Source organism: Meles meles, chromosome 2 (assembly GCF_922984935.1).
Source record: "Meles meles chromosome 2, mMelMel3.1 paternal haplotype, whole genome shotgun sequence".
NCBI lineage: Eukaryota > Metazoa > Chordata > Mammalia > Carnivora > Mustelidae > Meles > Meles meles.
Window position 1 is genome coordinate 104,882,343 of NC_060067.1, and position 132,251 is coordinate 105,014,593.

At 38.0% G+C, this 132,251-nt stretch overlaps 2 protein-coding genes and 1 long non-coding RNA gene across 6 annotated transcripts; 1 reads left to right on the plus strand and 2 right to left on the minus strand.

The window, feature by feature from the left end:
• Positions 1–2,309: 2,309 nt before the first annotated feature.
• Positions 2,310–8,188, minus strand: LOC123935853. 2 transcript variants are annotated; one of them, XR_006817031.1, is made up of 3 exons: positions 7,860–8,188; positions 7,140–7,261; positions 2,310–2,481 (listed from the first exon to the last, which is right to left on the minus strand). It is a non-coding gene; the product is annotated as an uncharacterized LOC123935853 (long non-coding RNA). The 2 variants fall into 2 exon arrangements; XR_006817030.1 differs by having other exon boundaries at positions 7,811–8,188.
• Positions 7,389–105,414, plus strand: PPA2 (inorganic pyrophosphatase 2). 3 transcript variants are annotated; one of them, XM_045996655.1, is made up of 12 exons: positions 7,520–7,823; positions 23,608–23,672; positions 25,732–25,776; positions 31,330–31,383; positions 33,047–33,166; positions 41,996–42,082; positions 47,791–47,917; positions 75,456–75,583; positions 78,626–78,711; positions 88,079–88,148; positions 104,111–104,147; positions 105,210–105,414. In XM_045996655.1, exons 1-12 carry the CDS (start codon positions 7,643–7,645, stop codon positions 105,236–105,238), a joined length of 1,029 nt encoding a protein of 342 aa, XP_045852611.1. In that variant the 5' UTR covers positions 7,520–7,642; the 3' UTR covers positions 105,239–105,414. The 3 variants fall into 3 exon arrangements, with proteins under 3 accessions (XP_045852620.1, XP_045852631.1, XP_045852611.1); XM_045996675.1 differs by lacking the exon at positions 25,732–25,776 and having other exon boundaries at positions 7,515–7,823; XM_045996664.1 differs by lacking the exons at positions 23,608–23,672; positions 25,732–25,776 and having other exon boundaries at positions 7,389–7,823.
• Positions 20,904–30,058, minus strand: LOC123935850 (enolase-phosphatase E1-like). Its single transcript, XM_045996684.1, has 2 exons — positions 30,054–30,058; positions 20,904–22,353 (listed from the first exon to the last, which is right to left on the minus strand). Exon 2 carries the CDS (start codon positions 22,339–22,341, stop codon positions 21,556–21,558), a length of 786 nt encoding a protein of 261 aa, XP_045852640.1. The 5' UTR covers positions 22,342–22,353; positions 30,054–30,058; the 3' UTR covers positions 20,904–21,555.
• Positions 105,415–132,251: the final 26,837 nt, after the last annotated feature.

Consider the following 132,251-nt stretch of genomic DNA (forward strand, 5'->3'; position numbering starts at 1 on the left):
ATGCCCACAGGTGAACCTACTTCTTCCTGACATAAAATGATTAATGATTTTGCAGACAGCCTACATATATACCATTTTACGCCCACGCTAAAGCAACAGCAATTCAAGTTAAGAGCAAATGTTATATGCAGACAATGAATCATGGAACACTCCATCAAAAACTAATGATGTACTGTATGGTGACTAACATAACATAATTAAAAAATAAATAAATATATTTTTTAAAAGAACAAACATTACAAATACTAAAGGTAGTAATAACACTCTTATAGGCATTATTAGGAAGTTAAAATAAAACATGATTTTTATTAGATGATAAAGAAAAATAGTTAATAACAAAAAATTATATATTTTCATAGTTTAAATTACCATACTTGATATTGTTTCCTAAGTTTTTGAGATGTTCAGTCTCTTGGAGTCATTTTTATCTTGTAGAGCAGCTTTAGGTTCACAACAAAACTGAGAAGAAGGTACAGAGGCTTTTATCCTCTATCCCACACACGTGCACAGTATTCCCCACTATCAATAACCCTCATCAGAGTGGTGGTACTTTTATTACAATCAAACCCATATTGATGCATTATTGTCACCTAAATTCCTTAGTTTACATTGGTATTCATTCTTGGTCTTGATAATCTATGCATCTTGAGAAGTGGTTAATTGTTATGGAAATCCAAGTTCAGCTAGCTGCCTGTCGCTCAAAAAGACAATATTTAAGAGATGAGCTTTGGTCAGAAAGTAATATGGGCTTTATTCAAGACGCTGGCCACCTAGGCAGAAGGCAGGCTCTGTCCAATGGCCAACTCTGAATGAAGGTTCTGCCTGGCCCAGGCGGTTTTAAGGAATTTAGGGCACTTAGCATTTGTACAGACTCAATAGTACCAGCTACAGACATTATCTCAGCACTTGGAGGCTATGCCACAGGGTTTGATTTCTGCTTTGTGTTGTGCAGAAGGGCTCTATTCTTTCTAGGAAAGAATGCGTGATCTATAGATATACAAAGAAAGGTTAGTTAACCACGCAGGGTAAGGGCGCTTGCTAAGGCTGGAAGACTACTAGGTTCTAGGCTAGTAGGGCCAAATGACTTCATAGTGACATGTATCCATCATTATGGAATCATATAGGCCAGTTTCACTGCCCTAAAAATCCCCTGGGCTCTACTTGTTCATTTGTCCCCCCATTCCCAACCTCTGGCAACCACTGATCATCTTTTACTGTCTCTGTAGTTGTGGCTTTTCCAGGATTTATATATTTGGAATCATACAGTATATAGCCTTTTCAGATTAGCATCAATCACTTAGTAACATGCATTTAAAGTTTCTGCATATCTTTTCATGGCTCAGTAGCTCATTTCCTTTTTAGCACTGTCTGGGTGGACCACATTTATTATTATTATTATAATTATTATTATTAATTATTATTACTATTATTATTATTATTTTGGACCACAGTTTATTTACCCATTCATCTCTTGAAGGTGAATGGGTAAATAATCTTGGTTGCTTCCCAGTTTGGGCAATTACGAATAAAGCTGCTATAAACATCATGTGCAGGTTTTTGTGTGGACGTACGTTTTCAGTTCATTTTGATAAATACCAAGGAGCCACGACTATTGGGTTGCATGGTAAGAGTATGTTTTGTTTTCTAAAAAACTGCTCAACTGTCTTCTAAATTTGCTGTAGCACTTTCTGTTTGCATTAACAATTAATGGGAGTTCCTGTTGCTCCACATCTTGGAAGCATTTGGTGTTGTCAGTGTCTTGGATGTTAGCCATTCTGAGTGTAGTGATAGCTCATTGTCGTTTTAATTTGCATCTCTCCAATGACAAATGACATGTAGTATCTTTTCATACGCTAATTTACCATCTGTAGCTCTTCTATGGTTAGGTATCTCTTTGGAGCTCCTCCATGTTTTTTAGTTGGGTCATTTATTTTCGTGTTGTTGAGTTTTTAGAGTTCTTTCAGGATATTTTGGATACTGGTTCTTTATTAGATAGGAGTTTTGCAAAAATTTCCTACCTTAAGTTTCAACTAAAATTCCCTTTTAATACCATTTCAGTTGGTTTTTAGAGTTGAACTTATAACATATTTTTTCTTTCTAATACAAGTAACTTAATTTAAGTACTTCCTAAGTAACAGTTCATGTAATACTTTTACAACATTTTGAATAAAATTATATAGGTAGTAAAGAGGGGAGTTCTCAGTTAGAATTTCTCCTAACATATTTTCTATGCAAGAAGAGGAAAATGAAGATTAGAATTAAATTCAGCTGGAGAGAAAACAGAAACAAAAAAAGAATATTAGTGGCTAAATAAGATAGATATTTATTTCTCTTTCATGTAAAAGTTCCAAGGTATGCATTCTGGAGCTATTGGGCCCCTCTGGTCCACAAAGTCCTCTGGCGTGCAAGCTTCTTTCAGCTCAGAGCTCCATTCATCCAGCGGATGGCCCTTATCTTCATGGACAAGGTAGTATCCAAGTTCTAAGTAACAGAATGTAAGAAATGATGAAGAGGAAGAGGTAAAGGATGAGCTAACTGCCTCTCTCTCTTCCCCACCCCAGCTTTATTGAAATATAATTAATATTTAAGACTGTGTAAGTTTAAGGTGTACAGTGTGGTGACTTGATGCATGTAACATTGCAAAATCATTACCAAAATAATGTTATTAAATAGCTTTATCACCTGACATGATTATCTTTTTTGTATGTATTTGTGGTGAGAATATCTAAGATCTATTCTCTTAGCATGACTATAGTTACCATCGTGTACAGTACATCCCTAGAACTTACAACTGGAAACATGTACCTTTTGACCAACATCTCCCTATTTCTTCTAACTCTCAGTCCTGGGCAACTACTATTCTACTCTATTTCTATGAATTCAACTTTTCTTTCTTTCTTTTTTCTTTTTTTAAAATATTCCACATTCAAGTGAGATCATGCAGTATTTGTCTTTCTCTGTCTGACTTATTTCACTTAGCCTAATGCCCTCAAGTTCCCTCCATGTTGTCACAAATGGCGGGATTTCCTTCTTTCTCATGACAGAATAATATTCCATTGTGTGTATATGTACATATATTGTGTGTATATATACATACATGCATATATACACACCAGAGTTTCCTAGGGAATGTTCCTAGATGTCCCATTGGAGGACTTGAGTTACATGGTCACACCTATTGTAAGGGAAGCTGGAGAGTATAATTTTTATCTGGAGAAGTCAAAAATTCTTCTGCTAAAAAAAAAAAAAAATTCTTCTGCTGTAAATGAAGGGGAGGACTGATGTTGGGGGACAACTGACAGGCTCTGTTACCTATACATTTATTTAACTAAACTCTCACTGCTTTGTTCTTTCTTTTACCAATTTTAAAAATTAGGTTGTTTGTTTTCCTATTTTTCATTTTTAAGAGTTGTTTGTATAGTTTGGTAATAGTCCTTTATCAGATATATCTTTTGCAAATAGTTTCTCCCATCATCATCTTCTCTTATTCTCTTGAGGTATCATGGCTTTTATAAAAATAGCTATATAAAACCACAACAGCATTTAATATAATATATTTAGAGATCTAAAGTTCACAGACAAAAATCATTTTGTTTTGTTGCACTGTCATGATAAAACTTTGCTCCTCAGTGGAATAAAAGTCAATATTTAAGTGAGAAATGATCTGGAACTTTGACCTGTATTTAGAAGAAAAATGTGGATCACAAATAGAGGATGAATAGGAACTCTAGGTAACATTTAGAAATACTTTTGCAACATTTCTATGATAATATGACAGATGTTTTAAATGTTTGGTAACATGAAAATATTTTCAGCGTTGCCCTTTACATAAAGTGTTCAAAAGGCCAGTGAAATATTGTGTGTCCCTAAACAGATAACGTAGAAAGTGTTCAAAATTGTTTAAAATTCTCCTTTTATTAAATCCTACTATATTATATATATTATATTATATCCTACCCAGTCCCTGAAGTTAACCATTGGCTAGGAAGCATAAGCAATGGCAATTAGCAGATTTTAAAATTTGTTTATTTATCATGATATATAGGTAAGGATCACAATTAATTTTAGAGACATATGCTGCTTTTACAAAATATCACACATAAATGACTACTCCATGATTCCAAAATTCTTTCATTTTCTAGCAGGATAATCCAGCATTTCAGAAAACGACAACTCTATCCAAGTTAGATTTTATGTTACACTTACCAACGCTAAAAGCAGAAACAGAACTGGGATTCACTGATGACCTAATTTTTCTCTAGCTCCAACTCCTATCTCTACCACAGTTTCCTAGCTTTGGGAGAGGCTAGTTTTGTGCCACCTTTAACAAAAGACTTTGCTTTAGTCGTCAGCCTTCTCAGGGCTGGCCTTTGCTGCCTTTTCCACATATGCCCTTTCTAGAGAAGCCCATATTCAATTAGTGGGGCTATAAAGGCCCAGTGATTTTGGCCTTACACTGGACAACTCTAGCCCCTTAATGTCTAGAATATTCTGCTGGGTTTGGCCTTATTCTAAGAATCTATGGATCAAATAAAAAAATAAAAAAAAAGAATCTATAGATCTTTAGAAATTAGCCTATAACATTGTCTCAGCAGGGTTTATCTTGTTGAAACATCTGAACTTCAAAGGTTAAGAGAACAATTAAGCTTTTTTTTTCTACTTGTTGAAACAAAATTACATCCACATCCACTTTTGTGGATACATCCACAAAAGTAAATACCCCCTCCCCACACCTTTATGGGAGAGTGTGCCTTACAGTTTAGCCTAATCAAGCTTACACATTACAAAGCCACCACTGTTGACAAAAACATTTTAGGATCTGCAATCTAAATAGAGTCTAAGGAGTTACTGACAACATCTCCTACAGATCCTTCGGAAATTAGATGAGTCTCTTAGTTTTAACTGTCATGAAATGATTGGCAAAATTGAAAGAACCCTGGTGCCTAGCAGGGAAGAATGTGAACCTAGTTCAGAGTTGGAAGAGAAATATGTAGAATTCTCACAGAACTTTCCAAGGTAGTTGGACAATATAGAGGAAGAAAATGATGTTTGTGGCGGACTGCCAGTTGTCCTCCAGTATTCATTTCTTCTTCTTCTGTAGTAGTATGGCATCTAATTTCTATCTGGGCCTCTGTTAACCCAGAAAAACGGGCTGCCAGTTTATAGTTAGTTGTAGCCGGCACACTGTGCTGCTTGATACAATGTAAGTAAAAGTAGTGTTACAGTCTCTGAGATATGTTCTTAAGGGAAGGGCACACCCTTCTTTTATCTTTTCTTTCTTTCTTTCTTTCTTTTTTTCTTTCTAGGTGAAATGAAGGTGTGATGATTGGAGCCATTTTGAGCTATGAGGGGGATCTTAGTAATAGAAATTAAACACATTCAGACCAACAAGACAGAAATAACTTGTTTCTCTTACATGGGAGACCCTGTATCATCTACCTTCAGACATTTATGTCGATTAAAAATCCTGACCACCATATAGATATAAGTACTATTATCTCTATATAAAGTTATATGATGGATATAGAACCATCTTGGTGAAATTTCTGCTTGCAGATTTTTGTAAGTAAAGGTTTGTTTCAACCCATTTTTAAAAATCTTGTCTATCTTGTTAAAATTAAGAACCAGAGGATGTAATTTGTAGCTATGGAACAGAGAGAGAAACTAGTTTAGACTAGAATCAGATCCATAATCAGACTTAATTAATATAAATTAATATAATATTGGCAAAGATGTTTGTCTTATGCTATAAGAGCTAGGATTCTAAGTTAGAATTATCTTTTTCGTGAATTTACGTATTCATTGTGCATAGTAACTTAGAGCCTGATTTTTATTACAGTACTTTAAGAGATAATTTTAAAAAGGCCTTCTTTTTTTTCCACTTAGTTTTTGCAGAGTGTAAGTGCACCTTTTTTGCCTCTTTCTGTAAAATTGCTACTAGTTTTGTTTTCACTTTTGGATTGAATAACAGATACTGAAAGGCCCCCCAATAATGGGTCCGTGATTAAAGGAGCGAGACTGATACAAAGCGAAGGTCAAGCAAAGCTTTATTTCGCGCCAAGTATCAAGAATCAAACCGAACATTCGGGGCCGCGCCTCTTCAGAGAGGGCGACCTCTCTCTGCTTCACAGACTAGCTTTTTTTTTTTTTTTTTTTTTTTTATTTATTTGACAGAGAGAAATCACAACTAGGCAGAGAGGCAGGCAGAGAGGCAGGCAGAGAGAGAGGAGGAAGCAGGCTCCCTGCGGAGCAGAGAGCCCCATGCGGGGCTCGATCCCAGGACCCTGGGATCATGACCCGAGCTGAAGGCAGAGGCTTTAACCCACTGAGCCACCCAGGCGCCCCCACAGACTAGCTTTTAAGGGCAAAGGCCATGTGGTTGGGCCTGGCCATGCACAGGTGGCCGATGAAATTGTAACACACAGAGAAAGTGGCACTGTCATGTTAGGTCACACATTAAGTGACCAATTGAATTACAATTTACCCTAGTAGATATTTGAACCAGCCTATCACCTTGGTCAGAATTGGCGCCCAAAAGGTGCCCGAAGGGCGGGGCCCTTACTCCTTGGTAAGTAGGGTGACAGTATGCGCCCCCCACCCCCACTGGTTGGATGTCTCCACCTGGCCTGACCCACCCTTGTATCTGGGCTTTGTTACCTGGAGCTGGTTTCCGGGACTTATTTTTAAGTAAATCCCCTGGAGGAAGGGGGGGCAGGGACAGTTTAAGGGTTAAACAACAAGGTTATTTTTTAGGGGTACCTGGGTGGCTCAGTGGGTTAAGCCGCTGCCTTCGGCTCAGGTCATGATCTCAGGGTCCTGGGATCGAGCCCCACATCTGGCTCTCTGCTCAGCGGAGAGCCCGCTTCCCTTCCTCTCTCTCTGCTTGCCTCTCTTGTGATTTCTCTCTGTCAAATAAATAAAATCTTAAAAAAAAAACAAAACAAGGTTATTTTTTAACCTTAATGAAAGCCTCTTGCTAAATAGTCCTTAGAGAAAACATGACAGGTTCACAAACATATAGGTCTGGTACCAAGCGCCACTGTAGAAGTGAAAATGTAAGAAAAAGAAAGGATAAATCATCTCCAGTTGGGTTAAATAGGAAAGGCCTCACGGAAGAGATAACCATTTGAAGAAGTTACCTTTTTTTTGTCCTGTAAGTCAGGTCGAGGTCAAATCTTCACAAGAATGTCTGATCGTGTCTCATCATGTTTTTGTGTGTGCAATGCTTGCCTTCTACATTGGACGGGATCTAGAGCAGTTCCTGGCACAGAATAATCACTCAATTTTTATCATTATAATAAAAATATTATGACAGTAAATAGTGAGTGGATGAGTGAAGGAATAAATGCATATACGCATTAATAAGTGACTGTGAGCTCCTCAGGGGTGGTGGATGTTATCTTGCTCATCTTTGCCTCGCTCTGGACACAGCACACAGACTGCGCGCGTCACTGGCAATTTATTGGGCGCTATGTTTGCTCTGATCCAAGTCTGCAGGCCCTGCGGGGGAGTGGCGGGACGAGGGATCTAAATCCAAGCCCCGGGCGGGATGGATGGCTCCAGCCAGTAGGGGGCACCGGCGCGCGGCTGGGCCAGGATCCCCCAGCACCGCCCTGCACGGAGCCCGACTGCCGTCAACGCCATGCGCGCGCTGCTGCCGCTCCTGCGCACCAGCTGGGGCTGGCGCGCGGGATCCCCCGCCGCCGCCCGCTTGCCCCGGGGAAAGAGTGAAGGGCCTGGGCCGCACCGCGCCATGGCCCAGGCCTTCTACCGCACGGAAGAGCGCGGCCAGCTCTACTCCCCCGATTACCGCCTCTTCTTCAGTAAGTAGCTCGAGAGGCCCCCGGCGGGCGGCGCACCAGGGAAGGCTCGGGGTGGGGCCTGTGTGGTCCACACGGCCTCTTCCCTCCTCCCTTCGGGCTTGCGGTGGTGGCCGAGCAGTCCAGGCCACCTCCCCGCATGCAGGGGCCCGAGCCGAGCCACGGGAGCTGTCGGCGAGGGGGGCGGCGCCGTGGGGTCCCCAAACGCGGAACTCCCAGACGCAGGGTGGTGGGCGGCTGGTGGCGCCGCGCTGAGTCGCCCCGGGCGCGGCCAACCGCCTTCCCCCAGCGGCGGGCCCAGGCGCAGGGGCCCCTCGGTCACCCCGCTGCGGCCCGGAAGCCTTAGGCAAGGCCCGGCGGCAGTTCAGGGTTCCCGCAATTCAGTTGTGCAAGGAAGGGCAGAGTCCGCCAGCAGACAGGCCCTCTCGGTGGGCGTAACCACGCTCCTCCTAGTGAGGGCCTCCTGCAATTGGAAAGGCGGTCGGAACTTTGGAGATGTTAGGCCAGTGGGTCTTCTTTGGGGGTGGGGATGGGGTGGGGGAGACTCTGGCGAAGCATCTCCCAGAAGCACGATTTTATATTCACAAATTTACACTTCGAATGCGGTGCTCGACCAAGAGCCTAGTTGGCTCCCGGCCAGCCCTGTCTTCTCACAGTGAACAAGCCCCAGAGGGCAAGTGAGTTGCAGGGCCCTGAGCTGACCGGCTAAGTCAGAAAATGACCCAGGTCCCCGTTCTTTATTCTCATTTTTCTTTGCACCCACGTATGTCACTGTGGGGTGAAAATAGGGAGGTTGGTTGAGTTGCCTTCATGCATAATGACTTCCGAGCCCTGAGAGAGGTAGTACCTTTTTTCTGTAAAGTCGGCCTTGCCTTATAAGCCCATTTTTTAGGAACACTAGCTTTGGGGGCTTTCGGATCTGAGCTGGAATCCTGGATTTCTCAGCTCTTCGCTCCGTGACCCCGGATGAGTTTCTTTACCTGCCCTGCCTTTTGTTTTCTTATCTGTAAAACAGGGCTGTAAGAATTTCATGATAAAGTGTGTATAAAGTGATTAGTCAGAGCATCTACAATATAAATTATTAGAAATAGTACCTGTGATTATTGCTATCTGTAATTTATAAAATGTTTACACCATCTTACGTGAACTTAGGGTCGAAGAGTATTTTGGGAGAGAAAACTGAGTGTACTTTATGGATTATGATGCAACCGATATTAAAATATCTTCAAAATTGGTTGCTCTCCCCCCCTCCCCCATGCTACATATCCTTTCCCATCCTTGTTTCGTCAATCAAGACTCATCAGGTGGAGAGGAACCCTTAACAAGAACTCCCAAATTTCTGAGTGGCTTGTGTTCCAGAAGGTTATGTATGATGTGGTCATTTGGGGCACAGAGTGTTATGCAATGGCAGTTAGGTTTTTGAGTAGATAAAAGCTTGTCTAAATGCGGAACATGGTGAAAATATTCTAGATTTGCAATAAGTATGGTAATAATAGACCAAGAAAGTCAGTAAGTATTTACCAAGTGTGCTAGACACAGTTAGACATGGCACTGAGGAGATTTTAGTCACGGGTCCTGCTCTTCAGAGAGAGTCGTGATGTCAGTATAAATAATTAAGGAAAAATATAAAAACACTAAAAAATATTTTACTTGAATGTTGAAAGAAAAAAGTCTCGAGGAGCCTGGGTCATATGGGATAGTTGACAGAGCCTTGGCTTTTGAAATGGCGACTCCTAGGCCTTCACCCTGTGCCTTCCGTGAGCTTTCACTGTTATTTGGGCAGGTGATTCCTTCATTTCTTACAGGGTGTTTTTTTTTTTTTAGCTGTGAAACAACGCAGTTGACCTAGCAGTGATCTTCAGGGTCCTTTTTGGTGCTGATCTTCCTTGAAGGCACTGGATAAATATTAGATATTTTAACATTCTCTGTTGGGACAGGGTCTCTTTTAGGGCATTTCCAAGGCCGTATTGACTTTACACTGTGGTTTGTTTTTTTTTAGCTTCAGTGTATTCACCTCATGATTTTTCTGTAACTAGAATGCCAAAATGTTCACTGAGTTAGGGCAAATGATAGGAAGGAAGAGAAGAGGCAAGAACTGGAAGAGTGTGGTTTGGGGAAGGGGCCAGGTGGTGAGAAGCTTGAGTGGAAGGTATGTCAGGTTAAACAGTTCCTGGTCTAAAACGCCAGGTGGCATCCTTGGCCCAGGATGTTTCCTGCTTGCTGGCAAGGGTAGGGCAAAGTGAAAAGAAACCCCTTTAGGGTAAGGGAGGAAGTGGAAAACAGTGAACAAATTGCTTCTTATAAAGATGGTCTCAAATTAGGTATTTTGAGCGTTGATAGTGTCTGTATGAAGTACTAGTATGTAGTTGTACATAACTCCAAAGAAAAACACAAATGTAGCACTACTTGGCTGAAAAGTGTTATTCAGCGTTATTGCAGTGGAATCATTTCCCACATTTCCAAATATATTCCAGTTCTCTAAAATACTGCACTGGGAGGTAGACAATTTTTGAGCTTCATTTCTGTAAATGGTTTCTCCGTACTGCCATTCAGGAGAATCCGAATAAATGATAGGTTTAATACTTTTTTTTTTTTCCTTTTAATTAGCGCTGGACTTTGTAGAAACAGTACTGAAGTGAAATGGGATGATATAGGGGAAAGAGCATCCTGGCAGGAATCATCAGGTCTCCTTGGTACTAGCCCTGGCCTTTTATTAACTTTCTGTGTGCCCTTGACTGAGTCATTTAACTTACCTATATCTCAATTTTATTAAACCATGGAAAGAGGAAGATTGGACTAGATTGTCATTTTTCCAAACTGTGCTGAGTTGAACACAGACATCCATAGTTTATTATTAGGTTTTCTTTATACAGAGCACTTCATGGTTTAATAAATGAGCAGGATACTTCCCATTTTATCACCTTGGAGCGTCACAGTGTGCATATTAAAGATCTGGGAAATTCTGATAAAAAGTAACTTGTCATAAAGATTTGAACCCCAGAGCCCATATTTCTTAGAACATTTGTTAACATTTTAGTGACCCTAGGGGCACCTGGGTGGCTCAGTGGTTTAAGCCTCTGCCTTCGGCTCGGTCATGATCTCAGGGTCCTGGGATCAAGCCCCGCATCAGGCTCTCTGCTCAGTGGGGAGCCTGTTTCTCCCTCTCTCTCTGCCTGCCTCTCTGCCTACTTGTGACCTCTCTCTCTGTCAAATAAATAAATAAAATATTAAAAAAAAAAACAAATATTTTGGTGACCCTAGAGTTTCATGTAATTCAGTTGGGGAAGCGCTGGGTGAGGTGGTAACTGAAACTTCCAAAAGCAAGTGTGTCAGAGAAACAGTTTTAGACTAGTAACCAAAGCACTTAGATTGTAGGCCTAGTTGGACTATCTGGGGCATTGGTTGACATCCCTCAGCTCAATTTCTCCATCTGCAAAATATGGATAGTACTAATGATATTATCAAATTGCTTGTGACAGTCAGATGAGATCAGGTGTGTAAGATTATCAGTGTCTCACACATGACGCATGGTAAATATTTAATATTATCATTTCTTTTTTCCTTTTGACTTCAAGATGTAAGACCAAAATTCTTGTCATATTCTGTGAAGGGTGAAAATAACGGGAGAGAAGCAGATTCCCTGCTGAATGTGGAGCCCTAGGCAGGTCTCAGTCTCACAACCCTGCGATCATGACCTGTGCCAAAATTAACCTCAGCTGACTGAGCCAACCATGCATCCCCCAAGTCTTGGTTTTAATGGATATTGTCCTGCAGTTTTTTGAACTGTGAAATCATAATGAAGTTAGACTTGTTTATATGGGATCAAAGAGAGCACTGCATGTCAATATTCCTTTGATAGCCTGCAGGTCTTTGTTTGTTTTGTTAATAACTTGAAAATTCATGGAGTACCTGGGTGGCTCACTTTGTGGAGCCTCTGACTCGATATCATTGATACTGTTCAGGTCATAATCTCAGGGTCTTGAGATGGAGCCCTGGTTAAGATTGTCTCTGTCTCTCTGCCCTTCCCCCTGCTCCACTCTCTCACCAAAAAAAAAAAAAAAAAAAAAAAAAAAAATTAACATTTTCTCAAAGATGAGTAGAAGCTATGCTTTCCATAGTTTGGATTTTTTTTACTATGGGATAGGTTCACTTTGAGTCACTGTGCTGTAGGTAATTCATGTTGCTTTTATTTAGAATAAGAATGAATCATATAGTTCTTTAACAGTGAATTTGTTTTATCATTCATAGTATATGCTTAAGTTGAAATTACTATAGATTTTCGTTTTTTAAGCACATCATTTGAGGGGTAGGTGATGGAATCTGCCATTGATGTACCTTACATTTGGACTTAATAAAATTTCCTGTGAATAATCCACACAGTATGTGTTTGAGCCTTAAATATGTGAGTTCTTATAACCTTTTTTTTAAGTTGGTTTATATCATAGAATTAGAATTTTATAGAGAACATATAGAATATAATGGTTATTGTGTGAATATTGAGAAATTACTTGTATTTATTTGGTATTTGTCATTGCTAAACTTCCAGTAAGAATCTCTATACATGGTTTTTAGTAATAGTTTGTAATAGTATGATGGTACTTGGCATACGTGTGGCTATTTGGTGTATGCATATAGTATCAAATACAAGTTTTGTACTCCAATTTTATCACTTGCTAATACCATTAATAAACTTTCATCCTACTACAACTTGCTGTTATGAGAGAAAAACATAGGTAATTTACAAAATAGTAGAATAAAAATCTCATTTCAGTTTAGTCGAAGGGAAAGTTTTAACACTGTCTGACCATATGCAGTATATATTGATGGGCATGACAGAATTCTTAGTTTATTATTTTTGACAAAGCAAAATACTGAGACAAGATGGCAGTTGTCTGATCCTCCTCCTAGTGAATATCCTATTACAGTGATAATAAGTGAATAAAAAAGGATAATCCTAAAACAAAAAATAAGAAGGATCCATCAGAGCTGGAGATTTCAAAGTACATATAGAACATGAAAAACAGTTGGAGGTATGGTTATTGATGAAACAGCATGGAGGAAGTCCCAGTGTAAGTATATGTGCTGTGAGGGTCTGTGGAATAAGACGACAACAAACTCCGGTGCAGAACCCTGCAGTGGTTGTGCGGGGTTAATGTCCAGTAGGAGAGAGGGTGAGAGGGGGGTGTGGAGCTTACTGCAGGGGGTTGGTGTAAGTTTTATTATGGAATAGCACACAGATGTTTATCATGGAGGCTTGGGGCTTGTGGAATGGGCTGGTTTCTTCTACAGAAGTTGAAGACAGTGGAGGGTTGTAGAATGGCCCGCCCCCCAGTGTAATAGCCAACTTCTTACCCCTGTGTCTCCATGGGAAGCTGACTTTCATCAAGTCTTTCCTGTGTACACATCAGTCTTTCTAGTCTCTTATTAAATATCAACCAAACTGTCAAGGATCACCATCAGTCAGGCTTTCACTCCTGCTGCTGTTGCTGCTACTCTACCAAACTCATTGGTCAAAAGGTGACTTGCATGTGACAAATATAATGATCAATTTTAAGTTCTCATCTCATGTGAATTATCAACAGAACTTGTCATAGTCGATCACTTTGTCTTCCTTGAAACATTTTTTTTTCTTTTTGTCTCTGGGACAACACTTTTTTATTTTGATGGCTTCTCCAGCAGTCTCTTCTGCTGGTCTTTTGAAATGCTCTAGGGCTCAGTACTTGGCCCACATCTCTGTCTGTTCTCTCTCTAAGGCAGGGGTTGGCTAATGTTTTCTGTAAAGGGCCCCGATGGTAACTAGTAGGCTTTGCAGGCCATAGGGTCTCTGCCACAACTACATAACTCCACCTTTCTAGCATAGAAGCAACCAGAGAGAGTAAAATATGAATTTGGCTTTGCCTGAGGAAACTTTATTATTATTATTTTTTAAAGATTTTATTTATTTATTTGACAGAGAGAGAGATCACAAGTAGGCAGAGAGGCAGGCAGAGAGAGAGAGGAGGAAGCAGGCTCACCTGAGGAGCAGAGAGCCCGATGTGGGGCTCGATCCCAGGACCCTGAGATCATGACCTGAGCCGAAGGCAGCGGCTTAATCCACTGAGCCACCCAGGTGCCCCCCAAGGAAACTTTATTTACACAAGTAAAAACAGGCTGTGGGCCAAAGTTTGCTGACTGTAGCTATTGAGCTTCTCAGCCCCACAGTTTTAGATACCATCTATGCCTCCCAGATTTGCAACAGCCTGAATCTCTTCGTGAACTCAAGATTGACACATCCGGTAAACATACTCTGTCGTCTCCACCTAAATGTCTCAGAGACATCTCAATGTTACCACGTGTAGTACTCTGGATTCTGGATTCCTCTGCCTGCTCGGTTGTTTGTTTCTGTCCTCAAATCTGTAACCAGTAACTGAGCAATCATTCTTGGTGCCTTTCTTACTCTTAACCCCACTTCGGATTCAGTAGTTTCTCCCTTCAGCTGTGCTTTTGAAGTGTATCCAGAAGAGAGTTCCTTCTCTCCACTTCCCCCTTGCGACTTTATCCATCTTCCACCTGCCAATTGTAGTCGCCTTCCGATTCTTCCTCCTGCTGCCACCCTGGTCCTCCTCTAGTCTGCTTTCCATACAGAAGTCACCTTGATCCTTTTAACATGTAAGTCAGATCATGTCCAGGCTCTGCTCAAAACCCCAGTGACTTCATTTTGCTCAAAATCAATTTAAAATATTCACCCCAGTATACAAGGTTCTGTGTGACTAATATTGGACTTCCTCTCAGAATTCGTCACCTGCCACTCTTCCTTTTGATCAGTGTGTTCCAGCTGTCCTGGCCTCTTTGCAATGTTCCTCCCTAGATAATCTGCTTGACCTGCTTCCTCACTTTATTTAGGTCTGTGCTGAAGTATTACCTATCAGTGAGATCTTCCCTGTCCTTTCCATTTAAATTTTTATCTCTTCCCTTTTTCATTCCTTTCTTGCTCTCATTCTTTTGCTTTTTGATGCTTATTGTACCCAGTATAGTAAGAACATATTCCTATTCATTGCTTCTATACTTGACCCCCTCACTAGAATATAAATTCCATAAGAAGTGAGAATTTGTATACCCAGGACTTATGTGTTCAGTAAATATTGAATGAACAAATTTAAGGAAATCTTATAAATTAAATAGAAAAGAAAAAGTAGAATTTGATTTTTAAAAAGTCCAATAGGGGCGCCTGGGTGGCTCAGTGGATTAAGCCGCTGCCTTCGGCTCAGGTCATGATCTCAGGGTCCTGGGATCGAGCCCCGCATTGGGCTCTCTGCTCCGTGGGGGGATCCTGCTTCCTCCTCTCTCTCTGCCTGCCTCTCTGCCTACTTGTGATCTCTCTCTCTGTCAAATAAATTAAAAAAAAAAAAATCTTAAAAAGTCCAATAAATGTCCTCTGAGATTTTAGAAATTCTTGTATATATTAAAAAGGAAGAGGAAGCTATGAAGAAAACATAATTACTGACCTTTTCAAATATTGTAAAGACAAAGAACTCAATAGGTGGTGTAGTGGGACAAAAGATGATCTGTTGTTTTAAGCCACCAGGTTTGTGATCATCTGTTATGGCAGTCCCAGAAAACTAATAGAGAAAAGTTAGACTATAAGGTAGAATATAAGCTAAAAAAATCTACCAGAAAAGTTATAAGGTAAAGAAATCTATAGAAAGTAGAACAAAATGTCAAGAAGATAGAAAAAGGAGGTAGAGGAGACATAAGACTTAATCTATGAAGTCCAATATTTGACTAATAAGAGTGCCAGAAGGAATGGAGAGGTAATTATCAAAGAGATGGTAGAAGAGATCTAAGAATTTAAGGACCCTAATGTTCTGAGTCCCAGACACATTGCAAAATTCAGAAAACTGAGGCTTTTATAAAGAGGATCCTGAAAGTCTTCGGGTATGGGGCCGGGGAGGAAGGGAGAACAGCTCACCTCAGAAGGAGTGAGAATCAACTAATATTTGACTTATGAGGGCGCCTGGGTGGCTCAGTGGGTTAAGCCTCTGCCTTCAGCTCAGGTCATGATCTCAGGGTCCTGGGATCGAGTCCTGCATCGGGCTCTCTGCTCAGCAGGGAGCCTGCTTCCCTCTCTCTCTCTCTCTCTCTCTCTCTCTGCCTGCCTCTCTATCTACTTGTGATCTCTCTCTGTCAAATAAATAAATAAAATATTTAAAAAAAATTTGACTTATGAGCACAGATGAATGCTTAAAACCTTCAAGATTCTGAGAGAAAATAACTTTCCTCCTAGAATTTACCCAGGAAATCTTCAGTCTAGGGTGAAGACCAAATAAGGACATTTCAGATATTTAAGGACTTGGGAAATTTACCTCATATGCATCCTTCCTTACGGAACACAAGTTAGGGATATGCTCCTGCAAAACAAGTAAGTAAACCAGAAGAGATGAATGCATGGGATTCAGGAAACAGATCTGAGCTGGAGACCAATGAAGCAGAGTCTTAGGATGCCACAAAGTCATCCAGTCTTTATTGCAGCCAGGGGATCGAGATTTTCAAAGAGAGCTATTTGTGTATAGAGAATCCATAGTCTTTGTGGAATCTGTGAGGCATTTGAATAATTTATTGATATGATTATGACTGACGATGGAAGAAACATAATTAGAAGCACAAGTCAAAACAAGCTGAACAGGAGAGGAAATTTAATTATAACATTATACTTGGCCAAAAATCAATACATAGACAATGCTTCTCAAACTTACTTCGGTGTAAGAAGTATTTGTGAGTGCTTGCTAAAAATCTATCCAGATTTCTCTTAAGATTCTGATTCCTTAGGTATGGGAGATCCAGAGACCTGTTTAACAAACACTCCCAAGTTTTTCCTATCTTTAGAGAAATTTTGAAAATATACTAATAGGAAAAACATAGAAAATTCAGTATGATTATAGAACATTTATCAACTTTGAAGTGAAAAATAAAAGTGCAGAAGATAAAAATTAAGAGAGAAGGATAAAGGGACTGAAGTAAAAAACCAGGTAGTACAGTCAAATACTGTATGTGTTTGGTGGAACAAGGAATAAAGCTGTAAATGTTAAGATTGGTCAGTAGACGGGGCACCTGGGTGGCTCAGTGGGTTAAAGCCTCTGCCTACTTGTGATCTCAGTCAAAAAAATAAATAAAATCTTTAAAAAAAAAAAAAAGATTGTTCAGTAAAGAATTTAAGAGGAACAGATTGGGAGTGAAATGAACTAAACTTATCTCTTAAAATTGGAATCAATAGATAATTTCTAAAATTGATAAGGCAAAAACTAACCATACAAATACATTATTTGGAGAGATGTAGATAATTACTAGACCTCAGGTAAGTTAAAGAGGTGAAAAATTTTGCTCTGACAGTGGATCTGGATTGGAGAGAGGTGAAGACTGCTACATTTGTCAGCCATGTACATAGATCGCTTTGTTTAAACAGCAAAATGGTACTTTTCTTTTTTTTAAAGATTTTATTTACTTATTTGACAGATCAGAAGTAGGCAGAGAGGCAGGCAGAGAGAGAGGGGGGAAGCAGGCTCCCCGCTGAGCGGAGAGCCCAACGACGCAGGGCTCCATCTCAGGACCCTAAGATCATGACGTGAGCTGAAGGCAGAGGCTTAACCCACTGAGCCAACCAGGTGCCCCCAAAATAGGTACTTTAAAAAGCAAATTGGCAGCAACAGCTTGGTTTCAAATCTAAAGAAACAACCAGACTGAGCTTCAAATACTGAAGTTCCAGCTCAGGATTATCACTGATTGATTCTGAGGCTCTGAGAAGGGGCTGTTTATATCGTGTGCTTCAGTTCTGTCATCTTTACGGAGTGGCACACATTGCTCCAACGCTTGCCACGTGGACCTCATGTCTCTGTCTGTGTCTCCTGTGTAAAGTATGGATTACCCTTTCCATTTTACTGAGGATCAGGATAGATAGCACCTGTCTTTACATCTAGCTTTAGAGAGTCTTAACACTCTGTGGTGCATGCTGGCATACTAATAGCACTGACCCCAGAAAACTTGATGGGGTTTCATCCTCCCTTTTTGCATTAGGTGAACGATGAGCTTTCTAATAATCCTAAGAGGACTCCTTTGTCTTTGCACTTACTGGGTGGTGCTGATGGGGATGAGGAAGTACAAGCCCTGTCTTGGCTGTGGGCTTAGCTCACTTTTTAGCACTTTTATATTCCCGCATCTAGTGCATTACCTTTTACAAACTAAATTACATATTGCTCAATTGAAAAAAATTGAGAAAATTAAGTTTCAGAGAACTTGAGTGAGTTTATCAAGCTCAGCAACTAGAAGTCAGGTTCTTGGTCTCTGTATTCATTGCACTGCATGAGTTTTTGGTATATTTCCAATCAAAGCATTATCATCTGACATCTAAAGCCATATTTTATTTTTATTGTTGCAGATATAATTCTATTCTTTTTTCTTCATTAGTACATTTTAATCTATACTATTTTGTGGTTCAGATGGCTGCTAGTAGGTATTGGTTTTCTAAGTCAGACCATTCACCCACTAATACTCTTTTTACTTTCCAAGATGCAAGTTAGACAACAGCTTAAACCCATGTATTGGCATTATCATAGTCTTTGAATATCATGTTTAGATCCCGATTTACCTCAGCACACTTCATAAATCTTTAGCTTTTAATGATCACAGTCCCATTTTCTCCTCAGGCTTGAGTAGTGTGCTTTCATTCTAAATCATAATGAGTTTGTTGGGGCTTGTCCTCAGTTAACAGGAGCATTGGAGCTTTAGAGAAATTGAACACCAAATCAATGTGCTAGAGGTATCATTTATACTTAATTACAAAGGCAGCCCAGCTGGTCTGTCAAATTTCCTATACTTTCTTAATTTTAATAACAAAGTTCCTTGGCTTATGCAGCTGCTTGAAGAGATTATTGTTAATTCCCATCATAGTGATGAGTCCCAAATGTAATAATTGACAATCTTCCAGAGGATTGTATTTTTCTCAAAACTACCTTATCTTTGTGGCTTAAAGCTACGAATCACAGATTGGCGACTGTTCATTGGAACAAGAGCTTACATTTATACTTTAATACTTGTTTTTCTTAACCTATTTTTTTCTTATTTATTTTTGAAATTATATATAGTAAAATTGAGTCTTTTTGGGAGAACAGTTCTGAGTTTTGATAGAATATAGATTGGTTTAAACACCATCATGATCAAGACACAGAACAATCCATCACGCCTAAACAGTTTCCATGTGGTCTCTCTTGAGTCACCTTCACCCTCTGCCCTCAACTCCTGGCAATCACTGATCCGCTCTTTATGCCTGTAGTTTTGCCCTTTCCAGAATGTCGTCCAAATGATATTGTTTGAGTCTAACTTTTTTCACTTGGCATGATACATTTTAGATTTATGCATTTTGTTGTGTGTATCAATAGTTCATTCTTCTTTATCGGGTACTAATACATCATTGAGCAAAATACCATCATATGGGTGTAGCAGAGTACATTTATCCATTTACTGTTTGTACATTTAGTTCGCTTTCAGCTTTTGGTGATTTTGAATAAAGCCACCTGTAAACAATCACTTAGTTTTCTGGTAAACATTAGTTTTCATTTCTCTTGGTCAAGTACTTAACAGTTGGATTTCTGGGTCAAATATTTAACTTTGTAAGAAAATGCCCAAATATTTCCCAAAGTGGCTGTATCATTCGAACTGGGGTATCTTAATGGAAATAAATAATACAGATTTAAGTATGTATTACTTCTAGAAAAGTATATAATCATGCAACAAACTGATAATTTTGTTCTTGTGTTGCTCCTAGATGATTTTAAATTCAGGCAGAGAATTTGAAGTTTAATTTCATATGCAAGTTAATGTTACATAAAGTTGCAAGTTAAAAGTGCATTTTTTTTAACTAATGAAAAATAACTTTGTAGACAATAACAAGATTGTATATACTTTGCCACTTGTGTGTGCTTCTTTATCCTACCCTGTGAATGGGCCCTCAGGAGTTACCCTGTTACTAAAGTGGGAAATATTAATAGAGATGTATTTATTGAATGCCAACTAAGTGCTAGGTACCTCCTGGATGCTGGGGACCCAGTGGAGAGTGTAGCAGAACAAACAAAAACAAACAACAAAAACTATTAAGCCCAGCTTTTGGAAACAGATGTGTTCCAATAAAGGTGCGTATTAAGTTGTTGTATTTTATTTAAATAATACATACTTTTAAAAGTATTTAAAATATGCATTTCAGTATGCAGTGAAGATAAGCTGGTTTCTGTGACTAAAGTTCATTTTTGTTTTAGGCTTACCTTAATATGAGCATCCTATCACTGAGTGGGGCACAATGATTTTTCTTTCTTTTTTTTTTTTTTAAGAAGAAAATGTTTTTATTAATCACAACCTGAAATTGACATGACATCCCACTAGGATTGAACCAGGGTAAATAACGCTGTTATAAAATTTACACTCTTCGCATCCATTTCAGAGGAAAATATTACATTATTAGGGCTCTTCTAGAAGGGTCTTGAGGAATGATTTCAGTAAACCTTTTGCTTTTCAATAGTAAACTGCAACATATATTCTCAAACTGTGTTAAGTAGTTAGAAAGGCAACTATAAGATCTATGATGATGACAATTGGCAGGATTAGGACTATTCTGTTAAACATTAGGAGTCACATTCCTATTTTAGCTGTTATCAATGCACCTTTTTCAGTGGTAAGGCAACCGCTGCTGGGGATGCCACAATGATCAGCTCAAGTTTCTTCAGTAAAAGATGCTTGCTGCTGGGGCGCCTGGGTGGCTCGGTGGGTTAAGCCGCTGCCTTCGGCTCAGGTCATGATCTCAGGGTCCTGGGATCGAGCCCCACATCGGGCTCTCTGCTCCGCAGGGAGCCTGCTTCCTCCTCTCTCTCTGCCTGCCTCTCTGCCTGCTTGTGATCTCTCTCTCTGTCAAATGAATAAATAAAATCTTAAAAAAAAAAAAAAGATTTAAAAAAAAAAAAAGATGCTTGCTGCAACATCAAGATTCAAATGAGGGGGCGCCTGGGTGGCTCAGTGGTTTAAGCCACTGCCTTCGGCTCAGGTCATGATCTCAGGGGCCTGGGTTCGAGTCCCGCATCGGGCTCTCTGCTCCGCAGGGAGCCTGCTTCCCTCTCACTCTCTCTCTGCCTACTTGTGATCTCTCTCTGTCAAATACATAAAATAAAATCTTTAGAAGAAAAAAAAAAGATTCAAATGAGTTTCCTCTCCCAATTTTGCTCTCTTTTAGAGCAGAAATAAATGGCTTTTTATTCTGCACAGAGGGAGGCTAATATTTTGAAATTCAGCTGTTACAATCTTCTAACTCACAATTTAAAAGGAGAAGTATTATTATTGGGAAGAAGTAGATGAAATACTTCTAATTTTTTAAAATAACAAGGCTTCTGAATAACTTCTCGAACCTACATGGGGACAGCGACAAACATGACACATGCGATCTGCACTGCAGTAATTCTGTCGGCTACATTTTGCCCTCAGTAAGGGTTAGATGTGTGGTTTCAAACAATCTCTACACAGAAAGCATCTTTAAATAAGTTTCCTTTTCACTGAACGGAGATTTTTTTTTTCACTTATTTGCCTGTGGAAGGCAATTTAAACGTATGCATATATACACTTGCATACCTATGGTATGTATATATATGGTTTTTTAAGTTAGTTACTTTGACCACTGGAATAAAACTAGACTACAGGGAGAAGTCTGTGAGGACTGGCTCCCTCTCTAGGCCGAGGAGGGCAGGTACAGTTCGCTGAAGGACGTGATGAGGCTATAGTAAGTCTTCTCGTCGTCCGTCAGCCCCGCGTTGCCGGGTCTCACCACCACAGCGACGTGCACGTCCGCTTCCTCGGCAGCGCTGGCCTCCAGGGTGACGTCTGTCAGAAACAGGATGTTGTTGGGGGAGCACCCGATGCTGCTGGCGATCTTGCGGTAACTCTCACTCTCCACTTTGTGTCCGATCTTGGTATCAAAGTGCCCGTCAACAAGCTCAAGAATATCTCCCTCCGTAGAATGCCCAAACAGTAGCTTCTGGGCCTCTACACTCCCTGAGGAATAGATAGACACCTTCATTCCAGCCTCTCTCCATTTCCGGACTGCTGGAACTACATCTTCGAAGAACTCGGCCTTCACGCGCCCTGCTGCGAACGCCGCCCTCCACATGTGGCCCTGCAGCTGCTTCAGCGCCGTGGTCTTGCGGTCCAGGGCCATCTGCCAGCACACGTTGTCCACCACGGCCTGGATCGTCTGCTGGGCGTCGTCTCCTCCAGCGCCAGACGAGGCTGGAATGGGAACAGCCCCATCCAGGTGCGAATCCTCTTCAGCCTGTTTCCTCAGAAGACTGACGTCCTGCTGGCACTCCTCTTCCTCCCAGTGTGTCTGCAGATACTCTTTAACGTTTTCTTTGATGTAGGGAAATAAAATGTCCTTCACGAAAGCAATCGGGGTTGTGGTACCTTCGACGTCCAACAGGATCACGCTGACCTCGGTGGGCACGGGCAGCACCACCATCTCCCCCCACCGCTCGCGCCCACCCGCCTCGGCCCGCCGCAAGAGAGCGCGGAGGGCGGCGCCCACTGCGCCCCCGGCAGCGTCCCGGGCTTCCCACGGCCCCACGAGAACGTACGTCCGCCCGCAGCCGCGTGCGGCCGAGGCCGAGGCACACAGCCACCCCCGCGCCCCCCGCCAGTGGCAGAGCCCGCAGCCCAGGCGCCCGCACCGCCCAGCCGCCGCGGCCGAGCTTGTTTTTCTTTTAATTGTGTAGTACCTTTAAATCTTTGTTCATGTGAATTGTAGACAGAAATTGGGAATTCTCTTGTTAGCTTTGTCCTAGGGAAATTGACATCAGTTTTAATCCAGTCACTTATTAGAGAATCTCTTTTCAGAAGTGAGGTTTTTCATATGTAGGTGATAGTCAATTTTAGGCATTTTTCTGCTTTGGATGTTTTAAGCTACAGAGATAAGTACAGTTGACTTGAACAAGAGAGGGTTAGGGGCACTTGCCTACCACACAGTCGAAGATCTGTGTACAACTTCTGACTCCCTAAAAACTTAACTACTAATAGCTTATGTTAAACGGGAGCCTTACCAATAGCGAAAACAGTTAACACACATTTTTGTATGTTTATGTATTATGTACTATATTCTTACAATGAAGTAAGCTAGAGAAAAGAAAATGTTATTAAGAAAATTATAAGGGAGGCTCCTGGGTGGCTCAGTGGGTTAAAGCCTCTGCCTTCGGCTCAGGTCATGATCCCAGAGTCCTGGGATCGAGCCCCGCATCCGGCTCTCTGCTCAGCAGGGAGCCTGCTTCCTCCTCTCTCTCTCTCTCTGCCTGCCTCTATGCCTACTTGTGATTTCTGTCTGTCAAATAAATGAATAAAATCTTTAAAAAAAAAAAGAAAATTATAAGGGAGAGAAAATACATTTACAGTACTATATTGTATCTAAAAAAAATCTGGGTTAAAAAAAAAAAATCTGGGTATAAGTGGACCTGTGCATTTCAACACTATTCAAAGGTCAACTATAAATTATTTTGGCAAACCAAGATATGGTTTATTTGGTATGTATTCTCTTTGGTCATCATATTGGGATAAATTTTAAAAGTTGAAGTAAATTTTTAAGTTCAGAGTTAAGGTTAATTTGAAAAATCTTTGAACAATTTTTTAAAAAGTTTAAAAGTAGATAAGGATGTAATTGTTCTGAAGAACAGGACAATCTGTTGCTTTAATTCTGTATTTTTATTTTTGTTTTTGTTTTTGTTTTTTCCCTTTGCAGAGAATGTAGCTGGTCACTACATTTCCCCCTTTCATGATATTCCTCTCAAGGTGGACTCAACGGAGGTATTGTTTTAACTTGCTTTTGGGGAGGGGAATATATACTTCTAATATCACAAAATGCTTTTTGGAGGCATCTTGAGAGAATGCGATTGGAAGTCAAGAAGGACAGCAGAGTTGTGGTAACAGGATTGTAAGCCTCTTTCATGCATTAGAGATGGTATGAGAATAGGATCCTTCCAGGAGGAAGATTATGGAACACTGATGTGGGATTTGTGCTTCCTCCAGGCCTGTCAATAGAATGGCAAGAGGGAGAATAATAGTGAAGATTTATCGACCGCCCGTAGTGGTTATCCACACTGTGCTCAGAACTTGACTTGCATTATCTCTGAGTACTGCTAGGTCTACTGTTATTATCCTTTCTTTGTTAATGAGGTTCAGTGCTTTGCCCATGGTTGCAAATCTGTTGTCCATTGTGGGAGGTGGGATATGAATTTAGGTGCTCTAACTCCACAGGTTGCATTCTTAATTGCTCTTGTGTAATCCTTCCAGCTCTTTGCTTCTAAGTAGTATTCAGCTATAGGACAGGAAATCATAAAATCTGGAGAGAGAAGGAAGCCACGGACAGAAAGGAAGAACTCCCATTTTACTGTGTGTGTATGTTTGTCCATGTGTTTTTTTTTTTTTTAAAGATTTTATTTATTTATTTGACAGAGAGAGAGATTACAAGTAGGCAGAGAGGCAGACAGAGAGAGAGGAGGAAGCAGGCTCCCTGCGGAGCAGAGAGCCCGATGCGGGACTCGATCCCAGGACCCTGAGATCATGACCTGAGCCAAAGGCAGCGGCTCAATCCACTGAGCCACCCAGGCGCCCCATGTCCATGTGTTTTGTTTTGGCCATTGAGCAGTCCATTCTGAGTATCTCATCTCCCAACACCCTCCTTGCTTTTGGCCAAAAGCGCATGATTTCATTTTTTTATTTATTAATTAGTTATTCTTTGAGTAAATAGCCACTGCAGCATTATGCCAGCGTTCTAGGCTCTAGGCCTGCAGTGGTGAATAAGATAGATGTGAGATCTAGTTTGCACTTGATTGGAGAAGACAGACAACCAGAAAACAAGTCACTCAGTAGTGTTAAGTGCTATAAAACTAGAATAGGGTAATGAGAGAAAAAGTGTCAGTGCTTCTTCATGTGGGTGTGTATCATGACAAAATCTGTTTACTTAGCAAAAGAATAATATTTTGGGGAATCATGGAGTAGGTAGGAGTGGAGCTAGAAAAAGAGTGGACTAGAAATACCCAGTGGGCATGATATTCTGCCTAAGAAGATGGGGTTTGGAGAATATGAAATTGGGGTTAGGCACAGTTGAGAATGGGGCAGGGCAAAATACACCAGGCTAACCCAGTGAATTCTGGGCATGTGGAGATTGGTACACAGTGGTTGTGTGGATAGGTGTCCCCCATCCTCAGCTCTAATGTTTGCACCTCATGCTTTGGAATGTGGTATTTTAGGAACAGAAATAATGTTTTAGGACCTACTTGGAATAATCATTTTTCTGTTTTGTTTCCTTCATTAATGGTTTTTTTGGTGTGTAAAAGTTATATAGAAGTGTGAGCATTTGTGAATGGCCTAATTTTTCCTCCCAGCCTATCACATACTCTGTTTTAATTTGGAAGTGCTTGATGGAGGCATAGTAATCACACCTTGGTGGAATTTACAGGCAGGAGGTGCAGCTGAGTACTTTCATGGCTTGTTAGTCGTGCTCCCTAGAGTTTCATTTCAATAATGAAATGACTGTTTTAAGTGTAATCACTGGAAACTGACAGTCTTTCCTTAAAGACCGAACACAGCCTTTGCTTACTTTATAAAAACTAACTAGGAAATATACTTGAAAGAGATTTAGTTTTTCTGATAAAATATTTTATGAAATGCTAATGCTCCTGCACTGGGGATGCAAATGCTGAGAGAAAAGGAACTGGGCATTTGGTAGGTTCTCCGTGAATCATGATTCTGGATAGCCTCTGTAGTGAATGTTTCTCTGGTAGGCTGACTTTCAGTGCTTTGCAATGCAGCTGTATTCTTTGCTGAAATATTAAAATTATAAATACCATCTTTTCTTTTATAGGAAAATGGCATTCCTACAAAGAGAGCACGAAATGATGAATATGAGGTATATCTCTAAAGGTTTTTTTTTTTTTTTTTTGTGAGCCACTTCTATTATCTGTTAAGGACCTTGATAGTTTGCATTTGTAAAATCCTTCTAAAGTTTCCCCCTTAGAAGATTTTGGTGTGCATACAGATTTTTTTTTTTTTTTTTTTTCCTCCTAGTACCTGCTTAAGGCAGCTAGGGATGATCTCAGTGTTTCACTTTATTTTTTCTTGTGTTGAAATACACGTAAAATAAAATTTAGCATTTATTGCACAGTTTTTAAAGTGTACAGTTCATTATAATTAAGTACGTTTCACATGTGCAGCCATCACCACCATTCTTCACTTCAGAACGTCTTCATCTTCCCAGACTGAAACTCTACCCAGTAAACACTAACTCTCCATTCCCTGCTCCACCCAGCCCCTGGTAACTACTATTCTACTTTCTGCTTATGAATCTATTCTAGGAACCTCCTTACCATTTCATTTTGTAAGTGAAGAACCAGAGAGAATCAGGAAATAAACCTGTGATAAATAAAAGTTATTTATCACCATAGATAGTCTAAAGTAAAGGTACTTTATGAAAATTGGTCCGTTTACCATTTTCTTTATTCTAAGGGAAAATGTGGTCTGAGAGGCTGTTTTAGAATTCAGGAACAACTCTTTGGGGATAACGGAGAAAAAAAAGTTACACCAACTCTACGCTAAAATAAATGTGTTCTGAGTATGTCTTAAATATGTGACTGTCAAACCTTTAATAGTTCTTGATTTAGGACCAGAACATTTGATTGATGCCTGCATCCCGTCTCATGCTGTTGATGCCTTTTTGTCTTGCTGATGTCAGACAGTTTTTCCTGCCACCTTCCTCAGCCTCCTTTTCCCTTAAACCTTATTTCCATTTTTCTCTACTCCAGCTGAAATTTATGACCCCAGACTTTGAATCTGCTTCCAAAAATAGCAGTGAATGCTGTTTAATCCCAGCCACCTTTGCCTGCCATCCATATTGTATTTTCTTAAATTGGTGTCTGTTAAAATGGCCCTTAAACCGTCTATGTTGGAATAACATAGGACACTTGTTAGAATTTCAGATTCTGGGGTTTATTCCATATCTACTAAATCAGAATCTGCTTGATGGGGACTGGTTAGTCCACATATTTAACAGGTGTTTCAGGGCATTCTGTACACACTGAAGTTTGAGGACCTCTGCCCTAGATGGGGGTAACTAGATATTGAGGGCTTCGAGGCTTTATAGGTTCCTGAGGACTTGGTGCATTCACCTGGAAATAGTTGTGTTTTTTTTTTTTTCCCCAGTGGGAAAAATGTATTCTGAGTCCGTATAGCCAACTTAAATTTAATTCTTAGAACATGGTTCATATGTCAGAGAGCGACTAACTTAAGTCTGTAGTTTGTGTGTTTGTTTATTTAGAACTCTCTCCCATTTTTTCCAAGCCCTTGGCAATGACTTTTCTATTCTGTTTCTGTGAGTTTGGCCCGTCTTTCCTCCCCAGAATTCCAGATATAAATGGTACAATGCAGTAGTTGTCTTTCTCTGTCTGGCTTATTTCTGTTAGAATAATGCCCTAATGGTCCACCCACGTTGTCACAAATGGCAGGTTTCCTTCTTTCTTATGGCTGAATAATATTCCATTGTATATATTAAGCGCATCTTCTTTATCTTTTCATCCATTGACAGACGTTTAGATTGTTTGTAAATCTGGGCTATTGTGAATAATGTTGCAGTGAGCATCAGAATGCAGATATCTCTTCAATATTCTGTTTTCATTGTCTTTTTTTTTTTTAATATTTTATTTATTCATTTGTCAGAGAGCACAAGCAGGGGGAGCAATAGGCAGAGGGAGAAGGAGAATGAGAAGCAGTCTCCCCGTGGAGCAGGAAGCCCCATGTAGGACTTGATCCCGGAACCCTGAGATCATGACCTGAGCCGAAGCTAGCCGCTTACCCTACTGAGCCACCCAGGCACCCTCAGTTTTCTTTGGATAAATATCCAGAAGTGCGATTGCTGGATCACATGATAGCTTTGTTTTTATTTTATTTTTATTTTTTTAAGATTTTATTTTATATATTTATTTGACAGAGAGAGAGGGAGATCACAAGTAGGCAGAGAGGCAGGCAGAGGTGGAGGGTGAAGCAGGCCCCCTCCTGAGCAGAGAGCCAGATGCAGAGCTTGATCCCAGGACCCTGAGATCATGACCTGAGCCTAAGGCAGAGGCTTAATCTGCTGAGCCACCCAGGTGCCCTGTTTTTATTTTTTTTTAAAACTGCTACACTGTTTTCTGTAGCAATTTACATTCCCACCAGCAATGCACAAGCATTCTCCTTTTTTCACATTCTTACCGGCACTTGTTATTTCTTGTCTTTTGATGATGACAGCCACTCTAACTGGTGTGAGGTGATATCTCATTGTGGTTTTGATTTGCATTTCTCGGACAATTGTGATGTTGAGAACCTACCTTTTCACGTACCTTTTGACTGTCTCTTGGAAAATCATGGTGGGAGGGGCAGAAGGAGAGAGTCCCAAGCAGATTCCCTCCTGAGCTCAGAGCCTGCCTAATGGGCTCAATCTCAGGACCCATGAGATCATGACCTGAGCGGAAACCAAGTCAAACCAAGTTAGCCACTTAACCGACTGAGCCACCCAGGCGCCCCCCTGCCCATTTCTTAGTCAGATTTTTTTTTTCTGTTGAGTCGCATGAGTTCTTTGAGTTTTGGATACTAATCTTTATCAGATATATGACTTAAAATATTTTTTCCCATTTATCGTTTACCTTTTTTATGTTAATTGTTTCCTTTGCTGAGCTGAAGGTTTTTAGTCTGATGGTCTTACTTGTTTATTTTTGCTACATGTTGCCTTTGCTTTTAGTATTCAAATCCAAAGTTTATTTGATCTTTTTAAGAGTTAGAGGAAAGAAGGGTGATATCCGCCCATTTTTTTCCAAAGTACATAAAATTTACTAACTTTTTTCATGTATTATGAGTTTTTCTTTTTGGTTTTTGCAATAAAAATAGAAAGGAAAAGTGGAGAGACAGATAACACCTGAAGAAGGAGGTAAATGGTTCTTGCTCATATCCAGCTTTCTCATTTGAAATGTGTCCCCTCGTATCTTTCCTATTTTCTGGTAAATTTCAGCAGACCATTACTGGTTTATAGTTAACAGTAATCTTAGGATAACCAGATTAACATTGGTTTTAAAAAATTATAAGTAATATGTATTTTAGCTGGAGGAAAGAAAAGCAGGCTGGGGATTCGCTCTTCAGAGTCAGTAACAAGTGATGAAGGAGAGATGGTTTGCACATTTAAAATTCAAACCTTGTCTTTCGTTCTTTTGGCCTATTTCAAGTTTCTGTGAGTGGTTTTGGTAGGTGTCATTGTGTAAAACAGTTGTGACTAGCCTGGGTCTTCCTGTCACCTCTGAGGATTCATCTGTATGCATTTGTTCTCTTATAGCCAGGCTTTCGGGGATGAATAAATTATGTGAACATCTGCCATTTACTTAGGTTTTTCTTTTTAACAGCTACTTGAGACATATTTAAACAGGTGCTGGGGTACCTCATAAAAGAGCATAGAAAATGAAACATAACAGCAAGACTGTGTATAAAGTTGCAGAGATAGGTATGAGACATACTTCTAAGGAGCAGTTGTTGTGAATTCATTCTTGGCTTTGTTCTTTGTCTCATTATGGTTTTGCATTTCTGTCATTGGTAAACTTTAGTCTTAACTAAAAAAGCTTAACAACCATTATTACTTTTGCGGCTTAAATGGCATTCTTTGAGTTAATAGCATCCATGTTTCGCTAAGCCCCCACGTATTGTTAAGCAGTGCTGTAAGCCAGAGGTTTGCAACTCTGGATGAGTATTAAAATTTGCTTGTAGAGCTTTTAAAAATGCGCAGTGCCCTGCCTCCATCCCCAAACTATTGAATTCAAATATGTGGAAGGTGGGCTCTAGGAAACCTTTTTTTTTTTTTTTTTTTTTAATTGATTTAAAGCTCTCCTGGTGATTTTGATGCGTGGCACAATTGAGAATAAGTGTATTTAATCACTGCTTTCTCAAATGATCTGTGCTATGGGATTAGTTTTCTGGTTTATTTCTGATCTATTGTGAATTGACACTTCAAAAAAATATAATAAAAATGAATTATTAGAAAAGTGTAATTCAAGGTTCAGTAGACCTAAAAATGACTCCATCAAATTGCTATTAACATTTCTAAATGAACCAGTAACAGTCAGCTTGCAGATTAGCTCTGGTTCTTGGCCATACTTGTTGTAGCACTGTTTTAACATTGCTTTCCTATGGTAAGTTGTTAGTTACTGATACCAAAATGGCATGTAAGTCGACTTTAAACTTGAGACTTTCTAATTGTAAGGCCCAAACTATGGAAAATTACAGATTTGTATACCTAAGTACTTTGGGCAGGTATTTTTACTCACTATTGACCTGGAGTCTTTTTTGTTTTAAATGCTCTGTAAAGTTCAAAAATAATAAAAAGAAGCTGGTTCTTTTATAACTTTAGGGTATCAGAAATCTTAGATAAGCAAGCTAAGTGTAGAAAGGTGTCAGTCTGACTTTTTAAACTTAATACTTACCTATGCCAAAAGCCTTAATTTTACATTATGATCATAATAACTTGTCTTTAAATATTGCATTGGTTTGGGAATTGTTTTTTTTTTTTTTTTAAAGATTTTATTTATTTATTTGACAGAGAGAGAGATCACAAGTAGGCAGAGAGGCAGGCAGAGAGAGAGGGGGAAGCAGGCTCCCTGCTGAGCGGAGAGCCGGATGTGGGGCTCAGTCCCAGGACCCTGAGATCATGATCTGAGCCGAAGGCAGCGGCTTAACCCACTGAGCCACCCAGGTGCCCCTGGGAGTTGTTTTTTTAAGATTTTATTTATTTGAGAGAGAGAGTGCACGTGAGAGGGAACACAAGCAGGGGTAGTGGGAGAGGGAGAAGCAGGCTTCCGGCTGAGCAGGGAGCCCGATGCAGGACTTGATCCTAGCACCCTGGGATCATGACCTGAGCTGAACGCAGACGCTTAACGACTGAGCCACCCAGCTGCCCCTAAATATTGCTTTGTGATTTTCAAAATATTTTACTTTGTAACTTTTTTGTGTATTTTCATTTAAATTACGTAATTGATCTGTGTTACAACCTTGTGTGATGAATAGGACAGAGATCATTGCACTTACATTACAGATTGGAAAAGTGAGACTTTAGTCTACATGATGGACCCTGTCTTTCACTTCTGTTTTAGTTGGAAAATAAAAATTGAAACAAGTTTCCATTCTCGTTCTGTCACTATACTGTGAAGGTGAAATATAGCAAGTTTTAATGCTGCAGCATCATGTGACATGATGGCTTAAATCCTGCTGTGTTTTAGATAACTTCTTTAATTTTTCAGAAGAAATTTAAGGCGTACAGATCTATGATGTAGTCTCCACACATTTTTGCAGGGAAAGAAATTACAGCATTCTTGCACAAGAGACAAGTGATATAAAGGATAAGTAAAAATTTAAAAATTATCTGTTTTTTTGTTTGTTTGTTTGTTTTTAACTGCAGAATTTGTTTAATATGGTTGTAGAAGTACCTCGGTGGACAAATGCTAAAATGGAGGTATGGCTGTATTCTTTAAATATCAAGTGGAAATTACAATTAAGACTTAAAAACTTTATTTCAAGTTTTCTGGCTATATTTTGAATTTGGGATGGTTGACAAACTTCTTTTTGATAAAAACAATTGAAAACATTTTAGTGAACTTCAAATGTAATTTTCAAATAGCAAAATATTATTCAAAGCTGAATTTACACTTTAAAGAGTGTGTTTTCCACTTTTGTCTCTCTGGTTTGTTATATACATATTTATTTAATTTTCTTTGTCTCCTCTGTCTTTGAAAAATAACAAACATTTTCAAGGTTTATTTAAACAGATTCAGAGATGTATTTTGATTCATCAAAATTCACAGATAAAATCGAGACATATTTATTTGGGACTGATGGCAAGTTTCTAAAGAGAAACTGTCCTTTAGATTTTTCTACCAGAAATGAAAGCATTTTCCTGGCCAACTCTTGATTTATAAGTGCTATCCAGGATATCTGCTATTCCCTGGTTACCTTTTTTTCCCCTTTTTAAAATCTTTTCTTCGAGACATGAACCTATCAAGAACTTCCCTTTTGCTCTTCAGAATTTTCTTGTTCCATCTTCAGTTAGGTAAGATTCCTTAGACTTCTGAGTGAAATCTAATTTATGGCACTTAGTTTCTTTAGTTATTTAAGTCTTGTCCTATTGCTTTGGATGTGATAGCAAGTATTATTTCAAGTGTTTTTTAAAAAGATCTTATTTAGGTATTTATTTGAGAGAGAGAGAAAATGTGTAAGTGCATGTGTACATGCATACAAGAGAGCCCATGTGAGCGGGATGAGGGGCAGATGGAGGGGAGAGAATCTCAAGCAGACTCTATAAGGGGCTCAGTCTCAGGATACTGAGATCATGACCTGAGCCGAAAGCAAGAGTTGGGCACTTAACTGACTGAGCCCTCCAGATGCCCTTTTTAATTAAGGATTGTTATATAGGTGTATGTTTTTCAGAATTTATAGTTAGGGAATTGCCAGTAATTTCACCCATTGTTTTGGTTAATATTTTAATAAGGAAGATTAAAAATTTTAAAAAATGGATTTTTTTTTTTTGGTCTTCCTTCAGAATATTTGAGCATTCTGGCTACTTTCTATCTCAGTTAGGTATAGAATCAAGAATCTGTGAGTTCCTACCTAATTTAAGCAGTATTTATTCATTCAAAAATGGCTTCAAGTTATTCTTTATAGGATAGTGGGGTTTTTTGTTGTTTTTTTTTTTTTTTGGCAACTCAGTTTGAGTATATTTGATAGAAAGTTAACTGAAATGAAATTACTTGGTGAAAATCTTTAAGTTAACCTTATTTTCATAAGATTGATGGTAAGACACCCAAAATTAGTATCAAAAAGCAAGTAGGTTAATCTTTATCCTTTTGTCCTTTCAGTAATTCTGTTATTTTTGTTCGAAACGAGTGCATATATAATAGAGTGACTAAGTATATAATCTGATGTTTCCTTTTCAGACATTCTTTCTTACCTAAAACTATAAAGTAGAAATAAGAGTTAATTTATTTTAAAGAATCTTTGATCAGTAAGTTGGAATATAAATATTTAGCCTCATAATAGCAGACAGATTTAAAATACACAATTTGAATATAGGATTAATCATTTCTCATCCTCCTCTCGCCTTTTCTCCATGATCTACATAGATTGCCACCAAGGAGCCATTGAATCCCATTAAACAAGATATAAAGAATGGCAAGCTACGCTATGTGGCAAATATCTTTCCTCACAAGGGTTATATCTGGAATTATGGTGCCCTCCCACAGGTAACATTTTTGTTATAATGGTAAAACTTCTCTGTCTTCTGAAAAAATTGCCTTGTAAATCCTGTGAACTACTTGAATTTAAATTGGTTCTGAGGGCATGTCAGTTTGAAAGATTTGTAAATTTAAAATTTTTTAATGTGGAGTTTTATTGTATCAATAAATTTTTTTCAAACTATATATATGTCTCTACTTAAGTTCTTGGAGTTAGGCATATAGAACACATATTTGGCATTTGAACACATTTCTTTCTCTGGGGTTGGCAGTTAAGAGTCAGTGAAAAATGTTTTACCCACTTTATCTTCAGTCGTTTCTTTGAATGTGACAAGTTATGCTTTTATATACAGTCATATATGATAGCATCCTATCTTACCCTTTTTGTTTTCTTCCCCTGTTTCCTCACCCTTGGGAAATGGTATCTCCTTCCAAATTATTTAGTGAGTAAAACTCGGAGTATGCAGAATCAGAAGTCTGGGTTTAGGAGACATTGAGAAGCATCTGTTTTTATGATTATAAAAGCCATCTATATTAGACTATTTATCTGGATATTTAAGTTTTATATTTTATTTTGTTTATTAATTTTAACATTTTGCATGAAATTCCAAAATGCTTTTGGGGAAATAACTGAGAAAAAGGAGTCTAGCTTTATCCCACTCAAAAAACCAGCTGCCCATTTAGAATATTTACAGGAAAAGAAGAGAGAAAATTGTTTTCTAAGGGGTCAGCTGCCTTTGATGCTTTTAGACCACCCATATGGATACATTCTTGTTTAAAACAAGCACTTCAAAAAAAAAAAAAAAATAAAATAAAACAAGCACTTCTAAAATGATGTACTAAGAATGAGAATGTCTGTTGAAAAAATGAAGGCAGGTGTTCTGACTCCCCAGGTGCCTAAGTAGACATTCTGTTTGACCTATCAGTAAAAGGGTAAAAAAAAAATTTTTTTTAAGCTTAGGGCATACTCTTTGTAGGAGAGGATATATGGATGAGGAGAAGGCCAAAGAAGCAGTTGGATTGGAGAAAGAAAAAAACAGAGACATATAAAGTAGAGAAGGCAGGGGACAAACTAAAGTTCATATATTTGTTTATTTTATGAAACATTTATTAAAAATTTTTGTGCTAGGCAGTGTATAGATGGTGGGTATACAAAGAAAACTGATATACAAGACAACACATAAGTGACTGAGAATGTGGGTTTGGGAGCAGATGGCACTTACTAGTAATGTGACCTTGGGTAAGTTCCTTTGTCCTTCTGTGCCTCACTTTCTTTGTCTGTTAAATAGAGATGATAAAGTACCTAGTGCATATGGTCTTGTTGAAGTTAAATGAATTATTGCACAGTGCTCTTAGAAGAGTGCCAAGAGTATAGTGATCACATTATTATAGGTACTGGTATTTTTATTATATGGTCTTCCCTCTAAAGAAATTCATAGAGGGTGATCAACAACTAAACCACTGGTTACCGTGGAGCATAATAAGTTTTACTAATTCATCTACTAATTCTCAACTTTTGTAGTTTTTCTACCTAAATTCCTGACGAGTTTTTGTACTCCCCTGGATGTGTATGAATTTTCAAAATGCCCCTACCTACTATTACAGTAGTCTGTTAGGTACAGTAGTTTCACTGTAGACTCTAGCAGTCTCTTAATGCATCCTGAACTGTTGCCTGCCGACATTTAATACTCTGTCTAGCATCCAAAATAGCATTTTGAAAACTTAAATCTCCTAATGTTTTACTCATATGAGAACATTTTTAGTGGTTTTCTATTGCTTCAAGAATAAAATACAAAATTCTTTTTTTTTTTAAAGTTTTTATTTATTTGAGAGGGAGAGAGAGCATACAAGCGGAGGGGGTGCGGAGAGGGAGAAACAGATAACCTGCTGAGCAGGCAGCCTGATGTGGGGCCTGATCCCAGACCTTGGGATCATGACTTAAGCTGAAGGCAGATGCTTAACAGACTGAGCCACCCAGGTACCCCAGAATACAATATTCTTAATGGCTCCTGAACCCTGCCTGATCTGGCCTCTGCTTCCTGCTCCAGCCACCTTTTATAGCGTTTGTCTTTCCTCATTTCCATTCCACCACGGTGAGAGCTTTACTGTTTCTAATTTCCCTTTTTTCTATACCAAGACTGCACAGAGCTGTTCCTTAGTATATGAGAGCAGTGCCTGATGTTTGCCAGGCAGTGCTGTAAGTACTGGAGGTAAAGCAGTGTTAAGAATGACAAAAATCCTTCTGGGTCTTTTATTCTGGACAGAGTGACCAACAACAACTAAAAAAGAGTAGTAAAATGTATAGTGTCAAATGGCGGTAAGCATGTTGGCGAACAATAAAGCAGGGAATGGGACTAGGATATATTGGTAATGTTGTAATTTTGATTAAGGAGAAGGCCTCCATGAGAAGGGGTTATTCGAGTGAGGACCTCCAGGAAGTGGGGGGACAAGTCGCATGCACATCTGCGGGGAATGCAACAAGAAATGGGAGGTATAAAAGTCCCGAGCTGGAAGCAGGCCTAGCGTGTTTGAATAACAGAAAGACCAGTGTGGCTAGAATGGACGTGAGGAGGAGGAAATAGACCCGTAGTCTCTCTGCCATTTTTTTTTTTTTTAATTTTATTTATTTGACAGAGAGAAATCACAACTAGGCAGAGAGGCAGGCAGAGAGAGAGGAGGAAGCAGGCTCCCTGTGGAGCAGAGAGCCCGATGTGGGGCTCGATCCCAGGACCCTGGGATCATGACCTGAGCCGAAGGCAGAGGCCCTAGCCTACTGAGCCACCCAGGCACCCCGACTCTCTGCCATTTTTAACCAGAAATCTTTACCATCTTTTTAAACCTGCACCCAAAAGTGTGTGTGTGTGTGTTAGTCTTCAGCAAAAGAATACATGAGGTTGCAGAGAACTTATTTACCAAACAATAAGTGAACTGATGAATGTTTACGAAAAATTGAAATTAGAACAGTTGTTTATGGGAAAAGATAATTGTGCCTAATATCTTTTTGCTTTGTTGTCAGTATCAAGACAGAATGAGTCTGGTAAAATGATAGCTAGCCCCTCGTCCTGTTTATATTTTCTATTTCGTCTCCAGTTTCTCATTCTGATTTGCTCTCTCAATCCCATGCTGGCCTTCTCATGATTCCTCTTGTTCTTCAGGCACACTCACGGTGCATGTTTCATCTTTATTGTGTCCTCCAGCTTGGAACGGTTTTTGCCAGGAATGCACATGGCTCACCTTCTTCGTGATGTCTGCCCTGAAAATCCTTTTAGAATTATAACCTTGTCTCCTGCTTCCCTACTTTATTTTTTCCCTTTTCTGTAGAATCTACCAACTTCTAACATGTTCTGTAATTTGGTTGTTTATTATGTTTATTGTGAATTTTTTCCAGCTGGAATGCAGACTCCAGGAAGACAGGGATTCTGTCTTTATTGTTCATTGAGGTCTTCCAACTAACTACTTAGCTTAGTACCTGACACCTAGTAGGTGATTAATAAATATTTGGGGAATGAATAATGAATGCATTGTGTGTATTACATTTGTTTCGTATGTGTCTGTGGGTATTAGATTTTTCTGTTTTCTTATGATTTGTCCTGTAACAGAAGGAAATTTGTTTAGAACTGTTACCAAGCCAACCGCTTGGAAGAACAGTAAGCAGCAGCATTTTGCTTAAGTAGCAGCCTCTTCCTCAGCCTGTGATTCGTCAGTGTGCTGTCATTATTTCAGATCTCTAGCTGTCTAGACTGGTGAACCTTAATTAATAACTTCCCCCTCACTAGCAGTAATGCCTTCCCCAAAGTTTGGGTTTGGCCTGAGCAAAAATTTTCTTTTGTTTGCTTTCCCCAAGTTATATTTCCATGTATAATGGACTAGAATCACAAAATTTAAGATTTCTTTAATTTTTTTTGGTAAGGCAACAATTCTTTTTTTTTTTTTTTTTTAAGATTTTATTTATGTATTTGACAGACAGAGATCACAAGTAGGGAGAGAGGGGGAAGCAAGCTCCCCACCGAGCAGAGAGCCGGATGCGGGACTCGATCCCAGGACCCTGGGATCATGACCTGAGCCGAAGGCGGAGGCTTAAACCACTGAGCCAGCCAGGCGCCCAACAATTCTTTTTTAATTGAAGTATAGTTGACACACAGTGTTACATTACTTTCAGCTGTACAACGTAGTGATTGGACAGCTCTGTAGTTTATGTTACACTGAATTCAAGTGTAGCTACCATCTCGCCATACAATGCTATTACAATACTGTTGACTCTTTCCTGTGCTGTACTTTAATTCCTGTGACTTAACGCATTCTGTAACTGGAAGCCTGTCCTTCCCACACCCCTTCTCCCATTTTGCCAACCCTCTGCACCCCCCCCCCACTAAGATTTCTTCAGTCTTAATGGAATATTAAGTTTTTATTTTGAACTTCATTATAAGTCTGGTTCATTGACTCCAAGTAGCATTTAGTACCACTCATTAGGTTTGTAACCTGGGACCAGTGGCTAAATCTCTCTAGGTCTGTTTCTACATCTATATCATTATACCACCTCCCCCACAAGGTTATTGTCAATACTGAATGAGATAATCAAAGCAAACTGTTTAGCCTGGAGGGAGTTCTCAGTAATATTTCTCGATGATGACACTGTTGCCACTGATAATAGCTACTGTTAGTGAGACAACTGGCAGTGGCTTTTGATTCAAATTGAATCTGTTAAAGTACGGGTGCATCCTCCTTCCCTTGAGCTGGTTATAGGAATCCTGATTAACCAGGAAGTAGCTCTCAAGAAGCACCTGTATAGGGCGCCTGGGTGGCTCAGTGGGTTAAGCCGCTGCCTTCGGCTCAGGTCATGATCTCGGGGTCCTGGGATCAAGTCCCACATAGGGCTCTCTGCTCAGCAGGGAGCCTGCTTCCCTCTCTCTCTCTCTCTCTGCCTGCCTCTCTATCTACTTGTGATCTGTCTCTGTCAAATAAATGTTTAAAAAAAAAAAAAAAGCACCTGTATAGAGAGCTCTGTACAATTCAATGATTTTTTTGACATAAAGACCAGAGCATGGTGATTATAAATGTATTTATTAATATTTGTAGCTTGGAAGGTAATTATCTCTCACATCTACACAAGGGTGAGAAAGATTTGTTTTAGGCTAGATCAGTAATCTGTTTTCTGATTTATTTTCTTAGCTTTATAGCCATCGTTTGTATTAACATTATTTGTATTTCCATTGATAGTTTCTCTTTTTATTTATGCTTTTCCTGGGTTCATGCTAAAATTTTTCTATATATGTAGCATATATAGTTATGTACTGGTAGGTATATACCTATGAGTCAGATTGCTTAAGTGTGAGCAACACACTTCTGTAACTCTACTAGGTATTCCTAAATTCCTTACAAAAGAAATTGTAACAATACACACTCCTCCCAGCCGTACGTAGTGTGCCAGGTGCCTTACATCCCTACCAGTACAGTTGACCCTTGATTATGAGTGTGAACTGCATGGGTTTGAATCTACTTATATACAGATTTTTATGGTACAGTACTGTAAATGTATTTTCTCTTTATGACCTTTTTTTTTTAAGATTTTTATTTATTTATTTCTCAGAGAGAGAGAGACACTGCAAAAGAGGGAATACAAGCAGGGGAAATCGGAGAGAGAAAAGCAGGCTTCCAGCTGAGCAGGGAGCCCAATGCAGGGATCCATCCCAGGACCCTGGCATCATGACCTAAGCTGAAGTCAGACACTTAACGACTGAGCCACCCAAGCGCTCTTCTTTATGATTTTCTTGATAACATTTTCTCTGGCTTACTTTAAGAATATAGTATATAATATATGTAACAGAAAAATATGTGCTGTTTATGTAATTGATAAGTTCCTGTCAGCAGTAGGCTGTTAGTAGTTAAGTTTTTGTGGAGTCAAAATTTATATTCAGATTTTCAACTGTGCAGGGGTTCAGCATCCCTAACCCTGAGTTATTTGAGGGTCAGCTCTATTTGGCATTATCTTATTTTTAGGTTTTTGACATAGTGTCTCATTATAGTTTTACTTTTTATTTTTCTAATCAGACTAGGTATCTTTTCATGTATTTATAAGTCATTCATGTTTTCTCTTTGAATGACCTGTTCTTGTCTTTGTCCCATTTTGTATTGGGTTGCCCTTTTTCTTACTTAGTTGTAGAAGTTATTTCTAAATTTTGGATGATAATTTTTTTTTTTTTCACTTTTGTAAAGCAAATATTAAGATTTGGAATTTCCTCTTGTGGATATTGAACTTTTTTAGTTGTTTCTCTGCCTAGCTATACAGTTGAAGCTCCACAAGGGGGCATAGTCAAAGTTTTTTTTGTTTTTTTTTTTTTAATTTATTTATTTGACAGAGAGAGATCACAAGTAGACAGAGAGGCAGGCAGAGAGAGAGAGAGGGAAGCAGGCTCGCCGCTGAGCAGAGAGCCTGATGCGGGACTCGATCCCAGGACCCTGAGATCATGACCTGAGCCGAAGGCAGCGGCTTAACCCACTGAGCCACCCAGGCGCCCCCAAAGTTTTAACTTTGTCAAGATTTCCTCTTCTGGTGCTTGCTTAAAATTATACTATATTTTCAAGTTAAGTTAGAAGCATTTACTGTGACTCTCTTTTGTAATCACAATGGAGGCCTGTGCATAAAGTATGAAAAGCAGGACTGGAACTAGAACCAGTCAGTTGTTTTTGTGGTAAGGGAAATCATGAAGAGCATGCCTTAAAATTATCAAGATTGTATACCTTAAGAATTTTGCACTTATGTACTTACTTCCTTGACAGGAGGAATAAATTGATAAATAATATTGAAAGTGGATTTCTGAGACCAATTAATAAATGGGAAGCATGTATGAAGACTGTGTCTCAGTTCAGGGAAGGAATTTTTTAAAATTACTGCTGATCAGAATGGACTAAGTTATCTCATGAAGCTTCCTCTTCACTGGTAGTATTCATGTGGATAATGAATGACCACTAACAGTCCTAGCACTCAGGGCTGGAACACATCTAGCAATTGTCTTACAGAGGCCATTTTTTTTAATAGGTGAGGAAACGAGATCCGGATGGTTGGGCCAAGGTAGCTTGTGTCGGAAGTAGAACTAGAGTCTAGGCAACTTCCTTTATGTCAGAGTTACCTTAGCTATCACATTTGTCCCCTTCTGAGGGTGCGAGTAAAGTTAAGGGAAGTTTAAGAGAGGGTTCTTGTATCAGGAAGGAAGACCCTCTCAGATATTTTCTGATTCTGCTTCTAGGTTCTCTGATTTTAGTCTTATCTCAGTCCCATCTTGGTTTCTTTAGCACATCAAGATTAATTTTGTAGCATTTGTGACAAATGCTGTACCATTTATTAACTTGACATTCTTCAGGGTATTGACTATGTCCTCTTCATCTCTATTCCTAACTTCCCGCCCAGATTGGTACTCAATAAATATTTGCTATGTGAATGGATGCCTACTTAGGAGAGTCTGTGAGTAAGAGAAGGTATTTAAAAGAAGAGAATCATGAAGAAGAATACGGTTATATCTGAAAGTAATTCTCACTCAGTTGCTGTTGTTAGCTAAACTTGGGCATTGTAATAGGATTAATACCTTGAGTTCTCATCCCATTGCCCCCATTTAGAAAATGTGAGCATTGGGCAATTTAAATTCTGTGTGCCTCAGTTTATTTGTCTATAAAATCGGTCAACAGTAGTACCTTCTTCATGGGGTGTGTGTGTAATTGTGTGTATCACTAGAATATTTCTCTCCCCTATAATCGGTATGTAAGGTTAACAATTAGTTTATTCTTCCTATATTTTATTATTAATATTAGTATTTGAGGTAGTGAATGTTGTTTTACTGAATTTTTTTTTTTTTGCAAGGTGGGGTTCAGTTTACTCCTAAATATATTATAATTTGGGCCAGAAAGAAAATATTGGAGTTTATCTAGGGTTTAGCTGTAAATAAGAGTATACTTTTAAAATTATCAATATAAAATTAGAGGAACCAAGCTTGGATAATCTAAAATTATCTCTAGATAACAGTCTTGAAGTGACACAGTCTCTGCACATCTTGTAATGTATATCTAAGGAAAATAATTTTAGGGAACTTCTGCGTTCCATTTAGAATCAAGTAATTATGAGGCTTTTGGGGAAGGATGGTGCCTAAGGGATATTTAAATTTGATAACAAATTTCTCTTATGCTTTTCATTTATAGAAATGCTTATGTGTGTATTTTGTAACCAGCAGGGTATAATCTTTTTAGTAAACTTAAGGGTTGACATCTTTCATGCTTTTGTCAAGGTTTTGAGATTCGATGGCAAGGTAGAGAATTTTTTCAGTGGAATGAAATGAGACAAAAATAGATTTTTCTTTTATTTGGTGTAGATTCTGTCTTGTTCTTTATGAAGGGAAAACTAGGTTTCTTCTAGTAGGAGTCATTTAAAGAATAGAAAGTTAATTTTCAAACACAGAGAGCCAGACCCGATGCTGTTACCGCGTCAAAGGAAGCAGCCCCTGGAAGCAGCGCAGATGGTGGAAACCTCTGAACTGAAACTTGAAAAGGCAGCATGAATTTACATGCTGACTCAGCTTGGAAAAAGAGTATGTTTGGAAATACTGCCCACTTTCAGATGTGATTATACAGAAAAATGAGAGATGGAAGGAGGAAATACTATAAATCCATCTTAATTATTATGGTGTTTAGGGTTGTACTGGCATGTTGGCTCAGAGCCTGTGTAATTTCTGAGGTTTTTCCCTTTGGATTACTACTACCTGTAAAACTTCGTGCTCATGTGGAAAGATTAAGATATATATTATGAGTATTAACCTACATTTCTGCCTCCTCTCTCCCCCTTTTCTTTTTTAGACTTGGGAAGATCCCCATCGAAAAGATAAGAGTACAGACTGCTGTGGAGATAATGATCCTATTGATGTTTGTGAAATAGGCTCGAAGGTTTGTTTCCTAGACTGTGTTATTCTATGTGTTTTCGTCTGTTCATGCCGTAAAATCTCCTTTCTCTTTCGGGAGGCACCAGTTCTCCAGGTCTCCCCGGGCCTGGCCTATCGATCCCTCTGATACGAATCCCTTTATGTATCTTTTTTTCCTTCTCCTACATTAGGGGTTGGTAAGCTGCAGCCCAAGGCAAGTGAAGTATAGTGCACCATCTGTGTCTGTCAGTGACACGGTTATGCCCACGCACTTATGTATTGTCTGTGGCTGCTTTGGTCCCGAGGTGAGGAGTGGCAGCAGAGACCGTACCATCTGCGAAGTCTAACATACTACTGTCTGACTTTTTATAGATAAACTTTGCTGAGTACTGTCTTCAGCTTCGTTAGCCATTACCCAGACAGGAAATTCAATACTGAATAAAGCCAACTTGGACTCTTGATTTTTTTTGTTTTGTTTTTTTTTGTTTTGTTTTGTTTTTTCATTTTGTTTTGCTTTGTTTTATTTTCCTTCACAGATACTGGGTTTTTTTGTTTGTTTTGTTTTGGTTTTTAATAAATTGAAAGTTTGTGGCAACCCTAAATTGAATAGTTCTATTGGGACCATTTTTCTAACATCTGCTCACTTTGTGTCCCTGAGTCACATTTTTATTTATTTATTTTTTTTAAATGTTCAGTTAGCCACATACAATGCTAAGGAGGGCTTCTGTTGTGATGAGCACTGGGTGTTATATGCACTCTTGTTTTTGTGTCTGCTTCCAGGTTGCCAAGACCTATTGGGGAAGAACAAAACCTACAATTTCATAGGTTGCTGCTACTTAGAGAATTCTTTGTGTTTTGGGTCCATTTTTCTATTTTCTATTGCATTTATTATTAACATTTGTTGTTTCCTGCAGACATTCGAGTCCTAGCACTTCATTTTCACTTAACAGCAGAACATTTTGTCTTTAAATTTTGTTGAGCCCATAGGAACCAACAGATAAGAGCTCCCTCGTCTCTTCTTTTTGGACGACCAAACTCCCCAGGTTTACAAACATTATTTCTTACCTTTCTTCTCTTATTGTGAGAACTGTCTTTCTTAGGTAAGACCTGGGCTTCCACCTGTGCTCTAGATCTTGTCCCTTCCTGACTCATGAAACAGGATTTTCTCATCCCTTCCCTGTTCTCTATTTACAACTTCTCTTTTTTTATTGGCCTCCTCCCCTGTGCCTTCTTCCCCTTCACCTGAAGACTCATAAAAAGAGTTTTCAACACTCATCTGCATCTCCTACTTTCCACTTAATGTTCAACCTGTTTCAAAATTGTTTCCATGCCCCAGTATTTACGTGAATTGCTTTCAAAAAAGGTCCCTGCTAACTTTCTTTTAGCCAAATCTGGCAGGCTTATCTCATAGGCTTTTTCTAACTTGAACTTACCATGCCATTTTATACTGTTCAGTCTGTCTTCCTTCTTGAAACAGTCTCCTCACTTGACTTTGCTTATATCATACTATCTTTGTTGTGCTCTAATTCTGCTTCTTTCTTGGTTTGCCTTTGTCCTTCTCTCTAATTCTCAACTATTGTTTGGCTTGAGGGTTGTGCATTTGTTCAGCTCTTCTCTAATTGTATCTCCTATGATTTTTCTTCCCTGGGAACAGGTTTTTTTTATTTTTGCCTACTTTCGTTTTTATCTTTGACCCAAATTCAATATTTAGGACTTTTTTCTTTCTCTCAGTAATATTTATTGTTCAAAGAAAGTGTAGTTATATTATGGAAATAAAATCAAGCATAAACCTTCCCTCATAATCCTCCTATCCCAATAAATCATATAGTTTTTTTTAAAGATTTTATTTAGTTATTTGACAGAGAACACAGGCCAGGGGAGCAGCAGGAGAGAGAGAGAGAGAGAGAGAGAGAGAGAGAAGCAGTCTCCCCAGTGAGCAGGGAGCCAGATGTAGGGCTCAATCTCAGGACCCTGAGATCATGACCTGAGCCAAAGGCAGATGCTTAGCTGAGCCACCCGGGCTTCTAATCATATAATTTTAATTTTTATCTTTCCATGTTTTCTTTTTCTTGAGGTAAATATATAAACATTTTGATTTTGTTGGACATTTTTTCCAGTTTATTTTCTGTTATACAGTTAATAGGATTTAAAGGTTTTCCTGAATATAGCTTTTCCTTTTTAATTTCTTTTTTTTTTTTTTTAAAGATTTTATTTATTTATTTGACAGAGATCACAAGAGAGGCAGGCAGAGAGAGAGGAAGGGAAGCAGGCTCTCCGCTGAGCAGAGAGCCCAATGTGGGACTCGATCCCAGGACCCTGAGATCATGACCTGAGCCGAAGGCAGTGGCTTAACCCACTGAGCCACCCAGGCGCCCTCCTTTTTAATTTCTTTTGGTAGAACTTGATATGGGAGACAGGGTTTCTAGAATGGCCTCTCAAAGATGTCTGCCCTAATCCTGGAATCTATGAATATAGTAATATCTCACTCTCTTGGTTATATTATTTTACATAGCAGTTTACTTTAAAGAAGTATTCTCCTGGATTTTTCATGCAGATCCAGTATAATTAAATGAGCCCTTAAAGGTAAGGAGCGTTGTCTAGCTGCTGGCAGAAGAGGAACTCAGGGGTTCAAAGTGTGAGAAGGACTGATATTCCATTGCTGGTTTGAAGGTGGAGAAGGGGATGTATGAAGAGGAATGCAGTTGGTTTCTAGTTGCCTAGAGCAGTCCCTAGTTGACAACCAGCAAGTTAATGGGGACCTCAGTCCTACAAGTACAAGGAACTAAATTTAGGTGGATTCATTTTTAGAACCTTCAGATTCCAGCCTCTATAACACCTTGATTTTGGCCTTGTCAGGGAGTCAGCAGAGAATGTAGCCATGTTGTGCTTGGATTTTAGAAGACCCATGGAAACTATGAGACAATAAATTTACATTGTTTTAAGGCTGTAGGTTTGTCATAGCTCATGACAGTAGATACATGGTATAACAGGCTTTAAGCGGTTTTACTTTCCATTGTTTCCTTGTATTGTTTGGGTCCAGCTGCAGTTTTAGCTCATTCAAATTGAGAATCCGCATAGAGCTTTTGTTGTAGACCACTGTTCTCTTCTGCTCATACCAGGCCCCTGAGAAGTTAGCAGTTGATTGGTGTGAGCTGATAAATACATGTAGAGCCCAGAGAGAAAAAAAAATATTATTTGTAGGAGACCTTTTATGTTCTAGATCATGTATGTTATAGGCTTTGCTCTTCACTTCAAGGAATAGTGATAAAATCTCCATTTCATGTTGAGAAACCAAGTTCTAACATAATGGTGGGAAGTCATTTGCCTAATGTCACCTTTAGAAATGGTGAATGAAGAATTCAGCTTCATAATATTTAAGACTTAAAAATCCTCTCTTTTGAAATCTTTACATAATAGCTAGAAAAGTGGTAAGAACCCTAGTCTGATTCTGCCTAAAACCATTGAGGCACACCTATATTGTTTTAGAATCTCAACTCATTTTTCAGTGGTAGACCCTGCTGGACACAGTAGTTTCCCAAGAAGGGTAGATTGGTAGTTTTATAATTAAACTGGAAAAATAGATTTCATCTTATAGCCAGCACAGTTTATTCCTTTAGTTAATGAGACCTGAAGTACCAGTTAATGAGACCTGAAGTACCATTAAGTAAATATGAAGTAAGTGTTAATCACCATCTAAAGAACAGTTTGGTTGTTGTTGGTACAGTGCTCCTTTCTTTTGTGTCTGACTGTGTGAAGAGTCCTTAAATCATCTGTAAGGAACATAATGGGAGAAAGCCTCTTTGAACACTATGTTGTAAATGGACAGAGGGAAGGGAGCAAAGTCCTGAAAGTTGATAATAGAATTAGAACCACATATATAGAAATTTTTAAGGTTGTTGAAATTTCTTGAGGGATTTTGTGTTATTCACTTGGTAGTCTAACACTATATGTTCTGCCTACATTTGTTGAACTGATTTAGAGTAAATTGTAGAAAGTTCATAAGAATTTTACCATTTGTCCTTAAGTTCTTATTCTGAGTTTTTGGTTTGCCTGAGAGTTTCCTTTCCAGTCTTTAAAGGTATTATAGCAAGACAGTGGTTTGTCTAATCCCTTTCTGTTGCTTATGAGATCGGAGAACATGTTTCATTCTGATAAAACTTGGTAACCCCCAGACATGCTTCCTATTTGCCCTTGTAACCATAAACATCTCAAACCTGCTCTTATGTTGTATGAAATTTCAAAGTAAATTATTAATTTTTGTGAATAAAATTAAAACAATTTGCATTGTGCTTTTAAAAACTATACATAATTCCTTAGAATTCTGATACGACACCCCTACCACCAACGTCTTCTGTGGGGTCTTCATTGGACCTGTTGACATTTTGGATGGATAATTCTTTTATAGGGGGTGGTCCTGTTCAGCATCCTTGGCCTCTTCCCACTAGATGCTAGTAATACCTCCCCATTTTTGACAATCAAAAATGTTTCCAGACATTGCCAGATAGTCTGTAGAGGGCAAAATTGCCTCTGGTTGGGAACCGGTGATCTAGTTTATCACTGAGTTATCCATTGTGTCCAGCCTTACACTGGTAATTATGCAGAAACTTCAAATTTGAACATTTTTGTTTTATAAAGGATCTCCTGGCATGAAGTGTGTAAGTCTCCCTAGTAAGACTGGAAACCTTTGAGAACAGGGATTCTTTCTTTCTATTGAATAGTGTTTAATATAGTGATGAGTATTTAGCAGAGTGTAAACATGTGAGTCTGGTTAATATAATTGTGCATATTTCCCTAAAAGTGAGATTTTACTTTATAAAGTCACACTAATCTTTTGTGTAATTAGTTGCAACTAATTACAGATTCATGTAGATTTATATTAAGATTTTAGGTTCATTTTGCAAATGTTCTGAAAGGATTTATTTGACTTCATGGTTTCAGATCTGGTTTTGTTTTTTTTTTCCTCTCAAATTTCAAGACTTTTCTTTTGCATACCTTGCTTTCCAAATGTAGAAACTGCTTTTTGAGTCATGAAGGAATTTGTTCCGAAGCATGTGTTCAAATTTTGGCTTGCAGTGAAATTCTGTAGAGCAAACCAAACCTTTAAAAATAAAAGGATATAGAAAGGATGCATGCATATAAACCTGTCATTGGCAACTTGAGGGAAGCACTGAAATAACTTTCTTTAACACATGGAACATCTGCTTCAACATCATGCAGTTTCTTGATTTCCTTTAAAATCTTTTAAAGCATTTTGTGAAACCTGTTTTATCAGTATTTTAACATGTTAATCCTTTCACTGTCATTCATCATCTTCTTAAGGCTGTATTCTAATATGTTAAAAATTTACTTTTCACTAATAACTGATAAATGTGGTTTGCAAAAAAGCAATTTAGAAGGATTTTGAGGTCTCTTTTTTATCCCCAAGCAGCAAAAGCAAGGTTTAAAGTATGTAATGATATATATGGCTTTATTTTCTGTTTAGGATGAATTTCTAGGCCTAGTACATTAAATTTCAAGATATATAAATAACTTCAGTTTACAAAAAGGTATCAAGAAACTTAATTCTAAAAGGGTTATCATGAAAGGCTTTATGACTGTTTTAAAATTATCTTTAATTTTTAAAGCTTTGTTAAATTTCAGTCTATAGTGCTTTTAATCTTTCACATGGGCTTTTATAATGTATGAGCAAATTTCCAAAACCTTGCAAATGCTGAATTTCTTTTTTCTTTAAAGGTTCTTTCTTGTGGAGAGGTTATTCATGTGAAGATCCTTGGAATTTTGGCTCTTATTGATCAGGGTGAAACAGATTGGAAAATAATTGCTATCAATGTGAATGATCCCGAAGCCTCAAAGTTTCATGGTAAGTCTGTAACTTTCCAGAAATAGAAGTAAATCAGTATGTCATTGGAATTCTTAGAATTTAAAAGGGGCTCATCTGAAATAACAATGTATATATTTGGGAGTTTTTGTGTTTTATTTTGTTATTCAGTCTCCATCCACAGAATATAAAGGGTAGTCAGTTATGATGGTGTCTGAGTTGGGTCATAAAAAGAGAGAAAAGGATATAGGAGAACAGGTGGTACTTCAGACTAAGAAAGTATACACTACGGGATTCCTTTCTCCTTCCCTCTCTTCCCTCTATTCCTTACCTCCTCCCTCCCTCCCTTCCTTCCTTCCTTCCTTTCCCATCCTCCTCCTCCTCCTTTTTTTTTTTCTTTTCTTAAATCTCTTTTTTGTGCATTTGGGTAAAAGGAAGAAAACTAAGGGAGTAGTGTTGATCAAGGACATAAGCTGTGCAAAAGTGGGGAGGAAGGTAACTGCTCTTTGACAAAATTTTGATGTCCCAGAAATAGCTTGGTATGATGAAGAGTTGACTTTCTTTGCAGTTGGACAGACATCAATTTGAATTTGTTGCTACTTCCTGCCTGAGTGACTTAGGGTAGATTATTTAACCTTTTTCAAATTCAGGTTGGTCACCTATAAATGGAGAGAGTTATACCTACTTGTAAGCTTGTTGACAGTAACAGATGATTCACTGAAAGCATCTGACTGTCATGTATCGAGTGTTAAAAATGTGGCCAGTATTAATTATTCTTTGACTCTTTCCCCCCTATTTATCTACCTTTTTTTCTTTCAGTTTCATTCTTTTTCAGGTCCCTGGTTCCCTTTAGACTTAAGTTCTTATCTGGAAAATACATCATTTCTGAATTGACTGAAACTCATTGACACTTAATGTGTTAACCTCTCTTAATTTATGTGCATTTAAAAACCTTTTTTCGTGCATGGAACAGCAGAGATTTTATGCTATTCTTGCATGTAATTGAGAAAAGAAAGGATCTGGTAAGGTGAAGTATAAGTAACCTCAGGGGCAAAACTAAAGCAGAAAAACTACAATTAAAATATGAGACTTGAGTCCATAACCATATATATTTCTTGTCTGTCGTACTGCTTTACCTGGGTTTCTTTTTTTTTTTTTTTTTTTTTTTTTTTAAAGATTTTATTTATTTATTTGACAGAGAGATCGCAAGTAGGCAGAGAGGCAGACAGAGAGAGAGAGAGAGAGAGGAGGAAGCAGGCTCCCTGCCGAGCAGAGAGCCCCACGCGAGACTCGATCCCAGGACCCTGAGATCATGACCTGAGCCGAAGGCAGCGGCTTAACCCACTGAGCCACCCAGGTGCCCCTGGGTTTCTTTATTACCATATTTCTCATGTATACATGTGAGAAGAGGAATATACACAGTTAATATTTTTTTAGTAGGTTAACTGCTTCTCAGATGAGAACTGATAATACAATGGTACAACAGCACAACTAAAACCCACTAACTAATCAATTTGTGATTTGACATCCTGAAGTCATGAAACTCTGCTAACGGATTCCCCCCTTGAAACTGGAAAGGCTGAAAGCCTGAATGAAATGATTTGTTAGGTGGAATACACTCTTCTTTAGCCCAGTCTTGTTGGAGATACGATTTAACATTTTAAACTCTCCCATTATGCAAAGCATTGGTACCTGTTCTAGTGCATATTACTATTCTTTTTTTTTTTAATTTTTTTTAAAGTTTTTATTTATTTCTTATTTTTTTTATAAACATATAATGTATTTTTATCCCCAGGGGTACAGGTCTGTGAATCGCCAGGTTTACAGACTTCACAGCACTCACCATAGCACATACCCTCCCCAACGTCCATAACCCCCCTCCCCCTCTCCAAACCCCCCCTCCCCCCAGCAACCCTCAGTTTGTTTTGTGACATTAAGAGTCATTTATGGTTTGTCTCCCTCCCAATCCCATCTTGTTTCATTTATTCTTCTCCTATCCCCCTAACCCCCCATGTTGCTTCTCCACGTCCTCATATCAGGGAGATCGTATGATAGTTCTCTTTCTCCGATTGACTTATTTCACTAAGCATGATACCCTCTAGTTCCATCCACATCGTCGCAAATGGCAAGATTACATTTCTTTTGATGGCTGCATAGTATTCCATTGTGTATATATACCACATCTTCTTTATCCATTCATCTGTTGATGGACATCTAAGTTCTTTCCATAGTTTGGCTGTCCATTCACCTGTTGATGGACATCTAAGTTCTTTCCATAGTTTGGCTGTTGTAGACATTGCTGCTATGAACATTCGGGAGCACGTGCCCCTTCGGATCACTACGTTTGTATCTTTAGGGTAAACCCAGTAGTGCAATTGCTGGGTCACAGGGTTGTTCTATTATCAAAATTTTGAGGAACCTCCATGCTGTTTTCCAGAGTGGTTGCACCAGCTTGCATTCCCACCAACAGTGTAGGAGGGTTCCCCTTTCTCTGCATCCTCGCCAGCACCTGTCATTTCCTGACTTGTTAATTTTAGCCATTCTGACTGGTGTGAGGTGGTATCTCATTGTGGTTTTGATTTGTATTTCCCTGATGCCGAGTGACGTGGAGCACTTTTTCATGTGTCTGTTGGCCATCTGGATGTCTTCTTTGCAGAAATGTCTGTTCATGTCCTCTGCCCATTTCTTGATTGGATTATTTGTTCTTTGGGTGTTGAGTTTGCTAAGTTCCTTATAGATTTTGGACACTAGCCCTTTATCTGATATGTCATTTGCAGATATTTTCTCCCATTCTGTCAGTTGTCTTTTGGTTTTGTTAACTGTTTCCTTTGCTGTGCAAAGCTTTTGATCTTGATGAAATCCCAATAGTTCATTTTTGCCCTTCCTTCCCTTGACTTTGGTGATGTTCCTAGGAAGATGTTGCTGCGACTGAGGTCGAAGAGGTTGCTGCCGGTAGTCTCCTCCAGGATTTTGATGGATTCCTTTCTCACATTGAGGTCCTTCATCCATTTGAGTCTATTTTCGTGTGTGGTGTAAGGAAGTAGTCCAATTTCATTTTTCTGCATGTGGCTGTCCAATTTTCCCAGCACCATTTATTGAAGAGGTTGTCTTTTTTCCGTTGGACATTCTTTCCTGCTTTGTCGAAGATTAGTTGACCATACAGTTGAGGGTCTATTTCTGGGCTTTCTATTCTGTTCCATTGATCTATGTGTCTATTTTTGTGCCAGTACCATGCTGTCTTGATGATGACAGCTTTGTAATAGAGCTTGAAGTCCGGGATTGGGATGCCACCAACTTTGGCTTTCTTTTTCAATATTCCTTCGGCTATACGAGGTCTTTTCTGGTTCCACATAAATTTTAGGATTATTTGTTCCATTTCCTTGAAAAAAATGGATGGGATTTTGATAGGGATTGCATTAAACGTAGATTGCTTTAGGTAGCATAGACATTTTCACAATATTTATCCTTCCAATCCAGGAGCATGGAACAATTTTCCATTTCTTTGTGTCTTCCTCAATTTCTTTCATGAGTACTTTATAGTTTTCTGCATATAGATTCTTAGCCCCTTTGGTTAGGTTTATTCCTAGGTATCTTATAGTTTTGGGTGCAATTATAAATGGGATTGACTCCTTAATTTCTCTTTCTTCTGTCTTGTTGTTGGTGTACAGAAATGCAACTGATTTCTGTGCATTGATTTTATATCCTGACACTTTACTGAATTCCTGTACAAGTTCTAGCAGTCTTAGAATAGAGGCTTTTGGGTTTTCCACATATAGTATCATATCATCTGTGAAGAGTGAGAGTTTGACTTCTTCTTTGCCAATTTGGATGCCTTTAATTTCTTTTTGTTGTCTGATTGCTGAGGCTAGGACTTCTAGTACTATGTTGAATAGCAGTGGTGATAATGGACATCCCTGCCGTGTTCCTGACCTTAACGGAAAATCTTTCAGTTTTTCTCCATTGAGAATGATATTTGCGGTGGGATTTCCATAGATGGCTTTGATAATATTGAGGTATGTGCCCTCTATCCCTACACTTTGAAGAGTTTTAATCATGAAGGGATGTTGTACTTTGTCAAATGCTTTTTCAGCGTCTATTGAGAGTATCATATGGTTCTTGTTCTTTCTTTTATTAATGTGTTGTATCACATTGATTGATTTGCGGATGTTGAACCAACCTTGCAGCCCTGGAATAAATCCCACTTGGTCGTGGTGAATAATCCTTTTAATGTACTGTTGAATCCTATTGGCTAGTATTTTGGTGAGAATTTTGCATCTGTGTTCATCAAGGATATGGGTCTGTAGTTCTCTTTTTTGATGGGATCCTTGTCTGGTTTTGGGATCAAGGTGATGCTGGTGTCATAAAATGAGTTTGGAAGTTTTCCTTCCATTCCTATTTCTTGGAACAGTTTCAGGAGAATAGGAATTAGTTCTTCTTTAAATGTTTGGTAGAATTCCCCTGGGAAGCCATCTGGCACTGGGCTTTTGTTTGTTTGGAGAATTTTTTTTTTTTTTTTAAGATTTTATTTATTTATTTATTTGACAGAGAGAGATCGTAAGTAGGCAGAGAGGCAGACAGAGAGAGTGAGAGGGAAGCAGGCTCCCTGCTGAGCAGAGAGCCCGATGTGGGACTCGATCCCAGGACCCTGAGATCATGACCCGAGCCGAAGGCAGCAGCTTAAACCACTGAGCCACCCAGGCGCCCCTGTTTGGAGAATTTTGATGACTGTTTCAATCTCCTCAATGGTTATGGGTCTGTTCAGATTTTCTATTTCTTCCCGGTTTAGTTGTGGTAGTTTATATGTCTCTAGGAATGCATCCACTTCTTCCAGATTGTCAAATTTGTTGTCGTAGAATTGCCCATAGTATGTTCTTATAATTGTTTGTATTTCTTTGGTGTTAGTTGTGATCTCTCCTCTTTAATTCATGATATTATTTATTTGGGTCCTTTCTCTTACCTTTTTGATGAGTCTGGCCAGGGGTTTATCAATCTTATTAATTCTTTCAAAGAACCAGCTCCTAGTTTTGTTGATTTGTTCTGTTGGTTTTTTTTGGTTTCTATTTCATTGATTTCTGCTCTGATCTTTATGATTTCTCTTCTACTGATGGGTTTAGGCTTTATTTCTTGTTCTTTCTCTAGGTTTCTTTCTTTAGGTGTAGGGTTAGGTTGTGTATTTGAGACCTTTCTTGTTTCTTGAGAAAGGCTTGTACCGCTATATATTTTCCTTTCAGGACTGCCTTTGCTGTGTCCTACAGATTTTGAACCATTGTGTTTTCATTATCATATGTTTCCATGAATCTTTTCAATTCTTCTTTAATTTCCGGGTTGACCCATTCATTCTTTAGAAGGATGCTGTTTAGTCTCCACGTATTTGGGTTCTTTCCAAATTTCCTCTTGTGTTTGAGTTCTAGCTTCAGAGCATTGTGGTCTGAAAATATGCAGGGAATGATCCTAATCTTTTGATACCGGTTGAGACCTGATTTGTGACCCAGGATGTGATCTATCCTGGAGAATGTTCCATGTGCACTAGAGAAGAATGTGTATTCTGTTGCTTTGGGATGAAATGTTCTGAATATATCTGTGATGTCCATCTGGTCCAGTGTGTCATTTAAGGCCTTTATTTCCTTGTTGATCTTTTGCTTGGATGATCTGTCCATTTCGGTGAGGGGAGTGTTCAAGTCCCCTACTATTATTGTATTATTATTGATGTGTTTCTTTGATTTTGTTATTAATTGGTTGATATAGTTGGCTGCTCCCACGTTAAGGGCATAGATATTTAAAATTGTTAGATCTGCTTATTGGACAGTCCCTTTGAGTATGATATAGTGTCCTTCCTCATCTCTCATTATAGTCTTTGGCTTCAAATCTAATTGATCTGATATAAGGATTGCCACCCCAGCTTTCTTCTGATGCCCATTAGCATGGTAAATTGTTTTCCACCCCCTCACTTTAAATCTGGAGGTGTCTTCGGGTCTAACATGAGTTTCTTGTAGGCAACATATAGATGGGTTTTGTTTTTTTATCCATTCTGATACCCTGTGTCTTTTGATTGGGGCATTTAGCCCATTAACATTCAGGGTAACTATTGAGAGATATGAATTTAGTGCCATTATAAGGTGAACATTATAATGTTGCCTGTAAGGTGACTGTTACTGAATATTGTCTCTGTACCTTTCTGATCTACTACTTTTAGGCTCTCTCTTTGCTTAGAGGACCCTATTCAATATTTCCTGTAGAGCTGGTTTGGTGTTTGCAAATTCTTTCAGTTTCTGTTTGTCCTGGAAGCTTTTTATCTGTCCTTTTATTTTCAATGATAGCCTGGATAGAGTATTCTTGGCTGCATGTTTTTCTCGTTTAGTGCTCTGAATATATCATGCCAGCTCTTCCTAGCCTGCCAGGTCTCTGTGGATAAGTCTGCTGCCAATCTAATATTTTTACCATTGTATGTTACAGACTTCTTGTCCCTGGCTGCTTTCGGGATTTTCTCTTTTTCACTAAGACTTGTAACTTTTACTATTAGGTGACGGGGTGTGGACCTATTCTTGTTGATTTTGAGGGGGGTTCTCTGCACCTCCTGGATTTCGATGCTTGTTCCCTTTGCCATATTAGGGAAATTCTCTCCAATAATTCTCTCCAATAGACCTTCTGCTCCCCTCTCTGTTTCTTCTTCTTCTGGAATCCCAATTATTCTAATGTTGTTTCATCTTATGGTGTCACTTCTCTCTCGAATTCTTCCCTCGTGGTCCAGTAGCTGTTTGTCCCTCTTTTGCTCAGCTTCTTTATTCTCTGTCATTTGGTGTTCTATATCACTAATTCTTTCTTCTGCCTCATTTATCCTAGCAGTGAGAGCCTCCATTTTTTATTGCACTTCATTAATAGCTTTTTTGATTTCAACTTGGTTAGATTTTAGTTCTTTTATTTCTCCAGAAAGGGCTTTTATATCTCCAGAGAGGGTTTCTCTAATATCTTCCATGCCTTTTTTGAGCCCGGCTAGAACCTTCAGAATTGTCATTCTAAACTCTAGATCTGACATATTACCAATGTCTGCATTGATTAGGTCCCTAGCCTTCGGTATTGCCTCTTGTTCTTTTTTTTGTGGTGAATTTTTCTGCCTTGTCATTTTGTCCAGGTAAGAGTATATGAGGGAGCGAGTAAAATACTAAAAGGGTGGCAAAGACCCCAGAAAAATGCACTTTAACCAAATTAGAAGAGACCCCAAATTGTGGGGCGGAGAAAGGGGATAAAAAGAGGTTCAGAAAAAAAAAGAAAAAAATTTTTAAAAGAAAACAAATAAAGAAAAAGTCTAGAAAGAAAAAATATATATATTAGATAAACTAGTTAAAAACATTAAAAAAGAAAAGGGTAAATGTTCAAAAAATTTTAGCAGAAGAGGAGAAAGGAAAGAAAAAGAAATTGATAAAAAAAATTAAATTAACCATAAGACTAAAGAATGATGGGACAAAGCCATGAGTTCCGTGGTTCGCTTTCTCCTCCTCTGGAATTCCGCTGCTGTCCTAGGTATTGAACCTGCTTTCCTTCGTAGATGAACTTCGTCCTGGCTGGATTTTTTGTTGATCTTCTGGGGGAGGGGCCTGTTGTAGTCACTCTCGAGTGTCTTTGCCCGAGGTGGAATTGCACCGCCCTTACGAGGGGCGGGACTAAGTAATCCGCTCGGGTTCGCTTTTGGGAGCTTCTGTTCCCTGAACGCTTTCCGTAGAGTTCCGGAGGACGGGAATTAAAATGGCGGCTTCCTAGTCTCTGGCCCAGTGGAGGCGAGAGCCCGGGCCCCAGTCCTCAGTGCGCCCCTAGAGAACAGCGCCCAATCACTCCCATATCTCCGGCCTCCAGATGCGCTCGGAGCTCATCCAGCCTGCAACTTGTTCAAGGTAACCCGGAACTGAGAGCTCAGTTCTCGGCTCTGTCTCTGTATCCGCCTCCTTCCCCCCACTCCCCATTCTAATACCTGTGAGCTCTGCGACACTCCGATACCCCTGATCCTTCTGTGACCCTGCGGGACCCGGGGCCATGGTGACCCCGCGTGGGCTTCACCCCGGTTTAGCCTCTGGAGCCATGTTCCTCAGTGGAACAGACTTTTAAAAGTCCCGATTTTGTGCTCCGTTGCTCCGCCGCTTGCCGGGAGCCGGCCCCTCCCCCCGCGGTCTATCTTACCTTCGTTTTCGATTCACTTCTCCGCCAGTCCTACCTTTCAGAAAGTGGTTGATTTTCTGTTTCTAGAATTGCTGTTCTTCTTCTCTTCGATCTCCCGTTGGATTTGTAGGTGTTTGCAATGTTTAGATAAGCTACCTAGCTGATCTCCTGCTACCTAATGTAGTCTCTGCCTGCTACTTCTCCGCCATCTTGACTCCTCTCCCACATATTACTATTCTTAATCTAAAAGGTGCTCTAAGAATTTAAATAATTTGCCCAAGTTTGCACATCCATTAAATAGTAGAACCATGATTTGAACTCATTGTCCATTGTCCACCTCTAGTACCGTATGAAGCAATTCATACTTGATTATAGTAATACGGTTTTTCTAACTAGCAGGATAGAAACAAGATTACATAAGGCTAAGCACCTTACCTCCTTCTTGAATTTCCTAAGGATTAGAATGAAAAATTTTAACTCTCTTTTAACTTTAATTGTGCTCAGATCTTGAATGGAGATGACTTTGCACTTTGGCATCTACTGAATTTTCTTGGTATATGCTTATACAAAAAGACGTGCAGAAATACTGAAACTTAGGTTGAGGTGACATCAGACTAGAATAATTACAAGAACTGGTTTTGAAAGAAAAAAGGACTTTTTTACATTCCACTAGAAGGAACACGTATCCTCGTCATGAAAAATAGAACAGTGTTTCCTCAAAATACATTTTAAAAATCTTAAAATTAAAAGATTAGATGAGTGTTATTGACATATTTTTCCCTGAAATGGTATGCTTACATTTGTTTTGTATTTATTTCCTGAAGGAGTAAGGTATACAGAAGGAAAGTGCATATTATTTACTTTAAGGATAATTTGTATAGTGTTCACTCAGGATAGTACCTAAAGTAATAACTCTTATACATCTAGAGTTTGTAAAGTAAGTTTTGTAGTTTTAAGAGTTGTGTTTTCTTCTATTACTTCTCATTTCTTTTACCTTCACATTATTGTAATGGATTCTACATATCTTTATTGAATTTTCTTTTCTTTCTTATTTTACAGTGACCCAAGGAATAGATGTAGGTACAAAGTAAAAGGCTGAAAAAACTGTAGTATAAATTTTTTTTTAAATCATGAATCATGGAATACTGGATACCCTACAGAGGAGCCTTTATTTTTAATTCAAACTCAAGTTTTGATTTGTATTTACTATGTCTCCAAACATTATCCAAATGTTCCCTCTACTATTTCAGACAAAAGAAGAGTTTTTGTTGTCCTGCTGCTTAAGCAAATGTTAATGGACAGATATCATTCTTAAGCTTAACTTTTTTCTTCATTACTTAGCCTGGTGTTGTCTGTGTTTTCATTAACACCTATTAAAGTGGGTGCGTTGGAAGGGATGAGAACGGAGAGATGCTCAGAAATTGCAGACGTTGAAAGCTTTCTAAATTTGTGAAGGAATTTTTTAGAAGATCAGTTTATGTGATTTAGTTACACTGTTTAATAGCTTTCTCTTATAACAAGTAATCTATCTTCTAAAGGCACCTAACTTATAATTCAATAGGAGCTTAAGTATTGTAAGCACATAACTTATTTTATATGATGTTACAGGTTAAAAATAGAACTACTGCAGGGGTCTCATTTCTTGATTTTGAGATTAGATGAAATGCCTATTGTAACAACCTATGATTTTAATACAGTAAGATAAAAATGTATATTTGGTGTCATATGATTAAATAAATACTAGCTAACAGATACTAAAAATTTTTGCTGTTCTGTCTCTACTGTACATCTTTGAAAATTAACAATATGTAATCTTGAATTTGGCAATGTTTTTAAAATTTTTTAAGGTGTCCCTTTTAAAATTACAACAAAGGATAGTGGATGGTATTTTTAATTATAAAAATAATCCTATACTTGGAAATAAAAACTCAGAAGTATAAAAGAAAGGTATATGAAATAAAAAGTAAAATTCTCCTTCCCACTTCTCATCCCCTGTCTGACTTCTCATCTCTTCTTCCCTATGCTTTTAGTTCTCCTGAGTGGTTGCTTCTCTACTCAAAGCATTGTACTTACACCTATCTTTCTTAATTTATGTTTTTTCCCTTTTGACTCAGGTTGCTGCTTTGAAAACCAGAGGAATTTAACTTCTTAAACATTTGAATTTTGTTACCATATTTCGTCTTCGATTATCTTAATAACTCTAAGCATTACACGTTGAGCTCTATTTATTGCTTCATTAATTTTGAACAGTAACTTGTGGTTGCTGTATAGAACTAGGGCATTGAGGTTTCTGTGTTATTTCTTTGTCTTTTTTACAGACCAGCTTCTCTGAACTGTGTGTTAGCTCCGTATGTATAAATTTATAATGTTTAAATTTTGTTCTTTAACTTTTTTATGTTTGATATCTTGAATCTGAAAATTGAAAAATAACAACTAGTATTTACAGTCTTTATGTGAATATTAGTTATCTCCTTTGTCATACTTCTTACTGAAAGACCAATTATGGACATAAGAGAACAGCTTGCCACACAGCGATTATCACGGGGCTTCTTTCAACTGCCCTGGCTTAATAGTTCTGTTTTTTCTTAGATTCTTTCATGTCTTCTTTTTTTGTTTGCCAGTATATATTTCCCGAAGTTCTTTGAAGAAAATGCATGGAAGATTGATTCTGAGTCCATACATGTTAGAAATGTCTTTTTTGGTCACCTTCTCCTTAAATAACTTTGATATATAATGCAGTAACTTTAAATATAAATTAGTATATATGATATTTTTAATCACAAAGGAGTAAATGATTTTATGACAGTTTAAATATTTGCTGTCTATATACTTGTTGGCATTTTTATTAGATGAATCAACAGGAGAGATTAAAACCATGTAGGAAAGAGTAACTATTTGGAATTTTTTAAAATTCTTTAGTTTTCTGAGAATGTGTGTAATACAGAAATTGATAATTATTTTTTTAAAGATTTTATTTATTTATTTGACAGATAGAGATCACAAGTAGGGAGAGAGGCAGGCAGAGAGAGAGAGAGAGGAGGAAGCAAGCTCCCTGCCAAACAGAGAGCCCGATGCGGGGCTCGATCCCAGGACCCTGGGATCATGACCTGAGCGAAAGGCAGAGGCTTTAACCCACTGAGCCACCCAGGCGCCCCTGATAGAGAATTTTTTAATTACCTTTTACACACTTTTCATTGTTACTTAGACATTTATAAAAATAAATCCTTGTTAATTTCCACTACTTTAAGAAAAAGAAGCTGTTTTTGACATGATCAGTACCTTTTTTTTCTTTTTTGAAAACAGAGAAGTCTGTTTTAATTTATAGACAGTATGTCCTTCCATATTTTCATATATATTTTTAAAATTAATTTTTTTGGTTTATTAATTAATTGAATTATGATTCTGCCAGGACGTTTTAGGATTGTTTTATTATGAAGTAACTTTTTGATCCAAATGAATGTATGTGCAAACTTTGGTAGACTATAATAGCCTCTTCTTATATTTATAGTTTTTAATTTTGAAGTGACTAATTTGAAGCTAGCCATTGCATCAGAGAACATATTTCAATTAGAAAGAAGCTGTGGTTGCTAGCTATAGTTCTATAACTTTAATCTTATTATTTGACTCTTCCAAGTTTTGCCTTCTGAAACTGGAGTAGCCACTGTGAAAAATCTAAAAATAGTCTAAATAACATTTAAAAACAAATTCTTTGTACTCCCTGATAGAAAATCGGTCACTTTGGCTAGCTCATTAACACCTGAAGAGCACTAAGACCATTTAATACACTGTAATTAGATTCCAGGCTCTATTGCTCATAATGGTACCTTAATGGCCTGAAAGAGTTAAAAAGACTCTCAGGACTCCTAAATTGTTACTAGAGAATGCCTTGGCCATTAGAGATAATAGCGCTTGGTTATGAAATAAACAAGTTCAGAGCTTTTTAAGATTGAAGTGCTAGGGCATGTGTAATTTCTCTTTTGGTTAAATTAACCACCTTCTGTAATGTAGAGCTTCGCATATTCTCCAAACAGATATTTGAGCTTCTTCAGACCTGCCAGTGATGCCTGAGGACCTTATGTCAGGTGAAGTAACATCTTAGGAGGTAATACAGGGCCAGAAGCCACTTCAACTTTCAGAGTGTTAAATAAATGAAAACTATTGTTAGTTCTCTTTATTTAAATGCTGTTCATGCAGTGATACTGCAGTTTTATAAAATGAAAAATTAGAGGGGGCACCTGGGTGGCTCAGTGGGTTAAAGCCTCTGCCTTCGGCTCAGGTCATGATCCCAGGGTCCTGGGATCGAGCCCCACATCGGGCTCTCTGCTCCGCGGGGAGCCTGCTTCCTCCTCTCTCTGCCTGCCTCTCTGCCTAGTTGTGATTTCTCTCTGTCAAATATATATATAAAAAAAAAAAAAAAAAAAAAGAAAAATTAGAAAAAAATTGAAATCAGAACAATTATGTTGATGTAGATACATTCTGGAATTAATAAACTGCATGAGTGAAAAAGGGATTATTTAAAATGAAGCAGTTGAGAATTTTTCAAAGGCAGGCATCATACTTGTCTTAGAATTATCATAATGTATATGTATTTGATATACGTACAGTTTCAGCTTACATATAGAAAAATTTAAAAGTCAGGGCGCCTGCATGGCTCAGTTGGTTAAGCGACTGCCTTTGGCTCAAGTCATGATCCCAGAGTCCCGGGATCAAGTCCCGCATCCGTCTCCCTGCTCAGCAAGGAGTCTGCTTCCCCTTCTGACCTTCTCCCCTCTCATGCTCTCTCTCTTTCTCTCTGTCAAATAAATAAATAAAATCTTTTTAAAAAAAGAAAAAAAAATTTAAAAGTCAAATAAAACTACATAGTTCCCTTTATGTCTTTCAAGATGGTAATAAACATGTGAAAACCAAATCTGTTTGGCTCAAATTTTCATTTTCTAAATGAACTTCTAGTGTCCCTGCAATTATTATTTTAAAAATAAGCAAATTAACATGGTGTTTGATTTCCTTACTTTCTAAAACACAATTTAATACTGTTATTTAGGGGAGAAATAGAGAATAGCATAGAAATCTTAAAGGAAAATATTTGTGTTAACCTTTATAACCAGAAAGAATAGAGTTCAGTTTGCTTTTCTGTGCATGTACTCTTTGGCACAAAAGAGGACTAGCATGTCACCATTGTCATCCCCAAAGCTCTAATATTTCTGCAACAATTCCTGCATGTTTAACAACTATGCTGAGTTCTTCTTGTGGACTGTCTGAGCTTGAACACAAGCTCAAGCAAAATGTGATAGTGTCCCCTCCCCCCCACTTTGTTTTTCAGAGTAAGAAACTGAGGCACTGCTGTGGGGTTGTCGAAAGTCATACAGGGAGCCACTGGAAACCATTTGGTTTCCAGAGCTCATGCTCTTTACACATCTCACCACTCCTCTGAAAACTACTGGGGTAATCAGATGTATCCCTGGCCTTGGACAGTGTTGCTTTCTGGAAGTACTGACCATTGGCTCCTAAATAATTTTGGCATCAGTGGGATACTTGTGATTAGAGGTTCCAGGAAAAAGAAGGCTTTCTTGATCTTCATTCCTCTGATTTCATTAATTGGCATACCTTAATAGGCATGGGTATGTAAGGATGGGGTTGGGAGGGGGCAGTTTGAGGAACAGGGATGAATTGAGTGAAATGTACTATAATTAAGAATAGAATTAAATTACTGGGAACCTCTTACTTCTTTTTGAAACCTTGACGTCTTCCAGTGCTTTTTAAGTTTCAGTCGTATTCCTGTGATGTGTTGGAAGAGTAGGTCAGGCCTAAATTCTAAAATCCTCTCTTGTGTAAGTTACTGACCTTGGAAACATCATGTAACTCCTGGAAGCTTTAGTTTCTTCATCTCTAAAAGTGCAGGATTGATCCTCTAATGGGAAAAGCCCTAGGGATCATTTACCAATCTCTAAATTTTGGTTGTTCTAGGAAATATTTTTAATTCATTATTTTCAGCCTCTTTTAAAGTAGAAACACCTAAATAAATTATCTTCAAAGATAATGCTGAAGGAAACAGCTTGAATTAAAGGATTGTGAGATAGATCTCTTGGAGACATTGACACTTTTTTTTTTTTTGAAAGATTTTATTTGTTCATTGAGAGAGAGAGAGCACATGCCAAGTAGGGGGCAGAGCAGTGGGAGAAGGAGAAGCAGACTGTGCACTGAGCAGGGAGCTTCAATCCCAGGACCCTGAGATCAGGACCTGAGCTGAAGGCAGACACTTAACCCACTGAGCCACCCAGGTGCCTGCCATATCTTACGCTAAGGTAACTTTTAGATGATGGAGCTGGAACTTCATTGGAGGGCTTTCCAACCCAAAACCCGAGTATTTAGCCACTTTGTTATATGCTTCAAATTAAAATTAGATTAGAAAAATATTTGAATTTCTGCTATGTACAAGGCACCTAGATAGTTTTTCTTTTACTGGTCATATAAAGTTTCTTGTGAAATGGCAATGAATATTTATATTTTCAGAAAAAAATCTACCAGCTCTTTTCCAGGAGGTTTTTCTGATACGGTACAAATAGGCCTCTGTGCAGAATTACCTTGTTTGGTATGACTTTTTTTGATGTATGTTAATTTCCATTGTTTTTCATGATATTAATATATTCTAGTACAGGTGTTGATAAGAATAGAATTGGTAGAAAAGGGTAATGAATAAGGAAAAGTCAACAAAACTAGAGTTGCTGCCTCTCAGTCTGTGTTATAAAGCCTGTATGCATAGAGCAGTGTGAAAAAAAAATCTGAATCAGAGATCTGAGTAAACGGAAACTATTCAAACTATTAATTCACTGAGCTCTAGCTCAGTTTGTGATAGATAGTAGTAGATAGTAGTTAGAGGCTAGAGTTTCTAGCCTCTGTTTGTGATGCAGAAAATGCAGTACGTGTTATGGAATGGAACTGTTGTTCCTTGTGAATGTTTGTGAGATATCATTAGAAACATATGTTCTTGCTTCCCACGGATTTTGTTTAGAGGCCACTTGCGCACATACTCAGCTCTGTGAGTGCAGCAGCTCTGGAATTGGAAGGAGAGCTTTGTGCATTTGCATCATTTCCTTTGGTAAAGTCCCATAGAATTGGAAACTCTTTTTTCTTTCTTTCTTCCTTCCTTTTTTTTTTTTTTTTTTAATCCTCCCTGGACAAAATTTCAAGCATGTGACCATTTCCTAATGTTTTTTTTTTCTTTTAAATAATGTGAGCAAAGAGATATGGCATTACATTTATGTTACTGGTTTTTATCTAAAAATAAAAACAGAAAAAATCCTCAGCTAATTATATGCTTCCTTCCCTTCATGTTATGGTTTGGTGGAAATACACCAGATAAAACCAGGATTTTAATTTTTTTTCTCTAGATGTTCTTCATGGAAGTACAGGTGGTTCTTAGTTTGGGGATGTGGATAGGAAGTAAGAAATGTGCATCTGTATGTATAGTTTGATAAAGCTCCTTGGGTGATTCTTCTAGATTTATCCAAGTAGAGAATCTTTCTCTTAGCTTATCCTCTGCTGGTTGGATATTCAGGTCTTGAAATCTAGAATAATTGAAAATAGATTTGATATACATTTAAGTAGGAGATGTAATCACCTAATCAAATTTGAGGATATCCCTCCCCCACTACACACACCTACAGGTGTCACTGTCACCCTAGATTTAAAGCTATTGAGGTTACTCTGTCCTTTGAGATCCTGAGCAAATTTTATAACCCCAATTTCCTAATTTATATGAAGGACATAAGTAATACGTAATTTACAAATTTTGAAACTTCAATGACAAACTATTACCAAGCATTTAAAAAATTTGTTTTGCCAATCTGATAGAAGAAAAATGGTATCTTCATTTAACTTTGTATTATTCTACTTATTGCTGGGATAGAGGGTCTTTTTCATTTATTTGTTAGCTATTATTTGTATCTTCCTTTCTGTGAATTGCCTATGCATATTGCTCACCATTTTTCTTTTTTCTTTTTTTTTTAATTTTTAAATTTTTTAATTAACATATAATGTATTAGCCCCAGGGGTACAGGTCTGTGAATCGCCAGGTTTACACACTTCACAGCACTCACCATAACACATACCTTCCCCAGTGTCTGTAACCCCACCACCCTCTCCCTACCCCCGTACCCCCCAGCAACCCTCAGTTTGTGTTGTGAGATTAAGAGTCTTATGGTTGTCTCCCTCCCGATCCCATCTTGTTTCATTTATTCCTTTCCTACCTCCACCCCCCCCACCTTGCCTCTTAACTTTCTCATATCAGGGAGATCCTATGATAATTGTCTTTCTCTGATTGATTTATTTTGTTAATCATAATACTCTCTAGTTCCATGCATGTGGTCACAAATGGCAAGATTTCATTTCTTTTGATGGCTGCATAGTATTCCATTGTATATATATACCACATCTTCTTTATCCATTCATCTTTGATGGACATGTAGGTTCTTTCCATAGTTTGGCTATTGTAGACATTGCTGCCATAAACATTTGGGTGCATGTGCCCCTTTGGATCAACACATTTGTATCTTTAGGGTAAATACCCAGTAGTGCAATTGCTGGGTTGTAGGATAGCTCTATTTTCAACTTTTTGAGGAACCTCCATGCTGTTTTCCAGAGTGGCTGCACCAGCTTGCATTCCCACCAGCAGTGGAGGAGGGTTCCCCTTTCTCTACACCCTCGCCAGCATCTGTCATTTCCTGACTTGTTAATTTTAGCCATTCTGACTGGTGTGAGGTGGTATCTCACTGTGGTTTTGATTTGTATTTCTCTGATGCCAAGTGATGTGGAGTACTTTTTCATGTGTCTGTTGGCCATCTGGATGTCTTCTTTGCAGAAATGTCTGTTCATGTCTTCTGCCCATTTCTTGATTGGATTGTTTGTTCTTTGGGTGTTGAGTTTGATAAGTTCTTTATAGATTTTGGATACTAGCCATTTTTCTGATATGTCGTTTGCAAATATCTTCTCCCATTCTGTCAGTTGTCTTTTGGTTTTGTTAACTGTTTCCTTTGCTGTGCAAAACCTTTTGATCTTGATGAAATCCCAATAGTTCATTTTTGCCCTTGCTTCCCTTGTCTTTGGTGATGTTCCTAGGAAGAAGCTGCTGCGGCTGAGGTCGAAGAGGTTGCTGCCTGTGTTCTCCTCAAGGATTTTAGTGGATTCCTTTCTCACATGGAGGTCCTTCATCCATTTGGAGTCTATTTTTGTGTGTGGTATAAGAAAATGGTCCAGTTTCATTTTTCTACATGTGGCTATCCCAATTTCCCAGCACCATTTGTTGAATAGACTGTTTTTTTTTTTCCATTGGACATTCTTTCCTGCTTTGTCGAAGATTAGCTGACCATAGAGTTGAGGGTCTATTTCTGGGCTCTCTATTCTGTTCCATTGATCTGTGTGTCTGTTTTGTGTGCCAGTACCATACTGTCTTGATAATGACAGCTTTGTAATAGAGCTTGAATTCTGGGATTGAGATGCCACCAACTTTGGCTTTCTTTTTCAACATTCCTCTGGCTATTCGAGGTCTTTTCTGGTTCCATATAAATTTTAGGATTATTTGTTCCATTTCCTTGAAAAAAATGGATGGGATTTTGATAAGGATTGCATTAAACGTAGATTGCTTTAGGTAGCATAGACATTTTCACAATATTTGTTCTTCCAATCCATGAGCATGGAACGTTTTTCCATTTCTTTGTGTCTTCCTCCATTTCTTTCATGAATATGTTATAGTTTTCTGAGTACAGATTCTTTGCCTCTTTGGTTAGGTTTATTCCTAGGTATCTTACGGTTTTGGATGCAATTGTAAATGGATTAACTCCTTAAGTTCTCTTTCTTCTGTCTTGTTATTGGTGTATAGAAATGCAGCTGACTTCTGTGCATTGATTTTATATCCTGACACTTCACTGAATTCCTGTACAAGTTCTAGCAGATTTGGACTAGAGTCTTTTGGGTTTTCCACATAAAGTATCATATCATCTGCAGAGAGTGAGAGTTTGACTTCTTCTTTGCCGATTTGGATGCCTTTCATTTCTTTTCGTTGTCTGATTGCTGAGGCTAGGACTTCTAGTACTATGTTGAATAGCAGTGGTGATAGTGGACATCCCTGCCATGTTCCTGACCTTAGGGGAAAGCTCTCAGTTTTTTTCCATTGAGAATGATATTTGTGGTGGATTTTTCATAGATGGCTTTGATGATATTGAGGCATGTGCCCTCTATCCCTACACTTTGAAGAGTTTTGTTCAAGAAGGGATGCTGTACTTTGTCAAATGCTTTTTTCAGCATCTATTGAGAGTATCATATGGTTCTTGTTCTTTCTTTTATTAATATATCATATCACATTGCTTGATTTGCGGATGTTGAACCAACCTTGCAGCCCTGGAATAAATCCCACTTGGTCGTGGTGAATAATTCTTTTAATGTACTGTTGGATCCTGTTGGCTAGTATTTTGGTGCTCACCATTTTTCTACTGAGATGATATATTCTGTTGACATATGGAAATTGCTTGGATATTTTGGTAGTTAATTCTTTATCATTTAGGCTACAAATATTTTCTCCCCATCTGCAGAAAAACTGTGGCCTTTTGGCTTCTAGAGATTTCAATTTTGATGTATTCCTTTTGTCCATTTTTATACATGTCTTCAACATTTTGTTTCTTAAGGATTTGTTACATGGTCAAAAAGATGTTTTTCTTTTTGTTTCCTTTTTGTTCTTTTGTATTTTTTTTAACAATTGGATCTTTAGTCTATGTGGAATTTTATTTTTTCCATATGTATAATTTTTCCAACACCACTTTCAGAAAAATCTGTTTTCTTCCCACCGTTTTGAAATGTCTCCTTTATCATATATTGCATTCTTATTTATACCAAGAGTTGTTTCTGGATTCTGGAATCCACTGTCACTGTTTAGTATCAGCGATCTATTCCTGAGCCAGTGCCATATTATTTAATTACTTTAGCCTCATAATAAAACATTTACAAGACAAATCTTTCTCTTTTAGTTTTACTTTTTCAGACTTGTTCTGGTTTTTCTTATGCTTTACTCTGTGCAAATTTTGGGATCGAATTGTCAAGGATTTATGCTATCATTAGTAAATGTTTGCATCAGTGAATATATTTATATATTTTGCCATTTATTCAGGAGTTCTATTATTTCTTTTAGTAAAGTGTGAAGATTTTGTTATATTTTATGTTAGATTTGTGTCTAGGTATTTAGCACTGATTTTTCCAGTACAAGGCTTGTTATAGTGCCTGGCATGTTATAGGTGCTCAATAGATTTTTTAAATTGATGAATAAGTGAATATGCATGTAGTTATAGATAGATGATTGTATTGAGCAAAATCTGAACATAATAAATCCAAAATAGGTGAATTTTCACTTATTTTAATGGAGAAGATATTTATACTTAAAATTCTGGCTTTTTTATTTTACTTTTATTGATGCTGATACCTATAATTTACAAGTTTTCAGGCACCATTATGCTGAATTGCATCTATCTCTCAAACACAAATTGATTTGCGAAATTTGTGAAACCAGAAGAAACACACACACATAATTTTTTACATTTACCCACATACTTGCCGTGTCCATACCTATATATTTTGTTACAGAAAATAAAAAGAAGCTGAAGATTTATAGTTTCCATTTGGTGTCATTTACCTTCAACATGAAGAGTTCAGCATTTTTTTTGTAGCGCTGTTCTAGTGATGAATTCTCTCCATTTCATTGATCTGATATTCTTTTCTTGCCTTTGTTTTGAAAGTATTATTTCACTGGATATAGAATTTTGAGTTAAAGAGATTTTTGTAAAGATGTTCCATTTTCTTTTAGTCTCCACTGTTTCTGATAATAAATCAACAGTTAATATATTATTATCCAGTATATAATGTTTTTTCTCAGACTATTTTAATGATTTTCTCCTATTTTTAGATTTCAGCAGTTATTCTGTGATATGCTAAGCTATCCTTTCCATTGTATTTATCCTGCTCAGGATATATGAACTTTGCATATCTTCATGTTCATGTTTTTACCACATTTGGGTAAAACCCAAATTACTTACTGTAATCTTTTTTACCCCATTCTCTCACCTTCATTCTGAGACTCCTAATACACATATTTTAGACCACTTTCTATTGTCTCACTGGTTACTAAAGCTCTCTTTATGTCTTTACAGTCTTTATTCCTTACTCTTCTTCAGACAGGATAATTTTGGTTGTTGTCTTCTACTTCTGTGATTTTTTTTTTGTCATGTCCAAGTTCTGCTAATTAAGCCCATCTGATTTTTCATTTCATATGAAATATGAAATCATACTCCCTCATATGGTTCTTTTTTCTTATGGTTTTATAATTTTTCCTCCTTAACTGAAATTTCCACATGTTCAGTGCTTCATAATCATATTTTTTTGAATGGCCTTGACTGTGTTTATAATAAGTACTTTAAAATCCTCATTTGTATGGGTCATCTCGGGATTAGTTTCTTTGGGCTGTTTTTTTCTCTTGATTAAGAATCCCAGAAATATTCTAGTATGTGCAATAAATCTTATGGTCCTCTTGCTTTTACCTGACAGGTATTTTTGTTCCATATTGAGTCTGCATGTTGCTTATCTTGTTTTTGAGTATTTTTGGCTTTCTATTTTTATGTTTTCTATCTTGGTGTAGGTAAACCTGAGGGAGTTTGTTGAACCATGAGTTCACTGTCTCATTTTTGTCAGAGGTTTCTGTTTTTTTTTTTTTTTTTTTAAGATTTTATTTATTTATTTGACAGAGATCACAAGTAGGCAGAGAGGCAGGCAGAGAGAGAGGGGGAAGCAGGCTCCCTGCTGAGTAGAGAGCCTGATGTGGGGCTCGATCCCAGGACCCTGAGATCATGACCTGAGCCAAAGGCAGAGGCTTAACCTGCTGAGCTACCCAGGCGTCCCGGTTTCTGTTTTCTGTAAAAAGAAGTGCTTCAGATAGTAGGGCACTGCTTTTAATTGATAATGTGCTTAGTGTACTTGAACTGAGTGAGTCTCACTTTAGAAATAAAGGAATTTTATTTATATATTTCCTCTCTGTTCCAATGTTTTAAAAAATGGTTGTTTAGATTTAACTTAAACATGGTAGAAATGAAAAACCTTTATAAGAACTAAACTGCAGTAATACTAGAAATAAAGGTAAATGTGTGCATCATTAAATAAGAAATTACAAATTCATTTGAGGCCTGGACTTTACCATAAGATAAAATATTGTCTATAGAAAAATTTTATGATTAAGTGCTCATGTGTTTATGTGTGTTTATGTCCAGATGCCTTTTATGTTATTTTTATTGTTTTTTACAGTACTTATATCAATGCCTATCTTCAGTTTCTTAGTAGTCATACACATTAAACATCAAATAACTGTCAGTATTAATGAAAATTTGTTCAGTAATTTTCTTAATTATTAGTTCATATTTATTTATTTATTTTTGAGCATGTAATACTCTAGGTTTGCCTGTGAATATAACTATGTCTACATTCCATGGAAAAGTCTTTAGCGGATTGGAAGAATTATAATTCTTAAGAATTATCCCTTTTTGGGGCGCCTGGGTGGCTCAGTGGATTAAGCCGCTGCCTTCGGCTCGGGTCATGATCTCAGGGTCCTGGGATCGAGCCCCGCATCGGGCTCTCTGCTCCGCGGGGAGCCTGCTTCCTCCTCTCTCTCTCTGCCTGCCTCTCTGCTTACTTGTGATCTCTCTCTCTCTGTCAAATAAATAAATAAAATCTTAAAAAAAAAAAAGAATTATCCCTTTTTTTTATTAAATGATTTTTAATTTGTTATTTAATCTTCACAACAACCTTGATTTTGTACATTTTGTGATTGAGGAAACACACAGACCAAGATGATGCACTCTGTGAGTGCCAGAACTGAAGTTTGAACTTAGTGCCATTCCAAATGGGATATTTTTAATTGTTTACCTTATTTCTTCATATAAACTTTGAACATTCTTATTTTTGTTATTTTCTGAATATTCTTAGTTTTTATTTCCTTTTGGACCAAAAAAGGTTTTCATTAAGTAAATAACAAAGAGTATATTTTTCTTTTTTTGTTTTCAATATCCAATTTTTAGGTATACAAAAAGTTGAGGGGACTGGGTGTGATTCTTTTTTGGTATGCAGGAGAGTTATTTAAAATCTTTTATTGTTGATTTTTAGATTTATTGTATAGTTTACTAGATGTGTTGTCCTCAGTTTCTCATGCTTAAAATTTCTTTATGTTCTGTTTATTTTTAATACATAATTTAATATATCTTCATTTTTAAAGTTCATTATTGCTTTACTGTATCTCTAGATTAAAAGATCTCATAGTTTGGTATTTCTCATTCTTGATGAGCTCAGTGTATGAAATTAACCTTATTAACTCAACTTTTCACCTCTTTTACATCATTTATTTCTGAAATCTAGGTAAAATTGAAGTCTAGGCAAGCACATATGACTAGAAACTCTCCCTTGTGTGAGAGTGTATTTTTAGTAAAAAAGAACAGAAGAAACTTCAATTCACAAACCATTTTTTTTTCTTTTTGCTTAGTAGATCACAATTTGTGACATTTTTTTAGGTTTTAGAAACAAGTGAATTGGTATATACTGAAAAGAAACCAGATTACAGCAAACATATACCAATATATCTGATAAAGGAAAATGATAAGTTACAAAATTTCTTTTAAAAAATGTGAAGTGTTACGATCCTTTATTGTCTGCAGGCAGAATGATGGGTTTTGACTAAGATATTTTAGATTAATTTCTTTGCTTTTATAAATTTCTAAATCAAAATTAGTTAAGAAAAACAAAATTAAACTGGAGAGTGCTAAACTTGGAAAAGCCAAATTGAGCTTTAAAATTTGTTATTGTATTGCATCATTTTCTGTTTTGCCTTATAGCTAGCATTTAATAAAGAAATTTATAAATATTCCAATGGATTTACATAGAACTATGACTACTTATAAATTATATACTTTAGTTTTAATATAAAAATTCTCTTAAGGAAACTCCATGTAATCTTTGTTAATTAAACTTTCAAGTTTGGAAACAGATTTGTTATAAAGTAAATAATGGCTGTATACTACTTGTAGGAAGTATGACACCTTTTATGAAGCTTTAAAAAATAAACTAGGGTGAGGGGTGCCTGGATGGCTAAGCGACTGCCTTCGGCTCAGGGTCCTGGGAGAGTGCCCTTCATCGGGCTCCCTGCTCAGTGGGGAGCCTGCTTCTCCCTCTCCCTCTGCTGCTCTGCCTGCTTTTGTCTCTCACTCTCTCTGTCAAATAAACAAGTAAAATCTTTTAAAAAATAAAAATAAAAATAAATAAATTAGGGCGATAAATATTTAGGTAATTGCTTTTAATTGTACTATAATTTAAATTGTTACTTAATATTGCCAATTATTCCTTTTTAGTTCTTTGGAACTTTAAATTTTATCTAAGTCTGATCTTTACTGGTTTTTGTTTTTAATTTTTTCTTTCATTGGTAATTCCTCTCAGTTCTGCTTTCTAAAAATATCCCCAATTGACCATTTGTCACCACCTCCACAAAACTACCATTTATCTGGGTCCTCATCATATTTCATCTGTGTGGCTTCTCTGTGTAGCTTGGTGCTTGATTTCCTTCTGTTTCTCCCTTTCCACAGTCTTTTACCTACACAGCAAAAAGAGCGAGCTTCCTAAAACCCATACTCCTCAGCCCAGAATCCTCTACTGGCTTCTCATCTCAGAAAGGATGGCTCTTAGAGTCCTTTGTGACTGGCCTGTGGCTGCTCCTCTCATTTCCGCTCCTTACACTCTTTCTTCACTCTACTCTAAACATAGGGCTTTCTTATTGCCTTCCTTAAACATGTTAAGCACACTCAAACTTCAGAATATTGGTACTTCCTATCTTCCTCTCAGGACTCCTCTTCTAGATATTTGAGTGAGTTGTTCCTACACTTCATCCAAGAATTTGCTAAATAAAATGCATTTTATCAGAGGCTGTCCCTGACCTTTCATATTTAAAATCCTTTTTGCGGAGATAGATACCTAACTGTAGATTTTTATGTCTTTTTCTCATCTTTAAGTATTTTTTCACTCAGGCCTAATTTGACAACAGGTATTTTTAGCAACACACTTTATTGAATTCTTTCAAAACATTCAAATTACTTTTGCAGAGACAGAATCTTTTTTGTACTGTCAAAAATCATTGCCTTATATAATATTTTACTAATTCTCAAGATTTTAACTACTGATATAGTTGGCATAAATGTTTTGGGCATAAACAAACCTGATGCATGGTAAAGCTAAAACTTACCTGGTACAAGCAAAGGGTGGACTTCATTCCAGAGTTGTCTACCAGACTCAACATACCTACCACCATGGACATCAGTCAGAGTATTTTACAGAAGTGCAAAGTCTTTGTTAATAATCCACGGAGTTGATCAAGTAGATCTCAATTAAAAGAGTTTGATTCGTAATTAAAAACAAACTGAAATGTTTGGCTTGATTATGTAAAAGAACTCTTCTGGATTATTCTGATTTTATTGTTCAGTTAGTTCATCTTGAAAATAGGTTGTGTAATTGTTATAATAAAAACTTACATTTGAAGTTAACTCCAAGATTGGGAGTGAATGACTTCTAGTGAATTATTGTTTTTCTTAACATATGTAGTAAAAAAATGACATCTAATGAAAAATTCTGCAAGTGTGTGAAAGTGATGGTTGCACAATATTGTGGTGTGCTCAGTAGTAAATTTTATATTGTGTATGTTTTACCACAATAAAACTAAAAAGAACATCTACACGTGTATTCTTTTAACATGAGGAAAACCTGTGACAATGTAACTCTACAGTATAGAAGAAAAAGCAGAATTCATGGAATTAGAAGACTTGTATAATACTAATTATGCCATGAATATACTGGACAAAGTTTGGCAATTCTTTTGTATTTTCTTAGCTGTAGTTTTCTTATATTTAATATGAATGTACTTCTCAGTTTTATGAAGAACAAATGAAGTTGTTCAGCTTATGAAGAACAAATGACGTCTTTTTTAAATTATAAATCAGTTTACGGATTGTAGGTATAATTTTTCATATTTTCAGAAAAGTAATTGAACTGGCTATTGGTATTAGATATAAGATTTTTGGCTCGAGGCATTTGCTGTTGAGGTTTCTGTGTATTTTGAATTGTGTGTGGGAGGGGGTGAAAATACATCTTTTTTCCTAGGTTATAGTTAATTGAGAATGGAAATGTTTATCTTACATTTGGAGTGTTTTGTTGGCATTATTAAATTGTCAGGATTTCTGTTATTGTTGTCTTTGCCTAACAAGCCTTCATAATGTCTGAAGAGAAAGCTGCCTAAGCCGAGTTAGATATTGGATAACTTAGCTTTTCCTTTCTTATTTGAAGTCACTTGGTTAAAAAGCATTTACAAAAAAAAAAAAAAAAAAAATTGCTGTGGGATAGAGAACAGTAGATTGGGTAAGGTATAATGATAAAGTAATAAATCAGATTTAAATAATAGAAAATTATTTATTTTGAACCATTGATTAAATTGCATTGCATTTCTGCATTAAGTTCAGTGAATTTTAAAGATTATTTTTCCGTCTAAGAAAACAATGAGTGGGGGGAACTCATCAGTCAATTTAAGAGATATTTTGCAAAAATACAGTATGTAGGAAAATGATCAATAGAAAGCTCACTTTAGCAAGAAGCACCTTCTAAAGGGCAAGAAGAAAATCAGAATTTGAAGAGGAAACAATGAGTATTAGATGAAATATATATTGAGTGTTTTATTTTGGACATGACAAAGAACTGTGACGTAAGATACAACATATAATACTAAAAAAGTCTTAGTCTTTTTAGAATTCCCTATCTCTAACATCTTCCATTACTTAGAAGTATGTATTGGAAAAAAGTATGTATTGACTGTGATTAATAGAATAGGTGTGCCCTGTGTTCAGTTTCAAGTAATTATTTTTTCCCCTTAGTTGTAATATTTCTGCTGTTTGCCTCAGAATTACTTGAGATAGACGTATGGCCCATTGATGTATTTAAAAATGTTAAATTTGATTGCCTTATGGTAGCATACTCAGGCTTTCATTTGCTGTGGTTTCTGCCATTCTTGCGCTGTCTGCCTTACAACACTCATTTCACTTACATGAAACATCTGGCTTCTGGAGATATAATGTAACTATTACAAAACCTTGACGGAACAGGCAAAAGGCAAGCACAGCAAACAAAAGCATAATTCCTAACTCATGCCTGCAAAATGCTTACCTTTCGCTATCATGCCTGTGAATGGAGATTCCCACGAGACTTGGATGAGCAGGTCTGAAACCAGTGGTCTTTGAATTATCCCAATGCATTGTGTCATCTATATTTAGTAATAAGTTTCTCATTTTTCAATTGCTGTAATGGCTGTTATATTGTGCATAAAGGACCATGATAAATTTCCCCTAAGTCAAAGTCTGGTGGAGAATATAGGTTGCCAGTTTTACCTAGTTATTCCTCATATTTTATTTAATTGATATTTATTGGAAAGGATACATTCTTTGGAGACAGACCTCTTTTGGAGAAGGGTCTGTTATTAATATAGTAATATTTCCAGTTATTTAAATGAAGTCCTCAAAATGTGATGGTTGAGCTGTTCTTGCAGTTTAGAACTTAAATCCTGGAAATCATTACAGAATTTGAAATGAAAAAAAAAAAACTGAACCATCCAGATATCACTCTGTTTAAAATTGCCATATGCATTCTCTTTTTCTCTGCTTTATTTTTTCTTCATCAGACTTTTACCACTAAACATTGTATATTTGTCTCTCTGTTTGTTGTCTGTCTCTTCCTACTATATAAACTATGAGCGTAGGGGCTTATTTCTGTTTACTGTTCTACTTTACTGCTTAGAACAGTGTCTGACACAGAATGAGAAACTAAGTATTTGGTGTATAAGTGTGTAAAACCCTTTTCATCTGACTTTAGTGTATCCTCTTCCGGGGACTGCCCTCTGCATTTTATCTTCAGTTGTCCTTTAGCTTAATATTTCAGAAACACAGATCCTGATGTAAATGACCTTACTCTTAAGCCCTTTTGCTCACAAAATGACATCAGTCCATAAGTATATCTCACTTACTACATTGCTGTTAGTTGTCTATTTGCCTTAATTAGACCTCTGAGCTCCTTGAGGGAAAAAACTTTTTTGTCTTCATCTGCTTATCCCCCATGCTTGCCATACTATCTGAAGGTGCTTAAGAAATGTTGTAGAATGAAGGAGTAATGTTTTACATGTGAAAAAAATCTCCAGTCCAGAGGTAGTATGGTACATGTTAATGATTATGCTGAAAGTTAGCCCCAGAGGTGGATTCCCTTAGTCCAGTGTTTTACTACTAACGAGAATGGATTTCAGCTTTTAACAAAAAGCATTTTGTTTCTTCACTTGCAGATATTGATGATGTTAAGAAATACAAACCAGGTTACTTGGAAGCTACGCTTAATTGGTTTAGATTTTATAAGGTGCCAGAAGGAAAACCTGAAAACCAGTTTGCCTTTAATGGAGAATTCAAAAACAAGGTGAAAATGATAATCTTTATTTGAAAATGGACCTTGTGATGCTTGTACAATACTTCTTTCAGTTTGGGGCGTTTCTTATGTGAATATTTTTATGTAACATGGTAACAAAAGTGCTTTATATTGACTTCAATATTTAAGGCATTTTATCATATATATTTAAGAGGATTTTTTTTCCAGGAGATTTAAGTGAATTAATAAGCTTTGATACATATATATATATATTCATCTCTTTATCTGTTGATAACTCCCTCATCTCAGAAAATGAAGGATTTCCATGGTTAGTCTAACTCTGCAAACTGTGTATGAAGAAGCTTCCATTTCCTATTCCGGAGAGGAGAAAGTTACTTACTTTACTTACTGTAAATCCAAAGGGGCTTCTCCCTTAAGAGTTCAGTCCACCATGACTGACTTAAGCTGCTTAACAATTAAGAAAGCATTTCAATTATCTTACTGTCATAGGATTTTTCAATTAGAATACCACAGAGTTACCATGAAGTTTGTCTGATATGACACAAATGGAGAAAATGGACCAAAAACATCAAGTCTAAGTCATGGAATTTTTTTTTAAAGTTATCACCATTATTTAAATTACACATACACCAACACTGAAGTGGGTACTAATAAGTAAAGTATAAGTAAAATAAACAATGTGAATGGAAGCTTAAAAATTATAATAAATAGGGGCGCCTGGGTGGCTCAGTGGTTTAGGCCACTGCCTTCGGCTCAGGTCATGATCTCGGGGTCCTGGGATCGAGTCCCGCATCGGGCTCTCTGCTCGGCAGGGAGCCTGCTTCCCTCTCACTCTCTCTGCTTGCCTCTCTGCCTACTTGTGATCTCTCTCTGTCAAATAAATAAATAAAAATCTTTAAAAAAAATTATAATAAATATCTTGCTATATAAGAATTTATTGCTTGACCTAGTACTTTTGAAGAGGTGCATTCAAAGAATCCTTAAGATCTTGAGGGCTTTGTCTAAGACTTAGTAAATATAGATATAAAATCTGTTTTCAAATAGATACTCTTTCTTTTTTTTTTTAAGATTTTATTTATTTATTTGACAGACAGAGATCACAAGTAGGCAGAGAGTCAGGCAGAGAGAGAGGGAGGGGGGAGCAGACTCCCCACTGAGCAGAGAGCCCGATGCAGAGCTCAATCCTAGGACTCTGAGATCATGACCTGAGCAGAAGGCAGAGGCTTAATACTGAGACACCTAGGTGCCCTGATACTCTTTCTTAAAAATAAAATATTAAAAATTTATAAGATAAATTATTTTTTGTCTTTTTCCTGTAAAAAATTGTATATTTTATATTTTTCATTTGAACTTTTGTGACTCCTTATTGCCTCAGGGTAAAATTGATAAAATATGAATTTATAGATTGAAGTCGTTTGGGGTGGTTGTTTTTTGTTGTTGTTTTGTCATACTTTGTTTTCTTTTGCTTGATTTTGATAAATATTAATTTTTTTCTGAGTGAAGACTAGATCAATTATACAAACTGATTTTGGAACATAATATTTATTACTTTTTACCACTCTATTTAAAATATAGTGCCTACCTCAGGAAAATTAAATTGTATCTCTTCACCATTTTTTTTTACTATTACGTTAATGTTAGTCACCATACAGTACATAATAATTCCCCATATAGTTTTCCATGATTCATTGTTTGCATGTAACACCCAGTGTTCGTTGTAATATGTGCCCTCCTTAATTCCCATCACCAGGCTAACCCATCCCCCAGCCCCCTTTCGTCTGAAACCCTCAATTTGTTTACCGGAGTCCACAGTCTCTCATGGTTTGTCTCCCCCTCCAATTCCACCCCCCCTTCATTTTTCCCTTCTAATGTCCTCCATGCTATTCTTTATATCCCATATAGAAGTGAAACCGTATTTGAAAAGATGACACCATGTTTGAAAAAGATTTTTCCTGCCAACTCCTTTAAGCAGGTGGAAAAGTCATTCTAAATAAGCATAATTATCTGAATGATTCGGTTAAAAATCTTTCTTTGTATTATCCGGACAATAAATTGGCTTTTTTGTCCCAGATCTTAAGTGGAACTCCCCAACACTGCCTTTTGGGGCCATACTCGTTTATCTCAGGCAACAACAGAGCGGAAAGACCTTTTTTTTTTCCCCCAGAAGTACATTTCTCATTATTACATCTTGGTTCCCAAGATTTTTTATTTTCTTCTTTCTTATCATAATGTGTTTAGTTGTCATAGGAGGTAGTATGAATTAGTTAATATATAAGGACCCTCCTTAAGGAAAATTAGCAACATTAGGAGGAGAAAAATGAAATTTGCTGCTTTGGAATAACAAAGCAAGTGTTCCTTTAGATAGTCTAATAGATAGGAATCTAGCAAGAGGTATATATTGTTGATTTTGCATTTTGGGCCACAGTAGGAATTTATACTAAGAAAAAATTTGAGAATGTTTAGGAGGCTTACTACTTTTAGACAGTGGATATTCTAAAATGATTATACAGTTAGACTGCAGTTTTGATGGTGATAGAATTAATAGGTGTATGCTTACTTACAGGCAAGGGGCTAGACTAAGCACTTTGCATAAAACTTGTTTATCTTTTCAGCAGCTGGTTAATTTAAATCAAGTGTTGGCAACTTTTTCAGTAAAGCACTAGGTAGTAAATATTTTAGATTTTGTAGACTATATGGTCTCTGTCGCAGCTTCTCACCTCTGCTATTGTGGTGCTAAAGCAGTCATAGGCCATGTCACAAATGAATGGGCATGACTATGTTCAAAAAAACTTTATTTGCAAAAACAGGTGGTGAGCTATATTTGGCCTATTTGGGCCTAGTTTACCAACCCCCAAATTATGTTATCTCCTTCTACTTACAGATGAAGAAGTTGAGACTTAGGTAAAATAACTTGCTCAAAAGTCACACAGCTGATAAATAAGGATGCCAGAATTTATACTCAGGTTTGCCTGACTCCAGAGCTCGTATTATTAAAAATAAGCTGTCATAGTGAGAATAGTTCCATGTTAGTATAATGATGTGATCTTTATGTCTCTTTTTGGTTTGAAATAGGCTTTTGCTCTTGAAGTTATTAAATCTACTCATGAATGTTGGAAAACATTGCTTATGAAGAAGTGTGATGGAGGGGCTATAAGTTGGTAAGAATTCATCCTTTCTATGTAATGTTATTTTATTATAATGGTACTAAACAGCTATATTATACTAGTCAGATAAAAAAGAGTTGGATTTTTTTTTTTTTTTTTTTCATTTAAAAAATGCTTATGGAGCACCCATTTGGAAAGCAGTACCAAGTACTGGACACTATGAAAGTAGGAATTGACATGGTCCCTTTTCTCAAGAGATTTATAGTTTAGTGGGGGATTCTGTTGAGTAAACAGGCATTTTAATTATAATACATTGTGATGTATGCAAAGATTGGGTAAAAACATAGTGATTTTTCAATATATAAATGGTAATTTTGTTTATGTGTGGCTACTACATCTTTTCTTGGTGAAATAGTATTTACCCAACATGATCTGGGTTACTAGCTGATTGATGAAAGGGAATCAAACGATAGTAACATACATAACTTGTTTTTTTCTATATTAAAACATTTAAAAGTACATTTATTTACTCCTCTTTGGATATAGGGCAAAGACCTTTTCTATATATGTTCCAAATAAGTTATATATATTCTAACATAATATAGAATAGAAAACCAAGATAAGATCCTCTAATCCTTAAACTCCTTACAGTTAAAAACTCTTAAAGATTTTTAGATTCTGTTTCCTAAACCTTTTTTTACAGTTTTATTACCCACAGTACTTTGACACCAGTTATTATAGTGAGTTACCTTTATTGAGGCTTTTTAGCCTTCGTAGTTTCAGAGCCTGCTTAGTGTTCATAGAATCTGTTCTCTTTCCACACTCCCTTCTTTGATGAGCATAATTACCACTTAAATTATGAAATAGTAACAAGGGCAACTCACATCAACAGGTTTAGAAAAAAAAAAAAAAAAAAAAAAAAAAAAACAGTGGGCTCTTGGTAAACCTAACTGTAGGAAGCAAACACAGATAGTCATTTTAGAGAGTAGAGTGGTACCCAACTTCACTGTCCTCTTCTCAGAATCAGGAGAAATTCAGAAGTTACTCACTCTTCAACAAATACTGATTTGAAGGTCTTCTGCCAGGGACTCTGCTGATACTAGGATTATTGGTGCGACTATAATAAAAAGAATCCCTGCCCTTTGGGAGCATGAAGTCTGGGAATCAGTAGAGACGTTAAAGCAATCATTATATTAGGGGTGCCTGGGTAGCTTAGTCGGTTCAGTGTACAACTCTTGATTTCACGTCAGGTCATGATCTCAGGGTTGTGAGATCAAACCCCTTGTCAGGCTCTTTGCAGAGCATGGAGCATCCTTGAGACTCTGTCTCCCACTTCCCCTATTCCCTGCTCACACACTCTTTCTCTTTAAAAAAAAAAAAAAAGATGAAATCATTAGAGTAATCAGATGGAATAAATAATTAGTCTAAAGAAATATTTTATCTATGTCATCGAGAGGCTCATCTTGCCTATAACACAAATGCTTGGGCATTACACTTCTCTTGTAAGCTCAAGTAACACTGTCAGTTCACTAATCTCCTTTCTTCTTACGTCTTATGCAGACCACTCTTTTTTAGCATAATCTTAAAATTTATCTGACTGTTTCTAATTTAAGTAACACAGTTTATTAACAAAACTGGGTATAACTGAATGCCTTCTGGTCCTGACTATCCTAGTAATTAGTAGGCCTATGTATCCTTCATGATATTCTGACATATTCTGAGTGAGATATTCATGTGGTGAGCTCCTCTAAAAAGGAGTCTTGGTTTCCAGAGAAGTATTTGCTTGCTGTTTGCTTTCGTCTCCTTCCTTACGGCACTTTCTGAAAAGCTTTTGCAGTCCTTGAAGGGTTTATGTGTTTTCCAGGTTCCTCAGCTACACAGCTAGAGACTGTTGATTTGGTTAGTTCTTCTATAGCTTGATGTCATTCCTTCTGTGCTGAGTGTAATTATCTTTACTCTGAGGGTAACTTCACTTGTACTCTCTGGAGTCTTTTTTCTATAGTCTCCTAGGTAATGATAAGGATTATGTTAATAGTAAGAATTGTCATTTATACTTTGTACTGTTTTTCGGGTTCAAAGTGTTTAGTATGTGTTATCTTAATTAATAATAACAAGAATTCTGTAAGATATGTATCACTGTCTCCATTTTACTCATGAGAAAATTGACAGCACAGAGAGATTAAGTGATCTAAGGTCACACTGAGTAGTAGAGCCAGGTTTTAAGCCAGATTTCAAATGTACTGTTAACCAGCTATATTCTACCTCTGTCTTTTCAACGAAATACAACTAAATAATTTTTTAGCTTAAGAATTTTCAGGACATAAATTTCTGGGCATAAATTTTATGCATCTGGATACTGTAAAGTCAGAATCTTCAGATTTCAACTCATTTTATCCATTATTATCATTTGATTTATAAAAATATATTCACAATAGTAATTTTATTCCCTTTGTCTTAGTGAATTTCTTCTTTCTCTTAATTCCTTAAAATATACATTGTTACTGATTAATGACCTCCCCCATTCCTTTTTAGCCTATTTTCCCTACTCAGTTGAGTTTAGGTCCACATTTTTTTTTTTTTTTAATCACAACATTTCTCTCAAATCACATATAGTGTGTTATATTTACCTAGGAAAACTGGGAAATTCGGGTGCACCGTTTCCTTCTTTAAACCCAATGAATTAGGCTCTCTGAGGAGTAGGGTCTAAGCATCTGTGTTTTAAAGCTTCGTACATAAGCGCTTCTGATAAGCCTCTCTGCTCAAGAACCAAAAAGTCCCAACTTCTCAGAGAAGAATAAATAAGACTTTATAGGATTTGGCCCCTGCTACCTGTCTGGCCTCATTTTCCATCACTTCTGACCTCTTCATGTTGCAACAACGTAGAAACACTTGTTATTCCACAAACACCGTGCTCTGTTTGACCTCCAGGCCATTCGTGCTATTTCCTTTGCCACTGTTTTCTTCTCATTTCTTTCTCTTTTTTTAAAATTAACATATAATGTATTATTTGCTTCAGGGGTACAGAATTATCAATCTTAAACAATTCACAATACTCACCATAGCACATACCCTCCCCAATGGCCATAACCCAGTCATCCTATCCCTCCCCCTCCCCCTCCCAGCAACCCTCAATTTGTTTGCTGAGATTAAGAGTCTCTTATGATTTGTCTCCCTCCCCGGTACCATTTTGTTTCAGTTTTACCCTCCCTACCCTCCACAACCTCCTGCCCTGCCTCTCAAATTCCTTATATCAGGGAGATCAAATGGTAATTATCTTTCTCTGTTTGACTTATTTCACTTAGCATAATACCCTCTAGTTCCGTCCATCTCATTGCAAATGGCAAGATTTTGTGGGTGTTTTTTGATGACTGCATAGTATTTCATTGCATATATATACACACATCTTATTTATCCATTCATCTGTTAATGGACATTTAGGTTCTTTCCATAGTATGGCTATTGTGGACATTGCTGCTATAAACATTTGGTTGCACGTGCCCCTTGGGATCACTACGTTTGTATCTTTAGGGTAAATACCCAGTAGTGTGATTGCTGGGTTATAGGGTAGCTCTATTTTCAACTTTTTGAGGAACCTCCATACTGTTTCCCAGAGTGGCTGCACCAGCTCCATTCCCACCAACAGTGTAGGAGGGGTCCCCTTTCTCCACATCCTCGCCAACACCTCTTATTTTTAGCCATTTTGACTGGTGTGAGGTGGTGTCTCACTGTGGTTTTGATTTGTATTTCCTTGATGCCAAGTGATGTGGTGCACTTTTTCATGTGTCAGTTGGCCATCTGGATGTCTTCTTTGCAGAAATGTCTGTTCATGTCTTCTGCCCATTTCTTGATTGGATTATTTTTTTCATGTTGAGTTTGGTAAGTTCTTTATAGATTTTGGATACTAGCCCTTTATCTGATATATCATTTGCAAGTATCTTCTCCCATTCTTGTCAGTTGTCTTTTGGCTTTGTTGACTGTTTCCTTTGCTGTGCAAAAGGTTTTGATCTTGATGAAGTCCCAGTAGTTCATTTTTGTCCTTGCTTCCCTTATGTTTGGTGATGTTTCTAGGAGGAAGTTGCTGCAGCTGAGGTCAAAGAGGTTGCTGCTTGCATTCTCCTCAAGGATTTTGATGGATTCCTTTCTCACATTGAGGTCCTTCATCCATTTTGAGTCTATTTTTGTGTGGGGTGTAAGGAAATGGTCCAGTTTCATTCTTCTGTATGTGGCTGTCCAATTTTCCCAACACCGTTTGTTGAAGAAACTGCCTTTTTTCCATTGGATGTTCTTTCTTGCTTTGTCGAAGATTAGATGACCATAGAGTTGAGGGTCTTTTTCTGGGCTCTATTCTGTTCCATTGATCTGTCTGTTTTTGTGCCCGTACCATACTGTCTTGATGATGACAGCTTTGTAATAGAGCTTGAAGTCCGGGATTGGGATGCCACCAACTTTGGTTTTCTTTTTTAACGCTCCTCTGGTCATTTGGGGTCTTTTCTGGTTCCACATAAATTTTAGGATAATTTATTCCATTTCTTTGAATAACATTGATGGTATTTTGATAAGGGTTGCGTTAAATGTGTAGCTTGCTTTAGGTAGCATAGATATTTTCACAATATTTGTGCTTCCAATCCAGGAGCATGGAACGTTTTTCCATTTCTTTGTGTCTTCCTCCATTTCTTTCATGAGTACTTTATAGTTTTTTGAATATAGATTCTTTGCCTCTTTGGTTAGGTTTATTCCTAGGTATCTTAGGTTTTGGTGCACTTGTAAATGGGATTGACTCCTTAATTTCTCTTTCTTCTGTCTTGCTGTTGGTGTATAGAAATGTAGCTGACTTCTGTGCATTGATTTTATATCCTGACACTTCACTGAATTCCTCTACGAGTTCTAGCAGTTTGGGAGTGGAGTCTTTTGGATTTTCCGCATAAAGTATCATATCATCTGCAAAGAGTGAGAGTTTGACTTCTTGGCTGATTCGGATTCTCATTTCTTGAACTAGCTAACTTACCTCTCTTTTTGAGACTTGGTTTTGACTTTACTTTCTCTAGGAAGCTTTCCTTCAGATGAGCTGACATTCGAGGACACTACATTCCATGCTCCCTGTGAGCTTCTGTCATTGCATTTACCAGTTACTAACTGCTTGGTTTATGAATTTGTCTCCTCTTCTGGAATATAAGGTCCTCAAAAGCAGATAAATAAAGATACCTTATTCATCTTCATATTCCTTATGCCTGACATGTGGTAGCCACTCAGTAATACCTTTTGGAGTAAATTGTTGACTAATATTTAAAACCAACAGGTAGTTGTTGTTTTTCAAATCTAGTGTGACTCTTCTGCTTCCAGGATCCCTGCATGTATTAAATTCTGTAACTGATACTTTAAGTAGTCTTCTTTGTGTTGTTGTTTTTATTCTTTTTTTTCATTGCTTAGTATTTACTACTAAGAAAGCTACATATTCTTTTACTACGTTTTCTACTTTTTACTACTACTTTTACTACTATTCTTTACTACTGAGAAAGCTGCATATTCACTTAATAGATAGAATTTGATTATTTCTATTCTTCCGTAATGTAACTTTCTACTGTGTTGTAGGAGAAATAGTTTTTGCCATTTGAGCTTTACTCTTCAGCCCCTCTTGGTCTTTCTTCCACCATGGCTTATTTATCAAATTTTTAAGAAATCAGAGATGTACTGTTTATTTTGCCAGTTTATTTCACCATTATTTATCCTGACCCATCTATTTTCCAGATTTTTCAAATATTTCATGTTTTGATTCCCAGATGCACTTCTAGAGCATCTGAATTTTTTTAATTTAATTTTTAATTCAATTTTATTTCAGTTTTACTTTGTTTAATTCAGTTACTTGTCATTTATTCATAAGTTGTTTTATATTACTTTATATTACAACTACTTTCTTATTTAATGTCCTCTATATAGTACTGTCAGAATTATCTTTGACAGATACACATGTGATTGTCATTTTTTTTGGCTTAAAAACTTCTTGTGGCTTCCTTTGATCTTGAATACAATCCAGCTCTTCCATATATTAAATAGCATGTCCAGACCTACTTTTCCAGCCTCATGTTCTATCCCCTCCTATCAATTTGTCTTTCCTCCATGAATGTGTGCTCATTCTTCAAGAAGCAGTTCTGCAATGAACTTTTATTTCTTTTGGGCAGATTACCTGTGCTCTCAGATCATTGCTGTACACTCCTCTGTGTATAACTTAGTGTGTTTAATTTTTTTTTTCAAAGATTTTATCTATTTATTTGACAGAGATCACAAGTAGGCAGAGAGGCAGGCAGAGAGAGAAGGGGAAACAGGCTCCCCACTGAGTAGAGAGCCCCACGTAGGGCTCGATCCCAGGATCCTGGGATCATGACCTGAGCTTAATGCAGAGGCTTTAACCCACTGAGCCACCCAGGCACCCCTGTTTTATTATTTTTTTTTATGCTTTGAGTTTGTATCTCAGCACTTAGTGACAGGACTTGACACATAGTAGGTAGTTTACACATGTTTACTGAATAAGTATTACAAATATACAGATATGTTCTTCCAAATTGTGTAGGTCTTAAAACTGTTTCTTTTTACCTTTCTAGAGGAAGGTGTATTTGATCTATGTATGTAGAGCTCCAGTTCTTTTAGTTTTCTATAGATTTACTTCAGTGTCAGTTTTCTTCTGTAAACTCTAGAGGTTATGGTCCAAAATCATTATCATTCTTAGCTCATTAAATTTTTTCTCTTCTTTTTTCTTGACTACTTTGCTTTAGAAGGAAAAGTCTTGGCAAATCTGTATCCTGGACACTGTCTTTGAGGATTCTAATGAGTGTGAGCCTTTGTCTGATTTGAGATTGTGTGGAAAATAATTTTCTCTTTACTAAAATGTTCCATATTGCTTGCCTTGTAAATTTCATCTTGTATGTGTCTGTTTATTATTTGTAGGTATCTTTTTATATAGTCAGTCATTTTGTACTATTATGTATTTATTAACACACCTTTTTATTATTTTTGAATGAAGTTTGGTTTGTCATCCATGGCATTTTTGGTATTGCTGATCATCTGATGTCATGTCTGCTTATTTTGGTTAGCAAGATTGTGTATAGACTTTATAATGTTTGTAAATTTAGAACAAAATATTTAATATATTATAAAAAGGAAAGCAGCTCAGTCTCCTTAGTCCTTATTTTAAATCTCATTTATTATAGACAACTTCATCTTAGTCATTCCTTCCTTTAAATGATCACACTGCTTCTTCTTCTGCAGGCCATAATTGTAGTTTGAGACTACAGAGAACGCCTAAGTATTATAAACTCCACAGGGGTTCAGTGGTTCAGTATTATATCCGCAGCATCTAAACATGTCCCTAACATTTAGTATAAGAATAATTTTTTGAATCAGTAAATATGAATCAGTATTAGCTATTTTTACATAAGGGCCAATTTACAGAAAATAAAAATGTTTCTGATAACATGCCTTCAAACATTCAAAGTACATTAAATCCAGAGGGAAATATATTACAACCCAGATTGTATACTTTATTAACTAAAAGGATGTCAGTGAGGAACTGGCACTGTTTTTAGCTAATGGTAGCAGAAGAGCCTATTGGAGAAAAAGTAAACAAGAGGCTTCGTGATCTCTCATCTTTATATTCGTGTGCCTTGCAAGAATCTCTTAAGTCTATTTGTATATACCTTCCATTTCATTCTTGGAACAGCTGTACTGATAATTTGTCCAACATGAAAATGGCAGAGTCTCTTGGCTTTCCTCTGTTCCGTTGGTTACTTGTCAAGATATTTTACTGGGGATATTAAAAAGTTAGTCAGAATTTTTAAAATTTACATTGTTGGCTTTAATATTGACTCTTTTCTACCATTTCTGTTGATGGTTTCTTTGTTGTAGCAGCAGAGGGTTACTTTAGAAATACGTTATCAGATTTAACATAAAATCCTGGATATCCAGTTAAATCTAAATTTTAGAGCAATACATCTTTTTAAAATAAATGTCTCATGCAATATTTGAGACATACTAAAAAATAGTTTGATCTTATTTGAAATTCAAATTTAATTGGGTATTCTGTATTTTATCTGGCAGCCCTATTTAGAGAAGATTCCCCTGTTTCTTACCATCATTTTCCCAGAATTTCCAAGGTATGTTTTACTTAGGTTTAGTTGTAATGTTAAAAACATTGTAACTAGCATATTTAGCATACACCGTTCTTTCTTTAGAGGACTAGGACTTAAGACTTCGCAGTGTCTAGTTTTTTGCCTTGTTCTTTTAAAATGTAGTTTTGACATTCTTTAGGAAACATCTGACTTATAGGGCCTTACCTTTTTCAGTTTTTAGCCTAGTTAAGTATGGGCTGTGAGAAGAGAATACAAAATAGTTTTAAAGATAATGCCAACTTGCATCAGATTTTATTCATGCCAAGAATGAAAATAAATCCCACATTGTGAGTCTGGATAGAAAGCAGAACAGCCACTTAACAGTAATTGCTGTATACCCAATGTCTGATTACAGACAGATGTAATTACAAAGATAAATAACTAGACAGATCTTTTTATCAATATATCCCAAAATACTTCACAAAAACCATTATGAAAGTGCATTTGATAATATATATCTCTCAGGTCCACTTGGAGGGCAAGTATGTGTGTGTGTTTCATCTTCTTTAGGGATCTGCTAATTACTTTTCCCTTTGGTTTTAACTCCTTCACTGCCTCTTTCTGTATCCATTTTAATCTAATTTCTTTGATGAAATTTTTAAAAATCATTCTTAGTATCTTTGGGAGGAATGATGTCTCTGCTTTCCTCCAGGAAGTAGGAAATACACATTGGGCGACATGTTTGCGGGGATAGCCTACCATTCCCCATTGTGTGAGAAGGCCTTGACCATGGAAGGGGCTCCTGTCTATGCCTCCCTGAGCTTCCCTCCCTGGAAGAAAACTGAGTTTTCATATTCATGTGCTTTCCTCTCACCACTCTTAGCTTAGCCTTCCATACCTAGCTGAGAGATTCCATAGCATCTTCCACTGGCCAGTCGTAGTGTTTATCACCTCACTTAGATGAAGATTCTTCCTTATAGTCATCATTCCATGTGTCAAGTTTGGTTTTTCTTCCTCACTAAAGGCCAAGTGTAGTTGTGTTGTGCAGTCTTTTATATACCAGGAGATTATTTAGATTTGTATACTATTATTTAAATGAAAAAAAATTTAGAATGTGTAGTTCTATGGAACACTGTATTTATAACTTTGCCTGAAAGAATGTACAAATATCTCAGTTTATATTCATTAGGTCCTTTTTCACTGGCTGGAAATAAATTACTGGAATTCTGCATTCAATGTAGAGTATTTGGAATTGATTTTCTTTTTTAGTAATCGCTTCTTTTTTATCCCAATTAGTAATAGCATTGTCTTTTCCTCTCCAGCACAAATGTGCAGGTATGTGACAGCCCTTTCCACTGCACTCAAGAGGAAGCAAGATCAATAGTTGAACAGGTAAGGGGCAAATACTCAAACATCCTTTAACCTTAAACTTCATGGGAAATCTAGCAGAAATTCTGAAAAAATCTAGCAATGAAATGTACCAAGTATTTTGAGAAGGATAGTTAAAAAACAACATTAGAATCTATTTTTTTTTTAAAATCTGCAGAATTGAAAATCTTTTAGTTGAATTTTTAAATTCTGTTTTCTGAAGTACATTAACCACATTGGGGCACCTGGGTGGCTCAGGCGGTTTAAGTGTCCGACTCTTGTCTTCAGCTCAGGTCATGATCTCCTGGTCATGGCTCTGTGCTCAGCAGGAAGTCTGCTTGAGGATTCTCTCTCCCTCTGCCCATCCCCCCACTCATGTTTTCTCTTTCTCTCTGTCAAAAAAAAATTTTAAAATAAGGTATGTTAACCACTTATTTCATATGAAGCTACTTTTCTTAATATCACCAATTTATTGTTTATATGCATTTACTCTCTTGGTACTGTCCTATTCCCATGAGTGACCTACCATCCAGTGTCTAAATTATGATTGGCTGCTGGTGCATGTGCATTTTGGCTCAAGAAAAATGAAAGAAAACTATTTATCCTTTTTTTTTCCCATTTAGTTGGCCTGTCTTGCAAGCTTTCCTTCTAGCTAAGATGATATCCTTTGATTTTTATATATCTTAGTGATAAGGCTGCCCAGAGGCAACTGAATTTTTTAGGAAATTAATGCTTGATTTGGAGACCACTAAATAAGAAAATTCATATTCAGATAATTAGGTAATGTTGCTATATAAGATGTGTTCAGGAGTGATCATAGGTTGTAAATCCCATTTATAAATTAGGTTTTTCTTTTTAATCTTAAACTAATTATGAGATTGAAGCTAGTGAATTTAGATCTTTACTTCAGGAACAATAAAAGTGTTTTCGCACTATGGCTGCTTTGAATTTTTTCCCCCACTAATTCACCAGCTGTTGAATTAGTACCTGCTGGGTTTGATAAGATTCTAGGTACTAGGGATGCAGTACTAAAGAAAAGACAAAAAAAACCTCTCCCCTTATGTAGCTAACATTGTAGTTGGGGAAATGGATAATAAATAAATACGTGGAAAATACATACAGCTGACCCTGAACAATGCAGGGGGTGTGGGGTGCTGACTCCCCTGCATAGTCGAAAATCCATGTATAACTTTTGATTCCCCAAAAACTTAACTACTAACATCCTACTACTGACCAGAAGCCTTACTGATAACACAGATAGTTAACACGTGCTTTGTATGTTATATGAATTATATATTGTGTTATTACAATAAAGTAATCTAGGGAAAAGAAAAAGTTACTAAGAAAATCATATGGAAAAAACATTTATGGTATTATACTATATTTATTGAAAAAAATCCACTTATAAGTGGACTTGTATATTTCAAACCCCTATTTTTCAAGGATGAACTGTAGTGTGTCTGGGTGCAATAAATGCTAGTGTGAAAAATGAGCAGGGCAGAGGGGATGAAGTGCCAGGAGTGGGATTAAAGTTGTAGTTACTAAAAAGTGAGTCAGGGGCAGCATCACTAGGAGAAGACTGACATGAGTCAAAATTTGTAGAAGGTAAGAGTATTAGCCAAGTAGCCATCTGGAGGAAAAGCATCCCAGGCCACAGTCCAAAAGGCCATGAGACAAGAGGATGCCTGACGTTTCAAGAAATACCCAAGGTACCACAGTGACTGGCAGAGTAGAAGGAGACTAGGGGAGACAGGAGGAGGTAAGATCAGAAAAGTTTGGATCTGGATGTGGAAGCGATGGCAAATTTTTATGAAAGACCCTGTAAAATAGTCTGTAAAGACTCTTAAGAAATTTGTTTCTTATTCTGAGTGAGATATGGAACCACTAGTTTTAAGTGGAGGAATAATGTGAATTGACTTATATTTTTCAAGATCACTCTGGCTGCATTGGTGAAGACAGATTATAGGAGGTAGGGAAGATCAGGGAAGCCATTATTAGTAATGCAGGATACAGTATCAGTTTATTTTCCCCACGTTTTCAGTTTTGTATATATATGTAGGTTATATTCTGAACTTAGTTCTCATCAGTATTTATTATACTTCTTTAAGAAGAAAAATAAAACAAAAAACTTTGTATCTTTGTCCAAGTAGTCTCTCTCTCAAATTAAGACTTTTAGTTTGGGATTTATAAATGATAGGTATAATAGATTCTTGTCTTAAAATTAACTAGAAGATTAAGGTTTCTGTCTTATATCCTGTTTTTTATTTGTCTTCTATCATATTAGTAGGAATATAATCCTCTTGGAAAAAAGAATAATTGGAGGCTATGCATGTGATTTAGGTAGATCTGAGTAACAAGATTAGAGCAGAAACCCTAACATCCAGGCTTAATTACATGGTGTGGTAACTTTGTTGTGCTTCATAATAACGAAGAAAGTGCTAAACTGATTTTTCACTGAGAAATACCACAGAAAATCCAAGTGCAGAGAAATCAGTCTGCCTTCACTACTTATAATGGAGCTTATTGTATATGGGATTTCAGCATTAAAAGTGTGTAAGTCAGAGAATTGATCTATTAGCATCTAATGATTCAAACCCAGCTTAGATAATACTTTCTTGGGAGAATTTTATTAACTTGTAATAACAAAATTCTTTGTAGTTGAAGTATTTTGACTTGGCATTTCATCTTTTCAGAACCACACTGAGATCTTTGAATCAAAATTATTCTGGTATATGTTCCCAGATCTCCCTGTTTTGCTGTATACTGAGCATTGGATTGATGTCAGAGTACTGTTAGTTTTTGTTTGTCCTTTGGTTGCTCAAAATAACTTAAGACATTGAAGTTATCTATCAGACTTGTTCACATTCTGACCACATCAATCCTGGGATTATGTGGAATCAAAGTACAACCTCAGAGTTTATTAGTGGACTTATTAGAATGACTGAACACATTCTAACAAGTTTAATCAACAAGATCTATATTGATAGAATGCTCAGGATGAGTTGATTAGGTGAGATTTTTGGATAAATTAACTGCTTCGGCAAACGGATACTTTCAAATTCAAAAAGAAAAGACAGGGATTAATTAATAGAACTGTTACAGGAAGCATATATTCCTGAATATGTATTGATCAAAGCATAATTAAGTCTAAGTAGCACTGAGATAAAAAAAAATCGTTATTAACAGTTACCTGACAATATGTACAGGTCAAGTAGGAAGAATATTGTTATTATAACCAAGACAGAATAAAAGCCAACAACCTGATGAGTATTATTTGGAAGTATTTGAGAAAGATAACAGAAAATAGCTGCAGAAGTGATTGTCATGCATAGGTCAGGTGTTAAGAAGGATAGTAGATCTGAAGAAGATAAGGAGAATCAAAATGATCAAAAGAATTAGGAGAATTTGTTTATGAATATAGATGTTTGATTATTTATCATCATGAAAGGCAAGGCTGTGTCAAAAGCAAGACTTGTGCAGATCTCTACACACTGGGGACCCACAGAGGCAGAGAACACTGCCCTGTTACCCTGGGAGTCTGGGCCACAGCATATTTCTCTGGCAACAGGAGTTAACAGTCTGTAATAGTTCAGCCACAGGACCACCCAATTTCACGTTTGGAGATATTGTGTCTTTCTTTTAATCTTTATGTAAGTTTATAGCCAAAAAAATATGAGACTTTGGCAGTTCTTGAGGATGGTATGACTAGAAATTGGAGCTTTATTTCCAGGAGCAAGATTCGGAGCATTTATATGGAACAAAGACTGTTTGTGTATATATGTGCACACATCATGTGATTTGCCTTCCAGATCTATCTAATATTAGCTGCTATTGATGACAATTTATTTGACTGCTGGGATTTAGGATGCTACTTTTAGGATCCTTTACTGTATGTAAATATTTTTACAAGCTTAGTTTACAAGCTTAATCTAATGGACATATAATTAGAGAATGAATAGTTTTTTTTGACTACATGTGGACATGTCCAAAAATTGAGTATTCATCCACAAAAAGAGTTGCAAAAAAAAAAAAAAAAATGCCAGAGTTGATGTCATGTAGACAACATTCTCTTGTCTATATATAATGAAGTTACTAATCATTTATGAAAATATTAAAAGAAGAAACCCAAACCATATGTTTGGAAACTAACAACACTTCTGAATATGTTATACCTCAAAAAAAAATGTAAGGAATCATTAAATACTTGAATGACAGCTGAATCACTATATGTCAAAACCTGCACAATACAGCAAAAACAGTTTTTGAAAGCACTAAAATGATACAGCAGAAATAAAAATTGAGAGGCCAAATACTGAACTCAATAATTACTCTGTTCTTTTTCTTATCTTTTAATGTAAGAAAGAAAATTACAAAGAGTAGAGCCATTTATTTATTTTTTATTTTTTTTAGTTTGGGGAGGAAGAGAGAGAATCTTAAGCAGCCTCCATGCCCAACACAGAGCCTGGCACACTGTTCAGTCTCATGACCCTGAGACCAATAAAATTGCTACATCTTTAGTCAGAATGATCAAGAGCTGAAATCAAGAGTTGAATGCTTAACCAGCTGAGCCACCCACGCACCCCTACAGCAAATGTTTAATGAAAGAAAACATAATAGGGGCACCTGGGTGGCTCAGTGAGTTAAGCTTCTGCCTTCGGCTCAGGTCATGATCTGAGGGTCCTGAGATCAAGCCCCACATCTGGCTCTCTGCTCGGCAGGGACCTGCTTTCTCCTCTCTCTCTCTGCCTGCTTGTAATCTCTCTCTCTTTGTTGAGTAAATAAATAAAATCTTAAAAAAAAAAAAAAAGAAAACATAGTGGCAAGGATCAGTTAAAACAAAAGCTGGGTTCCTTTTTTTAAGAATAATACTATAGACAAACTATTATAGGAAGTACGATGAAAGAGAAAGTGCAAATAAAAATATCAAGAATTAAAGACATAAATATGGGCATAGGAGATATTTAAATAATCAGAAGGGAATACTATGATATGCTTTTGTCAATACCTTTCTAAACACAGATGAACTGACAATTTTTAATTGAACTTGACAAGATGATCCTAAAATTTATATGGAATATAAAGGGCCCAGAATAACCTAGAAAGAATTGATAAATTTAAATGAAGTTTAAAAAAAAAACCCTGTAAATAGTTACAAGATACGATAAACTGAGTCAAAACACAAGCCTTTGGGGCACCTGGGTGGCTCAGTGGGTTAAAGCCTCTGCCTTCGGCTCAGGTCATGATCCCAGGGTCCTGGGATCGAGCCCCACATCGGGCTCTCTGCTCAGCGGGGAGCCTGCTTCCTCCTCTCTCTCTCTGTGCCTCTCTGCCTACTTGTGATCTCTGTCTGTCAAATAAATAAAATCTTTAAAAACAAAACAAAACATAAGCCTTTGATTGGGGGAATATATTTGCATGTAAATGGCAAGATTTAACAGCTTATTCAGATCAACAAGAAAAGGATAATCTAGTAGGGAAAAAAATGGGCAAACAATATAAATGGACAGTTCACAAAAGAGGATACTTACAAATGGCCAGTAAACGTGAAAATTTGCTATATCTCACCAATAATCAATGAGCTCAAGCTAAGACAATATAAATTCATGATTACCAGGTTTGCAAATGTGCGAAAGTCTGATTTTCCAGGTGTTTTTAAGCAAATGGGGAAAGGAGACATCTCATACTTGTTGATATGTTTGATGGGAGTGTAAATTGGTACAACTACTTTGAAGAGCAATTAAGTAATTATAAGTAAAGTTGAAGATACTTAAAACCCAGTACTCTGAAATTGCTCTCCCAGAGACACTAATATGTGTGTTTATGTGATCAGACATGGCAAAACTGGAAACTGAATAAAAGTCTATGGTAAGAGCTGGGGGAATAAACTATAGTATATTTATATGGTGGAGTGTTATGCCACAGGGAGATGGGAACTGTGCGACTCTGCATGGATAAAACCTGAAAGTGCGGTGTGGGGCAGAGAAAGCTTTTGCAGCAAGACGTACTGCATAGTATGCAAAACACCCAAAGCAGTACCATATATTTTTATGGGTACAAACTGATAGGGTGTTCACATTTTAGAAACATAAATAAGAACAGTAAACACCAGCATTCGAATGGTAGTTACAAGTTCTGAGAGGGAAATAAATACGATTTTTATTTCAGATGAGTAGGGAGAAAAAAAGAGACTTCAGTTGTAAAGTTTCTGAAATTAGGTTAACTCTTTTAAAAGTGTAGGGAGTTAGGTAGGTGTTACAATAGTCTCTGCATTTTCTGCATGTTTGAAGTATTAATAATTTTAAAGATTTGAACGCCTAGGAAAACAATAGAGAAAATTGGTAAAAGCAAAAGCTAGTTCTTTTGAAATGATCAATAAAATTGCTACATGTTTAGCCAGAATGATCAGGAAAGAAAAGAAAGAAGACGGATCTTTCGCATCAGGAATCAAGTGACTTCACTGCTGGTTCTACAGCTATTAGAACAATAGGAAAATATTGTGAAAAACTTTATACAAGTAAATTTGACAACTTGTATGAAATGGACAGATTCCTTGAGATATGTAAATTACCAGAGTTCACTGAAGAAGAAATAGGCATAAACAAATTAAATGTGTACTTAAAATCTTTCCATAAACACAACGCTTGGCTGAGCTGGCTCTCTCTACTTTTATTCAGCATTGTAGGTTCTAGCCAGTGCAAGAAGAAGAAGGAAAGGAAAGGGCATTCGTCTTACAAAGGAAGATCCATGAATGTCTATGTCTATGTCTATGTAGAATATTCAGTAAAATCTACCTGAAAGCTACCAGAATAAGTGATTTTAACGTTTGTTGCAGGATACAGGATCAAAATACAAAAAACAAGTTTGTTTTTATAGGCTAGCAATAAACAGTTGGAAACTAAAAGTAAATATGGTATTTGTAATGGCATCAAAGGTATGAAAAACCTAGGGATAAATCTGGAAAAAATATGGGAAGAACCTTTAAACTATAAAGCATTACCAGCAGAAATCAGAGAACTAAATTAATAGATATATTTGTAAATGTAAATATATCATGTTTATAGGTTGGAAGACCCAGATTATGATGTACTTCCCAAATTGATCTATAGATTCAGTGTAATCCAATCAAATTCTAATACACCGTTTTATAGAAATTAGCAAACTCATGTATATGGAGACCTAAAATGAACTAAACAACTTTATAAAGAAGGAAGTTGGAATAGTAACTTCCTAATCTTAGGACATTTTATAAAACCACAGTAATCAAGATACTTTAGTAATGGTGTAAAACTAGACAAATCAATGAAACCAAATCCAGAAATAGACCTACATATATGTGGACAACTGATTTTCAAAATGATAATCTTTTCAACAAGTAGTACTTGAACAGTTGGTTATTATTCCATATGGTACCAAAGAAACCTCACTTCAGTCCAAACCTTGCACAGTATATATGATAATTTTCCAACATGTATCCTAGACCAAAGCTTAAAACATAAAACTGTAAACCAATTTTGATCATGGGTTAGATGGGCAAAGTTTTTTAGATATGGCACTAAAAGCATTAACTTAAGTTTAAAAATGATCAGTGGAATTTCATCAAAATTAAAAATTTCTATAAAAATGCTCTTTAGAGAATGACTAGCCACATTCAGTGAGAAGATATTTGAAAATCATATCCCTGACAAAGGGACTTGTACTAGAATATATAAAGAACTCTCACAATTCGTTAATAAGAAATTAAACATCCCCTCACCCCCAAAGAAAGTGCGCAAACTACTTTGGTGGTCACTTTGCCACAGCAGACGTACTGAAGACATGTGAGATGATGCTCAATTTGACTAGTCTTTGAGGAAATATAAATTAAAAACCACAGTGATATGCTTATGCACACTTTTTAGAACAGCGAAAAATGTAAAAGATTGGCCATTGTTGGTAAGAATGTGGAGGAACTGGTAGTTCATAGCCTGCTGGTTGGAATGAAAAATGATAAAACCACTGTGGAAAAAAACAATTTGGCATTGTCTTGAAAAGTTAAGCATATATCTACCATATGATCTAACCATTCCACTTTTAGATACTTATCCAAAAGAAATGGAAATATATGTCCAACAAAGACTTGTACACCAATGTTTATCTCAGCTTTCTTTCTAATAGGCAAAGTGAAAACAACCCAAATGTCCACCAACAGATGAATGGATAGATAAATTGCGGTATATTCAGATTGTGTGTTCAGTGTGGGTGTACTGCTCAGCAATAAAAAGAAATGACTATTTGACACATTCTATAACATGGCTGCATTTAAAAATATTATATCGAGTGAGAAAAGGCAGACATACATATTATATCATACCATTTATATAAAATTTCAGGAAAGGCAAATGCTCCCGTATAGCGACACAAAACATCATTGGTTGGAAAGTTTGGGAGAGAGCCAGGAAGGAAAGGTTTCATAATTTCTCCTATAGGGACAGGAGGAAATTGGGGATAGTGGTGAATATGTTTATTATCTTGATTGCGATAATGACTTTACGAGAGTGTGTATTTGTCAAAACTTATTAAGCGATACTATAAATATTTTATGTCAGTTGTTAGTCCAGTGAGTTTCTTCATGTAAAAAAAAAAAAAAAAAAAAAATTCCAGAGTCAGACTGTCTAGGTCCAAATATCAGGTCTTTCATTCATAGCTTAAGGCAAATTATTTAACTTATTTATGCCTGGTTTCTTTCTTTATAAAATGGAACTAAGAATAATATCTTCCTTGTAAGAGTTATTGTAGAGCATTGAGTGATATAATCCAGGTAAAATGTGAAACAGCTGGAAAGTATTCAATACACCTTGTGGTTTTATCATCACTATTGACATGAATGTTGTTGAATTAAATTGACCACAGAGGGGAAAAAAATCCCTTCTATTCCAGCTTCTTGAATACTTCTGGTGATGAGAATATCACTCCTTCATGAGGTAGCCCATCCCATTGTTGGATATTGGAAAAGTCATTGTGACTACTTCAGATTATTCAGTGAGAATCCGTCCTATATTCAGAGACTTAAACAGGAAGAAAGGGAAGAGGAAAGAGAAGTTAGTTTCCACAACATAACAACTTATTCTAATACATAACCACTTTTCCCATCTGGGAATTTTTCCCCCAGAATTTTCCCACATGCTTCTATTTAAGCACTTTCCTTGTATTCTGCTCTCTGAGGAAATGGAAAACCTCTAGGCATCATGCGAAGTTAGGGAAAGTTTGAATTAGGTAATTTGTAGGGTTTTTTTAGTATTTGGTGACTGTAGTCATTTTACTGGAGGGGAAGAAAAAAGAATTGACCTTTGTGAGGTTGCACACACAAACTCAGTGTATGCAGGACTGAGGAAGAACCACATTCATTGCTAAAGAAATTCCCAGACTTTCCTAAGGCCCTACACAGCCTGGTAGCCACAGGGATTAAAATTCCTAGAATTTAGGATCCAGGGCAAAGAGAATAAGCAAGCACACTCCTGCTCAGTTCAAGGACCCAATCTCATGATACTGTGAACCTTTAGCTCACAGGAATGCTGGAAAGCACTAGAAACTTCTGGAACTGTGAGGAGAGAATACCTCCTAGAGAAGTCTCAGCAGCGGCAGTCTGCTTTATACCTTCCCTTGGCAGCCTCAGGCAAACCTGGAGCACCCCGTGCTCAGAGATGGCCATGGTGACAGTTCACAGGTTCAAGAGCAGTGCGTTGAAAGAGAAGAATAAGGAGGAAATTTCTACTTTAATTAAAAATGTACTGACTATATTTGGTAGACTTTATTTCTTTAGTGAAGCAGTGATATCCACAGTGTTGTATGAAATTTGGGACAGTGATTTTGTGTTTGATGTCAGGACTCCTTAGCTGAATCTTAGAGAACTGTGCACTAGAACCAGATCCTGATTTATCAAGAAAAGACATTTTTAAAAATTTTAATAATGGATTACCATAAAGATGTTCCTTTTTTTTTTTTAAGATTTTATTTATTTATTTGACAGACAGATCACAATTAGAGAGGCAGGCAGAGAGAGAGGGAGGGAAGCAGGCTCTCTGCTGAGCAGAGAGCCCGATGTGGGGCTCAATCCCAGGACCCTGGGATCATGACCTGAGCCGAAGGCAGAGGCTTAATCCACTGAGCCACCCAGGTGCCCAAGATGTTCCTTTTTAACTTGAGAGCTCATTCTGCATCACTACTCAAAGGGGAATAAAACAAATGAAAATAAGGTCAGTCATTTTGTTTGATTCTAGCCAATTATATACATTATTGAATGGAAAAGGAAGTAGGTTAAACTTACATAACTACTCTAACTCTACATTTTTGTCTGTGGATAACTAAGAACTGGTCATATTTTGTTGGGTTTCTAAAGCAAAAATCAGAAAAGAAATGTAAAAGTAAAACTAATGTACAGCAAATGCCTTATGAACTTTGGAAATATAATAATTCAGGAAGAGAATATTCAAGAAAATAAAATTCAGCTACAACCCTGCTATAACTGAATGAAAAATGGGGACCTTTTTTCGCTTTAATTTTGAACCCTTATAATAAAGTGAGAGAGTATCAATTCTCATATAAGAAAGCACAGGGATGCCTGGGTGGCTCAGTTGGTTAAGCCGCTGCTTTCGGCTCAGGTCATGGTCCCAGGGTCCTGGGATCGAGTCCCGCATCAGGCCCCTTGCTTGGCTAGGAGCCTGCTTCTCTCGCTGCCTCTGCCTGCCGCTCTGCCTGCTTGTGTGTACTCTCTCTCTGACAAATAAAAAACAAACAAAAAAACCCACAGTTTTACATTGTTTCAGTCAGTGTACCATGTTAATTAAGTTGAACAGATGTCACCTGCAGTCGAAGATGCTTGTAGGGACCTGGAAGGGTTATTTGAAGGAGAGACCCTTAAGTACACAGTGGTTATATTAGTGGTTCATATCAACTTAAAATACATTTTAAGCATGAATTGGGACAGAAGCTAGAGAAGCTTTCTTTGGTGGGTAAAAGAAAGAGGAATACTTTGGTAATGCAAACTCTAGATTAATTTGAAAGAAAGATATGAGTATTCATGAGAAGTATTTTTGGAGTGGGGAAAGGAGAGAAGATAGCATTTTTAGAATGAGAGCATAAAAAGTACTGTTTTGCAGAGAATTTATATTAGTTGATTCAAGGGTGCCCAGTTTTCCCCAGTAAGTAGCTGAAAATGGTTTCTTCGTTTCTTGCCATGAAAACGTCGTGGTGACTCCTGACAGAGTTGGGATTGGGTCACTAGGTGCTCCTCTGTGCTGCTCTTAGTTCTTCCACTTTTTATAAGCAGGTATGGTTTGCTGTTACTTCAAGAATCAGGAAGCCATTGACTGTAGGTGAAGAATTGAAGAGCAGATGTGTCTCATGAACCCTTTGTTGTTTACAGATTTAAATGTTGGCTTTTCTTTTGGCATTCGCTAACATGGAAAAATGTAAAAACAAAACAAAACAAAAAAAAAACCTCCAGACCATGAGTTCTTATCTCTGCAGGTTCGACTTATTATTTTCTTTTTTATAAGGCTTTTTACATACTGGGTATATTCTAACCAAGAAATATATTTTAAGATTGGAGAAATAAGGGGATATCTGGCTGGCTCAGTTGGTAGAGCACCTGACTGTTTTTTGTTTTTGTTTTTGTTTCTCGGTAAAGATTTTATTCATCTATTTGACAGGGAGAGAGGGAATACAAGCAGGAGGAGTGGGAGAGGGAGGAGCAGGCTCCCCGCTGAGCAGGATTCCAGGATCCTGGGATCATGACCTGAGCTGAAGGCAGATGCTTCAGGACTGAGCCACCCAGGCTCCTTGTGCACATGACTCTTGATCTTGAGGTTGAGAGTTTGAGCCCCACGTTGGGTGTGGAAATTACTTAAAAATAAAAATAATCTTAAAAGAAAACAATGAAGAAATAACATTCTGCAAAAAAAAAAAATAATAATATTTTATTTTTGAGAGGGAGAGTGCAGAGGGGAAGATAGCACGAGCAGGGGGTGGAGAGGGGCAGAGGGAGAAGCAGCTCCCCACTGAGCAGAGTGCCCGATGCAGCACTCTATCCCAGGACCCTGGGATCATGACCTGAGCCAAAGGCAGATGCTTAACGGACTGAACCACCCAGGTGCCCCTGAGAATTATTTTTTAAATGAAATGTTATGATCTATGCTTCAGCTAGAGTAGTTTTTTATTTCTGTTCTTTAATACTTTTTAGGTTAATGAGAAGTTGCTCAGTTACCCTATTTTATACAGGCATACCTCATTTTATTGCTGTTCACTTTATTGTGCCTCACAGATGCTGCATTGTATACATACTGAGGTTTGTGGTAACTGTGTTAATCAAGTCTGTTGGCTCAATGCCACTTTTCTAAAAGCATTTGCTCACTTTGTGTCTCTCATGTTTTGGTAAGTCTCACAATATTTCAAACTTTTTTATTACCATATTTGTTATGGTGATCTGTGATCAGGGAGCTTTGATGTTACTGTTGTAATTATTTTGGGCTGCCACAAACCACACTCATAAAAGACAGTGAACGTAGTGGACAAACGTTGTGTGTTCTGTCTGTTCCACTATCTGGCTGTTCCCTGTCTGGCTCAGAGAGGCTTTCCTATTGCCTGAGACACAAAATATTGATGAAGCCAGTTAATAACCCTACAGTGGCCTCTGAGTGTTCAGGTAAGAAAGAGTCCCATGTCTTTCATTTTAAATCAAAAGCTAAAAACAACTAAGAGCCTTCATGGAGAAGGCACATGTTGAAAGCTGGGACGGGACCAAATTCTAGACTTCTTCATAAAATTAGCCGGACTGTCAATGCAAAGAAAAGTTCTTGACTACTGCAGTGAACACCCAAGTGATAAGAAAGCAAAACAGCCTTATTGCTGCTATGGAGAAAGTTTGAGTGGTCTGGACAGATCAAACCAGCCACAACATTCCCTTAAGCCAAAGCCTAATCCAGAGCAAGGCCCTGACTTTTCTTAGTTCTGTGAAGGCGGAGAGAGGTGAGGAAGCTGCAAAGAGAAGCTGGAAGCGAGCAGAGGCTGGTTCATGTGGTTTTAGGAAAGAAGCCATCTCCGTAACACAGAAATTCAAGGTGAAGCAGCAGGTGCTAATGGAGAAGGAGCCGCAGCAAGTCAGCAGCAAGTCTAGCTAAGATAATTAATGAGAGGCAACACCAAACAATGGGTTTTCAGTGTAGATGAAACAGCCTTCTACTGGAAGAAGATGCTATCTACAACTTTCAAAGCAAGAGAGAAGTCAGTGCTTGGCTTCCAAAGCTTCAAAGGACAAGCCAGCTTGTCAAGGGCTCATATAACTGGTGACTTCATTGCCATGCAGCAAATCCTTGGGCTCTTAAGAATTCTGCTAACTTTACGCTGTCTGTGCTCTGTAAATGCAACAACAAAGCCTGTATGACAGCACGTCTGTTTACAGCATGGTTTACGGAATATTTTAAGCCTACTGTTGAGACCTACTGCTTAGAAAAAAAGACTCACTGAAAGCTCAGGTGATGGTTAGCATTTTTTAGCAATAATTTTTATATTAAGTTATGTACATTGTTATTTTAGATATAATGCTTTGGACACTTAACAGACTAGAGTGTATACGTAACCTTTACTAGGAAATCGAAAATTCATTTGACTCACTTTATTACAATATTTGCATTATGGCAGTGGCAGAACCAAACTCACAGTCTCTCTGATGTATGCCTATATACTACATGTTTCTTTCCTCTGAAATGTTTGGCAGCTCCAGCAAGAAGCAGCTGCTCATTTTAAACAGGAACTCTAAACAGCTAACTTTCCAACAAACTTTGTTATAGATGTTTTGCACAATTGAAAGAGCATACCAATTTCAAAGAATAAATAAGTTACTCTGTCTTGTTCTCTGTGTGGTTAAACAGCCATCAGATCCCAGAGGCCTACTCTCAATGAGTATAATTTTTATACTGTGATGTTACTTTCACACCCAGGTTTGCATAAGTTCCATCGTCCTCCAAACCAACCATCGTTAAGCATTTTCTCTGTGCTAGGAAGCTGAATAGAATTTTTTCTTGTTGTTTTGAAGTACTTGGAAATCTCAAAGAGGTTTTACATAGAATTCATACAGAGGTTTTCTTTATTTGCATTGTTACATCCTTTATCTGTGACAGAACATAAAGTATATTTGATTAGCCTTTTTCTTAAAGAGTAGAAAGAAAAATAACTTTAAACTGTTTATGATTCAGAGGAATATATTAGGGTTCTCCAAAGAAACAGTAGGATGTATAGATATATGTAAACAGTGATCATGGAGGCTTAGTGAGTCCAGAATCGGCTAAGTAGGTCAGGAGCTGGAGACAGAGGGAAGCCAGGGATGCAGATGAAGTTCAAAGGCAGTTTGCTGGAAAATCTCTTGCTTGGAGAGGCGGGTCTTTTTGTTTGTGCCTTCACCTGGTTGGTTGAGGCCCACCCACATTATGGAGAGCAGTCTGGTTTTCTGAGAGTAAAGCCTATTTAAATGTTAAGCTCAACTACAAACACCCTCCAAGTTGACACATTAACTATCACAGGGACCATTTTAATGTTGTTGAAATTTAAGTTTTTCTTCCTGCTTACTTGTTCTTATTCAGTACTGCCCTTGGACCTAAGCAAGGAAGGCCCTACTTTGCTTTGGCCTTCATCAGTTATATCCATCCTCACAAGGCAAGACCAAAGGACCAAAGCTGTGTCTTCATCAGGAGCCAAGCCCCCCATTCCATACCACCCTCTAGCTACTCAGAATCCTGGGATTCTTTGTCCAGATAGCTGCAGGTGTGTTTCCAGGGTCCTCATGGGCATCTCCCCCAAGTCCATGCTCATTCCTTTGTGAACGGTGTGCTCACTATTCTTCAGGGGACACGGGGAGGCTCTTCAGTGGAGGGAGTACATAGATATATGGGCTGGAACTGGAGCCTGTGGATGGGAGAGAAGTGGCGCAGGATGAGGGCCATGTGCCTTCTTTCCTTACTTGGCTGTATTCAGGCAGTCTCTGGGGTGTCTAGGATGCAAAACGAGGACTTCCAAGTCATTACAAAAGTACATTTCTCAAGATAGGAAGGTGGAGCTTACTCTAAACTCCACTTATCACTTTCTTAGCTTGGTTTATAACTCTTACGTATTCACGTGTATGGTATGTGGTCTTCCATTTTGTACCTTTGCCCCAGACCTCAAAGGTTGGAAGCAGATCTTTCCTATTGTGGGCGAGCAAAATCAGAGAATTAGAAGTTGATTAATCAGTTTGAATCTCATATGTATCATAAAATCAGGGTAGTGGTTTCCTGAGGGGAGAAAACATTATGATTGGGGAAGGGCCTGGCCTGTTTCATTTCTCAACTTGGGTGGTGATTGGACTTTGTGCATTCCTCTCCATGGATGAGGGATCTCTAAATAAAAAGTTAAAAAAAAAACCAAAAAACTAAAAAATGTATTGTTCTTAATTAGGAAAAAAATTCTGATATCTCAGAAAAGCCCTTCTTTCAAACTTGTCTGTCACAGATTTAACTACATTTCTTCTAAAAATCTTGTCCCAGTCATGGAAATAAACAGAAAAATTAATTTAAATGCTCTAGACAGCAGCTAAATAAAGAGAGAGAGAGTGTGTGTGTGGGGGGGGGCGGGGGGGGGGGTGTGTGTGTGTGTGTAGGGTGTGTGTTGGATTTTTGTCCTCTAGTCCTCAGCCAGGGAGGCAACCAAAAGAAAACCTCCCTCTCCTCTTTGCATTCTCAGTATCCTGTGGGTTAATGAAAAAAATATTTTTAAGCATGCTTTTTTTATTTGACTTGAAGTCTGTGGTTTGTTTATCCGAAAGAAGCAATGATAATTAAAGGCAAAGAGGAGTACTTACTTTTCTCAGGTTCTGGTTTGTTCTATAGCTTCATGAAAAAAAACAAAACAAAACAATTGTGGATGTGGTTTCCACATCCAGATACTCATAACAGGGACTCTTCTCTGCTTTTATCTTTCAGGTGTCATCATCACCAAATAAGGGAAGTAAAGAAGAAGGTATGGTTTTTGGCTCTTGAAGAGCTAGGTGTATAAATTTGTTTATAGTGGGGGAAACCAGAAAAAGTATAATAGGTTATTTTAGATATTATATAAACCAAGTAAAATACTTATTAAAATTTCCAGATGAAATCAATTTTTTTCTAATTTCAGAAAATGAGAAGGAGCACATATATTACCTTTAGGCTTGAAAATTGATTGTGTTAGTGACTTTTGGTGAAGTACTGAGAGGTTTCAGGTAGTTCTGATAAATTTAATGGACTCCAGATATCTGAATTTGGGAGATTTTTCTTTATTATCTTACCATTTTAAAGAATCACTCATTTTAGGATTTAAATATCCTAAAATCAAAATTTATAATAAGTTTGAAAATACTGTATTTTTTGTTACCATTATTTGAAGCTGTTGTGAAAAACAAGTAAAAATGTTGTATAGTAAAAATTTCAGAATATAAGCATAGAAACAAAGCATTCATCTTTGAAACTTTGCAAGATTTTGGCCCTTTGTTTTAATATAAAACATTAAAAGAGCATTCAACTTGCAAAATTGGAGGAAAAATGAGAACTATTTACGGTGTCACATTCTGCGATGTGTAGAAAAGAGCAGATCTGTAGACATTCCATGGGAAAGCAAGTTATATTCCTTATATGGGAAACTAACAGACTGTTTCTTTGCAATACTATCCCATTTTGGATATTTGACAAGCAGTCAGATTTTACAGTACAAGGTTTTCCTTTCAATCTGTAGCTAGGACACTAACCTCTGTGTTATTAGTAGAGACTAAAATGATCCAGAAAGATGTAGGGAATAAAATGGGAAGGCTCTGGAGTTTTTAAGCACAGTTTGATATAAGGCTTGAGCCAAATGAGAGAACTTAGGATGAGAGTTTAAAGGGGAGTAACTTGAAATAGGGAACTCTGTCGTACCAAGCTTATGATTGTTTTTCTCTGCCTAAATACTTCCTCAAGGTCTGAATTAAATTTGTCTTCCTTCCTCCCTCTTTCCCTCCCTCCCTCACTCTTTACCCTTTCCCCAACACCCTCTTCCCCATTTCAAACACAGAGCAAGTGTGGCACTTCCTTGGCAAGTGATTTGAACATTTGAAGTTCTGCCATCAAGACTCCAATCTCCAAGGACTACACAACTCCCTCTCCCCAAGTTCTAGCAACAGGCAGATCTATGAGAATTTACTGACTTCCTGTTGAAACTTTTTCCCCCAGCCTTATTCGAGATATACAATATGTAAATAAAGACCAATATTTTTAAATTGTTTGGATATTTATTGATACAAAAAGATTTAAATTTCATAGCAGAAATTTAGAAGCATTGAGTTTTGACCAGTTCTAATTTCTGTGGCTGAAGGAACCCATCAGTTTTATTAGCTTTTATTTCTATAGGTTAATATAGGAATTACAAATTTTATAAGTTAATTAGATTGTTGTAGATAACTACTCTCATTTTCATACCATATTGTGAAATATGGTATTTCATAATACCATATTTCCAGGTTGCTGGTGGAACCTTTCTTTAATCAAACTCTGCCCTCTTATTAGGCCTGTGTGAATGTGTTTACATTTGTTAAGGCTCTTTCCTAGAAATTATTATTTTAAAGGGCCTAAACTCTCTGATTCTCACTCAGTCCCCTTCGTCTCAATTCTCATCTCTCTGGCGATGATGCTGAAGTCTTCATAAGAAGCCCAGGTCTCTCACCTGAGGTCTGTCTCTTGGATGTCTCTTGGACATCTGCAGCCCCCCTGGTCTGGAACTGAACTCTCTTTTCTTTCTTCATTCTTCAGCAATGGAATTCACATTCTCCTAGACCCCCACTCAAACCCTTGAAATCATATTGAGCCTCCCCTTCCTGTCTTTATTCATGAAGATCACCTGAGGGTTTCTCTGTCTTCTCCATTCCTTTCCATCCCACCATGCTGGTTCCCCCCTGATTTCACTTGGATGCTTGGACCAGCCTCGCAGCCCCTCCCCATGCCTCCCAGATCCAGCCCTCCACCTCAGCCCCATTGCTCTTGCTCCATTTCATATCCTCTTGTCTCCTGAGCGAGTTACTCTGTTTCTACTTTTCTCCCTTTCATGTCATCCTCCACTTTGCCCGTCATTTTCCTAAAGCAAAGGTCTTGCCTTGTAATATTTTTCTTCAAAATACCTTCAGTGGCTTTCCATGTTCTGGAGAGTAAGAATCAGACTCTCTGATTTCCTCAGGAGTCCCACCCTCCAGCCATGCCACGCTGCTCACTCCTCTCCAAGCACATCTTGTCTGCTCACACTCCCCCTACTGTGCTTCTTAGGCCAGTTCTGTTCACATCTTTTCTTCTTTGTTATCATTATAGAATGTTCTATTTGCATAATCTGTTTTGAAGTTGTGGTAGCTGTTATAATAGCCACCATTTCTTGAGCTCCTCTATTGTGTAGTAGGTTTTAGATGTCACGCATGCATACGCCCTATAAGGTAGAGATTGTCCACTTCATTTTGAGGCTCTGAGAAGTTCTGTAACTTGCCTAAGGTCACATAGTAACTTTCAGAACCAGAATTAGACCTCTTGACAGTATGGCTCTAAATCCTGTGTTTTTCCACCCTGCTACGCATTCTTCTTCCCACATACAACCTCATTATGATGTAGGCAGAGCTGAGAGTACGCCTATTTTACAGGTGAGGAGACAGGCACTGAGGGTTAGAGTGATAAGCCCAAGTGACCTAGTAATTTTCACTCAAGACAGTTTTGGGAATGTGTAAACTTTTTTGGAGGGCATCTAAGAATGTGAGGAGAGTATTTGTTGCTTTTAAGTTTATTGATACATTGACTTTTTTTTTAATGTGGGAATAAGGCATAGAGAAAATAAGGAGCAACTATTATTGCAGTAGTTGTAAACAATAAGCTGAATTATCAAAGGACAAATTAACGGGTTTGTGGCATGTCGTGTATTAATCTCCCGAGAGTTGGAAGAGAAAGGCCATGTCTGATGGGGCAACTCACACCTGTTTACTCTTCTCCTTCTAGAAGTCAGTAGTACTTAGATGCTACCTACTTAGTGAGCCTTGCTCATTACAGTAGGGTTAGTCAAAATTGTCTTCACAGAATATGATTTTGCGTAGTTAAAATCTCTAATAAATATATAATTTTGAATATTAATGTTTCTCTTACAGGCATCTTTCTATGTTGCTACATGGCCATCATGATAATGGTGACAGTTACATTTAATTGTATGGCTATTTCATGATTGTTTAATAGTGTCTTCCAGACTAGCTGATCTGATCTTTATCAGCCTTTTCCCATGGAACAATTAAATTGAATAGATTTTATACTATATAGTTATAAAGGGAAACTCCTCGAAGAAGTAGAGTAAATCATTGTTAAAATTGCCTACAACAAATTAGGAAACCAAAAGTGAATCATGGATTTAGGTGACACCTACTAGAGCCAGTAACCGTGGATGTGAAAAAGCAAAGAGGTAGACTATGGATGATTCATTTTTCCCAAACTTACTGTTATTATAAGTGCCTGAAAAAAAAATTTTTTTTTAGATTTTATTTATTTATTTATTTATTTGACAGTGAGAGAGAGAGAGATCACAAGTAGGTAGAGAGGCAGGCAGAGAGAGAGGAGGAAGCAGGCTCCCCGCCGAGCAGAGAGCCCGATGCGGGACTCGACCCCAGGACCCTGAGATGATGACCTGAGCCGAAGGCAGCAGCTTAACCCACTGAGCCACCCAGGCGCCCCAAGTGCCTGAAATTTTTTTCTTTTTCTTTTTCACATACAGACAGAATCATTTCATACATGGGACATTTAATTTCACTCCATTATTATGCAGAAGGAACGCACTGAATTTCATAAAATCCACTTCTCCATCAAGGACTACATATATTTTTAGCTGTTTGTATACTCATTAACAGCAACATTTGATTTATTCCCAGAAGAGGGATCATTGCATTGTCATAGATAAGGATACATCTTGTGACTGCTCATTTATCTTTATTACTTATTACTATCTTATTATAGAGTGGATCACATCTACAGATTCTGGGTAGTGTCTTTTTTCATCCTTGTACATTCTGTCCAAGCTGTGTATCAGGGTTCACCTGTGGGGTCTTTGAAACACCAGCTTCAGAATCACTTAGAATGCTGCTTAAAAATCTTTCCAGCGTTCCCTAAAAATCTGTTAAATCAGAATCTTGGCAGAGGGAGCCCCAAACATGTTTTCCCCTTATCCCCATACGTCTTATGTATTAAAGTTTTAAATCCATTGGTTTAGATACTCGAGGGCTAGATCATTCTGGGAATTTCTCAGTTGATGTTCTGTTTGAGACTGTTCCCCTAAGAAGAGGAGAAAGAAAACCAGATGTCTGTCTTTGTAGCGGGCTCATGCACAGAATGTTAGCATTGCCTCCTCATAGGAAGAAGAAAACTAAAAGGGAATAAAGTTAATACCAAATTTAGTGTTAAATATTAAATGTCTTTTTGGTTTCAAATCAGAAAAATTTATATCCGATGAGAATAACTTTTGCTTTCTAAGTTATCAAACTGTTTGGATAAAGTAACTGAGCCCCCAAGAACCTGGCACCTGTCATCCTAAGGCGAAGTGACAGAGAAGCCTCTCCTAATGGGACGGTCTCAGAGGTGTCGCAGCAGTGAGGCGCTCGGCTGTGCTCTGACAGGAGCAGAAGACCGGGGTGGCGATGAGACGTGAGAGCTTTGTAAAATGTGTGAGGCAGCCGCCTGTCAGGGCTTCTGCTGGTTTGCCCTATTTGGATGACCTGTGAGAACAAACTCTACTTCTCAGATTCTTTCCCAACTTAAACGGAGCCAGGAGGGAAGGCATAAGCCGTTCTTCATTGAGTTCTCTGTGTCAGAACCAACAACACATCTATCGGTCACACCCTGAAAGCCACGCCTCTGGAGGTATCCTGGTGCACCCCAAGGGGAAAGCTGTCAGTGCATCTCTTCTCTGTTAAGAATACCAGATGCATCAAGGACTCTTTCCTCTTTCCAAGTACCTGGTTGCAGAGGGTTGAAGCATGCAGAAACGTTAGGGGCTTTAATTACATCAGTCCTGAATGCATCTGGTTGCAGGGATTTTAATCAGCCAGCCCTGTTTCTAGAAATGCTTCTTTTTTGCTCTTTTAAAATTCAGTTATTTATTGAGTACCTATGTGTATGCCAGGTGTTTTCCAAGTCCTTTGGCTATGTCAGTGCAAAACATACAAAAAAGTCTCCGCCCTTGTAGACTTTGCCCTTGTGTGGGGAAGACGGATCGTGAACATCGTAGGTAATTTGTACAGTATGCAGAAGAACGAGAACAGGGTAGGGTGAACATGGGCAATCCAGCCCGTGTTCAGGGGTAGGAGTGTGGACTGAAGTTCTAAATGGAGTGGGTCAGAACAGGCCTCACTGGGCAGACAACAGCCAGGCAGGGGGTTGAAGAGAAGCAGGAGTGGGCGCACGTGGGTCTCTGGGGGAAGACCACTGAGGCAGAGGGAATATCAAGAACAAGGGCCCTTAAGCAGGGGTGTGGCTGGTTTGCAGGAGGAGCAGCAGGGTTGCAGACATGAGGTCCAACAGGTAACAGAGAGAGGGGAAGCAGTCTTGTAGGCCAATATAAGGATTTGTCCTCACACCCTGATAAAATCAGGAGCCGTGGAGGGTCCTAAGCAGAAGAGTGGGTCACTCTGCTTGCTGTCATGAAAACAGACTGCTGGAAGTGAGGGGTTGGGGACAGTGTAAGGATAGAAACAGGAAGGTCACTGGGGATGTCTACAGTGATCCAGGACACTGGAAAACAGATTTGCTTTGTTTGAGATCATTTTCTTAGTGTAAGTTCCATAAGATGTACTCATAGAATCAGAACACTTTAGGACCCAAAAGGGTTGTTCCATATTATACTGGCACAACAATATATGAAATTTCTAGTTTCTTTTTTCCTACCCTTCCTGTAACAGGATATTTTGTTATTGTTATTCATAGTAGGCTTAAATTTTTTCCTGTATCTTATCTGGTAATAGTGTCTTATTAATGTTCTGTTTTCTTTACTTATTTATCTACTGGGTCTGAATGTTTTTATCAATGTATATCATATCCTTAGTCTTCGGTGCAAAAATTGGATCCTGAGAACTGCATCCAAGTTGAAAGAGAGAAGCCCACATTCAAATACAAACATTCCTATCTGGATCCTGAAAATATTTCTGCTGAGCTAACTGTGGAAGCAGGGGCACAGTAGGCTAATTTTCCTTATTTCAAGCAGGACTCACTATAGGACTGTATTATGTTACTGCTTCCCGATGTCTGTCAAAAGTTAAACATGAAAAGTAAGATAAATTTTTAAGACTCACACTCTAAAATGGACAAAATCTAGTGGAACCAGTACAGTTTTAGGAGAAACATGAAAGAATAGCAAACAGTGAGGCTTCTCCAGTCAAAGCAGCTAAAACCAGATGGCAGAACAGCATCTGTGGTCGTCCAGCTAGGAGAACTTGGCAGCTGGCAAGATCAGGGATGACCATCCTTTGGCAAGGGTTCTCCCCAGTTCGGAAGTGGAACATACACACTAGGAGTCCAGCCAGAATCTCTTACGTCAGGAGCCCTTCTGTGCACAGGTGGACAAGGACAGCTGAGTCCACAGTTAAATCACTTTGCTGCTCCTTCCCGCCTAAACCAACAGCAATGTGGGCAAAGGCGTGTGCTCAGAGGCCCCTCTGTGCCGGAGCTGTGTGCAATTCGGGTGCCTGGGCAGGCCAAAGCAGAATAGAACTCAGGCTGCTGATTCCATTGTGATGACGTCCTTTCCTCTGTATCCAGATGCTTCTTGAGCTCTCTTCCTCACAGCCCAACTCAAACGCTGCCGATTCTGTGACCCTTCCCCAGCCCTCCTGTTGAAATCAATCATTTTCTCCTCTGTGAGGGCAGAATGGCACAATTGATTTATTCCTCCTTCCCAGGATTTGGGTCATTCTGGCTTCTATTAGAATTGTTTGTATGGTCCCTATTACTGGATTATAAACTTAGTGAGAGCAGAGATTGGATAATGACAATTTAGGCATTTTTGTTTTATACATTAACAGTTCATGTTTGTTGTCCTACACTGATACAACATCCTGTGAGGAAGACAGATACTTTTTCCATTATACTTATCACACTAAGTAAATTAGAGGTTCCAGATGCCAGGAAATCATGGGCCTTCAGCATCTGCAGTTGGTGTTTATTACTGCAACGAAAGCATTTTGAGGGCTATCTCTGCTGTTTTCTGAAAGCCCGTATAATATCTTTGAAATAGAAGAATCTATTCCTGGGCCATGTGGGTGGTGCGGTTGTTAAACATCTGCCTTTGGCTCAGGTCATGATCGCAGGACCCTGGGATCAAGCCTCACGTCGGGCTCCCTGCTCAGCGGGAAGCCTGCTTCTCCCTCTCCCACTCCCCATGCTTGTGTCCCCTCTCTCTCTGTGTCTCTCTCTGTCAAATAAATTTAAAAATCTTTTAAAAAAGAAAGAAAAAAAATCTATCCCTTTTAAGGATCTCCAAAAGAGGATATTTAACATACCTAATATAACTACTTTTAATTCAGCTTGTTTTATTTTAAATATACATGGACCTGATCACTGTACTCTGAGAATTCCTCATAAGTCTCAGGCATAAAATTAAGTATTAAATTTTTTTCCCGAGTTCTGTAATTCTTAGTTCCTCAAAGTGTACTCTTCATTGAGAATTTTCTTGAAATCCTTTCCAAATTATTTTATTTCCCCCCTGTGGAGCCCCCAAATGAATAAACGTCTGCCCTGTGTAAAAAAAAGAAAGAAAAAAGAAAACTGATCCTTCTTTTTTTTTTATGCATTCCACATACCTTTTTAATGCAGCCTAGAAAATTTTGTCCTTTCTGAAACAATGACTGGTGTTATCTTTTTTTTCCCTCCTCCTAAGTGAGTAAAAGGTATGCAGAAAGATAAGGATCTTATCTCTGCATTTTGAGAATTTTGAAAAGGATCTTATCTCTTATTAGTATTTAAGGCATTTTGAGAATTTTTACATAAGATTTCTCTAACACTTGGGAAGAAAAATTTAACTTACATAAAAACAATACCTTAATTGTGGAAATACTAAGGGTGATCATCACATGTTTACTGCTACTCTTTTTAAGGATCATGGGACCAAAATAAACATGAAACACTTAAAAATAGGCTCAGGGCCCAAAGGCTAAACTTCTTGTTCCAGAGTGCCTTCCTACTTGGGTTTCAGTGTGATTGTTGACAATAACTTACGTGTTTGAAACTTGATCTCCCAAACTTGAAAGTATGAAATAACACATTTTTGGTTTTCAAATTAGAAATACTGTGAGTAGCACAGTGCTGGAAGACCTAAATAATCTCGAGAGAGTGACAGACAAAAGAGAATAATATGTCGTGAGAAATCAGAAAAACGCAACCCATGTGGATTTCATATAAATAGTTTAGCTGAGGAACTCTCATGAAAAAATAGTTTTAAAGGGCATCTATTGCTCTTAAAATTCCACTTACTCTAAGCTGTATTTCAGAGAACAATTTTCTCACAGAAAATTTTAGTCTTCCCACTTCTTTCTGCAATATCAAATGCTCCTCTGAATTCTCCTTTAGTTTTTTATAGCAATTTGAAATTGCTCTTTCATTCAGGAAGACTTAAGAAGTCCTTGGTAGGTTCTCAAACCATAATTCGATTTTTACCAATACCCACCCCAGCCTCTCTTCTCCTGTCCCTCAAAACAAGTACTATAAATGTAGTTTTCATTAGTAGCAGCGTTGTCTCTAGAATATCCTTAATCACTTACAAATAGATTTTATGTAATTCAGCAATCTGCCAAAAGCACAACAGCTATAGGCTACGGGTTGCTTTTCTGAATCTAAAGGAAGATTTAGAACATAGAATGTTTTGAAAGGGAAAGACTCTTGCATGTAAGATGAGGCGAGTAGAGCCCAGAGAGGTTGGTTGCCGAGAGCTATAAAGCAAGCAAGTAGGGAAGACTGACCGGAAAGTAGATTTTCTGAATCCAAGCCTAGTGTTTTGGTTTTGCTCTTGTTTTTTGTCTTGCTTTCCTGTGGACTTTGCCACCTTGAAAGTAGAAGGGTAATCGTTTGTCCCTTTGTGAGGATGTGTTTAAAAATCACTGTGCTGGAATACCTGGGGGGCTCCGTCAGTTGAACGTCAACTCTTGATTTTGGCTCCTGTCGTGATCTCCGGGTCCTGGGACTAAGCTCCCAGTCAAGCTCTCTGCTCAGCGGGGAGTACGCTTGAGGACTTTCTCTTGCTCCCTGGCCTCCTGCCCCTCCCCTGCTCATGCTTGCTCTCTTTCTAAAACACGTAAATAAATCTTTTTTTTTTTTAAGATTTTATTTATTTATTTGACAGAGATCACAAGTAGGCGGAGAGGTGGGCAGAGGGAGAGAGGAGGAAGCAGGCTCTCCGCTGAGCAGAGAGCCCGATGCGGTACTCGATCCCAGGACCCTGAGATCATGACCTGAGCCGAAGGCAGAGGCTTAAACCACTGAGCCACCCAGGCTCCCTCTTTTTGTTTTTTTAAATTGCATTGTCATGACTGTGGAAATGAAGATAGGCAACATTTTGCCATTCTTCGCTATAAATTTCTTCCCAACTTCAAGTTATTTGAAATGTCTGTGGCTTTCTTTATATGAAGCTTTTTCGTCTTAAGAATTTCCTGGTAGGCTCTCAAACCCTCCTCTGAGTTTTACCACAGCACAAATTTGTATTGGCAATTGGAAAATAGTACTCATGAGTGACTTACAGCCACTTTTTCAGGCAAAATTATGTTCAATCTTTGTGTGTGAGTCTGACAATAGGCTCATCTCTGGTGGCCTGTTTTAGTCTGTGGCTCCCAGTATCCCATACTGGGAATGGGCAAGAAATGAATGCAAATCCGTGGCTCTTTTCCCCTTCCCATATACACTGGGCCATGAAACTGTGGGCCAGTCTTGAGTTTTTCACAGTGTGTCAGTACTCGGAGCAAATGGCAGGAACATAAACCAGCCATGCTATCCCAAAAAAGTTAGTCTTTATACGAACATCTGTTTGGGTGGATGTTTTCCCATGATGTAAAACAAAAAGTGCAACAAATTAGGTTTGCCACTCCTTACTGCGTTTTCCCAATGTGCAGTGAATGAAAGATTTAAAACAACTTCAGAGGAAACAGGTGGAATTGATGCTAGCCAAATACTCCGAGGCACAGATTCATCCTCTCTAACCAATTGTCTGTCTATCCCATGAAAGCTCTTTGCGATTTATTCCATGAAACATATTATGTGAGGAATGTTAAGGGCTGGCCTCAGGGCTGGATACTTGGGAGGACTGTGACAAACAATTACTTGCTGCTACTGATAGGCACGTGAGAGTGTCCAGCTTAGAATGCAATTTCAATTTAGATTAGTACAAATTTCTTGGAGAGATACTTTTTACATGCAAATGGCAATTGGTTTCTTACCCCCCTTCTCCCCTGGCAAACATTATTATAACATGTGTTATTACAACATATATTTGACCATCTTGGTGTGTGTACCCATATGTATGATGTAAGGTGGTGCCTCTCAGAGGAAAAGGGGGAGAAACAATGAATCCTTGTTTATTTTTTTCACGAACAGAAATTTGGCTATTGCTCTAATGCAACATAAACCTTTGATGACACAATCAGTAAAAATTCTGCTCCTGGGGCGCCTGGGTGGCTCAGTGGGTTAAAGCCTCTGCCTTCGGCTCAGGTCATGATCCCAGGGTCCTGGGATCGAGCCCCACATCGGGCTCTCTGCTCCGGGGGGTGCCTGCTTCCTCCTCTCTCTCTGCCTGCCTCTATGCCTAGTGTGATTTCTCTCTGTCAAATAAATAAAATATTAAAAAAAAAAATTCTGCTCCCAAGAGCATTGTTCACAAAAGCAATTATCTTCCTGTAATTCGTGAGAATAGGAGTACGGAAACTTCGCATGTAAGGAATGAATGTTAATGTCAGGTAGGGAGGGGGGGGCCTTTATGCTCTTCACTATGGCAGAGAACATGGTCATTAATGCCAGTATTTTGACAACATCTTAAGAAGGGGTTGGTAAATTTAATTTCTTCACTACCACTGATAATTTGATTATTTGGCAGTAACTCTGGGATTGATGTTGGAGTCATTATCAGAGCTTAAAGAGAATTTTCCCTGATATTCTCATTTATTCAAGACCTCTGAACTAATATGTGCTATTTTTATATATTGAAATTTAAATCACCATTGTGTGGGATTGAGGCAAAAGAATATTACATCAAAAGTTTGGTGTAGAAAGGGGTGCCTGGTGGCTTAGTCGGTTTAGCATCTGCTTTCAGCTCAGGTCATGATCTCAGTGTCCTGGAATCGAGCCCTGCATCAGGCTTCCTGCTCAGTGGGGAGTCTGCTTCTCCCTCTCCTTTGCTCTTCCTTCCCCCCGCCCCCCGCTCATGTCTCCCCTCCCCCCACCAAATAAATAAATAAAATCTTAAAAGAAAAAAAGGACAGAAGAAAAACACTGTTCTAGAAAGAATGTTAGCCAAGTGATCATTTGTGGAAGTCATATTGAAAGATTTCCATGTGAGAACAATCATCTGATTACCTTCAGACTGAGGTGTCCCATGATTATGTTGGAAGTGTGCTTGCTCCCATTTCCAAATGGTGGAGCATGACAAGGGAAACATAGGCTCTGTTTTGCATTTGCCTCCTTCTCTGTTTCTAGCACAGTATACTGAGCGCCATCAACTAATAACACTCTAAGAATGAACATAAACAGCCCTGTTGTCTTAATTAGGTAAAGTTAAACCATTATTAAAAAACTGACTTTTGGGGGAGCACCTGGGTGGCTCAGTGGGCTAAGCCTCTGCCTTCAGCCCTGGTCATGGTCTCAGGGTCCTGGGATCGAGCCCCGCATCAGGCTCTCTCTGCTCAGCGGGGAGCATGCTTCCCGCTCTCTCTCTGCCTACTTGTGATCTCTCTCTCTGTGTCAAATAAATAAATAAAATCTTCTTTTTAAAAAAGCTGACTTTTTGAATTTTGTTACTTTATTCATCTGTTTCTGCATAAACTATCATAGCATTTGGCTGACTATAACTCGTCTCAGTTTCTGTGGGTCACAGTTGCTATGGGTCAGAAACACAGGCAGGGCTTAACTGGGTCCTCTAGCTTGGGGTTATCTTAAGGCTTGACTGTGGAAGGATTTTCTTCTACGCTCACATGTTTGTTAGAAGGATTCAGTTTCTTGCCAGCTATTGGCTAGAGGTCACCCTTAGACCCCTGCCATGGAGACCTCTCCAGCATGGCAGCTTGCTTCTCCCATGGGCAAGCCAAGAAGGAAATAGTGCCCCAGCAAGATGGCCATCACAATCTTTTGTAACCTAATCATGGAAGTGACATCACATCACCATTCCTTATCCTATTGGTTAGAAGCAAGTCATTGGGTTCAGCCTACACTTGAGAGAGGGGACGAAACCAAGGAGTAGATACCAGGAGGCAAGCATCATTGGGCACCATTAAATTCTGCTTACAACCACCAACTAGAACCAGTAGAAATTCAACACAGGCCAGTAGAAGGTGGTGTGTGATAGGAGGTCAATGCTGCCATGTTCCCAGGGAAAATGACTCTGGCAGAGAATTTGTGAGGTTTACCTGAGTTAAATTCCAAGAAAAAAGTATTATTCTAGAAAATTAAGGCTCATTATGGGAAAATATTTTCCTAGAAATAGTAACAGGCGTCTGAAAGCAAGGGACATCCAGCCAAGGAAAAGGTGAAGTCTGTCACAAAGGTCAGCAATCAATAACGTGCAACTGAAGAACGTATGCTTTGAGATTTTTGCAAGGTGCCCGGTGAGTCATGAAAAACATAGACAATACAGAGGAATGAATCATTTAAGGGAAGATAGAACAGGCTAATACATTTAATTGCTTTAAAAAAAAACCCAAACTTTAAACAACTATTAGAGATTTTAACACACAAGTGTCAAGGAACATAACACCGTGACCACTGAGGGTCTGGGTGTCACAGTTAACTCCAGGTTCCCAGGGGAGTTTCTGAATTCTTAGTGGCTATAGGGGAATGGCAGTGCCAAGGTTATTCCAGTAGATGCACAAGGTGATTGGAGAGGAATTTGTAGGATATGAGACATCAGAAATATTAAGTAACAAGCATGTTTCAGAAGCAATAAGATAGCATGGCATGATTGTTAAAAGCTTTGGTTCCGAAATCAAACTAATTTAAATTTGCTTGTTAGCACCATTACTTAGTGGCTGTGTGACCTTGGGCAAGTTGTTTAGTTTTTTTTTTTTTAGCCTCAGTCTCCTTTAACTGTAATGGCTTCATCAATAGTATCTACCTTTTGCGTTTGTTTTGAGAATTAAGTGCAATAATGTACACACTATTTAGTGGCACACGATAGATGCTCACTGAATATTAGCTATTACTATTATGTAAACTGATGTCTGCATCAGAGAGGAAAGAGAAAGAGATGAGCCATGATGAGTCAAGGCTTTGGCCAGGGGTGTGGGAAGTGCTGTTCACTGATGAAGAGTAAAGGCGGGGTGAGGATGGCATATGATTTGGGTGAGAAAGGACGAGGTCAGTTTCAGCCTTATGAAATCTGACGTGTTAGAATGTGACAATATCCAGCAATTCTTTGTTTATGGATGTAGTTAAGTCTGGAGGTGACAATTAGAGATACCGTGTTCTTCTGACCATGGGGTCATAGTGGCACCACCCAAGGTGAGCACGTGAACCTCTTCCATTTTGGCACCTCCCCCAAGTTAAAATGGATTTATTCAAGATATACTCTAAGCTGAGCCAGTCAATATCTTTTCTTAAAGATTTGGAATTGAGACCGAGACATTACAGTCCAGGCTTTCTAGTCTCATTATCAAAACAGATATAAATACAGACTGCACAAAGAATGAAACTGCCATACAGAAAAAGAAAACAAAAGAGGTAAGAAAGGCTACATGTGTTGAGTCCCTGATCTGAGGTGTTCCTGAGGCTCAACTTCATTCTTGCCTAGGATCCTTTAGTTAAATACCTTTTAAATTTTTATGCTGGTTCAAGTTAGGTTGTTAGTCCTTGCAACTCCCAGCTAATACCAAGAAGCCAGATATAGGTGATAATTGCAGATATTTTGAGTGGATGAACTTCCTGAAGGAATAGGAAGTATCGGGAAGGGAACAGAGAAGATGCAATGAGATTGGGAATGGGTGCAAAATTGAGCCAGTGGGGGGTGGGGGGAGCAGGGAATTGAGGCCAGATTGGAGGGACAGGTGGCTGGCCACCCAAATGCAGGAGTGGCCAGTGAGAATGAGGTCGAAGAAAAGCCAAATGAATTTAGTTTTTAATTTTAATTAAAGCTTTTAATTAAATTTAGTTTTGTTTTTTTTTTTTTTGACATTACCACTGGTAACTTTCAAGATACCTACCATCCTCAACAGATAATCTTTAATGAAATCCTTTGTAAAACTTTTTGGAACTTGGCAGTGTTCCCTCCTTTATGTCTTCATAACACATGTATTTGATGTATCTGTGTTTAATTCAGAATTGCTGGGTAAAGGGATTGATTGCATTAAATCTACATTGGTTATGGCTCAAATAGTCTGATCTTTTTAATGGTGAGTTTATTGATCCGGGCTGAGTCACTGAGTCTTGAGCTTAAGAACCAGTTCAGAAACAGCTGGGAGGAACATCATGGTGGCCACTACAAAAGGCAGGAGCAGATGGGTATTTCAGTCTGCTAGGAAGACTAGAATGGAGACCTTTGGGGAAAGAAGTGGCCCCCGTCAGAACAAAGTATGACCCAGAAGAATGGAGCTGATGGAAGATAGGCTTCTCTGAGGATCAAGAAAGAGTCAGAACAATTGAAGTGAATACATTGTAGCTCATGGCAACCGAGTAACAAAGTAGCAAAGTGTCTGGCTTCTTAAACACTGAGATTTGATGTAAAATAAAAGTGAATCCCCTTACAGAAGTAATGCTGAATGACAGTCCTCATATATACATAAAGAAACATAGGATACTTCCTACTCCTCCTGCCTCCTATTTTGTTGTGTGGTTCCATGTATTTGTGTTTGAAGAGGAAATGAACTGATTTGTTTTGAAAAGTGTTCGTGTGTGTGTGTGTGTGTGTGTGTGTGTGTGTGTGTTTTAGGATAAATAGTAGGCTTTTTCTTGCCCAGGTTTACATTTCTCCAGGCTTAAATCACTGTGTCTTCTACTAGCCAAAAGAGGCACACAGGCTTCCAGAGGAAGCACTGACTGAGGGTCTAGATGAGAAAAACACAAAGCTGTCCACTAATAGCACTAGAGATGCCTCAAGTCCTTCTGAGTCTCAGCTGGGATCAGAAGGGAGAAAACTACATCTGAGATTTCTCGGTAACATATCTGGGACATATTGGACAGAAGATGGAGGCACATAACTTTAGGTGCTCATAGAAAACATGAATTTCAATTAGGACTGCATGTCCCTGCTGAACTGCATTGCCCTTAGGATAAACGGCATCACTGCCAGCTTCTTTTTCTGTTGCTTTTGGACCCTAAGTTAATTATGAAGAAAACTCTCTCAAAATCTTCTGCCAAGATTACTGCCAAGAAAGTGATAGACCAGGCTTTACCCCCACCAGGCAAATGATTAACTGATAAGTTCCTGGGACTGACTCCCCTGTTGCTAGTTTGACCTCCATTTGCACTTGGCCAGTGCTGGTCCATGCTCATGTTAAGGGGGGGTAACGATGAGCTTGTCACCTAAAGGCTAAGTGGTTATCATATTTAGACTAGCTTGAACAAGTAACTGGAAACACACAGAGTTTAACATCTAACATTGGTGGGTGTAGCCACTCAATGATAATTTCAAAAATTAGCACTACCTTCCTGACCAGTTTGGTGAAGGGAAGGTAAATACAAAGTAGCATCTGTTATGGTTAAAAGTGGGTAAAAAAGTATACATTTATACAAACAGCACACAAAAGAATGTAGATGCACTGAGGAAGGAGATTTATTAGAGTGGTGGGCATCTGGATAATTTTTAAAAATGCTCATTGATGTTATAGTATTATGAGTGTAACAAATTTAAAGTAACCACAGTTGATGGATTTACAGCAAGTGATGGTTTTTTGCTTGAGCTACAATAAAAACATCTTAACCTAAACCATGCACATAATCACTGAATCAGAGTGGCCCAAGTCCAGATTCTTGTGAGCCAAGCAGTTATATGGGGTGATAGATTGGTGAGGCCTCACATCCTAGGATGAGAGCCAAGAGAGCTCAGAAGGGGTAATAGGATCACTTAAGTGAGCTTTCTTTCTCCATAAAGGAGGGCTAATAGCTAAACTCTAAAGCTGGGCTGTTCAGAAGCTATGTGAGTTACTGAGTTCGCAGCTAGTTACAAAAAGAGAAAAAATGTATGTCAATTTCTTCTGGGAAATAGTCCATGAAGATAAACACTAAGGATGGTCTAGTGATGATAAATTGTGCATAGAAAATTGACCAGAAGAAAATGAAATTGGTTCATGGGAAGAGATCGGTCTAACTTACTGGAGGTATATATGTTCTGCAAAAGCAATTAGAACTGGAGTCCTTGAAAGAAGGCCAACTCAGCTAGAAAGCAGGAAGTTTCACTTCCCTCAACGTAATGATGTAGATAAAAATATGGACGCTCTTTGCCTGTCTGTTTCCAATGAGCATTTGTTTTGCATATAAACTTCAAGAAGACACAGCAGTAACTTCTGAAAATCACAAAGGCTCTTATTTAGTAGATCCAGATGACTTTAGCAGTCCTTAACGTATGCTAAAATTTTGAGATCTAAATTAATCTAGAGGTGAAAAGCCCAGACTTAGGAGTCCTATAGACCTGGGCTTGAATTCTACTTGTCACTATCTGCCTGATTGTGGGCAACGTGCTTAAACTCTCTGAGTCGCTTTCCTCATCAGTAGAGTTGGGGTAAGAATACTCTCTTGGAGACCACTGTGCTGTATTGAATGAAACCTTCTCAAGTTAATTTAAGAAAAAAGGAGAAACGCTTGTAAGGATATGGGTGTCTTATGAACCCCCGAGGGCAGGAAGAATAGTGGGCCTCATAAGAAAATGTATCTGGTAACCGAAATGCAGTCTGGTGCCAGTGTGACTTAGGGCCAAATGGTCTGTGTATCATTCTTTGTTCTCTCCAAAGACTTGAAAATTGGCCCAACATGGCCCCACCAGTAGAACATTTGTTGGTTCTAACGTTCAACAGAGACCGACCTGGTTATCTATACACAGCTGCAAATTCTTACCAGTATGAATGTGATTGGCACAGTTTCCCTGATGCCACGTGTCCACCTCTGGTCTCAGCAGTTGTGACCTGGTGGATCAGGATCTTGTCATATGAAGGTCAACCCTTCCTGGAGTATAATATTAAAGGTATGGGAGCAAAGAGAAAAGGATAGGTTTCTCGATAACTGAAACTCGACTTGCTAAGGATCAACCGAGATAATGTATGTGAACTATCTAGAACGGTGCCCGGCATGTAGGTCAATAAATGTGTGGCGACTGAGAAATAACACAGCTGATAGGCCCGGGATATAGAATACCATCCACTTAAGCTTTGAAATTGTGTTTTCCGGCTCTTGTCATCAGAGAAGGAGGCTCACAGAAACATTATCATGTGATGTCTCTGAAAATTTCTCTCTTGACCGCAGTGGCCACTATGAAAAGACACTACCTCAGCAGTTTTTGTTACTGGGATCAAGTTCTGCCATCTTTCCTTCCCTCTCCGAGGACTCGTCAGCGCTTCCCATGGGTGTTTGCTGTAAGTAGATGGTTATTTGAAAAACTGGCTAGCAGAATGACTAAATTTTTTGGATATTGTCCTTGAGTTTGTATAAAAGACATGTGGCTATTGACTATCGTTTTTTGTGACATAGCCTTCTCTTCCTTCATTGATTTTGGTGAGTATAGAGTACCAGAAGCAAGATGTGGGGTCCAAGTGAAAGCTCCTTGTTTTTTTTGTTTTTTGTTTTTTTTAAAGATTTTATTTATTTCTTTGACACACAGAGAGAGACAGTGAGAGAGGGAACACAACCACGGGGGAGTGGGAGAGGGAGAAACAGACTTCCTGCTGAGCAGGGAGCCTGATGAGGGGCTCCATTGCAGGACCCTGGGGTCATGACCTGAACCGAAGGCAGATGATTAACGATTGAGCCACTCAGGTGCCCCAAAAGCTCCTTGTTTTAACACTGGAGTAGTATTTACCCTTCACAGTCTCCTTTTGGGCTGTGAGAAAGTGTTCCTCAAGCAGAAAGAAGCAGTCAGTCTCCCCTCAAAGCCGAGCTCAGCTGAAACACAAACTACGACCCAAGATGTGCTATTTAATTTCTGCTTGAAGTGGTTGTCTATTTTTAGAATTTAAATATCCCTTTTCATTAAAGAGACATTATGGAATAGGTATGAATGCACTTTTTCTCCCACACCTGCAGCAGCTGCATTTTCTAGGTGGGTGCTGTCTATAAAAGAAAAGTTATCCCAATAAACTTGCATTCTATAATTGGTATTGTTTAGGTAACTTTTCGAAAAATTCAAAAATCCAAACACACTGAATCATTTTTCTTTGAGATGATTTGAATGTATCATTGTACCAAATGAAAGAAGGGCCTTCACTTGCTGGACTATCAGCTTTTAACAACTGAAAAATATAAATGAGGGTAAAACAGTTAACTTTTCTCTGAAAGATTTTTAAATTATTTCATAGTGGGAGACATTACCTAATACACTTCCTTCTTTTCTCACTTGCAACTTTCCAGACTTTACCCTTCAGGGCTAGGTTCTACTTTAGTCTAAAGCCAATATTTATTTTAGAAGCAAGGGTAAAAAAATGCAGTTGTCAGAAGACATCCTAGAAAAGCAGGATGCACAGGTCTGAGAAGAAACCTACGTCTTGCGTGTGTCGGTGAAGTGGCTGTGGCTACCTCTGGTTCTAGGTGGAGAACTTGGGGGAGAAGTCCAGTCTTCAGCCTGATTTAGGATACTATCAGGAATTTATATTTGCCCTGCCTGGACTCAGTCCACCCCGATGCAGACTTCCTGAAGCTGCCCCAATGGCCTCGATCGAGTGGACTTAGAAGGCCCTCTCTTGCTAGGGAGTAAAGCTATGGTTTTGTGGTGGGTACACACGTTCAGGATTGCATGGACATTATGGAGAACATCAGAGGTGCCCTTGTTATTAAATGACTAGGACTGAGAACAGATAGAGTGAAGGGACCAGCCCTTAATCCTGATGCTGGAGGAGGCTGCTCTTGGCCTTGCATCAGGGACCCACTATCTTGTCAGCTCAAACTTCTCTCCTGAGCCTGACCGGTTGTGTCTAATAGCTTTTTAGGTATCTCTAGTTGGAAAATCCATGGGCATCGGCATGCCCATAAATTGAACTCATGGTTTTTCTTTCCAAATTATACACCTCCATTCATGGATGGGTTTCAGCGTCTGTCCCTGAGCTAAGCCAGAGATCCTGTTGTATGTGCCATCAGCTTGCACTTTTTTCACTTACTGATGATTTTGGGCACCTTTGTGTACAAGTACATATGGTTTTTAGCATCTGCTTTTTGATACCTGAGCAACCCTTTCTTTTGCATCTTTGTCTGTATTCTGAAATTGTAGTTAAAATCTTTTTGGCCTGAGGTAGAGGGTTCATACTCATTAATTGGGAACAATTAGTTGTATATAAAAAAAAGAAAACAATTAGTTGTAGACTTTGAATTGGATTATATTGCTAACACTTTCTGAATGCTTCCTCTATACCAGATACCATACCAACTTCTTTATAAGCATCATTGCATTGCATTCTTTTTTTAAAATTTCATTTTATTTTTAAATATTTTTACTGTAATGGTAGTCACCATAGAGTCCATCATTAGTTTTGATGTAGTGTTCCATGATTCATTGTTTGCATATAACACGCAATGCTCCATGCAATCTGTGCCCTCCTTAACACCCATCACCAGGGGCACCCATCCTCCCATCCCCTCCCTTCTAAAACCCTCATTTTGTTTACCAGAGTCCATAGTCTCTCATGGTTCATCTCCCCCTCTGATTCTCTAGTCTTTATTTTCCCCTTCCTTCTCCTAATGTCCTCCATGTTATTCTTTATGTCCCACATATAAGTGAAACCATATGATAATTGACTTTCTTTCTTTGATTGACTTCATTCAGCATAGTCTTCTCCAGTCCCATCCAAGTTGATCCAAAAGTTGGGTGTTCATCCTCTCTGATGGCTGAGTAATAGTCCATTCTGAGGCAAAATTTAATGTAGGATCTTGTCAGGCTAATATGTGGGAGCAGATCACTGAGAGATCTGCCCAAACCATCTTCCCTTCACCTTTGTGTTTCCTTATTTGTTCTAGCATTTACGGTGACAAAAGCAAAACTTTTCTTCTTATGAACTATGATTCTAGTTAGAACTTAATAACTACTTATGGGTAATGACGAAAATGAAGAGAAAGAGAAGACAGTCTAAAGGAAATCATTTGGATAGATGAATCAGTAGAGTGTCCTATATGGCAGTGGTTCAGGTCAGCACCAGAACCAACGTCATCATTGTGAAGGAAATTCAGTGAGCTTCCCTTTGAAGTGCAAGACTACTCAAGTGGAAGAGCAGGAGTTAATGAAAAATTAAAAATTATTTAATTTATGGTATTTAGACAGGCACAGGATAGGAAGCCTTAAGTGGAAATGGAAAGTTATGTAGAAGAAAGCCAGGCACTTCTGTAGACACGGCCGTGGTCATCAGATGGGGCATTCACAAGGACCAATCCCTTGTGAATATCAGAGACCTGCTATACCAGATCTTTTGAACTGGTCTTCTCTCTGTCCCCTTGGGCACTAATCTAGTTCAAGTTTTTGTAATTCTCATCTGGGTGATTACAGGAAACACCCATTTGGTCTTGCTGCCCCCCTCCCCCCAACTCATTTCCCACACTAGTGACAAACCACCTTGAAAAATGCAGATCTGACTTCCTCTACAAATCCTTCAGGGTTGCTGCGTCAAAGATGGTGATTGAAGTCTCAGCTCCTTTCTTGGCACGTGAGTTCCCCACAGCCTGGCCTCTCTTCCCTCTTCACTCCCTCCCTCTGCCCTAACCCTTTACTCTATGCTCCAGAAATACCATGTTACATTCATTTCCCCACAATATTCTAGGCTACCTCATTCCTTGGGGACCCTTGCATCTGCCACTCTTTTCATCTGGAACCACTGGCCACTGTGGGCATCTTGAATGCATGTATCATCTATTTCGCTTACTTCTTATTCTCAGAACCTAGCATGGCATTTACGTATGGGTGGAATAAATGTCCCTTTCTTTCCTTTTGCTGTGTGAACTATTAAACCTAGAACCCACCTCAGGTGATGTAATTTTTGTTCATCATACTGCAATTTTTTATATCCTTGTCTTCTCAGACCAGGAGAGTGAAGGGGTTTAAGTTTGTAACTGAAGGCAATTTCCCATTCATCTTTGTGAAGTAAGTATTTAGGACAGAACCAGAGCCCATTGCTTTCTGGTTTGTTTGTTTATACATGAATTTCAGTATATGACTATTTCTTCTATTTAGTTATTCATTCTTCAAGGTGGGATCTCTTGGCCAAAAGGTATAAACATATTTTTGGTTCTTAATACATATGACCAGAATGCTCTCAGGATGTCACCAGTTAAGTTTTTTATTACTTGGGAATGCCAGCAGTACCATATTGAATGCGCTCAGTGTTACCACAACTTCATCTATATCCACTGGATGGTTTTAATATTTATTATTTTTAAAAATAATCTAGTAGGATTATGTGCATGGCAAATGGCATGGCAGATTGTTTTTAGATAGATTTCTTTCAGCTTTTCTAAGCTGCTTACTTCAAAAAGAAAAGGCAGGCTCTGGAAGTGTGCAGAGGAGGAGGGACCTACAGGGTGTGCTGGGATTGCATCCAGGAATTTCAGCACATTTCTCTGCAGTGCTCCCCCACTTGCATCACATTGGCTTGTTTCAAGAGTTTAAAAGTCCAACCCGAGGCATGCATCGAACAGGTTACTATTCCAAAATGAGCTGAACTTCCGTTATAGAGGAGATTAATCTAGAGAACAAGTTATTCTTTATTAGGATGAGTAATTGAAGCAAAACCTCTTTTTCGACTTTCCCAGCTCTCACTCGGCAGCTTTCCAGTGTTTTCTCGTGTTCGTGGATGATTTCTGACTTTTAGCCATTTTAGTTCGCTGAAGCAACGTTCATTTGGTAATATGTAAGTCTTCTGGGTCTCTCCTCCTCATTCTCGTCTTCGACTTTGTGAACCCTGTGGGGTAGGAGATACCACTGAGTGACAGTCTCACACACGCACCGAAAACATACCTACTAGGTGACTGATTGAGGTTCGCACCTTTTTGACGCTGCAGAATCCGCTGCAGAGCCTCTTGATGTTCGTGTGCACACGAATCAGGGATCACGGGATGGGAATCCAGCGTACAGGAGGTGGGTGGAAAAAGAGAAGTCCCAAGAAGGGGAAGAGGAAGCACACATAGCCCCTACTGCCGTCCTCATCAGACTTTCTGTTTGGATAGCACATCGCATTTGGCTGGGGCTGAAAAGCAAAATTCTGTATTTAATGAGCCAGTAAAATGCCTGGAGCACCAGTGGGCTTGGGGAGGCTTGACTTTCCACGAAGCTAAAAGCCGATAATTGAGCCCGTGCGCCAGCTGGGACCTGGAGGTTTCTACTCAAAGAGCCGTGGCTTGAACATCTTTTTTTCTCCTTCCCCTCTCATGTGCAGCCAGCTTCTGATGAGGACTCCGATTCTCCCGAGAGTTAACTGCTATCACCTCAATTATTTTGATTAACCCTTAACTCTGAGAGTCTCAATTTACTGACATGCCACATTAACGGCAATCCTCCCGTGTAAATGCCTGCAAGGGGGCGGGGTGGGGGGGGGCGTGACAAACTAGGTCCGCTGCCAGGAGGAGGAGGTTGAGCCTTTTTTTTTTTTTTTAAGCTCGAAATAGAATTGTAATTGTTTCTGCCTCAGAAACACATAAGGGAGAGGAAAAAGTAAGCAGGAAAGTCCATTTTATATCATTTTAAGCTAATCTCCCCCTTCAAGGGATAGGTTTAGTTGTGAGATTGCTTTTGTGGAGATCTTTTTTTTTTTTTTTAAAGATTTATTTATTTGACAGAGAGAGATCACAAGTAGGCAGAGAGGCAGGTAGAGAGAGAGAGAGAGAGAGAGAGAGAGAGGAGGAAGCAGGCTCCCTGCCGAGCAGAGAGCCCGATGCGGGACTCAGATTCCAGGACTCTGGGATCATGACCTGAGCCAAAGGCAGAGGCTTAAACCACTGAGCCACCAGGCGCCCTGTGGAGATCTTTTTAAAAACAAATGGAAGGGCGCCCACTCCTCCATCGTGTGTTTCAACAATTTGCACGGTATGTCTGACCCCTCATTCCCAAAGTCTTCACTACTTATGCCCTGAGTCAGAGTTGATTCTGTAGAATCAGATTCTGTAGAATCAGAGTTGATTCACACAAACACTTTCTGGAGATTTGGGGGCTGGTGGTGGAGGATTGTCTTGGGTATTTAGGAAACTTAAGCAACAACCAAACAAAACATTGTCTTAGTCCATGCAGGCTGCTGTAACAGAATGCCACAGACTGGGTGCCTCCAAACAACAGAGATTTCAGAGTCCTAGAGGCTGGCAAGTCCAGGATCAAGGCACCAGCAAGGTCAGTGTCTGGCGGGGGCCAGACTCCTGGTTCATAGAGGACTGTCTTCTTAGTGCCCTCACATTTGGGGTCTCTTTTATAAGGGTACTAATCCCATTCACGGGGGCCCTATCCTTGTGAGCCAATCACTTCCCAAAGACTCCATCTCCTAATATCATGAAGATGGGCTTTAGGGATTAATATAGGAATGTTGGGGGTACCTAGAACTTCAGTCTCCAGCAATTCTGATAGACTAGCTCAACTGCAGTCATGGACTTAGAAGGCTAATGTGGTGGCCTTTGAGCTTGATCCAGTACCTGGATCCTAGGGTGTGAGAGAGGATAAAAGATAAAAGAAGCAATTTTATGTCCAAAATCCACCAAGGTTTTGGTTGACTTCTCAAGGTGTATGGAAAGAAGTTCAAGGAAATGTTCTATAATGATTTATATGTCAAGTTTAATATATACTATGATTTCACACCCCCAAACTTTATAGACAATGGGCAAATTTAAGTGAAGATGAGTCATTACAATTTAGGGGAAGTATATTCTGTTACAGCCTAGAGCAGGTATGCCAATCTTTTGCCATTTCATTTGCAAGATGTTTCAAGCCACATTCTTTTTCTTTCATTTAAAAATGTCTTTAGAGCATGTAACATAAGTTTAGTATAGTTATATAGGATAAAAGGTCTGTTTAGCACATTTTAGTCAGGAAATAATTGCCCTCTGGCCTACATTTGCAAACTGTCTGCACACAATCCGGCCAGTTGGGAAACCAACTTGTAGATTCATTTTCTTTCTTTATTTTTTTAAAAGATTTTATTTATTTATTTGAAAGAGGAAGAGAATGAGCTGTGAGGAAAAGCAGAGGCCTAGAGAGAAGCAGACTCCTTGCTGAACAGGGAGCCCAGTTCGGGGCTTGATCCCAGGACCCAGGGACCATAACCTGAGCTGAAGGCTGATGCTTAACCAACTGAGCCACCCAGGCCCCCCAGAACACTTTCATTTTCTAGATACAGCTTTTGTCTTCTTTTTGTTTTTGTTTTAGAGGGAGGGGTGGGGCAGAGGGAGAGGGAGAGAGAGAATGCCGAACAGGTTCCACATCCCACACAGAGCCCAGTGCAGGGCTCAGTCTCACAACCCTGAGATCATAACCTGAGCTGAATTCAAGACTGGGACGTTAACCGACTGAGCCATCCAGGTGTCCTGCTTTTGTTTTCCTCCTATTATCTCTTGTACCCAAATTCTTCTGCATTAATCTCACTTCATTTGAGAATTAGAATTGAGATTTCAGAAGAAGTTAAGAAATAAGAAAAAAATTGCAAATCAAGGAGGTAAATAATGAATAAGTGGTGAGTCGTGCCTGGAAAGTCCTGCTCAGATGCCCCTCCCCTGCAACTAAACAGAGTAAAAGGGGTTTCTAGACTCCTGTATGGAGTTTCTCATGTGTTCTTAATTACATATCATCCTCATGCTTAAGACTTTCTTCCATAAACCAGACATTTCAAGAACGTACACACACACAAAACTTCTTTGCTTGGGGAAATAAAAGTTTCATTTGTATCAATTAATACTTCAATTGAGATCCATAACTATTGTGTAAAACTGAAATCATCAATAGCTGATAAAATTAATATATCCATGTCCTATAAACTAATTTATTAAAGTATGTTCCAGAGATCCACTTTAAAATTGAGAACAGATTTCCTTGGCTTTAAGTTTTGAAATCAAACCAGATGCTTTAACCCTTCCACTTATCTCAATTGTTCTCAAATGTTGGTGTGCATGAATCAGAAGCAGTTGAAGGGCTCGTTAAACCCAGATTGGTGGACCCCACTCTGAGAGTCAGGATTCAGGAAGGCTAGGTTAGAGCCAGAGAATTTGAATTCCTAAAAGCTCCCAGGTGTGATGGCAAAACTCTTAAAGACGTCCCACCAGGAATCCCATCCCCTGGTTACACAATCAAATACCAGTCTGGGAAATGCTGTGAAGGGTCTTTGCAGATGGGATTCAGGTTGTTAATCAACTGACTGCAAAATAGATTATCTAGGTTTATCTGGGGGAACCCAGTGTAATCACAGGAGCCCCTACAAGTGAAAGGGTAGGTCAGAGAGAGTTCAAGCCTGAGAAACATTCACTCCGTCCTGGCTGGCTCTGGAGATGGAGGAAGGGGGCTGCAAGCCAAGGAGGTGGTTGGCTCTTGGAAACTGAGAAGAGCTTCAAACACTTTAAGGGAACAGAGACCTCAGTCCTACATGGAACTGAATTCTGACAACACGAATGAGCTAGAAAGTGGATTCATTCCCAGAACTCCTAGAAAGGAGTGCAGCCCTGATGACTGCTCGATTTCGGATTTGTGAAACTAAACGGAGAACCAGCTGAGCCATGCTATGCCCAGACCTCTGACCTACAGAAACTGTGAGATAATACATTTCTGTTATTTTCATCATTAAATTGTCGATAGTATGTTGCAGTGGCAGTAGCAGATTCACACCCGTGGTAATACTGATGTTGCTGGTTCCAGGAACACAGCTGGAGAATCACTGGCTTTTCTTTCGTAAGTCTTGTTACTAACTTACAGCCTTCTGAAAAAGTTTCATCATTTTCCTCAGAGTGAACTCTAAGAGGAAGGTTGCTATTTTTATTATTTAAACTGAAAAAACATGTAAAATGTTTAGAAGAGTGCTTGGCCCTTTCTGAGTGTTCAATGAGTAGCTATAATAATAACTTACATGAGTAGATAGCATTTCCTAAAATGCTCTCTGCCAGGCGTTGTGCTAATTATTTACTCCGAATTTGCCTGATTTATCCTCGTATTAGCTCCATGAGGTAGATGCAATTGTTGTTCTCATTTTATAGGCATGCAAACTGAGGTTCCCAGGAAACTTGGCCAGAATCAGGCAATCAGAGAAGAATGGAGGTGACATATAAACGTAGAGGGTTTGATTCTAGAGCCTAAACTCGTCATTGCTATTGATTTCTTATGTTTTTTTTCTTCTAACAGCTGATCGTATCTTCCTGTCTTGTTTACCACTTAAGTTAAACATTCCTACATGGTTTTACAAAATAGTAAAGCTTAAGCTATATAATTTTGTCTTTATCAAACTTTGCTACCATAACAAAGCATTATCAGTCCCTGAGCCAGAATCCATTGAACAATTCCTGGAGGGCAGGCTCTCTGCAGGGATTGAGTTGTGAGTCGTCCCCAACCCTATCGAATTTATAAAATCAGAATCATTAAAGTACTTAGAGAAGCACTGTAGAGTAATTCTAGTAAAATCAGACACAGTATATCAACTCTGTAATCACTTAACTTGGCATGAATCTTGTACTAGCAATGTAAACAGATTTGCCAGATTGAGCAAAAAAAAAAAAAAAAAAAAAAAAAAAATTTAGGGCAGCCAGTTAAATGTGACATTCAGAAAAACAAAATACTTTTTTGGTATTGATATTTCTAAAATATTGGATGGGAGATACTTAGGAGTTATCTGTTGTTTAGCTGAACAAATAGGTTTTTTGGTTTCTGTTTTTTTGTTTTCGTCTGGCTACCCTAAATGCAGCTTTATAAGAAGACTAATGATATATGACTATAATTTGCAACTAATCAACTGAAAAACTTTTAGTACCAATATAAGATAAGTTAAATGACTGGTCATAAAATATCAATGGCTTTTGCATACATTAACCATAATTAGTTGGAAAACATAACAGATAATAGTACTTTTTAAACTTATTTGTTAAATTGAGGTATAATGGACATAATACACTGAATTAGTTTTAAGTGTACAACATAATGACTTGATATATGCATATATTACGATATGATTCCATAACAAATTTTTAATTAACAACCGTAACACACACAGTTACAATTTTTGTCTTGTGATGAGAACTTTTAAGATCTTTTCTCTTGGCAACTTTCAAATAATCAAAACCATATTTTTAATTATAGTTACCATGCTACATGTTATGTCCCTAGTACTTTTTAATCTTATAACTTCAAGTTTACACTTTTTGACCACCTTCACCCATTTCTTCCGCTCCCCACCTTCCAACCCCTGCCTCTGGCAACTACCAGTCTTTTCTCTGTATCTCTGAATTTGGTGTTTTGTTTTTTTTTTTTAATTTTACATATAAATGAGGTCATTTGTATCTTCTTTACTTCATCGATGTGTTATAGTTTTCAGTGTACAAATCTTTCATCTCCTTGGTTAAAGTTATTCCCAGGCATTTTTTTGCAATATTTTTATGCAATTGTAAATAGCATTGTTTTCTTAATTTCTCTTTCTGAGAGTTTATTATTAGTGTATACAAATGTAACTATTTTTCCACATTTTTTGGGGGGGGTATCCTGCAACTGAATTTATTAGTTCTAACAGAGTTTGTGGTATCTTTA

Excerpts from the sequence above, each read along its gene's own strand:
- PPA2 (XM_045996655.1), top strand. The coding sequence starts at position 7,643 with ATGCGCGCGCTGCTGCCGCTCCTGCGCACCAGCTGGGGCTGGCGCGCG. Across the intron at positions 75,584-78,625 it reads ATGGAGAATTCAAAAACAAG|GCTTTTGCTCTTGAAGTTAT; the intron begins GTGAAAATGATA and ends GGTTTGAAATAG. Across the intron at positions 104,148-105,209 it reads TAAGGGAAGTAAAGAAGAAG|AGCAAGTGTGGCACTTCCTT; the intron begins GTATGGTTTTTG and ends TTTCAAACACAG.
- LOC123935850 (XM_045996684.1), bottom strand. The coding sequence starts at position 22,341 with ATGGTGGTGCTGCCCGTGCCCACCGAGGTCAGCGTGATCCTGTTGGAC.